The sequence below is a fragment of the Ostrinia furnacalis genome, unplaced genomic scaffold, assembly GCF_004193835.3.
Source record: "Ostrinia furnacalis isolate ACB-3 unplaced genomic scaffold, ASM419383v2 OfSCF6657, whole genome shotgun sequence".
Taxonomy (NCBI): domain Eukaryota; kingdom Metazoa; phylum Arthropoda; class Insecta; order Lepidoptera; family Crambidae; genus Ostrinia; species Ostrinia furnacalis.
Genome location: NW_021136896.1, coordinates 753,149 through 897,327, shown reverse-complemented (window position 1 = coordinate 897,327; position 144,179 = coordinate 753,149). Strand labels below are relative to the sequence as shown.

The following is a 144,179-nucleotide window of genomic DNA, read 5'->3' as shown; positions in this document are numbered from 1 at the left end:
GAATTCAAAACTTTACATTTTCCGATATTTTGTTGGTGTTGTCAACCTTTTGGCCACTTTGGGCATCACGAACTATTTGACGCTGACTGTACACATAGTTTACGTTTACACAGTACAGTGTACCTACCATGAGTTTACGTTAGGTGTGCTCGCTAGCGATTACGTCAAAAATCTATGAAGATTTTGTTTCTTGAAAGTAGCCGCTAGGGGCGCTGCACAATATGTCATACTAATTAATGTCATTTCTTTACGCAGTCGCTAGCGAGTACACCTAACGTAAACTCATGGTAAGCACACAGACCTTAATGGTAGGTACTTGTCTTTGGTAGAATCAACGCCTGCGCCCGCTACCGCTTATGCACGAGTACTTGAAACTATCGTATAATTATAATACAATATTGCTTTTAACTGGAGCGTCAAATATCCGAGTGGCTTTCTAAATAAACAATGTATTTGCAGTGTTATCTGTGAGCTATTTGCAGAGAAATTGCTGGTTACGCGGAACTTGGCTACAGCTTTTACACGAGAAGCTATTTCTTTTCTGAGACTCTCTCTGAAAGTGGTTTACAAACATTTTTGTGATTATTTCGCTAGGTGAAATTAAAACTTTCTACCCTAGAGGACGTAAAGAAGTTGGTTATTTTATGTATGTAAGATTCTGACATAGACCTTTAGAATTTACGTCTTTTAGACCTTTAACAGACAATAGAAGTTTACGTTACATCAAATTACGATCTTCTTGCTCTAACGAAATAAACCCCTTTTGTAAAAATATCAATAGAACCCAAAACTCAAACTTTTCGTACCAAAACTTTCACGTCATTAAGTCCACCCTACAACAAACGAGCGTACGTAAACAAAACAGTTTTCCAAATGCATTAGCACATATTTCGTAACGTCTGCCGTGACCCGCGCTATGAAATCTGCGTCAGTACAGATAATCGCACCGCGGAAACCTGGCCCTGTCCGCCCGAAGCGTCACGGACGTGCATACATCAAGATTAAGTAGTGGTGTCAATAACAAACTCATGTAACCCCGGCACACCAAGCTAAGAGCATCTTATGCCGTTGCAATAGAAGCTAAGGTGCTGACTGTACATTCAGTAGATACTTATCGCCGTGTACCAAGCTAACTATCTGCTTACGGTATTGATAGAATAAATTCAAATCTGTTGCGACGGCCATGCAAAACGCACTACGCATTAGTTGCTAGAAGTCGCAACAAATCAGAGCAAGGCTGTAAATAAAGAATATTTTTCAAGAATCGCGCTCTAATACAGAAAGTATTTCATAATCAGTGTTTATTTTCAATTACGTATCCTTTAAAAAGGGGCGTTGGTATACGTTATTATCCTAACAATTCTTCAGAGGAATATTATGAGTCAGTGCTGAAAAGAAACAACGTAAGAAACTAAGCCCACCCCTCAATAGTAATTTTACGATTTAAAAACAATATTCGTAGTAGGTACTACGAATATTATACTTTACAGAATGTCACTAGATCGTTGTGCGTTAGACCAAAAGATCGTATCTATTCCAGAACGCACGGTACATCACTACTAGAGTAATAACTCATGCAGCAACAGTCGCCCAGGGCACGCAACCCTAACGAGTCTTCCAAACCGTTCCCGATCCTGATGACCAGTTCTCTCACGCGATCAGACCAAAACCGACCGTCCGTAACGAGATGCACTATGAATAAAATCAATGCACATCATTAGTTCGTCCCTTTATGACGGCTCTAAAATTCTATATTTCCCATCACTATAAATAACGGCTAATTGAACCTCATATTTGCTAATAGTTCAGATGGATTTGCTATTCCATCCACGCAACTAACAATGGTAGATAGTTGCCCGATATACGGCGGGCAGCTCGCTAGCTACGCACTTCGCATGATAACTGTACCCTTTACAAGATACCATAAATTTTTCCCATAGAACATGGGTTTTCATTAAATTGCGGCATTATTCCGCGGTATCGAAACAGCAAGGCTTGATCTTCCGACGGCTTGTTTGGGTGTGTTTACTTTTCAATTTGCAGGGGATCGACAGTCACGAGTTCACATCAAACTTCTATTGGATCTACGTTTGTTGGAACGTAAATGGGCTGTATTGTGCAAAAAAGGGTCGTGCTGTACTACGAATTCGTCTTAGATCCAACTCGACTTTATTACACAGTAGAAAGAGTTGAAATTCTATATTCAATAAAATCTTTTAACTCGGGCTATTCTATTTTAAGATGACGCTCTGCTTGTCTAGATTTGAAAACAAAAAATGACTTGGAGCAGTCATAAAAGATGACACTTTCGTTTTAACTTTAAACCTTACATACATATATTCAGGCACGTAAAGGAATAAAACGAGAGCTTTTGTCTGGTTGCAAAGTAATTTAGTTAATAGAGTTCCATATTGAACATGTACCATTATATCTTTTATTATTCGTGTTTCCATTTCATTCAGGCCTTTCAAAACTATATTAATATCTTCTTGTCATGGGAATTTCTGTCACTCAAAAAGAAAGAAACAATCGATAATGTTCAGTGATAGTGGTTAATAAAAAGACTGAAACGTGAAATGCAATTGGAATGAAATAGCTTCTCGCTTATGATAATTTATTCGCATTTCAATGGGCTTTGAAATGGCATTATGCATTATCATGCCTCATATTTGTATGTAACACGGCTTTGTATGTGTCGTGTTTTTATCTGGTATTTTACTATTATGACAGCATTTTCAATGACACTATTTTAGCATTTGACTTGAGTAGTATCGTGATCTTTTAGTACCTAGTAAAAACACATTGGTAATAGTACGGTAAATTGAAAATGTATTTGGGATACTGTAGTCACGAAGTCCACCTGCCTGGCGGTTTGTGTACCGGACTCCTAGGCCAAAGGTCGCGGGTTCGATTCTCGCACAATATAACCAATAACGTTGTGTGAAAGGTTGTTTACTAGGTGTTAAATTATTTATTTATTTTCATAAAACTTAGGTATTTCTATCCGTTGTCTGATGTCCAGAGAGCAAGGTTTTCCTAATGGGGATGTTGCCTGGGTCAAAAAGCAAGAGTTTTAATTAGTCCGTCATTTAACTTATCAAAAAATACTCTACACGTATTTTTCACTTTTTCAAACTAATGAAAATTTAAAGAGATAAAGCGCCCCAAAGTTCATAAGAAGAGGCCCGTGACGTCAACGCTTGCTTAAAAATGCCGCACGTTGTGACGTCGTGCGCAACTTCAACGCACCATAACTATGTAATTATTTGTTAGATTGACAAATAAAAATATAAGTGTCCAATATTTTTTGATATTAAATTAATTAAATTACGGACTAAAAAAATTTTTTTAGGCAACTAGCCTATTGGGTCTAGATGGCGCCGTGTGAAATGTCCAAGCATTTATTTATTATATGGACATTACACAGTTCTTTCAATAATAGACTTTAACACTACGACTTAAAAATATTTTTCCATTCAGACAATGCTCAGACATTTCTGCTGAGGCGTCAAAATAGCCGCCAGCATCCTCATTAAATAATAAAACGGTTTTCCATATTATTCAATAAACGGTACATAAATATTCAATATTGAATTGAAGAGAATCGACTGCAGTAAGGACTACATTTTATGCAGATCATTTACATAACTGCCATTCGTTCGTTTCAGCCGAAAGACGTCCACTGCTGGACAAAGGCCTCCCCCAAGGATTTCCACAAAGACCGGTCCTGCGCCGCTCGCATCCAGGCACCTCCCGCAACCTTCACCAGATCGTCGGTCCACCTAGTCTTCCGGCAGCTGCTATTTTTTTTTTTTTTTTTATGGCAACCAAACCTCTCTAGGAGGTTTATTTCTGCCAATGTCGAGTGAAAATTGACATAGTTATCAATAGAACGTGGGTGTTTCAGTTCTATTGTTTTTTCATAGATTCCGTGGAGTTAAGTATGCCCGTAAGCAGGTTTCAAGACGCCACCGGGTCCAAAGCGGGTTGTTCATACGACAACCCACTCGACACTCGATGCGCGCTCAAACTCGAAGTATTTCAATGTTTTTTGTAATTTACCACTTCACTGCACTTTAGAACACAAAATAACACCAAATTTGTACACTAAAGTCCATTAAATAATAAATTGAAACCATTAAAACAGATCGACCATGCTTCCCGTTCAACTACCCTCCACGGAATCTCAGCTGCTATTATTGACTGGTTTCTTCTTCTGTCATGTTTCCTTAACAATAGACTAAGGATAAAGTTTAAAAAATAAAATAGGTAATGGTTTAAATCAAATGTAATGTATGATGAAAATTGGATTAGGTATACATTGTCACAGTAGGATTTTAATACTTCTTTTCCCGTTTTAAGCTTTGACTAAACAGCTAACTTACATAATTACTACTTATTTATTTAAATTGTATTTTCCCTATTTTCCAACTTGTTATTCCTTTGTTCCCACACACCATGACATAGTAAAAGAAAACAGTCCAATCAGTTGGCTAAAGCAAAGTGCTGGATTTCAAAATGAACTAGGCACATTATTCGTTTAACTTAAGGTCAAGTTTGGTCTGGTCCATCGGTCATCAATCACCATAGCGTACGAAAGACGAAGTAGCTTTTTTGAACTTATTATTTACTGAAAATTAATCTTAAATGAGAAATATTAAAAATAAATTACTTTACGGTGCTGAAACATCTACGCTTTATAAATCCGATTGAAAAATAATTGTATCTCCATTTTAGACCCCTTTTGACCCAAAAGTGTTGCTTGCAAAATTTCACAAAATAAGGAGCGTACTTACATTTTATACCTAATCTAAACTGAAAACGCAAGCAAATAGAAGTTTTTATAAAAAAATATTTTATACTTTTCACCATAGCTGGCTTTTCTACTTACGTTGTGATAAAGCTAGGCGACACGTGACCGCGTTTAGTAATTTTCAAAGCGTAACTCATTTTATGACAAACAGTCGTTGGATTGGAGAGATAACCTGAATACAAAATGTGCTTAAATTGTATCATATCATAAGATTTAATTTTGAAAATACAAACGTGGGCGTGACGTAAGTAGGTTAATATTTCAATTCAAATTGTATGAAATGTCTCTTTTATTTATAAATAAATAAATAAATATCCTTGGACATTTTACACTGCACCGCTAGCCCCAAACTAAGCAAAGCTTGTACATACTATGGGTACTAGACAACGGATATAAACATACTTAAATACTTTTTTTTTGTAAATACATACATATTATACATAGAAAACTCCCAGACCCTTCACAGAAATTAAAATTCATCATTTCAATTTGTGCCCGGCCGGGAATCGAACCCGGGACCTCTCGGCATAGTAGTCCGTTCTGAACCACTACACCGAACGAACAGCTTATGAATATTATCAGATAGTCCTGTCCTGCTTATTAGAATACAGACTAACTATTTTTAAAATGACAGTACATTATCTTCTATTTTTTGCAGTCAGCCTTTGCTATCTTGCAATCAGCGAGTTGATCTAAATGTCAGACATAGGCATTACACGAGTCATTATTGAAAAATGTATATTATGTTAATTGATAACATAACCATTAAATACTCACATCACAATAACTATAAAGTAACATGTAGGATACTAGACTGGGGTTAAGTAAATACTTAAGCCCCAGTCGTTGACGTCTGACAAAAGAAAACAAATGACGGACTACATACGTCAAATTTTGTTTTATTACCAAACATTTAGCAGGAAAGTTAACAATAGCTTCGAAATAAACGATTTACATGAAAGTCCGTTTGACTGACTATAGTAAAAAAAATAACAGAAGCAGCAATATTCATATTTCCCAAAGAGTTTTGTAGTTTTGAAAAATATTCAACAAAATTAGCTTTACCTTACCTCACTTTTGCATAATGACGATGAGAAATGAGTACAATAAATAACACTAAAAAATGTGGCAAATTTTTCGTTGTAGAAAATATGCATAGAGATTTAACTCGTAGGCAAAATGGGCACTAAGAAACAACGAATGTAAATATAGCCATAAATTAAAATGTTCATCAAAGTTATTCACTAGCTAGAGGAAGTAAAATAGTCGTACTTACCTACCTAACGAAAGTCAATTTGACCTACTACGTAATGTAAAACCTAAATTGTAAATTATGTAGCCAAGACTTTAAAGATACGAGTACATCAAGCTAAATATTTACTTCCATTTTAAACTGTTTTCTGCAAAAAAAAAAACGCTCTACTGCGCCAAAGAGATTTGAGCAAAGAAGCCGAAACTCGCAAGCCGGGTATTACTAGCTCTTACCGACTGTAATGCCTTGCTGGATAACTGCGATTTGAAGGTACTTTAGCTCTTAAAGGATGAAGTTGTTACAGCCAATAATCAGCCTTATAAGTCTTAACGAAATGCAGACGTTTGTTTGAATTTACTGCTGACAACTTCGAAGTAATAAAATTGGGCCACGAAGTTCCTAAGATCATCATCAGCATCCTAACAATTTACAAAAATCTATTCTTATCAATAAATATCGTTCATTGTCTTTGATTCTTTCTTTTGGAACAAAACGAATGAATAGACTTTTTTTTTTTCAGGTTAAGGCTATGTTTATTTGGGATAGTTTGTTTTGTTAAGTAAGCTTAGTAATTCAATATTTATGTAGCCAAAACCAGGTAGCTAAGAGCAACGTGTAAACAAAAAAGCATTTCAATTGTTGAAAACCAAGTCTTTGTCAGTTCTTCGTCTTCACCTTCGTCATCCTCAGGATGGTACAGTCAGCGTCAAAAAGTTGGTGACACTTAAAGTGATCAAAAACAACCTAAAATCTTTCAACAATTAGAATTATTCTAAATCACGTAGGCGACAGCAACGCGTAAACCAGCGCCGCACTCTCTCTAAAATTCTAAATGCCCAAATTCAAAAAAAATACATACAATCTCATTCCCATTGTAACAAAGATGTGTTGCGAACTTTTTTGGCTACTTTGGGTGTCACGTACTATTACGTACCAAAACTAAAGACGCTGCGTCTGTGACACTTAGTTCGAAAGGCTACCTTAAAAGTTATCCAACGATGGTAAAACCAGCCCTTCATTTTTGTCCCATAGTCTCCTTTTACGACTTCCGCGGTAAGAAGGTGGTTCTATCCTACTCTGTCGGAACTACTCGGCTCGGTGACGATATTGGTGCAGTTTATTTCACCCCTTTTATACAGGCTCTATGTTGCTATAATACTCCTGATATATTACCGGAGCTTTGGATCTTTTGCTACAAGTATTGTCTATGCTACTACAATCGTATTCACAAACGATGCTTGCTTAAGTGAAGCAGCAAATCGAATGCACAGCGTTGAATAGAGCTCTGTGATTGGTTCGTGTGTCAACCTGAGCGTCCACGCGCACTGTGAAACTTCATAGTAATGTTTGTGAATACGGGCATGATACTGTTTTGTTGCACGGGCACTTAACTAACGACGTAATTAACAAAGGGGGTGTTTTACGAGTATTTGTAAAACAAATACCTAAGCATATAAAAAATAGCTTTCCGCCCGCGGCTTCGCCCGCGTGGAATTTTGTCTGTCACAGAAAAACTTTATCGCGCGCGTCCCTGTTTCAAAAACCGGGATAAAAACTATCCTATATTCTTTCCCGGGACTCAAACTATCTCTATGCCAAATTTCATCAAAATCGGTTGCGAGGTTTAAGCGGGAAAGCGTAACAGACAGACAGACAGACAGAGTTACTTTCGCATTTATAATATTAGTTTGGATAAGGTAAAAGGTTTGTTGTATGTTGTTATGATGTTAGTTAAATTGACAATAGTAGGTCAAATTCCAAATTAAAGAGAATTCAAGACGAATAAAGGTTAGTAGCCCCAGCACCTTTACCTTTGACAGACTTTGATTGATCAACTTCAAAGCGAGTAATAAAGTCATATTTGATATATTAACGTTACGCAAAAGCTATTTTGATCTCAATAATTGGCCATTAGAATCCATCAACAATTACGAATCGATGAGAAAACAATTTATAAACAATTTGATAGTAAAATGTCGTGGTGCGTACGAGTGTCCAACTCCCACGGTCTTGTGTAATGTATGGAAGTTTTATGGTTTACAGTTACCGTGAATAATGGGCAGTGTCACATAACATTTTGTTCCTATGACAATACGGCAGTGCCTATCTCTTGAGGACCTATTAAATCTGGAAAGTTGCTGGCATTTTCGGTGACATTCCTCAAAATTCTCAACAATTTCGTGGCATTGATTTTTAATTACGATACCTGTTCAGAAATCGTGTTTTGTAAAGTCATTTTCGTATCTGCTTCTTGCCTTTTCGATTTATAACTGAACAATTGAATCTTTTCAATATTATATTTGGGTTAGCTGTAAGTACATCTTGATACGTCAAAATACATTTATTGTTGTCCGATTACTTTCGAAGATGGCTTCCACTGATGCTTTTATTATATTGAAAGTGCTTTAAAAATTATTATAGATAAACTTTTCTGAGATATTTCAGTAATTTTCGTTCCCCTCATTAGTCAACCAAACGTAAGCAAATTATCATCTAATAGTTAATCTCTAAAAGCAAATATTAAAGTGTACACACACTTCAAAACGTCAAGACTGACCCCAATATTTCATAAGACATAAACAAAGCAGTACAGAGGGACCAATAAAGCATAATTAATATCTCTCAAAAGTTTCAAGTGGAGATGTTGCGAGAGTATTACGTAACGCAGTTCGTGCGGGAACAATACCACATCATTTACCATCGCTTGTTTGAATGATTAACTTCTGACACAAATCGGTCACAGCCAGAAATGGATGACTTGTAAGCGAAAATCTCCGGGTCCAAAACTTGGAAAAACTTTTCAGTTAAGCCGACTAAACGCTCAAGTAAGATTAAGGGACTAATTCCGTGAATCAATATTGGACGTACATTCGTAATGGAGTCGGATCAAAGATTCATGATTCTCCATGGAAGTTTCGTTTGAAATAATACATTTTGAAGTAAGTATTAAAAAAGGTAATGTTACTTTATCAATTGAGGCAGATTTGGTTAGCCGTTCTTGTATGAATAAGCTTAAATGTGACGTAATAAACTACTCGACCAAAAACATTTGAGAGGCTGACAACAATAGTAATGTCACGCGCACACGCAGGTTGAACGATCAGTCTTCGACATTGGGCAACTTAGAAACCTCTTTCAAGTGAGTACTAAACCGGACCGTGACACGATTGCTCCAAATTAAAAATTAATACCTTATCGAATCGGCCCACATTGTAAAACGCTACTTAAACATCCAATTATACCCTTTTGTAGTTTTAAAACCACGTTCGACCCAGATTTAGGTGAAGACACCAGTGATGGGCCGTTGGCTAAATGGCTGATGATTACATTAACAATGAAATCTCATTTGGGATAAATGGATGTTGCAAACAAAGCTTTTCATCAGCAGCTGTGTCTTTTATTTGATACAATTAATATCAATGGAAAGGACTAAAACTTTCTTTGAAATTTTCAATTAGCCTATTAACTGTATAACTATCATATTATTATAAACAATCTCCTCACAATGTACCATTTTATATTGTTGTACAGTTAGTGTTTTGGCGAATGAAATCACAGCAAGAAAAAATTCGTGCTTAGAAGTTGTATTGCGAGCTGCGGCCCGATTAATATCTAACCTCCAAATATAAACTATAAAAAATATGTAAATAGTAGCACGTTTAACGATATTACACAAGTCGTAAGCTCCTTCAGAACTAGTTCAATAGGTTACAACAAAGTAAACGTTAAAGGAAAATATTTATAATCTGATTTTCTAGAGTTTAGCGGCTTAACTAGGGTCGAGTAAGCGTCTTAGAGGGCACTTGACCGCGATAAAGTTGTAGCGTGTGGCATACTCAACCGGAGATTATTAGACCATGAGTAATTTGTTACATGATCGGAAGTTTTAATAGACATGTGGTCAATTTTGTACAGCTATCAGCTGCTTTTGATACTTTTAGTGGTCATTTTTGAAAACACATTGAATTAGAATGGAGTTCTACAGTATACGTCTGTAGCTAAAATAGTTTCTGAATGCAAATAGTTATGTATTGTAATCAAAATCTTACATGTAAAGCTTAATAATGGAGAATAATTTAAAACAGTAAAGGTTCCTATTAAAAGAATTCGTTTATAGATATCAACACAATGATGCATAGTAAAAACTGTAACCAAAAGGTCAACAAATACAAATTCTCCCGAGCATTAAAGTGAACACGCATACTACTCGTATAAGAAAATTATAATACCAATTTGCGTAACAGACCAAAAAGTTTTGAACGAATATAATCAGCATTTCTTTTGACAGCAACAAAACGAGAAATCTCAAGCTGTACAGCATAATCGTTAGTATAAATGGAGCCAGAACGAACGCACCGAGTATAATATTTCACTTTTGAAAGTTGACACGCATTATTCCCAGCAGAATAATGAAGCGCATACTAAAACAAGATGATTCCCTTTATCCACTCCAAGATTATTGTTTTACATGACAGTATTTGTACAAATAAAACCCGTGAAACCATTTTCGATGTGTGCGATTCGTTATTTATGAATTCAAGTTTTATTGCGATCGGTAATGTAAGACAACGGATGAATTTAAGAGCATCCATTGCTTTAAGTGCTCATATAGGATTTCACTCCGTTGAAAATGGAAGATGTAGAAAACTGAATGGGAGGCATTTGTTGTTCTAAATTCAAGTTCTCGTGTTTTTATAGGACTGTGTGATAACAATTTTGTTTGATCTCCATTTCACTTGTATTATTTTCATAAGTGGTCTCATAACTGGCCTGTGTTTACTTGCGTTTAAAAGCCCACTTAAGTGGGATTATTGTCTACGTCAAAGTAGCTCCTCAATCCATTTACTAATAGCATTAAAGCGGATTCCACCGCAAAAGGTTTCTCTCCGAGCTTAGTACGAAATCGTTTTAATTAAAATAAGCTGAAGATTGACTTAACTGAAGATTATTTACTCAGGAGTGCGAAGAATTAATTAACAAAGGCGTTGGATTTAGAATAAATACCTAACAAAAGTTACAATAACAAATAGGAGTTAAATTACGAGTGAAGTATTCACAAGTATCTTCAATAGAGTGGGCTGTACAAGTAAGGTCACAACCCTGGTCAGACTTTACGAGTTGCTATTGGCGAAAATGTAAGATAAAGTTATAACAACATTACTTCACAATATCAACAAAAGACTCTTAAGAAACTTAATACGTGAGCAAATGAAAGCAACAAAGCAGATATTCTTGAACCAACGCGTGAACCTATTTATGAATTTGCAGCGAACATGGAGTTCCGACGTGAAAACGGGAGAAATAGTGACAGATTAGAGAACACAAAGCGGGCAGATAGCGGCCATGCCATCCCGCGAGTAAGCTGATTTAGTGGGGCCCACAAAGCTTCTTACAATAAAAGATACCACGTTCGGGACTAGTGTTGAAAATGAAGCGGCTGAAGACTGACCGTCATTTACGGTCAAATTCGTCAAAAACGGTCAAAAAAGAGTCAGCAACTGTCATTTTTGGTCAATTTCATTTCAGTAATAGTTAAGTACTTTTTTAAGTTTTTTCTTAGATTTCGTGATTGATAAAAGTCTACAACATGTCATCTTAACTGAAATGAAAAATGGTTTGTAATGATTTATTCTGCTCTCTTTTTTTCACTACGCAATTGCCCCGCACCCCGCTCACGTGCATTATAGGTGGCACGTCAACTTTGATAAAGTCTTATTCTCTCATAATAATACAAAATCCCAACTAATATTATAAATGCGAAAGTAACTCTGTCTGTCTGTCTGTCTGTCTGTCTGTCTGTCTGTCTGTCTGTCTGTCTGTCTGTCTGTCTGTCTGTCTGTTACGCTTTCCCGCTTAAACCTCGCAACCGATTTTGATGAAATTTGGCATAGAGATAGTTTGAGTCCCGGGAAAGAACATAGGATAGTTTTTATCCCGGTTTTTGAAACAGGGACGCGCGCGATAAAGTTTTTCTGTGACAGACAAAATTCCACGCGGGCGAAGCCGCGGGCGGAAAGCTAGTTAATAATATTCCTTCATTTAAAATTGCATATTTGGGTACCTAAACAAATAAATGATTCGGTGGTAGTACAGTAATATTTGAGTCAAATTGACTGAATTTAACAGTAAATGACCGGTCATTTATGGCTTTTGACCATCGTGACCGGTCACATTCAGTCAATTTACATCTCTATTCGGGATTAAAATAATTCAGACTTCAACTGCAAACGTGCGCTCTGTTGGGGCAGTGATTAAATATAACCTCGCAGAGATTTATAAGTGTTTATTTCTAGGACTGCAGTGAGGCATCGTCGAGGCTTGTGTCTAGCCTTAATAAATGTTGTTTGTCGTAAGGGAATGTATTGTTACATGGGAGAATGGATATAGTGTTATGTGGGATGGAACAGCTATTCGATATGGGAGTACATTTTATAAGGATGCATGTTTTATTAGGTTTTATTGAAATATTTGTATAAGAAACTAAAGTATGTGTTTCTTTTTTTTTCAGGTAAATGAATGGTTTTCAGCAAATATGACTGAGATACTAACAAATGAAGGTACAAGACACATTTTACATCAATTATGTTAAGAATAAGCGGTACAATAGAACTTATCTCATTTCCATTCCGATTGCAACGGAAAAATAAGTAGCAACAATAAATTAGCTGCAGCACAATTTGTCAATAGCACAAAGAGTTCAATCTGCATTGGATTATGCCCCCATAAATCATGGGCGCAGTTGTTACACGGCTATTACGAAACCCTTACAAAGATCTGAACAAGCCTGAATGGCAGACCCTAATTAACTGTCAAGTAATTCGACATAATTGCTATTAAGGTACAAAATTCTGGGGGGTTAGGCTTTATCGGAGATATTTACAACCATACGGCATGCGGACATTGATAAACATATGGCCCTTAAGCCACGACCAAGTAATTTAGAGCTATTGTCCTGAACTGCTTGACAAAAGGGAATAGAACTACTAAATTTAAACATAGTAGTAGATCGGTAGTTTTGATCTTAGCTAACGACAACAATAATAGCGAATGTAAAACTATAGAATGCTAGCTTGTCCGCAGTTTAAAGTGAATCGGACAGTTCTTACTTATTGCACGCGTGTTTCTCGTGTCGTGTCTCTAATTATCTCTGTACTAAATTTTGTCAGTGGGTTCAGTGGTTTAAGCATGAAAGAGTCAAATCTCTATCCATACATCAATCCTTTCAACCATCCTCACCCAAACATTCACGATTATAATATTAGTAGGATTCGTAGCATGATGTAGCAAAGAATCTATCGCTAGTTCTCTCCAGCAATTGCTATTATTGTGTGGCTCTTTTTGCCAAAGCGATTCAGGAAGACGATCGATTCCTTTGCGTGTGTGGCTCATCAAAGAGTGGTGTATTGTACGGATGGAGTATCGATGCGGCTTTCAAGTGCATCTCGATACGTTTAGCCGATTATGTGTTCTCGGCTATTAGGCATAACATAGAAAGGTAGAGAGGAGCTAACTGTCACTCACTAAACGAGAAATTCTGCAGATTGTAGGTAATGCGTTTCATTTTAATGTGAGATAAAGGCAACTAAATTTTTCAAATTTTTTTTATCAATAACGAGGAAGCTCTTAGCTTGTATCTCACCTGATGGTAAGTGATGATTAGGCCGAAGGTGGAACTCTCGTTGTTTCCTCATCAAAAATACCATAATGTTGCCGTTGTCTAAAATTATGATGCACAAGCTTTATTTGTAAGCTCATTGGTAAATGTAGAAAGTTTAATGCATATTAAAATGCAGTCTAGAATGATACATACCTACCTACCCTACCTATTCACTCTCGCCTTGAAGAGAATCGGAAGCTACTTAAAAAAATAAATCTGGGTTTTTAGACTGAGACTGAAATTATAATTGAGCAGGACTTGATAAGGTTTACTGTTCGTTCGTTCGTTTCATCCAAATGACGTCCACCGCTGGACAAAGGCCTCCCCCAAGGTTTTCCACAATGAACGGTCCTGCGCTGCCCGCATCCAGGCTCTTCCTTTACCAGATCGGTCCACCTAGTAGAAGGCTTACTGTATTGGCTTCAGTTATGTTTCGTCGCTTCGGCAGCGTTCGCTGCGAGCGATCCGAGATGCAGCAGACAACGACGATCGCATCGCGTTCGCACGCATATTACCGCCGCTCGCGCAGCCGCGGGCAGTACAGCGCCCTAACAGTACTACCCGTGATTAGACGCCACACGATATCGCCTATTGTCGGTACACGATCGCCTGTACCTCTTGAAATTGCGGAAATGGACACGGCCCTCGCACCCACTCCGCTAGCGGGACATTTCAATTGCAGCCCTGCCTGGTGGGCAAATATCTCTAATGGAATAGAATTGTCCTTGCGCCGCAGCAGAGAATTCATTAACGTGCGGAGATTTACACAACTAGAAGTTAACGCGAAAACCCAAACGGTGCAATTACTTTAACGATTGTGGAACATGCACTGTGCTTAGTTTAATCACTATTTATTTACGCTCCGTTGAAGCTACCTGCACTTTAAGTTCCTTTGTAAACGCGTGTACTATAAGATAGTTGAATAACTTTGTACAAGATTTGATCGTTAATCAACAAGTCCCGTGGGTCTATTTATTACGATCGTAGTTTAAAACGATTTTACATTTTAAAACTGTGGTCAATAGCCATAAAATGGTGACGCAAGGACATTAGTAAGCGTCGAAGTGTCCTTGTTTACGAGCTGCCTAATGAGAAATGCCATCGGCTGGGAACTGGTGCGTGACTAACGAATGCCCGGTCCTCTAACTCAACACTCACTCGGTAATATATTGAAGAAAGGCTCCGGAAAGCAATTTCGTTCCAACGTTATTATAGACCGAGCAAGGAACCTAAGTACAGTACGTTACAGCGTTAAAGCAGAAAATGCTGCCAGTATTAAAGTACAAAAAGTTTTATCCAATTTCTGCCTTGAAACTTGAAGTCAAATAACATTAGATTTTAACGTACTTTCAGTTTTCTATCCTGCGAAATTTAAGTTGTTATTATGTTAACAAGTTAATGGGTAATATTTTAGATATCCCGCCATCCTATCTCTTACCGTAGTTACTTCCTTGCGAAGCTTTTATCCTTAATCTTCTATACTTCGCGATCAATTTGAGGGGTTTCTGTTAAATGTGCAGCTCTATTAAAGATAGTATTGTAAGGCTCGGAGGAATAATCTCGGAGAGCCCAGCCTGCGGTGGGCGATTGCTCAATTGTCTCTCGATGTTCCACGACCGAGCAGAAATGGCTCGCCATCGATATCGTAACTAACACTCATATCTCAACGCCGACACTTGAATGTGAATTTGCTTTTGCTATAAATATCCCCATCTTATCTACTCACACAAATTTTGTTGCAAATATCAACATTTTACGTTCCAAGCTTTCGAAAACTAAGAACGGCTCGGACTTTTACATTTGAACAGACGCTCAGGAATCCATCCTTTTTCTAGCAATAAAAATAGAACCAAAATATTTACACTCAAACGCAATCAACAAAAACTCCCACACCATCTAGAACAATCAATCTTCGGGACTCTGAAAGGAGGCTCAATCAAAACAAAATACGGAGAAGCAGAGACCGGATAAAGGGCCCTATAAATCATAAAATCAAGCCCCATTCAAGGCGGTTTATTCGGTCGGGAGAAAAAAATTGACCCTGGCTCCTTCGAGCATTGTTAGCTGTCGGCCCGGCCTAAGGGTGCATCTCCAATTTGTCCTCCATTCGAATAATCAACGCCCGAATGTTATTTATTGCCTCATTAAAATTTCGATAATCACACACATTTTTTACCCTCACCACTTTGTAAGACATACCATGGGCTGGTATAGTTCGTTATAGGGTAAACCAGAGAGTGATTGCCCACTGGTAGTGATTGCCCGCTTTAAGAATAATATTGTCAGGTGCTGACTTTGAATCCCTCTAGTTAGATTTGAATTTACTAAGTAGATGGCTCCGAGATCAATGTACAGTAGATTTAAAATTTACAATAGGAAACACTTAAAAAAAACAGTTATGGCGGATTTTGTCAAGACGGGTGAAAATGTTACTCAAACAGGTAAAGACTTTAACAATTTTACTAAGGAATTACTTGCTTAGAGGTTAAATTTTTGTTGCAAGTTATTTAATATTCAAGTAATGATGTATAGTCATGATGAAATTATAAGTGTTTTCTCCATTATCAATGAAAATAACTGATAAAATTTGATTTCTAACGGTCATTTTAAGGGTGGGTAATCACTGCACGTAAATCAGTATATTTTTAGTTATTGCCCACCATCATTTCAGTTATTGCCATATGTTAATGTATAGTTATTGCCCAGGGAAATTATTATTAGAGTGTTGCCACCATGCAGTAGCAGTGTTTAAGTTGCTCATTGCTAGACTTGTTTTGCAATTTACAGGAAATTTAAATATTGAAATGGCTTTTATGTTTCATTTTCAGTATGCCAAAGGCTCCAAAAGTTCAATATAGCATAGAAAATTTGCAAAAAGCGATCGAAGTTGTACAAGATGTATCCAACAATTTATCTACAAGATAAATTGCTGAAAAATATGGTTTGCCTTGAAAAAATTTATAAAAATTCAAACGCAAATACAAAAAATGAAAATCCTACGTTAAATCTACTAGTGAAAATGTTAATTGTAAGGAAATAGATACAACTTTAGGGAAGAATAACGAACAGCTAATTGAACATTCTGAGCAACCACTTGAACTGATATCAAAGAAGATAAAAAAATAAATACATATAAAAACATATAAAATTCAAATTTTTGCATCATCTATGTTTTGAAGTAGATGATTTGTCTCTACCGATTCTGACTCATGAACATCAGCTCAAGAAATATTTGATAATATAGTTAATAAGGCCAAACGCAATTTATTTTGAAATTTTTAAGACTGTACTACTAGAATTTAAGTTTAAAGTTTTGTTTTGTTTATTTAAAGCCTATTTTGTTATTTTAAAATTGATTATTTTGTTTTAAGATACTGGGCAATTACTGTGCTTTGATGTGGGCAATTAGTGTAAGTAATGGGCAATGACTGTACTTTTTGGAGGATTTTAAATTTATTTCAATATTTTCTAAGTTACGTAAGTTTTAACTAAAAACTGTTAATATTCTGTTTAACAGTTTATTGAGTTATAAGAAAAAAGTCATAAATGGTCGATAATTAAAATACTTTCTTTAATTTTTCATTTCAATGTGTTTGAAATCTTTAAGTGGGCAATAGCTATACGGTTTACCCTACGGTGCGTAGGATGATTTTAATTGGATATCACTTTACAAGACGCAGTCTCGCTTATAATAACTATTACAATTCAAATTATATTGATTTTATTCACGCTAGGTCGTCCTACTTCTGTGGTATTCGTTATTGCGCATTTAAATCTTGACTGTAATGGTCATTGGCTTTGAGATACAATTTTAATACAAAATCTGGGCAATATTGCAAGCAATATCGGGAGTGCTGATACCTGTACATATAGTAGCAATATTCCCGACGCCTTGCTAGCTCCACTCATGACTTGTAGTTTTAATAGAGTATTGTGATTTTTAATGGACAGATCCTTAGACCGAGCGATGCATTGTTTTATTATGGTGGTGTTATCAGGCGGGCACGCTTCCCGCTCGGGTCGATTAACCTCTGCTCCCGCGCAGCGCTGAGACGTCTGACCCTACTCAATTACATTTTTACCCTAGAGACAGGTACAATGGGCCCCTGATTGATTCACGTCGCGTCTACCTGCCGTGATACGACTTGTACAGGACGTCCGGAGAATAACAATATTCAATATCGCTTTGAATTTACAAGGAATGGGAAATTCATGGTAATATCGTCTGTGTATTTTTATAGGATTTAAAATATTCGTTAACTTCTTTTCGATTACATTTTCGTAAAATTTTGTATTGTTTAAAAATATATTTGAACTAAATGATGGGTAGAGGTTTGAAGTTTTAAATACATATTCAGATGATTGATGCTACACTTAAGGAAAAAGTCGTAAACTTATATGAATATGTTTCCTGTAACTAACAGTGTTAGTGGCTATAAATAACCTTCCGGCGAACATCCCTATACATAAGAATCTCATATCCTTGAAGATAATAAATATGTTGTATTTGTAAAAGTATCTTATGGCGTGTAAAACCTTAAACGCACCGTGTAAAATAACTCATTCTAAGACTTACACGTGTCTTCTATTCCTATCTTATTTTATTTATAAACAAAGTCATGTGTATACTCGTATGTTTGTCTAACACCATCTGTAATTTGTACGCAAAAAATCTATCTAGTCTTCTATTTAGATAAGATGCAGTTTTGTAACCTTTAAATAACGTATTGTAGACAAAGATAGAAAACTCAATCGTATTTTTTTTTAATTTTCATCCTCTATTCTTCTTCCTTTTCAAACTCAACTCTTTCCTACTTTTAGATACAAAATATTTTAAATGGCCATCAAGAAAATACACTGTCGTCTAGCTTCAAAATCTCAGTCGTTAAAATAATTGAAACGCTAAGAGCAGTGTTGGAACACGGTCGGTCACAACTCCCCGGGGTACGTAAGTTCTGCTTATCACGCGGAATATGCAAAATTCGTTCCAATCTACTAGACAATACATATACTCCGCTTCAATCTGAAAACCTAGGGTTATAGTTCATGCCACTACATCGCTCTGGGAAGGCAAGTCGTCCGTTATATCGCGGATCGTAATGGAAGTGGGGAAAGTGGGTTCGTGGGGTGAAGCTTAAAGCTCAAAGCTCGAATCTGGAATGATCTTGTCTTGCATTAGGTGTAAGGGTCGATGGTTATGGGAAAACTGATAAAATACTCGGGGTTTTCTTCAAGTACCAAAACGAAACCAGATAACAACCAAGTCTTAGATGATAACTATTTTTTATTTTTTTTCCTCCAATAATACCTGAGGTACAACATAATGTAAGGTTACTTCAGTCACTATTTTACTCAAAGTATTATTTTTTGTTAGTACAATCCAAAGTATTTATTTACTTACAGAAATTAGTAAAATCAGGTCAAAATTCATGATATGAGGAATAAATATCTAAAGAGTATTATTGTGATTTATTTTGTAAGATAAAGGTGAAACGCAGACTTAGAACCAAAAAAATATTTGTAAAACAACAGCAATTTCTTAATCTAATCTGTTTCACTGGCTTTTTCTATACGACATCTTGTGTGCTTATCAAGCCCACTGCATCTTTCCCCATTGTGGATGTATCGTGCGCTCCATATCGAGCCATAGCGAGATAAGTTTATGGTGATTTGATACCATTCACTGGGAAATGGCGTTTAGCGGTCACAGGCGCGGTTCCGGACCATTGAGGAACAATGTTTTTATGCTCGTGTCAAATGGAAGCATTTCTGCAGGCCAATTTGACACGAAAATCTTCATTTGTGTCAATAATTTAAATATCTGCACTTACTCGTAGCTCGTGGAAGGCTAAGTGGTCGCAGGAGATAACTGTAACAATTTTTACTGAAAACCTTACATTTTACTATGGTATTGACTATGGTGAGAATAAAAAAAAAGTTATTTACCTTCAACTGTCCTATCTCTATCTTGTCTGAAAGAGATTGCATCCTATCAATAAGACCACCTGAGTTGTGCTTTCTAACCCATTTTGGAATCTATCTTCCTTCATCGTTGTCACCAGATGTCAGTTGTTCCGGTTGTTCGCCACACGGTGTACCTAAATACACCAAATTGAGGACTTGTAACACCCATAGTTTATCGTTTACCTAACTTATTTTTATTTCAAAAATAGCTAGAGGTATACGATACCACGCATAGGTACGATTGATAAACATAATTCAAGTTGCTTAGCGGTCTAAAATGAGAATAATGCCCCTAACTTTTCTTCTAAGAATAGAAATAGATCATTCGAGAGATATCTGAATTAATTGACATAGCCCAAAGGATAAGTTACAAATGTCGTTACGCCGGTCATGTTCTCTGCATGGAGCCTTAAGAAATTTATAATTAGTATGTAATTATGTTGCAAACTACACCATAACTTCGTGACAGTAAAAGTGGAAGTGAAAACATACATTTATCTACGCTCTACATCCATGGTACCGCTTTAAGTAATGTGTTCATTATTTACGCTGTACACTTAAGTTCGTGATAGTATGTTTTAATAGAGAAATTATAAATGATTTAGGTTCAGAAAATAGACCGATTCTTTACTTGTACAAATCTACATTCAAAGATTAGTTACATGACAACAATTTTGGTCCAAATATTTATATTTAAATAATCGTAGGTACTGTTAATTATTACAATCTACACATAAGTTTAAACGCAGGGGAAATAGGTACTATGTAGATCTAATTTTCGATTACGAGCCTTTCAGTTTAATGTAAGTAAAAGTTAAGACATATTTTTAGTTTACTTAAAAATATCAGAGGAAGTTTAACAAAGAACTGCAGGGGGTAACAAGGTAATGTGAACATGACTCTTCCTGCTATTAGTCAATAGATATTAGTCATTTTTATTATCACACGTTATTTATTTACCTGTAACTTAACGTGTAAACAAATTGTGTAAACCATATTTCAACTTTTTGTATAGAACATGGAATGGGCACTGATGATGACATTACTATAATTTGAAGAGATTTATAGTTTATTGTGGGTGATACTGGATAAAAGAATAAAAAGTTCACTTTTGAATAGCGACCAAAAAAAGGCGGCCATGGTCCAGTGACAGAGTGGAACTCTCCAAACTCAGAAGTTCTGCATTAGATTTTTAAGAGAAACAAACGTTGAGGAAAATTACTATTTCAAGCAACGCAGGCCGCTACCAACTGGTCAACATGAAAATCATTGGGGGAGGCCTATGTTCAGCAGGGGACGTACTATGGCTGAAATGATGATGATGAATAAAGAAAGCAGATTCCATTTTTTGGAGGGCACATCAACTCGTCGATTCGATAGTTATGTCAGATACCGGTGTAAGTTAAATGTCTAACATCAAAGATTTGACCCTAGACCTTAGTTACAACCCACGCAATAAAAGAAGACGAACAAATTAAAAACATTTGTATACATTAACACCCAAGCAGCTTAAGTATCTGAAATTCCATAGATGGCTGGCTATCATTAATACTCGTATTATGCATTATAGCTTTTTAACGCGATGACACAACACATAAACACAACGGGACGATCATATGACGACACGATAACAGATTATTCACCATAAAGCTGAGCCCAAGAAGCGCCATGGAGATGTGAATAAAAATTTACATAATTTATGCGTATTAAGCCACATCTTACATCGTGGACATTTCTATTCCTAAATGAAAATGGCGGTGAGCATTGCCTTCAAAGATGCCGATTACGTTCACATGATTAACAATGTACTTATAGAAGAAGAAAAAAACAAAAATACGACACAAAATGGCCGATTAAAGCCAAGATGCCGCTTTACAACTCAAGTTCAGAATGATACCTTAACTTTTTATTAATACATCACTTAATATCTTCCACTAATGAGCAAGAACCTTCATAATTACAGGCATCATTAAAATTAAATGGCGGTGAATTTTCTCGAAAGTGAAACAATAACTATGGTATAACCTTGCTCGCATCAAAACCTTGGCTTTCGAATACAAACAAAGAACTACATTAATTATTGCTATGGATACCATCTATCACGTGGAATAACAATGAAGTAACATCTCCTATTCCACGTAACGACGTATACGGATGCGCGAGCGCAGAGGCTCTGTTTCACTGAGGTGCTCGGACTCTCGGACAAAGCTCATCAAGCTTAGGAATGTGGCATATTATGTATTTGTATTAAGGGCTATTTTGCAACAAAAATGTATAGTCCGATGTGCTGTAGACTCATTCCACTGCTCAACATAGGACTCCCCCAAGGGTAGCTTGTGGATGTTCTATGGCTGAGATGATGATGATGATGGCATTTGGTTAAGCAGAAATGGTCAAAATATGGAACAACAATCGCTATGATAAACTTAGAATGAACGAGAGCTCTATCATGTTAGCCTATTCTTTGGCAGCAAATTTAATCGCAGTCACTATAAATGTCAGTAAAAAAAATTATAATATTCTTAGTAAAAAGTATCAAAATAGCAGTACGAACGGCAAAAGGTATTTTGGCTACATAATATGACGTAATGATTTGGCACGGTATTTGACAAAAAATATGAAATTTGATGTCTTGTCGATTGTTCGACTGCACCCTTCGACTAACTTCAGCATCCAAGTGTGACCCGACCCTATGCAAGGCGAGGCGAGCATCCCCGACCCTGACCCGGGGTGAACGACCCCGCGCGTGACACTTAGATCGTGAATCGATCACGACTCGCGATCGGCTCGATATTTTTCTCGATTATCAGATCGGTCGATCTCGCCGTGACTCTACCTTGCCGAATCCAGTGCTTTTTAGGGTTCCGTAGCCAAAATGGCAAAAACGGAACCCTTATAGTTTCGTCATGTCCGTCTGTCCGTCTGTCCGTCTGTCCGTCTGTCCGTCTGTCCGTCTGTCCGTCTGTCCGTCTGTCACAGCCGATTTACTCGGAAACTATAAGTACTACAGTGATGAAATTTGATGGGAATATGTGTTGTATGAACCGCTACAAAATTATGACACTAAATAGTAAAAAAAAGAATTGGGGGTGGGGCCCCCCATACATGTAACTGAGGGATGAAAATTTTTTTTCGATGTACATACCCGTGTGGGGTATCAATGGAAAGGTCTTTTAAAATGATATAAAGTTTTCTAAAAAACATTTTTCTTAAAGTGAACGGTTTTTGAGATATCAGCTCTCAAAGTCGTAAAAAGTATGTCCCCCCCCCTCTATTTTTATAACTACGGGGTATAAAATTCTAAAAAAAATAGAGGTGATGCATGCTAATTAACTCTTTCAACGATTTTTGGTTTGATCAAAGTATCTCTTATAGTTTTTTACTGCTGATCCAGGCATGCAGCCATGCGACCAGGAAACCAACATTACATCAGCGTAGCCCGGGCGTAAACAGCCCCTTCAACCACGGCAACAGGGTGGCCCGGGCGCCCTTGGCCCGGCTCCCTCAACTTACTCACTCACAAAGGCCCTTCCAGTTTACGTCAATCACAATAATTTCCGTCAACCTGCACCAACTCTCAATGTCTGAGCCAGCATCCTCCATGTAAAACTTGATGAGTAGCGTAGCGTAGGTGTGCATGCTGAAAGATTTATCTCCTTTGAATAGTGCCCTTCGAATCCCACTTCTGATAAAGGCACTGGGTCTCTATCAGAAGGAACTCTAGGGGTGGAATCTCCATAGGCGTGGGTTAACGGGCAAGGAGATAATATCTTGGATGGTCGACAATCACTTTTCCTACAATTTAACGTTCCACCAAACTCAACACGCTTTCAAAGATAACCTCGCAGCCGCCTGCTCACACTTGACATGACACAATTGATTGACAGTTATCTTTTTCTGCGCATTAGTCAGGTGTTACGTTTAGGAATCACAAACCTTCTGCTCTACAGATTTCTACAGATAACATAATATTCAGATTGGTACTATTAATCATCAATAATAATTTGCAGCATCTGTGTCCGGCGCCGACATATTATTTTCAACAAGAGACTAGCTAGACCACCGGTATTCATCTAAAACCTATATTATTAAAAAATAAAAATAACACTTTATTTTACACTACACACAGAACAAGAACAAAAATAAAACAAATACACAGGGACAGACCAGTACAATAGGCGGTCTTATCGCTATAAAGCGATATCTTCCAGACAACTTCTGTATAATTACTCAGGAAAGATATTGGAGTAAAAGTAATATCCTCCTTATATTGTCTAGATTTACAGTCACTCTGCAAAAATGTTGTTAAGTTTATAGTTTTCTCACTTATTGTAGATGAGTATTTCTCAAAAAAAATGTACATTTTGAAAAAAAAAGTGTGCTTTGAAACAGTTCAAAAGTTTTATATTTATAAATCATCACACAAAAAAAANCCCGCGCACTCGCTGGCGCGCGACCTGCTGCGCGCCGAGCGCGAGCCGTTGCCGCTGCTGGCGCTGGCCGCGCTGTGCGCGCTGCTGCCCGAAGCGCCCGCGATGTGCGCGCTGCTGCCCGAAGTGCGCGCTGACCGCGCTGCCGCTGCCCGAAGCGCGCGCGCTGACCGCGCTGCTGCGGCCCACCGCGCTTGAGCCGCCACCGCCGCCCACGCGCGGGCACCGGCAGCTGGCGCCGCTAGGCGCGCTGCACTCCACGCACCTTTGCACGCTGACTACTTTCGGCTCTGCTGACACAAGAAATCATCATACAGTACATCTATACACCATCATACAGTACATCTAATGTCATCATCCTAAATGATTTATGGGATTAGTTAGGGTTCTTTGAACATTTTCACTTTAAACCCACACAGATTAGGCCATTCCACATAGCTTGTCATGTCATGCCACATGTTCTCCTCACACAGATATCAGGAGATCTCACGCAGAATGACAATGTCCGCCCAGCTTCATGACAATGTCCACTGGTGTATGATCAACAAGTACATCATATACATTATTATTATTATTTTCAAACCATTCCCATAACCACATTATCAAAATATTAAGATGAATAACACAACTACTTATATCATCACTGACAACAAAACAATGCAAGTGAAACATATTGATGCTTAACATTGTGTTTGGGTGAACACCAAGTTGCTCCACACACAAATGCAACTTTATCAAAATAAACTTCTTGTTATTATCTTAGATAACAGCACAATTGCAAATACTTCAATGAAGTTACCATCCTCAAAGCATTCACAAGAAATACCCAAGTACTTTAAATAACTTTTTGCTTAAGGCTGCTAGCGGCAGTTGGGAAGTTCTAAAGTCTAGCAGTAGACTGTAGCCAATGAATTATTAAAATCTGTTCACACTCAAGTTAATTGTATGCAATTTCATGCCAATGACAAGAATAAGCACAGTTAAACAACCAAGCCGCAGTGGCATTGCTAGTCTCAGCTCAACCCTTGCAATAAAACATAATTCAACTCACCAAGTATCACAGCTGATTCCTTTTGTATTGCATTTTCACTCACCAAATATCACAGCTGATGCCCGTTGTATTGCATTACCTTCTGTCCAACTCCAAATCACTTATGTGGAGTACCCTTGCTCAGTGTTCAGCTTTACTCTGGTATTGTGCTTGACTGATTTGCTCACCACAGGGCCAACCCGCTGACAGATAAGTCACCACATCTAAAACTCAAGTCAAATCTAAAAATATGCACACACAACATGCTACAACCAGTAACCTTTTTATTAAACAGCTAATAAATAACCTCAAGATTAAAATAATTTCACCATGTGAGAATTATTAACAATAATGGCTGGTACACAAGAAAACCTTTAATGTACCACGTTCTAAATCTTTTATGTAATATCATAATTGGATAAATTTTGGTCACCCACACTTATTTTCAATGTTAGTAATACAATCTAAATGACTGCTGGCAGTAGAAATTAATTGATAAGTTGGAGAAACTCAATAACTTATCTTATTAACATTATTGTTACTCAAATATAGCATTATGGTGTAATATAATGTGTCTTACAGTAACCATGAGTACACAATAATTATGTTTAACAATAATAATTAATTGAAGTATCAATCATTATAAGAATACCAAAAATATACCACGTTCTCAACTGCATAACTGGCTGCTTTACTTAATTTCAATTACTCAATAATTAAGCACAATATTCGATGCTATCTCATCTTGTAGTACTCAATATCATGAAAGAAACATCATGATACTAAAACTGATTTACACAACACAGATCTTAACTTCAATTTACTTGGATAAAACTAATTATTAATTTTTCTCCAAAATAATGCCAAGAGGTTACTCGGGCATGATCACCAAACTTATTCAATTTATCTGACCATATTCTATCTATTCTTTATTGATTTTAAATCTCAACAGGTTATTCTTCGCAGAATGCAAACATGAACAAATGAACACCGTTCAATTTAATTTGCTTTACTAAAATAACTTATTTGGCATTGAAATTAAAGTGAGCACATACCATAGCTTTCACACACATTCCTGGCATTATCAGTAAAGACTGACAATACTTATAACATTTGTTGCATCATTCACTTCCATGCATTATTTTGCTCAAAAGGAAATGTGTTAATATTGTTGCTGTTAGAATATTCGATAGCAATAATGAATCGTACCTGCTCTGGGGCCATCGTTAGTCAAATTGTTCACCACTTACGTGACCACAAGCCAAGTTACGGAGGGAGTATCTTCATAATTTGCGTCTATCATTTCTCGTACTTAAATACTTTTCTGCATCTCACACCTTTGTCAGCGTGGTTTCCTTGACATTCTCTCTTCATCATATTCAATTATAACCATAGAATCGTGGGCGTTTTGTGATAACATTCGTGACAAATAACACGAAACATTGGTCACCTGGAACACTTTGAAATCACGTTACTATCATAGGTTTCAGATCCCACTTCTGATAAAGGCACTGGGTCTCTATCAGAAGGAACTCTAGGGGTGGAATCTCCATAGGCGTGGATTAACGGGCAAGGAGATAATATCTTGGATGGTCGACAATCACTTTTCCTACAATTTAACGTTCCACCAAACTCAACACGCTCTCCTAGATAACCTCGCAGCCGCCTGCTCACACTTGACATGACACAACTGAATGACAGTTATCTTTTTCTGCGCATCAGTCGGGTGTTACGTTTAGGAATCACAAACCTTCCGCTCTACAGATTTATACAGATAACATAATATTAAGATTGGTACTATTAATCATCAATAATCATTTGCAGCATCTGTGTCCGGCGCCGACAAATATAAAGTGTATAGCATTTGTATAAATACACAATGGTTCTCTACTGCGATTAGACTGGAACACATTTAGAATGTCGGATGTCAACACATCCATCATTGAGAGCTACCTACTAGTTACAAGTTCTAAAAATAAACATACAAAATGGTTGTTACGTTGCAATTCATATACAAAAGTGTTAACAATGTTAATCTACTTACACTACGCACGTGCGCAGTTTTATTAGAAGCTGGAAAACTAACTGTAAACCGATTTGTGCGGGTCGTTTAAACATTACGCGTTTCAATAACTTGAAATCGGTAGATTGAACTCACTGGGTTATTCTCATGCCGTATCTTATGGCCTTAAGTGCACGCACTCACTGTGATAGCAGAATTAGTCATATGTCATAAGGTCGAGGCGTAGATTACTGTCTTGACTAGCTGAATGCAAATTGTACCAATTGAAAACTACAAAATTGCTAAGAATTAACCTGTGTACTATTCGAAACTTCCAGTCGTAAATATTTGGAAAGTAGTTTTCATAATCAATAATATTCAGTGTAAATAAGTATTTGTTTTGCACCTACTGTGTAAATGATAAATGCAACATTTTACAATAACAATAACACAATTATTAAGACTAAAAATAGACATGTTTATTCATTAAATATGTAAAGAAAATTGTTTAAAATTGAATCACTTTACCGGCTGCGATCGATAATATAATTATTTTATGTTTGGTTTTTAATTAATATTGTAAATTGTACAACTGTCTTTTAAATTACTTTTAACCCTTCGAGAATTAGATTTATTACTTTATTAATACTTTTTTTCTTTTTTATCGCCAAAAACCCATGTGTTTGGGTTCATGACCTCGTCAATGTCACTTGAAAAGGTCAAAATGTGACATCGACTATTTCTATTTGATATCGGTTCATTACTTTCACTTGGCCACAAAGCTATTTTCGATTTGACTCTCTAGTCAAAGTTAAATTAGCGTATACTAAATGGCATGATTAGATTAGATTAAATTCCTATTTATTTTGAAGATATTGCCTTGCTCTACGATCTAGTAAAGGTAGCAGGAAGCACCTGAATTCGAGCGATCTTTATTCAAATCTTGTCCAGTAGAGGACGACATCTGATTGAACCAATTGCTTTGTTGTTCCCTAAACCTAGTCTTTTTTGCAGAACACCTGGGCAAGAAGTTGGAGGACTACATAAAAACACTGCCGGTGCCGACCCGGTTATTCCGTACGGAGAACCGGTCCGGGCTTATCCGGGCGCGACTACTGGGCGCTAAACACGTGAAAGGAGATGTCATCACGTTCCTCGATGCGCATTGTGAATGTACAGGTATAGTCGGAATAGTTTGAACTCTTCCTAGGGTAGAAGTACCGGTTTTGGTCATCATTGCACCGATTTTCGTGACTCAAAATTGTTACTATTTTTTTTTAAATATGTGTACAGTATTTTTGAGCCGGCGGTTGGCTACAACCGGGGTCTCTACCCTATGTTCTTCTAAGTAATTTCGTTGACAGTTCAATTTTCCTTCGGGAGAAACTTGACCTTCACTGGTTGCGTCAAGCTGTAGATCCTGTTTATTTAGGAGTTGCAACGGTGGGAACGAGAGGTGGGAATAGTCCCGTTAGTATGTCAATAATAGTGTGATAAAAATTCACGCAAGTTTTAAATGTTTCAGAATACTTAACAATTCTTTATTTAGGTATTTTGCATTTAAGTTACTAAATATCAACTTTAAAACTTAATTGAATGTGCTGTTTTTGTATACGTCACATGATATGGGGTCTTGCCTGATAATGTAAGGGTTGCTAGCTAATTTAAAAAACATTGAACAAATTAATGATGTAAAACAAGTTTTTAATCGTGTTTGGTTAACACGATTAAAAACTTGTTTTAATTAGTCAATGAACTTCGAAAGGAAACTGACGATTGACGTTAAATAATGTATTGCACGACTATTAACCACCGAAACAAAGCCAATATTGCCTTACTTTTTTTCATCATCATCATCATCAACAGCCCTTTACAGTCCACTGCTGGACTATGAGCCTCCTCCATTATAGTGGAGGGTTTTGCCATAATCTCCACGCTAGGCAGGCGGGTTGGAGATCGCAGTTTAAAAGATTGATGTTTTTCAGAGAGCGCTGCTGCCCATTCTCTGTTACTTTTTATATAACACTTTAATCTAGTTCAATAAGACGGTAACAAGTTTTGTGTGAAATTCTTGTTAATTTTATTTCATTTGAAATGTATAACGAATCGGTTAGTTCATTTTGAAAGCACCAAGTAACAAAGTGACGTACGTAAAATGTAGATATTATGGAAAAACAGAGACCATTAACCACGAACGAATCAAATACCGGGAAACCGGTTCCCACTTGTATAGGATGGACAAATACAATATTTTCTCCTGAATGACAACACCTAATTTTATTAATTTATTAGGGCTCCATCCCCTAATATTATTGCAGAACATCGTAGTGTTGGTAACCCTTTCTAGTGATTTTAAAGTTCAACGATTGACGTTACTCGTGCGTTGTAAACAATAATTAGATAGCAAAAAAACTTCCTATTGTATTTGAATGTTTGGTACTATATTGCATGTCCAAGTACTCGTACGTCAAGCAAACAGTGTTTACGTTATTGCCTACTATGACGACTACATCGTAGGACTACTACTAAAAAGTTTAAATTCTTTATAACTTTGCGTGACTTACCGTTAACGTCATAGCGTGTCGTAAATATGTAATTACATACAAACAGGCATGCTATACCTTAAACATTGCTTACTTTTATGGCATGACTAATGTGAATAAANTGCATCATTCACTTCCATGCATTATTTTGCTCAAAAGGAAATGTGTTAATATTGTTGCTGTTAGAATATTCGATAGCAATAATGAATCGTACCTGCTCTGGGGCCATCGTTAGTCAAATTGTTCACCACTTACGTGACCACAAGCCAAGTTACGGAGGGAGTATCTTCATAATTTGCGTCCATCATTTCTCGTACTTAAATACTTTTCTGCATCTCACACCTTTGTCAGCGTGGTTTCCTTGACATTCTCTCTTCATCATATTCAATTATAACCATAGAATCGTGGGCGTTTTGTGATAACATTCGTGACAAATAACACGAAACATTGGTCACCTGGAACACTTTGAAATCACGTTACTATCATAGGTTTCAGATCCCACTTCTGATAAAGGCACTGGGTCTCTATCAGAAGGAACTCTAGGGGTGGAATCTCCATAGGCGTGGGTTAACGGGCAAGGAGATAATATCTTGGATGGTTGACAACCACTTTTCCTACGATTTAACGTTCCACCAAACTCAACACGCTTTTCAAAGATAACCTCGCAGCCGCCTTTTGAGCCGCCTGCTCACACTTGACATGACACAACTCAGTGACAGTTATCTTTTTCTGCGCATCAGCCGGGTGTTACGTTTAGGAATCACAAACCTTCTGCTCTACAGATTTCTACAGATAACATAATATTAAGATTGGTACTATTAATCATCAATAATAATTTGCAGCATCTGTGTCCGGCGCCGACAAGTTTATTATATTTGCTGCTACGGAACCCTTTGTGCGCGAGCCCGACTCGCACTTGGCCGGTTTTTTTTAAATACCGTTGTCCGCAGGTGTCTTGTTTGGAGACGAGAGCGGAACTAAAACGTAATGCGATAACAAAGTATGAATAGATTTGCGATACCCAGTTTGATACGATTCATAAACAAAATAAGTTTATTTTAAATGCGGAAGAAGTTTTTCCGCATTTTGTTATAATACATGAAAGTCATCTAAAAAATAATGCTATTTTAGAGTTTGTATTTTATTCATCATCGGGACATTTAGCCTCCACTGCAAAAGTACGACCCCTAGATTACCAGAGGAAAATAGCAGAATTAAAACTACTTATAGACTACATTTACTTGTAGACTAAACACAGAAGAAATCTAATAAATAGCCGCAAGTGATGTATAGGTTATGACGTATCTCGCGTCTACGAGTTAGAGATTCGATTACAGATGATACCACTCGACATATTTCCCCCTTTCCTCAATTCCGTACACGAAAATATCTCAAATTCCGATTTATTTCCAATATAGCTTATGATTCGAATAACGAGATAAAATGCGACTGCGATAATGTTGTTGGAGTTTTTACTTAGGTGGGTTGCACCATCTTACTTTAAAACAAACTTCAGGAATCTGTCAAACTCCATACAAAACATACCGGTTATCGTTATAGTTACTGTCAAAGTAAGTTGGTGCAACTCAGCCTTAAATAATTCAGAGCAAAAAGGCTTAACCAACTCATTTTTTCGCTCAAACTGGTTTTACTTTAAATTAAATGATGAATTATTAATTAGTAAAGTCAATAGGTACCTTCATAAATTAACTGCGATTCATTCTGATGTTATTTTTTAAACCAAAGGTGTTAAAATTCCGCACGATATAAGGTACTTGATACAAATAAGGCCTACGTTCTAATAAGGCCTATACATCAGAAAACACAGATAAATAAATCCAACCGGGATAATACTTCAAGGACACGTACTCATATGCCCTACAACCCGGTAGAGTGCAAGAGCGTCCCGATCCACGATCCCAGCACCAATTGGCACGCGTTTTTCGAAGGTGGTGGGTGATTTCGTGCTCTCTTATAAAAATATGGCGATTTCATCTTAAATTTTCGGTAAAATAACGCTGTTTTAGATTAAGCTTTTCTTAGTAATCGTTTCTAAATATTTCTTACTAGCTAATAATTACCTTAATTTGTACTACTGGCTATATATGCATTATTTGTAAATTTTTAAAGNAACACGTGTAAATTAAATTATTTAGTGCGATGGCCAAGTCAATATATTTATGTAAAACGTTAAAGATTTCCTGGCCTGGACTTGGTATTACATGGATCTCACAACTTTTTACCGTAGAACAACTGAGTTGCGAGACTTGGTTTTTTTGACAAGTATTGTTTTTGATGGGATATAGTAATTACTACACATTTTTTCTTTTAGTTCATTTGTTTTTGCACTCGGTAATCAATAAATGAACAGATATTATTCAAATACGAATGATTTACATTTATCAGGGATTCGTATAACAAACATTTCGAATTTAATTTGTTTATGAATTAAACTGTCTTTTATTGCTAATTAATGTCAATACTTTGTATTGTAAAGATAATGTCAATACTTTGTATTGTAAAGATAATGTCAATTTTATTGAAATATTGATTATGAATATCTTAAATGTTTATTCTTGTGGTTAGTGACCCTAACTACGTCTTAAGTCTGTTTGTGAATTTAGGATTTCACACTTTTCATAAAAAGTTTTAAACAAAAATTATTATAGTTGTTGCAATTCACGAAGGCGAGTGAGCTTTACATGTGTGGTGGCTCGCTACTGTTCGTTTTTCAAAAGTTTTGATAGACATTACACTATCGTTATGTGCATGTACACGTACACAAACAAGTAAAGCTCACTTGCCTTCGTGAGTTGCAAGAACTATAACTCAAAAAAACTATTTTTTTTTACTTCTTTTTATAACACGACATAAGATACAATATCGAAATTTTTTTTTGAGTTGATGCTTTTTATTATTAAACATGTTATTTGTATTTGTGTACAATTTTCAGAGGGCTGGCTCGAACCGCTTCTTGCCCGTATCGTGGAGGACAGAAGCACGGTCGTGTGTCCGATCATCGACGTCATATCGGATACCACCTTCGAGTACATTCAGGCTTCGGACATGACCTGGGGCGGGTTCAACTGGAAATTGAACTTTAGATGGTAAGACAAAAGTTTATTATCCTTTATTATGTAAATTATGAGGAACATATTCATTTTAGGTTAAGATTAAAATGATTTATTAACTTTATGACAAGACGAATTGATTTGTAGAGCTCGGAGACCGATTATCTTTTTACAAGGTATTTTAATTTTTTCGAAGTTTCCAACACGGTAAATGTTTTACAGGTAACTTAATTAGAGACATCTTAGTATTAATGTGTACTATTCCTAAAAAGCATTGGCAACTCCCACAGATATTTGATAATATGAGATAAAAAAATGATATATTTTTATCGTAAGTGCTTTACGATAAATCTGGTATCAATATTTCGCTTTTTAATTTTATTTAATTTACAAATTAATTATAGCAGTAAAGGCTTAGGCTTGTTACGACGTGATCTTAGCTAGATCTTACCACTGTTTCTGAAAAATAATTTCGTTGAGAAGAAGCAACGCAAGAAATTATTTTATTTTAACTCCTTTATAAAATTCTGCAATATTAAAATTACATTTCATTTTTACTTGACTACGGCGAATCTAAAAGTATTCTTCCGATTTTGATAAATAAGGAGTCTATGGATTCGATTCTTAATTGTGGCTGGGATAACATAGACTACATTTTAACTGACTTTATTTTTTAAATGAAATTATTTATCTTTAAATTAGGAAACGGGCGTCAATGTTGATTGACAGAGTTAAATTGGCATAGTCTAATGTAAACTTGGTTTGCTAGCGTACCAACTGCCAACCGCGTCCCATTGTGTTCGCTCGCACCGTAACTTGGTAATTAACGCGTTGTATACGCGAACGCTTTGATAACAAACGTAATGGATTCGTATTTTTGTTGATAAGAGCTAGATTTGAGAGAATAACGAATATGAGAACCTTAATCATTTATCCTGTGAGATGGGGATTCGTAACATTATTTTCAATGTGTTTTCCTTTCCCAATAGAAATAATTTATTTATAAAAGACAAAAGTGTAATTCCATCTTACTTACTAATATTATAAATGCGAAAGTTTGGATGTCTAGATGTTTATTACTCTTTCACGCAAAAACTACAGAACGGATTTAGATGAAACTTTACAGTGTTATTGTTTATAACCCAGAATAACATATAGGCTATAAAATTTGACGATCTGTGACAAACTAAATTTCACGCGGGTGAAGCCGCGGGCAAAAACTAGTTGGTTAATAAATGAAAAACAATCTAAAAAAGACAATAAATCGTTTTTAACGACGCTTAACCCAAACTACAGCACCTAGAAAGCTGAAACTTGCTACATTAATGTTTGTTTTTATTTTGTAACATGAGTTATGAAATACTAGGTTGGAATTTTCCAGTTTATTAATAAAACAAGTGTTTTGAAATAAGGAATTTTATATTTTATATATAATTTATTTATAAATATAAAGCTGCATACATGCCAACATGTGACAAGTAAATAAATAAATATTTTTTACACGCAGCCTTTTTAATCAATTTAGTGACGTGAAATTATGAAGTTATAAAACTCGTGCCATTTTAAGTTATCGGAACTAGTACCTTGGCTTGTTTAAAGTAATGCATGTCCAATCGATGTTTTACCGTACTTTCAAAGCTAATTAATTTCTTTTGTCGTCGTGGTGCTTAAGCTGTGGGAGATTGTGAATCCATTCACCTCCATTCTAGCGTTAACCTTTGATTACATCGAATTTATTGTAAAATATTCTGTAATATTATGGTGTTAAAAAATCAATATAGTTTTTGACTTGACTTCAAATGTTATAATAGTGACATCATAAACCACTCAATATACGAATTCTTCAGAGAAACTCCACGACAACTTATAAAGCATGTCAGTTGATTGGTGTTAATATGCCTAATTATCATCTATTGTCTCATTAAAAACGTACGTAACGTAATTATCTTTTGCTATCGTATAATTTCTTATTGCAGTCGGATTCTTGTCCATGAACAATATTTGACTCGAGACAAATGGAAACATAAATAAAGTATACTTTAGGTGCCCGCATCTCAACTTTCCAAACTGAATTCTTAATTGAATTATAATAGAGACATTAAGATCAAAGTCTATTGAAAAATTCGGCAAAGTTGAAACCCTGTTATGTACTTGGTCTGTTTAGACGCCGCATTCTAGAAAGAGAATTTTTATGATGATATTGCAACAGATAAACTTTTTTTTTATTATCCACAACGAGGAAGCTCTTGGCCTGTATCTCACCTGATGGTAAGTGACGATCAGGCCGAAGGTGGAAGCGAGCTTCACCCGGAATCCTCAACCACGGAGGAACTGGCTATCTTACCTCTAAGGCCGGGTTCCCACTATGCCGGACCGGCAAAATCGCCGGAAGACCTAGCGGCGGTACAAATTGTATGAAGCTGTTCACATTATCCCGGATCCGGCATTTTCGCCGAGTCCGGCATTTTTACCGAGCGTTTTGTCGCTACAAAAATCCGGCAAAATCACCGGACCGGAGTAATGTGAACGAGTTGCGGCCCACCCCGCCGCGCCCGTGCTTCCCACCCCGCCCCGCCCGTGCTCCCCGCACTTCATTCGGCTCGGATTTCGGATCCGGTGATCCGGTGTAATGTGAACACCCTTGTCCGGTGTCCGGTTTCCGGCAGAAATGCCGGTCCGGCATAGTGGGAACCCGGCCTAACTGTAACTTTATTGTAATGTCTTTTTAGGTACCGTGTGCCAGAAAGAGAGATGGGCCGTCGCGGTGGCGACCGCACGGCGCCGCTACGGACACCCACAATGGCCGGCGGATTATTCGCGATAGATCGCGACTACTTCTACAAGATCGGATCTTACGACGAGGGCATGGACATCTGGGGCGGCGAGAACCTCGAGATGAGCTTCCGGGTAATGTGTCTTGTGCCTTTGTGTTTGAGTTCTATTTTGATTGTCTTATGTTCTCCTGCAATGCGAGTTGTAAGGTTCTAAGCCTGGTGAAAGACTATAGCCGCCGTTATGGTAAGGCTCAATTGAAACGGCGAAATGTGCTCTCCAATGTATGTAATGATTTCTTTTCGCCCTTTGATTCAAGTCTATTATAAAAAAACTGCTTAAATTACACAAAGTGATACACTATCTACCTGGTGTTTTCCCCTTGTTCCCCACTGGCGGACATCAGGAAAAAAGTTACGAAAAAGTCCTCTCTAATAGGGCGTGGCCTTTCTAGAAAAGATCCGAGGAAATTCCTGATTCCCAATGAGTGGAAATATTAAAGAATGCTAATAATATTATCGGGAATGGGACATCCATACGAGCCTATGTCCCTATATCCATCGAGACCTATATCTTATAATATCCTATATCCATCGAGTCCTATATCCGTATGAGGCCTATGTCCATCAATAGATTCTAAATCCAGGTGATGATTAATTGGTAAAAACCAACCCCTACTCTTCCCGCGGGTGTCGTAAGAGGCGACTTAGGGACTACACATCAAATAGAGAATGGGCAGCAGCGCTCTCTGAAAAACACCAATCTTTTAAACTGCGATCTCCAACCCGCCTGCCTAGCGTGGAGATTATGGCAAAACCCTCCACTATAGTGGAGGAGGCTCATAGTCCAGCAGTGGACTGTAAAGGGCTGTTGATAAAGGGCTGTTGATGATGATGATTTTTCTGATGATGATGACGTCCCACTAACCTTGCTATGGCCAAACCAAAGGTGTGGCAGTGCGGCGGGCGGCTGGAGATCGTCCCGTGCTCGCACGTGGGCCACGTGTTCCGGGACAAGTCCCCGTATTCCTTCCCCGGCGGCGTACAAAACGTCGTGTTGCATAATGCCGCCCGCGTCGCCGAAGTCTGGATGGACGAGTGGGGGCAGTTCTATTATGCCATGAATCCAGGTTCGGAGGAACTCAGCTGTGCTGCTAACATTTTTGTTTGTAAAAGTTTTCTTAAATGGAGAGTCGTAAATGGGGTCACAACAGGGTTAGACTGAATGTGAATATCAAAAGTCTATACCCATTATCAATTGGTTCGGTAAACTGACATTTTTATAATGAATTCATGCTAAGATTCGTCTAAATACTGAAATTCAACTGTTCAAAACTACAATTTGAGTTTGTACCAAGTATTGAGCACCAGAATTCAGATAATATGCAAATTGTATATCTGAATTAGAAAGTTAAAGTACCATAGCTTAAACGTCACTTTACCGATTCAAATAAAAACGAGTGTGATATTCTAATATTTTCCGTCTAAAGTAACTTACGACCCGTGATGTTTACATTAAAATGATAGCAGCATAAGCTAAATAAAAAGTTTTGTTGTGGCTTGGGATTAATTAACACTAACATCGTAACACAGTTTTTGTGTCATTAACAATTTGACTAAAAGCAGACAGGCTTTAACATGACGCCATTGCAGCTGCATTCATACACTTTGCATGCATTTTCATTTCATTGTTCCATTAATTTCGCTTTTTTACTTATTCTTACTATTTTTATTCTAATATCACATCTATTTAAGCGGCACTAAGTTTTTATTATGTTTTATTTTAATAAGTATCTTCTAGTCAATTATTACTTTAGTTCTTTATGTTTGTTTTTTCTTGTTTGCTATTTTGCTTCTTCTAAATGCAGAAGCAATGATGAGAACATTGGGATAAATTAACGAAATGTAACGAGTTTATATTTACCACAGCAATCCTTCTAGACTGAGGACTGTGATAAAGAAAAACAGAAAAAGTAGACGTGAGATATCTCATACTCGTGTCAAACAGCAGTAAAAAAAACTGCAGTTTCAGTTCAGTCTATTATTAGATTTAGAACATTTTATAAAAAACTAAGTTAATAATAAATAATAACTCACAGTCCTTGGTCTATTATCATGGCTTAATAGAATTAATATAAATGAAATGTTTGTTCAGAATATGTCCTTAACTTTATTATTAACATGTTTAACGGGAAATATAAATAACATGATGTATTGATACTTATTTTCTTATCAAATAATCGTATTTGAAATGTATTGTGTCTCATCCATTAACTGCAACTAAAATTTTGTGCTTTTTAACCCACTCATTGAACAATAATCAAACTGTAAAATATATTATTTAACAGTTTAATTATTGTTGTTAACTAATATTCACCGGTTCATTTAGCTATTGTACCATTTGAGTCACTGACGGATACTAAATTGGGAAATAAAATACACATAGATTATTGTATCCCATTGCAAGCTCTAAAAAGGACTCTATAAAATAATTTAAAAAAATCAATTTATAATAAAATTGAAAGAATTAAAAAAAAGATTCATTTCCACAAAATATAAAAAGCATGCTATAGTTCCAAAATACTGAACTGTCCTATCGATGACATTGACAGCGGGGCGCCACCGTCAATACCGAATCGCTGGTTCCGATTTTTGCCATGTTGGAAACCATAAAGTTGAACGGTGGTAGCGCCCCCCTGTCATTGAGTTTGGTGGGACAGTTCAGCGTGGGTCATCTATACAAGCAATGCATGGCATATAAGAAAAAAATAAACGTCAGTTCGAGTTCCAAAACAAAAGAATCATAAAAAAGAACAAAGTTTGAAATACGAACCGGTGGGTACGTCACTAACCGCCTGGGAGGGATCAGGTGTGGATGTGTGGGGGCACACTGGAGATCGCGCCGTGCTCGCACGTGGGCCACGTGTTCCGCAAGACCACGCCGTATTCGTTCCCGGGGGGCACCGGGCGCGTGGTCAACCACAACAACGCGCGCCTCGCCGAGGTCTGGCTGGACGAGTGGAAGCATTTCTACTACAATATTAACCCAGGTCCATGTCGTAACGGCCAATTCACTTTGAGGTTGTAAACGCTGATTGATATAAGATGTATTATTTGGGACATCGTTTTCTTGTCATGAAAGGTCACAAAATTTGTCTTTTTTCCCATTACCTACCATTCGTATGGGGTGTCTTAGGTTTATTTCAGAAAGACACTTGTTGTCTCAGAAATCTATTCTGAAATAACAGTCGTAACTGGCAGTAATGTAGTGACGGTTCAGACTTTACTGTTTATTTATTTATTTATTTATAGGTACAACAACAGAATACAAATTTACTGTTAAATAATTTACACGTAAAAATAATTCTGTAACATGCTTTATTTCAAGAACTTTATTTCATTCAAAGTTGGGATCGACAACAAATGGAGTGAATTGGCTGTGCTGTAGGAATTAACATTGGTAGTTTTAATGCTTATTATTTATTATTACCTAAACTTACTGGCCTGAATTTCACACATTGAATAACATTTCATTACTTTTCTGTAAAAAAGAGCAGTCTCAGCAGTCCGCATAGATATGTATGGGCAATGAATTACTAGCATTCAACATAATTTATTACGTACATTTACTTATATTTACTTATTGGAAAGTGATTAATAAAAGAGAACTGGTATGATCGGTTTATAAAAGATAGAATTATTCATTACGGTATTTATTATGTTTTATTTGTTGATTATTTTTTTCTTATATTTGCTTGCACGAATTTGAATTTTTGGCATGGTGATATTTCTTCTGGCACACCGTTTTATCGTTTCTTATAATGTGCATGGAATTGACTTGAAATTTTTATTTCGAAGTAATGTTAACGTGTTTTAAATTAAATTTGAAAAATCCTTGTTTGTTGTGTATTTGTAAAAAAAATATACTTATTGAAATGTATTACTTCAGGCCGGTAAGTTTTTAATATACCCTTCTGAAGCCTACGACTTGCCACAGCTGTTAGAGATGACGCCTCTTAACTATTTTATTATTGCAATCCATTTACAACTTGTGTTTTTCATGTTGATTTACTTACATAGCTTTATTATGTTAAACATTCACGTGCTTACCACGTTTTCACTGAATAACAGTGTAAAAGTAAATTAATTATACATACAGCGAGGGAAGCACGTGCATGTTTTGTCTAGCCCAGAAAGGGCAAGCCGTATGTTACAGGTGGTTACTCTATGACACTTGTTTATGTCTGACTAACCCAATAGTCTACGTAGTAATTGTTTGGCGAAAAAGACGTAAGCAACTGCCTATTATAATAATACTGCACGGACATTATATTAACACTACCGATACAAATATATTCAGCTGTAATAACACCCCGGTAGATACATAATCACTCGCAATCATTTACATTGGGCCCATATATACATGCTTTTGTCAATACAGGTTTGTTGTTCATATTTAATACAAATATTAACACAGTATTTCTACGAATTTAACACTAGTCATAAAATGTGATGCATTTTGTTTTTACAATGAAATTATTCTTGGAATAATAGTGATATTGGCTTCGACTGTTTCAATAACAATGATATTATAATAATATGAATAAATTATTAAGTATAGATAAAGGTATATTCACATCACTGATCGTGCAGAGCTTGTAATTTACTTGTATATTTGAAGGATGAAAGTGCGAAGAAGCCACATACTATTACAAAGTATGGCATATGAATACGCTCCGCACACGTAACGTAGAATGTGAATATTAGATGACCATAAGTCTGCCTTTATTTCACACTTGAGATGATCGATTCTGTACTTTAAGCCATCCCGCAGAGTACAGACTTTTTTGTCCGTTTTCACCATCAATCCCTAATTGGCCCTTATGGTAACAATTATCAGGACTTTGTTTTCATAGGGGTCACTTAAAAATTAGGGATTGATGGTGAAAACGGGCATTAGTCAGCCGATAGTTTGCTCGGCTTGCAACTTGCAATTTGTATGAGGGGTGTCTTATACCTATAAGGCAACTGGGTATTTGCCGCTAACTTGACGCTGGGTAATTGAGTACTAGATAGGTTTTCAGAGAAAGAAAGAAAGAAAAGGTATTTATTTGGTATCAAAGATATAACAATAGACAATATAAATCAACATAAAGAGCTATAATGTATGTGTTTCTCAAGAAGTCCCTATAAATTTCAAGTCCACTATCCAACTACCCTTGAACCGTGAGTGTACCGTACGTATGCGCAGGCGCCCTAAACGTGCCGGTTGGCGACGTGAGCGAGCGGCGAGCATTACGCGAGCGGCTCAAGTGCAAGAGCTTCCGATGGTACCTGGAGAACATCTACCCGGAGAGCCAGATGCCATTGGATTACTATTATTTGGGAGAGGTAAGTGGGAAAAGTAGTTGTAGACCACGAGCTAAGCTATGTTGGTCAGGGGGCGTAGTGTGAGTTTACGTCAAACGCATTCGATATCGATTGCGTAAAAAGTGACAATAAATGTATGACGGATTGTACAGCGCCCCTAGAGGAAACTTTCAAGAACTAAAATCTTCTTTTTTTTGTAATGCAGTTGATATCTAATGCTTTTGACGTAAACTCACTTCGCGCTCCCGTTAGTAAAACAAAATATGTGACTAGCACAAACCATTCAGTAGTTATACGTGTTTTTCTTTCTGGATTTTTTTTCGAAAACTATTCCATTTCGCTTGACATTACGTGAGAGTTAAATCGATAGTTCTCTAACAAGCTAAAAATCTCGCAGTCTCTATTTATCTATGTTCTTTAATTAGGAAATAGCATTACATTATAAGATGGACTTGCACATACTGATATGTTTTCGTTTGTGTTTCTAGATACGTAATGCGGATACATCCAACTGTTTGGACACCCTCGGCGGCAAAGCAGGCCAGCCCTTGGGTATGGGATACTGCCACGGAATGGGGGGCAACCAGGTAACATCATTACTATGTATTCTCACATTACTCCTGTGATTGCGGCGGGTTATAGAGCTTGTAGCCACTTGAACATGCTCAGGCGAATGAGCGGCTCATTTGGCCGAGCCACTCAAGTGGAGACTGAGCACACAGGCTTAGGCCCGTATTCACAAACATTACTATGAGGTCTCACAGTGCGCGTGGACGCACAGGGTGACACACGAACCAATCACAGAGCTCTATTCAACGCTGTGCGTTCGATTTGCTGCTTCATTTAAGCAAGCATCGTTTGTGAATACGGGTGATAGGCACGGTTCAGGCATCTCCACTTGTTTGCTATGGGATCTACAGTTTGAGCGCCAATGAGATTTAACCAGTAAAAGCCAGGTGTAGGGATTTAAACTATCATTAACCCGCAACGAAATCTCAAACTCAAGAGTGTCATCATTATTTTAGCCACAGGACGTCCACTGCTGAACATAGGCCTCCCCCAAAGACTTACATCGCACGTTTGGTATCGGCCTGCATCCCGCGCCTCCCTGCTACCTTTATCAGGTCCTTGGTTGAAACTTGAAGTGTAAATAAGAAAGAAAGAAAAGAAAGATACATTTATTACAATGAACATCACACAAATACATGACATGACAGTGGCACATAATAATGGAAGAAAAAATAAATAAAAACAAGAGTAAACTGAGCAGTGCCACACAATGCCCACTGCAACGGGACCATGAATAACATGCTTTATTGCCCATTCTTTCGCAGGTGTTTGCGTACACGAAACGCAAGCAGATCATGTCGGACGACAACTGTCTGGACGCGGCGCACCCGCGCGGGCCCATCAAGCTCATCCGCTGCCACGGCATGCGCGGCAACCAGGAGTGGACCTACGACTCCAAGGTAAGGGAGCTTTACAGTCCTATCAACTTAAGCTGAGAATTGCATTTGTGTGAGTGATCGCCAAAAGTACCGTTAGTAAAACACATACAAATAAAATTAATGTTTTATTAAAAGGAAGTCTATAAAACACTTGCTACCAATTGGGCCGATGTAACGACACTTGACACATCCTTTTAAATAAATAAACAAATAAAAACAGGTCCTCGCTCAGCATATGCCATGGCACGAAGTACCTCGACGCTGATATTCTGCGAGCACCGTTTATAGAGAGGGCGTCCAGCCAGCCTTACAAAATACAACAAAAAGACAAACTTTATAAAATTACAAAATAAAAACAGACTAAAAACTTTTCGTTCATACCTTTAAAATACGTATTCAATTTGCATAAAATTTCTTTCACTTGGCTGCTTAATGGATTTCGTACAGGAAATTCACTTACAGTAGGAGCCATTTCACTAATATTTGGAACACAATTACATAAAATTACACGTATCTGCTACCAGTACCGGGGGTGAAGTGAAGTATGTGAGCGACAAGGAAGCGGTGCGTGGCGGACGCGCCGCGCTTCAGGCCGCTTGCTATAATAAACCATGCGCGGGACGCACCGCGCTTCAAGCCGATTGCCACTCTAAACTATCGGTGTGCACTCACACAAATGCAATTCTCAGCTTAAGTTGAGAGGACTGTACTAGCTTACTAGGAGGGTAAAGATTACACTGCGATATTTACAGCATAGAGGCTCGCGCATGCAAATTACTTCATCTGAGGTATAAATTCTTATGTATGGTGACATCACTCATTGCAAATCATTGTTGTAAAAAGCAGAGAAAGAGAAAAAAGAGGGGGGAGGAAAATGTGTTTTGTGTGACACTATTCAGTATAGTTGCACGTTGGCTATTGATAAGTAAGGACGTGTGTTGACGAGCCGGTTCCTATCCGGTCCAGGGCCGGTACCGAAAGAGCGCGCGCCGAGGAGGCGATTGCCACCCGATCCAGCGACGAGCCGGCCTGCTCCGAACCGGATAGAAACCAGCTCGTTAGCATACGCCCTAAACATTTCTATAAATCTTAGCTATGTTTTAATTTTATTGATTTAGTTTAATAGCGACTTCAGGAAAGTTCTCGAGTGGCGACCACGGGCTGGAAGACGTAGCGTGGGCGGCCTGCCCAACTAGGTGGACCGACGATCTGGTAAAGGTCGCGGGAAGAGCCTGGATGCGGGCAGCGCAGGACCGTTCATTGTGGAAAACCTTGGGGGAGGCCTTTGTCCAGCAGTGGACGTCATTTGGCTGAAAAGAAGAAGAAGAATAGCGACTTCGTAACGGACCTAACCTATCGTTTTCAGACGCGTGTGATAAAACACACGAACACCGGCATGTGCCTGGACAAGCCGGAGGCCGCTGATGTGTGGAAGCCGGTGCTGCGGCCCTGCGACCGCTCGCGCGGCCAGCAGTGGCTCATGCAGGTCGACTTCAAGTGGCAGGCGCGCCACGCCAGCTAGTGGCGGCCGCACCGCAAGGTAACACGCTCCGGCGTCACCCAGCGTTGCCAGACGTCCCGATTTTGGCGGGACGTCCCGATTTTTAAATCAAATTTAAATGTCCCGCGCGGGACAGGCTCTGTCGCGCTTTTCGGAGAGAGACACTCACTTCACCAGACTATTGTTTGAAACGCCAAATTATTATAAAGAATAAAACTTTTTTAATTCTTTATTCTAAAGACGAATTTAACTATAGAGTAAATCTGATTTAAAATATAATTTTTTTGTTAAAATACATTTTCTATGGCTACTTTTGCTATCTATTGTCACGTAAACGTAATTTTAAGTCAATAAAAAGATACATATTTGAAAACCTTTGATTATATACGTTTTTTTTACTATGTCCCGCTTTTGACGGAAGAATCCCGCTATTTTCACTCAAAAAGTACCAAAGTCCCGACTTGGCGAAAAAAAAACTGGCAACGCTGGCGTCACCGCACATGTAGCAGGCCACTATAGTCTGGTCCGTGAGCACGTAGAATTTTGTCCAATGACCCCTAGCTACCCATCCTTATCGCTCGCGCGTAATTATATTGCTGTCGCGACTGTGCGACTGGCACCCGCAGTGAGTGTGCGAGCGCGATAGCAACATAATTACGCGCGAGCGGTAAGGATGGGTAGCTAGGGGTCACTGGACAAAATTCTACGTGCTCACGGACCGGGCTTTAGTGGCGGCCGCACCGCAAGGTAACACCCGCCATGTCTCACGCAAATGAGTCATTAGACCGCTCTTGTTATTGCGACGAAGGTGATGGACTGAAACCCACTTATTCAGTACAATAATACATAACACACTGCTGCTTTCCGCTAAAACTTGCGCGGATGCATGGAACCGGTGTCTGCTCCGGACGTTAAACGCGGGACGAAGGACCCGCCGCGTATGCCCTAAAAATCTCGATTCACAAATTATATCATTCGACTTGACAGCTGACGTTATAATGTCTCATAGATATATTTTTGCCATTCCTTGCGATTCTCCGCGCTCTCTCATGCGCAATTTGAAATTCAAGTCAGTGACAGAAATTTAGGTTTTTTCACGGCTAGTTTACAAATTTTTTTCTGAATAATGTTTGGTGTATTCCTGTTGATTTCGTTCGTACACCCTCACATTATTATTTATACCGAGTTATTTTCGTTTCAGGATTGACAACGATAGACCATGCCAGTCTTCCTCCCCTCACGTTAGATATCAGATTTATTCCTATCCTATGTATATCTTAAATTTTTTATATCTATTAGACTAAATGTATGACACATGTGGTCCTGTGAATTGTTGACAATACATAAAATATTATGCTCTAAGTTGTATTCCCTATAAACGTTGCTCAAACTTAGTATTGCGTTGAGTAGAGTGAGTTTATTGCTATTGTATTTTAGGCGCGTGAAAGTAGGCGAGATTTTTATAATTTGTTGATAGATTCAGTCAGCGGCATATCAGTTTTGATATAGAGATTGTTTTGTGTTGCATTTAATTGTCTTAACAATGTATTTTCAATACTCTTTCTAATCAATTTGATGATTTGATTATTTTTTATGTCACGTCAGTTTACCGTATTGAAAATGGAGATACTTTTATATTTTTATGGATACTCAAGTTAATTGTTAAGTTTTGAAATGACGGTGTTTGATTTCAACATTTTACTGGAACACACCAATCACTTGCCTTTTATGAATTAATGAAATGTCGGAATCAAACATGAGACGTATTTAGAGTGGGACATTGTTGTTCTCCTTGCATTTGTGTGACGTTCGCGGTGCTAAACTTTGCCACTAGGCTTACATACGAACCTACAGTTATTTTCATACATTCATTCATCGGATAGTATGGCTAGCGGCACCGAGAGTGCCATATCCATTTGCTAGACTGCCTTTGATTGCCACGATGTTATAAAATGCGGGGTTTCTTTCACGACGATTCATGTGCGGATTTCTCTGTTTCCATTTTCCATACGCGATCTTCCACTCACTTCCAGTGTCTGTGTTTATTAGTGTCTTTTAGATGTAAGCACGTCGTGAAAGACATCCTAAATATTGAGATTAGCCAATAAACTGTAATAGATAAGACTTTTTGATGTCGTTTCATTAGTATTTATTTCTATGTATGTAATGCCATCGATGTGTGGAAGAGTCTGTCATAATATAAATGTAATTCGAAGCGTTTAGTTATAACGCTGTTAAATTATTGAGGTTGTTTCGTACCGTGTTTAAGTCGTTTGAGATATCACATTGCACGGAGTGACTGCATACATATTGTAGGATTTTTGAGTGTGAGATTAATCGTTTAGCTAAGGAAACTGTTTCATGTTTAAACATCTTTATTGTTAAATCTGCAAAGCCAACGGCAATGAATTCGCGTCCAATTCTTAACTATCTAATCAATGTTTTGTGGATCTAACAATAAACTTGGCCTGTTCGTTAAAACTGTTGCCTTAATTAATTTTATGAGATTTCAAATTTGATCGTGTTATATGGATAAGAATAAAAAAATATATTTTAGCGTATTTTAATGGTCTATAACAGTTAAAGGCTCGACGGAATTGCCTTCATTTTCACAAATAGCTTAGAGTAGTTTCTGATGTCATTCCTTTTAAAATAGATATTAACTAATATAATATAATGAAATAGTACGGCCCATATACAACGAAAAATCTATATTAAGATTGGATTTTTACGGTTAAACTTTTGGTTGTTATTATCTTTTACTTTCTTTTAAATTTATTTTATTTAAAAGTAAAGCGTCCGAAGGAGACTCAACTGGGGCCGAGTTAAGTCCTCTCGCTGCCGAATTATGATTTAAAAGTTAGTGATTTTAATTTGGTATTATTTATGTAATATTTAATTTTATTTGAATTTTAAAAAGAGATCAATCATATCAACATTAAAATTGTAAAATATGTAAAATTGTTTTTAGTAGTAGAAAATTCTCAGGTATATTGATTATTTATCATAGAATAACATCACAAAAGATAGATTTATAAATATCTAACATTGTATTTACAGTATAGTGTGATGAGCTATTAAAATTATATTTTTTGTTTTAAAAGGTTCAACTCGTCACTAGTAACTCTAATTTTTATTGTGGTCTGTCGTTATGTTCGACTACAGTAACAATAAGTTATGTATTCAAGAATGTAATTATTGTAAATAAATTACGTGATATTCGTCCAATGGTAAACATGCCTGGTGTTCAATGTCTGAAAATAGCATTTATTTTGAACTGGAATCTCAGATGCATTGACATGGACATACCGAGTGCCAAATTTTTCCTTTTTTTTATGATGGCACACATTCCAATACTATTGTCGACTTGAAAATTAAATTGTTTGGACTGAATTTTAATGTTGTGTTTTATTTTAGAACTGTTCTGTGTACTTACCATGAGTTTACGTTAGGTGTGCTCACTAGGGACTGCGTAAATAGACTTTAAATGTATGACATATTGTACGGCGCCCCTAGCGGCTACTTTCAAGAACTAAATTCTTCATATATTTTTAATACGCACTCGTTAGCGAGCTCACCTAACGTAAACTCATGGTAAGCACACAGGTAGCTAGGACTGAGCCTGTATTCCCTTGATAATGTGGACAACGGTAAAGAATTCTCGTGATGTTCCGTTGTCTCCGTGATAGGGCCAATTAATAATATCATGGGGACAACGGGAATACAGGAGTAGTAGGACCATTGGCAATGCACATAAAGAGTACGACACATTATTATTCACTATTTCCTATCCTATTTCAAGGTTCTGGTAGGTAAAGGTAGATAGATTTAGAATAAAAGAACCAACTTGGCTTTTTAAATTATTATTTATTAAACTTAACATTGTAATCTTAAAACTAATAGATCTATTTTACTATCTTACATTTATACAATCAAAACAAATGCATACACACAAAATAATAGGATTAGATTATAAACATGTGCTAGTGATTGCACAGTGATACATTCACAAATAATACACCTAACATCTAAGCACTAAAACGTGCTTAGTTGTATTTAAAAATAATAAAACTGAATCAACAAGATCGTTCATATGCGGGCTCAAAAAGCAGGGCATTTAAAATTTTAATTTCTTGTATAGAACATCAAGTCAAAACGCAACATAATAAAAATATTATTATGTCAGCCAAAAGTATTAAGTTTTAAATGTATAAGATTGATTTTTATTTGTCAACATTTCAGTCATTAGTTGATAATTACATAAGTGGTATAATAATTAGCCAATTTATGAAAATCTTAAATGAAATCTAATTTTCGATAAATTTTATACCCTGCATTTAGTTCTGGGTTGAGCTCTAAGCAAATGTGAATGCAGACAATAAACGTTATGATTTCCAAAGTTAATGATTCCAAATTAGAGAAAAAATGTTTTCCCTTTGCTTTGGCAAGTTTTACGGCTAAAAAGATTAGAATACATTGTTCAATGCTTATCATTAAAATAATACAAACGAATCAATCAATGACTTTTAAAGCATTTAATGACTATACCGTCTTTTCCAGATGTAAAACACGAGGAAACTACATGACAATGATCTGATGTCGCTATGTATAAATGATCATAATTAATCGATATTTTTAACAGTTAATTCCGACAAGTTTTGGGCTCTGATGCAAATTATCTACATGGTTAATTTTTGTGTCCATATTGCCAAATCACGAAACCCAAATGCCTTTAAATAGGTTTGGAGGAAGCTTTCTCCATCCATCAGCTCCAGGAGATTTCAGATCATAGTCAGTTCGAGGGCAGACGTCATTTTGAATTGGTCCTTCTACGCTCGAAGTATTTCTAGACAACTTCATCTCTTCGAAAGTTTTGGTTTGGTGCTGGCGAACAAAAGGGTAAGCTAGTCACCAACCATCACGTTACAAACAACGGTTCTACTCCGCAAATGACGTTCATCTGTCTTTTTTCACATTGTCTCATGTGAGTGAAAGAGTCAAATATATCCGATTCGTTTTGCGGAGTAGCAGCCTACGTCATAAGTTATCTCGTGTGTAGCGCCAGTGACGTCACTCGTGGCGCATGTCTGGCGGCAGCCAACAATCGTTTTCTGCTCGCGCTAGCTGCTTCCGTAGCGTGTGGTACAGTTTGATTAGCGAGTCCTGAAAAAGAAAATATGCATGAATGTTTAAATAAACCGAAAGTTTAAGAATTTACAGGTTGTTACGGCGTTTGGGACGATATTAGGTAAAGACTATCTACCGCGATTACATTTATGTACACTGCGTCATCTGTCGGCGACACATGGAAGTTATATGGTATTCACAATACGCAAGAATGAGGGACTGATAAGATTGGGCCATTATAATCGACCGTCTGGGGACTAAAAACATCAAATCTTCCAAGGAACTAACATATCAGAGTGAAAATAATTATACTTTAGACGAATTTGTCATAATAAGTTTTCAGACTTTGATTGTATCATGAAACATTTTAGTTAAGAGCGAATTCTTCAATATTTAAATATTTACCTTTTCATTCTCTAGCTGAATGATTTCTCTCTTTTGCCGTAGCTCCTCGTCGTCCATTTGTTCTTCTAATTCTGACTTATGTTTACTGAGGTAGGCAGTCTCAGTTTGAACCTGCAAACATAAACAATGCCCTGTTTATTTACTCGGCCACATTCTTTCCAGTTATTTTAATTACATCATCGTTTACTTGTAATTTTGCAATGTGTTTCGGTCTCGTCAATTTTCGGCTATGAAATGACACGTTAATATAGCTACTTTATTCAGATGTTATTACTTCTTGTCTTTCACAATAAGAATCGTTTCATTATTTCTACCTCTAGTTCTCTAGTTCCTACTTCTGATACTTCTTTGTAGCCAGTATCTTCAGCTTAACCGCTATTCATCATCATCATCAACAGCCCTTTACAGTCCACTGCTGGACTATGAGCCTCCTCCACTATAGTGGAGGGTTTTGCCATAATCTCCAAGCTTGGCAGGCGGGTTGGAGATCGCAGTTTAAAAGATTGATGTTTTTCAGAGAGCGCTGCTGCCCATTCTCTGTTTGATGTGTAGTCCCTAAGTCGCCTCTTACGACACCCGCGGATTAACCGCTATTGGCTATTACCAACCAAACCAGTAACGGCCAGGTTGGACCTACGGAAGTTTCAGGGGGCAATTATTCCGATGGGTCGAAGTTCATGAGCCTCGGTTCTTAGCTCCTATGACCTGTCACTGGCCAATTTACTCTAAGAAGGCTGGATGCGGGCAGCGTGGGACCGGTTATGGAAACCTTTGTCCAGCAGTGGCCGTGATTTGGCTGAAACGACCGAAGCAGGCTGGAGACTAAGGAGGTAAATTTTAGGAGGCGGCTAACTTCGAACTCCTCCTATGTTCTCCTGATTAATTTCGTTGCGGGTCAAATGACAGTTTAACTTTGCCCTGGGATAAACTTGACCTTCACTGGTTGGGTTTTTATTGGCGGTCAAGCTGTAGATCCTGGCTTTACAGGAGTTACAGCGGTGGGAACGAGAGTGGAAATAGTCCTGTAGGCGGCCAACTTGGGACCAAATAATGTGTCTTATAATACCTTTACTGAAGTAGGATAGGTACCAGTCAAAATGAAGAGCACAGGAGGAAAAGGGGGTTGCTATAGCTTAACGTGCGGCAAATGGGTAAATCCGCCACTCGCTACTATCAAAAACAAAATGAAGCACTCACCCTGAGATACTCTGGGGCCAACTGCTTGTGCTCCTCGTATATCCTCTTGGACTCTTCGCTGGCGAGGTCCGGCGAGATGGGCCGCAGGTGCGGGTCCAACATCAGGTGCATCGAGTCCAGCGCCGGGTCGGGCTCCGCCGGCGGCGGCGCGGCACCCTCGCCGCCAGTCGACCCACTACTGTTACCTGTAATCAAAATAGGCTGGTAAGAACAGAATTCAGTTAGTTTTGGACAACCCGCAGCCTACAGACTTAGGGCTCTTTCAAATTAGGCGTTTTAGCAGGACGTCTGGTCATTTAGTCTCCAGTAGAAAAGCACGACCTATAATTTACCAGAGGCAAATGAAGAATTTGGCCTACACTCCTCACCTTGGCCAGACGTGTTGAATTTAAATATTTTAGACTACTTTGACCAATCACAGGACAGAAGTTATGAGTGAGATTGAAGCGAGTTTTGAGCGTGTTTTGTATTCAGAACTTAGTGGTAAAAATAGTTCTTTTAAGGGGAAAAAAACAACAACTAAAATCCTAACGCCGTTTTCGTATTTTCGAATCCATTTTTCCCTGTTTTCCGTGCCGTTATCACAATAAAAAATTGTTATTCCTATACCAAAATATTAATTCGAATAAACTGTTCCTATGTCCTAATGTTTATGGATGATGCCTATATTAGAAAAAGGTTGTTACGTTAATTATTAATTGCTGGATGATCGTTTAATGTCCAAGATCTCGAGAACTAAGTTGTTCTCAATGGTGGTCAGGTAAAATGGAGGTGATAGCATTATCTCAAGCCACACCGATAAGCCTATTATGCATAGGTTTATTGTGAACATTTTGGTCGCCCAACGACAACTTTTTACACATCTGTCATAACAAAGCAGGATGATTTTGATAAACAATTTGGTATTGCTGGAGTGGAGTCATTTACATACGGGAGTCATCCCATCAGCGATGCGTTTATGTATATGGGTACGAGATCGTTTCCATTATTTTACTAAAACACTTTTCAGACTTCAAACGTTCGCAGAAAGCTTAATTTCTTTCTTATGAATTACCTATGTATTAATTTAATATTTTCATATATTGATTAAATTCTGTGGTTATATCAATCCGCGATGTAAAGCATGTTCTATTCTATTTATTATCAGTAACACCAAATAACGTATCACACAAGCACGTAAGTTGTGAAAATCATGAAGAATTAAAATGTTGCCCATTTTTATAAATTCAATGATTTTATACTATACCAGGTAATATCGGTGATTTACTCCTTTTGCCACACTTGTTAGTCAAATAGAGAAGTTTACTTCGTTTTTGAAACAGGTGTTCAGATAGCATTATACGAGTAATGACTATCAATTACGAAGCAAATTTAGATAAAGTAACAACTAATTCTGAGGTAAATTGGTTTTCTTTATCAGATCTTTTGACGTGAATCATTAATTATCAGGAGTTTGCATAATTATAATGTACATTAAAGATAAATAATTTACATAGTTACATAGTTACCGATGATGCGGGCTGAAGGCACGATTAAAATAATGCCAATTATAATAGCAACGCGAGAACAATTCCGACGTTTAGAGGAATCGGTCGCGGTCTCCCAGCAGGGTTATATACGTCAGAAGTTAAATTTACTTCGGCTTGCTGATGTCAGACGCTTCACCTAGATTTTGTGCTTTCAACGAATGATTCTTTTACCCACAAATAGATGGCAGCAGAGAAACTAAACAAGGCGATTATAACTACTTCACCGACGGGACTGGCGCCGAACACTGTTCAGATTAATATTACAAACGTAAACATAGCTTTGCATGCACGAATGTAAACAAATCTTGAGCTTCCATTACTGTACGTTCAATTGGAGTGTTCCCGTGCTCGCACTTGTATCACGATTGAACAAAAAGTATCACTTGAACATTTCTCGATATTAATTGGATTGTCCGATAGTAACATTTCTCGATCCGACAAGTGTACGCTGCTTTACGCAAGTTGCGTAGTAGGAAGTAACGTTGACGTAAAGCGCTGCCCACGCCACGGCGAAGGGCGGGCGGTGGAGTTCCCGCTTCGGAAGGGTTTTGGTGGTCGCTACGTCCCCGGACACTCACTATAGAATATCCAACTACATGTGCTGACTGTGTCCCTGATGGTGGTGACGATGCCGGCGGAGGCGTCGCACGCGTCGAGGCGGCGCAGGCGCGCGGGCGGCGCGGGCAGCGGGGGCATGGCGCGTCCTCTCGCGGAGACAGTGCGCCGAGCACTGCGTGCACGCGCCCGCCCGCTCGAAATATCGGCGGGAGAGCCGGGAGCGGGCGGTGCAACAAACAAACCGGTTTATTCGCGGTGCGGTGACTCAGCGACGTCAGCCCGAGCTAAATGCGGACACCGTGTGCTGCCGCCCTTCGTGAGGTTTTCTGCCGTTTTCGCTGGGAGGGCGCGCGCGCACTCTCTGCAGCCGGTCGACGACCCGCGCCCACGCCGCTGCCTCTTGCACCCGGCACAGCAGCGACCGCCGCACCCATGCACTTAACCCTATGACGTTCCGCCCGCCTCTGGCTCATCGTAATTCATAAACGGGAGGTGGTTCCGAGATGCGGTTGCGGTGTTACGCCACTGTTGCGCTTGGACGCCCGCCGCGCGTTCGTAATGTTCTCGTGTCCGATGCAGGGATAATTTAGGGCCCGATTGCAGCATCGCACCGGGCTTAATTCATAGAATTGCAGCATGCAACGGCCAAGGTGCAGTGCGCAAAACCAACGTAGTACCGACGTAAATGCATACGATTATCAACATGTGACACGCGAAAACAAGCAACAATAAAACAGTCACTGCTCTAGGGTATGATGATATTTGAACAACTAGCCAAAGTCTAGCCAGTATTTGTGACTCGATGTCTTCGTAAAATTGAGGCAACCGTTTAGCAAAATAAGAAAGGTCAACAGATAATTCTTGAACAATGTGGAGGAGATTGGTGGATGTCTGCAATTTGAAATAGTTATACAAATCCCTTACTAAAGTATACTAAGAGTGCCTATGTCAAAATCCACAACATTCTTTACTTTATTACAAGATTATTTTATCCAAATTACTATCATACTCTTTCTACTCTAGTCAGATTTGCGCTCTATAAATCGTCACCGTCGTAAAAAAATATCAACAAGACACACGTGCCCTTTGAAAATTATATAGTTAGCGGGAGTGTGCCAATTTCGTTGTTTTAATGGCACATCACCCGCAGTATAACTTACGCAGTCCTATTGAGACCAGAATAATCCGACTCATAAATCTTAGCGCTCGGCGGAAGTGTTTGTTTTAAAGTCCGATATGGTTTTTTTTAAACTTTTTAAAGATAGTGCTTTGAATTTGGTAGTTTCATAGGGGCTTATGGTTATTCATAAACTTTAATGAGTTCCAGAAAAGTGCGGGCGTTACAAGTTCGCGGGCATATGCGGCTAATTGCGTTAGAGGAGAGTGATAATTAACAAGCCCGAGGCGAAGACAGCGCCGCGCCGCGGACTCGGCCCGATGACGGATCCGGCCCGGACGACGGCACCCGTGGTGACTAATACACGCGTTTTACGACTCCGATCGACCATAAAATCTAAACAGTAACCGCGCATAGGCCGAGGAAACGGCATTCGTTATCCCGAAGATTAATCTCGATGAAAAAATAACCCACGCTAAACACGCGAGTGACATAATCACAACACGAGCGTCAGCAGCATTGGACGTCACAGTGACAGATCAGCTCGAGTGTCAAGCTCGATCACACATATCATCCGTTGAAAAATGACAATAGGTGAATCTTGGCAACGGCGGTATTCTTATCGCGGCGATCTGCGCTTTAGTGCTTTCTAGCGTTATGGACGTTATTGGCGGTGACGACAATGGACGGCTGTTGTTGTGATTCGGCCAAACTGCATCAAACAAGCATATTGCAGCGCGCAATGCATTAACTACAGGAGATCACATTTTAAACAAGATTTATTTTGTTTATTAACGATTCATTCTCAAGATAAAATCTACTGAAAACAACAGTGAAATTATTTACATTAAATGAGTTATATTTCATTAAAATAAAATTAGGAACGGTGGGTCTACCTTGTAGTACACCTGTCATTCATGAAGTTAATGCAAAGTAGTTATAATCCTTCACTGCAGTCTGTAGAGTCATTTTCAAAAACACGAAATCGTTTTTGCATTTTCTTTATTTGTAATGGACTAGCGAGAGAGCCACAGAAATGGCACTAGAGATTATCCTGTTCCATCAGATTTCGAAACTTATTTCGACGGTACTGCGTCTTATTGGGAACGCAGTAAATCAGTATCTGTGTAATCGCTCTTTGATCGGGGCTTTAATACGTTTTCAATTTGGCGTCGAGAAAACGCGGTTCTTGCGTCAGCACCGCTGACATCTCGCGGAAACTGTCCGGCGGGTGACACCCGCTCTGTTAGCCGCCGGATTTATTGCTAGCACGGGCAGACGTCTGAAACCGGTGGATGTTATACGACGGCGATAATTATTTGGAGAAGTTAACGCTGAGATGTCACTTGTGAAATCCAACGATCCGTTGGTTTACGACGACGAGGTAAATGTATTTATGTCCCCTGACATATATTTTGAAGACGCTCATAAAATTAGTTTATCTTTTGGAAATCAAACAAAGTTAATAGATAATTCTGAGCAAATAGTGAATATTTAGAAGCTAACATTTAACTAATTTACTTTTATAGAGCTGTAGTAGCCAATTAAATTCTGTGATTGAGTAGTTAGAGAGCAGGACCCCATAATCGATAGAGATCCTGGGTTGGGTTCAATAACAGATGGAAACACATACATTGAAGAATAACTTCTTGTAATTTACTATTTTTGGTTAGACAATGCAGGCTCCAGTAGTTTTTAGGATACGTTATACCTTCGACAAGATCTGAAAGGTATAGCGGCTCATAAAATCTGAAATCAGGCTTCTGACCTCAGATTTTACACCCACACCATGGAAATATGAAATAACCAATGAATTTAACAAACAATTTGCAAATAGGTACATTTGATTTATTTCCCGATGCGCTTACCCTATTTTCAATAGCTATTTACAATATCGAAGACAACAATAATTTTTAAAAGAATTAAGTTTGGTATAGGAATATTAGGAATCATGTGAAATGAGAATGTTTTGTTTTAGACAGAAACGCTGTCACTGACTCCAAGTGCTCTAACGATTGCCAAAAAATCAAAGAATGTCCATACTTTTAATGTTAAGATCACGTTGAGCGAGTGACAGGGAATTACGTCTGACATCCAGCATTTTAAAAAGTCTGATTCACCGGAGACACTTTCATTCCATCCGGAAATATCTGCCGGGCGAATTTAGGCGTCCTTGCGTATAATTTTAAGTTCCCAAAGGACAATAATACAACGGTTCAGAAGCGTGTGAGCAGACGGCACAGTGAGTCACAAAAAGCTAAAATTGGTTGTGTTTCTCATGTTTATTTTTTACGGCGATGTTGTTAAACTATTGTAGAATTTATTTGCGAGATTGTTACAAGGTTTTCTAAAATACCACACATTGTGGAGATACGTGAAAGGTATATTTTTATGTAGGATTTAAATGAGGCGTTATCTGTGTATTAGCGGGTGTGGTAAAGAGGGCAGTTTACATTTTCGTGCCAACTCCGAGGTAGAACTAGATCTGGGCCGGTCACCGTTAATGCGCGATATAGGTGATCGTATCCAGATCAGATCAAAGAATCTATCGGCGGATGTAAAGCAGAAGCGACCCGTCGTCTCGTGGGACAAGTGAGACGACGAATGGGTTAGCCTTGCAACTAGATGAGCTCGTAAGATTGTGTGTCTTACGATTTCGAGTTCGACTTTATTTTGTTGATGTTTTCTGGTTTTGAGAACTCAAATATAGTCGGGTTCATCAGAATGTGTACGATCTTCTGTTGTTTATTTTCTGTTTACTTCATTTCTTATCATCTTTATCTTTATCAGTCTTCTTTTCTTCCGTAATCTCTGCTGCCATACCAGCGTAATGCATCAGATCCTTACCACCGCAACCAGAACGTAGGATAATATAATCAAATAAATACCATTACATTCCTGAGTGAAATACTTTTCGAGCAATCTACATCAGTGAATAGGTGTTCAATCAACAGCGTCGGGTTTGAAGAATGTTGTTGTGGTTTGTTTACTATGAGCTGTGGGCGAGGAGCGTGTCGGAAGTGGATCTTGTACGATTTATGCACATTGACGTCTTTATTGGTCTGCTATTTTTATTTTTTAATTACTTTGGAACAACTGCTTGAATGTGTGGCAGTATTTTTATTGGTGATTATTTTTGACGATGTCAAAATTGGTTCTGGCAGTCGAATCTTCTTATGCTCATGTTAAAATGAAAAAGGAGGAAATGATAAACCCGTATTTTTGGTAGATAAAAGTAGATAAAATTAATAATCAATCACTGATAAAAGCTCAGATCAAAAATAAAAAGTACCATAGCAACAGTAAAATTAATTAAAATTTGAGAATTAAAATGTAGAGCTTTTGATAACGCACTGAATGTTAAGCCCTTCAAATCTGAAGATACAGTAGTAGCAGTGGAAAAATCTGTAGTAGCAATAGGAAGTAATACAAAAGCTATTGGCAAAGGTAGCGTTGTGAAATAGCGGGCGGTGAGTCACAGTTGTATTTCTGAGGTGCGCTCCCGCTCTCGGCACAACACGCCCGTTCTTATTCTCAGTTATTGAGTGCTAAGTTTTCAATTAATGGCATATGTTGTTCATTCTTTCTCGGCCACTTTAGCGCCGAGGATTCCACCAGAGGTGGTCTGCGAAAACAACTTTTGGTGTTTGTTGAAAGAATGGTGATCTGGAAATCTCAAATTTTCTTACTATTAGTTGGGTTTTTAAAATTGCACGTTTTGCACGGTATGGTTCTTTCAATATGTGACTTAAAGTGAAAAATATTTTTAGATTAACGTTAAGTCTAGCAGATAATGTACAGACAGAGGCAACCCTGTCAACTGTCAGGTGACAATTGACATCATTTCGCTTCGTGTCATTAGCGCCAGCTTGCTCGAAACAAACTGTCGTTGATGATTTCATCAATGAATGACTGACGGTCTGAACAGGGAGAAGACAAGACAAGCTGTAGAATTAGCTAGATTTTAGTAGGTGGTTATTTTGAAGATGATAGAAAAAAACACGAAGCTTTGACTCTTATACGTGCAATCACCCCGGACCGGTCATGATGGCGACGAAAAATTTACGTTTGTATAAATAGTGCATGATTCTTTATGTTCCTGTTCGTTGATTTGTAAGAAATAATGCTTTGTGCAATAAAATATTTTTACATTTGCGCGACTTTATAGTTTGCCGCCTACCATTAACATGTTTTTTTATCTAGAGATAAAATCAAAAACTTAAATGTATGAAGACACAATGAGATCGCTAAATGACAATGAATAACTCCTATTGTACTTTGATTTTAAAGTCATTTACGTGATGACTTCATTTGCCAAGGATTCATTAGTCATATTTTTCAAACAAAAGGCAATTTTATTCAACTAAAATTAGGTCTACCACATTCTAGTTTTTAAATCTGTAATCATGACATAACAATAAATTCTGACACAACGACCATCTCGTCTGTTCAACATTACAAAGTCCGAGAATACCCAGATCTTACGTTTTTTTGTGAATAAGCGGTAATCATTCCTGACAGCTAATGATATAGGTTTCTTTTACACCGAATCGATGAATCAGGATCATCGCTTTGTTAGAGATTCTGAATATAATTCAAAGAGCATCGTAATACGACTAAGATTAGCTGGTTACCAGGTATCAAGCTATCGCTAGACACGAGGCCGTAGAAAAACGGCGTAACGATTTTGCGTAAGTAAACGTAAGCGCACGGCGGCCGCGGCCGGGGCGCAGTGACGCAGGCGCGAGCCCCGACCTACTTATGTCGTCGAAAAAATCAGCAGATGTTCAACTATATCGAGCGGGCAGAATGTGTTGTTCCGAATAGAAATAAACTTGTCACATATTTTGATTGTATCTAGAGCGGGCAACGGTTAGTCACGAGCGCTGCCGATGCCAACGTCCCGGCCGCCGCGACCACCGCAGCTATAAAGGCAATCGTGCTCCAGACTGAATCACATAGGCGCCGTCTGCAAAATGTCTCACCGCCAATAATTTACGGCAGTTTCTAATTGTTCGCAGAACAAAGCGCGACGCGAGATTGATCAGCCCCAGCGTGAGAAATTGGAACCATTATGACTCTATTGTTTCGTTGTTTGTTCAAGAGCAGAAGGCAATGACTCGTATGTTGTCTGCCAAATTTTTCAGAACCGCGAATAACTAAAAATGTTAAGATAATATCCTGTCGTTATAATCAGGAAATTGTATTTTAATGCTTGCATATCTAAATTGTATGTTCGTATGTAGCGACGGGAATGCGAACGGCCGAATTATAATTAAAAGGGTCGCGGCTTGGTCCTCTTCACGTGATAATGGAAAATGTAAACAGAATTATTTTTGTATCTTCAAAGAGGGTTGTTTATTATCGTCGATCCGTGATCCCGCGTGTACAACAAAAGAGTTAGCATTGGGAATAAATTTAGAGCGGCCGTAATTTTGGACAGCGGCCGAGGCGCTAGGCGAAGCAGTAGAGCCTGACCGTACTAACAATCGGCCGATACAGCAACGGCATATCAAGATAAACACTGCTGTATTTTATGTAGTCGTAATACGTGCTATTTTGCAACAAAAATAAGTCTGATCCGTACTGTCAAATGTTTACAGAAGATTCCGTTTGGTCTCCGCGTCTCCAAATAAGAAGCTAGACAGATCGCTATAAATTATCATCTGGCGCTCAGTGCGGCTCTGAAAAATATGTTTATCACCGACACGATGATGTTTTTATTCCCTAGTTGAATTGGGTAGTTGACACCATTAACCAATAAGTTAACACAGCTAAAAAATTGATTTATTCCTGAAAATCTAAATAAGATTGCTTTGAAAAAACAAGTAGTGTTCCGGCAGTTAGAGGTAAGATAGTCAGTTCCTCTGTAGTTGAGGATTCTGGGTGAAACTCGATTTCATCTTCGGCCTGATAATCACTTTCCATCAGGTGAGATGCAGGCCAAGAACTTCCTCGTTGGGGTTAAAAAAAAAAGGAAATAAGGGCATCTTAGGTGTCCACAATATGAGGGTGAGGCCCCATTAGTCCGTTGCGCTGCGATGCGTTGCATTATAAAAAATATATGGACAACGTTTTTCCATACATTTGCAGGAATCGCGGTTTGAAAAAAAGTGCTTAAAAGATTAAAAATTGGTAGTGTCAACAACCCAATTAGACGTTAACAATAATAATTGATAAATTAAATACCTGTCAATAATTGATTTCTAACAAAATAAATTGGAGGATTTTTGAAAACTTCTAATGTGATGAATTATGCAAGCTTTGGAAGGATAAACAGGTGTAGAAAGTTTAATCATAAAAACCATCTGATAGAATACAATGTGTTGGGAAGTACTTACGTATATTGAATAAGGCTAGTAAGATCCCCATAGTAGTATGATAATGAAATTAAAACTTTTTGTATGCTAACAACTTTGAATCAAACAGCAGACCTTATGCCTGGCATATAACTATGTCAGCAGGTTTTGTATGGATGACGTAGTCCTAGCTAAATAAGCCTTTCAGCCATTGTTTCATTTTTAAGACTTATTAATGTGTTAAATAAATGACTGTACCAAATTCAGAGCCTTGGTGGATGAATGGAGCTATTCAGTTAGCTAGGCCGTTACTTATTGAATGGCTAATTAGTTATTAGTATTGTTGGCTGCGATATGAATTTTATGTTTTTTGTGCTTTTAACGGGCATGGTAAGTTGAAATTATGTGTTGAACTGTGACCGCCATGGTGTTATATGGGCTCTAACAGCAACTATTGTGCGGCAAGAAGTTGCCGGAAAACATGAAAAGAAAAAAACTTCAACAATTTATTCACAATGTTGTCAACATTACTGGTGTTCAAACTCCAGTCACAATATTCCTAAACAAAGACAGCAAAGTTGCCGGGCGACATTGCCCAAAAGTTGCAGTAACGCAGCTACGTTCACCAAAGCAAAGTGGCCAATCCAATGAGGGTTATCGCGAATGAAAAATCCGCCAGATGGCAATACGTAGACGCGAGGTCCAAATGCTGCATGATTGGTTAATTTTGACATGACGTTGACAGATATGTCAAAATCCACCAATCACGCAGCAGTCAGACCCCACATCCACGTCCCGCCATCTAGCGGATCTTTTATTCGCGAAAACCCTCATTGTTTACATCGGCCGCGCGCCCGATGCGCCGATGCCCGTAAAATAATTAGCCATGATTCATCTCCACCAGATAGTCTCTCGTCGGATGATACCGAGATGCTTGAATTCGAACAGTTTCCAGGCTCAATATTCCCAAACTGTAGCTTTAACACATTAAAGTTGCTGGGAAACATTGCCCGAAAGTTGCTCTCAGCCTTAAGACAACAAAGTTGTCAGTTTCCAGGCACAATATTCCCAAATTTTAGCATACCCAAAAGTTGGGAGTGTAACGCGGCTACGTTCACCAAAGCAAAGTGGCTCGTAAAATAATTATCCATGATTCATCTCCACCAGATAGTCTCTCGTCGGATGATACCGAGATGCTTGGATTCGAACAGTTTCCAGGCACAATATTCCCAAACTGTAGCCTTAACACAGCAAAGTTGCTGGGCAACATTGACCGAAAGTTGCTCTCAGCCTTAAGACAACAAAGTTGTCAGTTTCCAGGCACAATATTCCCAAATTCTAGCATACCCAATCTTGAAAAGTTTCCGGGCAACATTGCCCAAAAGTTGGAGAAACGAGGATACGTTCACCAAAGCAAAGTGGCCAATACAATTGTTTACATCGGCTGTCGCGCCCGATGTGCCGAAGCTTGTGAAATAAATTAGCCATGATTCATCTCCACCAGATAGTCTCGTCAGATGATACCAAGGTGCTTGGACTCGAACAGTTTCCAGGCTCAATATTCCCAAACTCTAGTCTTAAGACAGTAAAGTTGTCGGGCAACATTGCCCAAAAGTTGCTCATTGACGCGGCTACGTCCCCGCGAAGTGGCCAATCCAATTGTTTACATCGGCTGTCGCGCCCAATGCGCCGATGCTCGTAAAATAATTAGCCATGATTCATCTCCACCAGATAGTCTCTCGTCGGATGATACCGATGCTTGGAGGGTCGTTAGCGACCAGTTTTTGGCATAGCGTTTTGACAGACAATTATTTTGCTGTCGGTAATAGTTAGTCGCAATTATAAATTTGCCATGTGATTGCGATGCCAGTCATTCCTTATTTTCGATTTGATAGATGTTATCGCGATTAGTACAATAATAAACAAGGATGCATCGGACAACAGAGTGATAATTGCTTTGTAAGATGATGATTGGAAGCGTCTAATATTTATCTAATTAATTAAATCATTAATTAAAGCATGAGGGAGGGATTTAATCCGTTATTCATTTCTTTCAACTTTGATACTGATACATAATTTTGAATTTATTGTAGTAATTGATGACGTCACATGCGGATAACTGTTTTACGCGTTGTTGTTTAGTAAAATAGATTTACATGAGCCAATCACTAATAAGCGTGTAGAAATTGTAGGTTTCAAATCAAATTGCGATTTTAGAACCAAAATAATTAACTTGTGAAACTTCTGAATTTTACTTACTTATTTATAAAAAAATAAAAATTACACAAAAATACAAACGTATTCCTTTTCCCCGTATTTGTTTAAATTAACACATTCGATTATTTAAGTAAATTGTTATATTTACAATAATTTATTAATTCTTCATTCAGGCAATACTAATCCGGGAATTATGGTCAATTAATGAACTGATGAAAAATATTGATTGATATATTAATAAAATTACCTAGATGTTTTGATTTTTTAATAATAAACCAAATTGAAATAAAATTTATTAATTTTGAAATGGCTTTTAAATTATTGTAAACTTTTATTTGAATTTATTTACAAAATTCCGAATTTTTGCACCGCCAAAATAACCACAGTAGGTACTCACTCATGAAAACGTCAACGAACACTTGATACTTGTCGTAATCTGGCTGCACCGTTATAGACACCTGCAGGGAACAGTCCGATCGCGGCATTTCACACCCGATCACAACAACATCACGTCCTTGAGCCGACACGTGCGCGATCGGCGCCGCAACCACAATGAGTGCATCTGCATCTTGCGCGCGCGAGACTGTGCGACGCGGCCCGTCCCATACCACCTCGATAACCTTAAATTAGATTAATTGTATCACACTGATTCATCCCGAGATACTTTTTGTTGACACCGATTTGTGACGGTTGCGAAAGGCGAACGTTTTTTCGCATCGCACGCAGATGGCGACTGCTGCTCTATGTCAATGTCCGCGGCGGAAGCGCGCCGTTTGACAGCTGTGTTGCACAAGCGGTGGGGGATGATATGACGATAGTGACAGCTCTACATGTGCCGATGGATCAAGATCTTAAAGCCATTGTATTAAGAGAAACTGCGGTGACCAAAACATTTTCACGATTCCTAATTCATCCTCTAAGCTCCTCAACAAAATCACCTTGATAGACACTTCTTTAATGTAAATTACACGCTCACATTATTGGTCGGCCGTTTGGTGTAGTGGTTCGAAACGGACTACTATTCCGGAGGTAGCGGGTTCGATTCCCGCACAGTACAAACATTTGTGTGCATGAACATATTTGTTTGTATTGGACTGGGTGTTTTCTATGTATAATAAGTATGTATTTACAAAAAAAAAAAAGTTGATTGCGTCGTGTTGGCAACACTGTATCGTTCGGGTGTTTTCGTGAACATCGCTCGTTTCGGACTGGCATGACGTTGCTGACGATTGTCTGACTGCCATTTTGAATTTTCACTGGTCACTTGTTGATGATTTGCAGGTTTTGAACATTCACTAGATCTGTGTCCAAACTCATTACACCGGAAACATTTAACCCCTCTTTCCTTGTGAAAACATTGAGCCGAAATATGGTTGCTTCCTCCACAGTTAAAACATCTTGGTCTTGTCGTCTTATTGTAATTTACCGGTGCCGTCGTGCTGCTACTGGAGGGTCTACGTCGTTCATCCACCATTTTCGCCTTTACTGTCTCGTATACTTTCAGTTTCTCTTTCAGCTCACCGTATGTAGTTGCACCGTACAGCATGATTTTATTGGTTTCTACGTCAACAATGCCGTCTATGATATATTTTATTGCGACGTAGTCGGGCATTTTCCCGCGCCTTCCCAACTCCTTCATGACAAGTAGGTAATCAGTACAGCTCTCACTATTGGCCTTCTTTCTCGCACTCATCATTTCGTGGACTGTCTTTACGTCTAACGAATCCGGGAACTCTTTGAGTAAGCCAGTTTTGAACTCGTCCCACGACCTGAATGGCTTCTCCGACCGCAACCAGAGTGCCGCTGTTCCAATGAGTGATCTGCGTCCCACAATGAGTTGGTGTAATGGTGACCAACCAAAGATCTCAGCGTTCTCCTCTACCTCTTGGACCCATCTTGATGCGGTGACAGTTTGATCTCGACCACTAAATTTTGGGATCAGCTCCTCGGCATAGGCAAAAGTAGTAGGTATGCGCTGCTCCAGGGTCTTGCTCGGGCCAGCATCTTCCGCATCTTCGAAATCATGCTTACTATGTCGTCGTCTCATGATTGATAAAAATACGTCTCACGTCTCAATCCGTCGTAATCGTCGTGAATCGTCGTGTTTCCTTTTCTTGGGCTATCCCGGACGAGCCCCCAAGCTGTAGGAATTGAAACCCAGGTTGTATTTCTTCAGCTGTATTTGTATTTACTCCAGGATAAACCACAAAAAATAGGAACGTCTTAGAACCGTCTTAATACTAATCGTCTTCTGTTTAAATCCCGTCGTTCTTACTTCCTCACTCATTCATTCCGTCTAGAAGCGCAGTGTAAAAATGTCTAAGAATATTTATTATTATTATTATTATTGCCCAATTAATTTATCTTATCATCCTCCAAAGTCCAAACACGATTTGAAGAAATTAGTGCTAATTAATTGTGATCTAGTAGATTTTATTTTGAGTCATAAAATTTCAGTGGTCTCTATCAACGATTGCCTTCGGCGAATATACACTTTTGGCGGTTGGTTATCCATAAATTATAGTTCTAATGACTGGAATTAAATCTTAAATTGTGTAGTCCAACAAGGAGGGAATATAATCTGAAAGAACCATGTTGTGTTCATATCTAAATGTATCCCGATCCTCAAATTTTATTTCCTGTACGTATATAAATACAAAACCGACATGTCTAAAATAAGAATAATATAGAAAAATATTGGCAAGATAAATCCTAGGGAGAATTAGATCGCTCTCATCACTCCTGACACTTGTGACACTTGCATTTATTTTAGAGTTGCTTGTTCGCCTATAGACAGGCGCTTACAAATTGAAATGACATGTCTCCGTACGTGCCACACTTCATCTTTTACATGGATTAGACGCCAAAAGTGTTCAAGAAATCATTTCTGCTTTCATTTATTTTCAGATATTATTTTATTCTTTTCAGAAGCAAGTATTTATAAGATAAATTAGAGCAAGTACCAAAAAGGGTGTTAGCTCCGGTTATTCAGCGTTCCCACATGAATACCATTTACAACGTATACATTCGAATTTAAATGATCGCTTTCAGGAATCGATGAAGCTAGTGCAGACGGCCGTTCAAAGGCCAGCATTTACTGTATAAAAATCAACACTTTTGTTTATTTGCGCACCGCATAACGGCTGAGATGCCCGCCGCGGCGGCACCCATGAAAATATTACGACTTATTTACTTTATCGCGATGCCGATCTTACCGCATTGACGTCGACCTGACTCAGCAGCGTTAAACAGGGCTAAGTACACGCTCGTATCACTCGACACGTCCAGAAAATTAACAGATATTCCTAGAAATACTCGTAAGAGAACGCACGTTATAATCACAAGCATCCGAGGTCAATGACTAGTGCACACGATTGTTTGCGTTACTCTCGTCTACATAACGCGAATACATAACAATCATCGACGCATCAGATCCGAAGACATGTCAAAGCGGTATTTTCCGGTGGGGCGTGCGACATTTTCCCTTACGTCTAGGTGCTGGTCTCGGACGGCCGGAAACGGCGAGTAAACAGAAGACGATACGTCTAGCCATCTGCGTGCGAGTATCAATATTGACGCGACATACACCTTCATCAATCGTTCCTGAATTTCTCGTAACTGACTCACGCAGTGGAAAAATATAAAGGCGCGCATAAATTTCGGTTAAAGCTAGTTTTCAAAGTGAATTTTGTAAGTGGGGAATAAATCCGTCAATCATAAACGTGCTCGAAATGCTGGAATACCGCGAATCGGTAACAAAGTTTAGTGGCAGGAGCCGAAACTATGTTGGACAAAGTAAGCGGAACGGCTCGCTTCCTGGACGCGATTGTTGACGAGTTATCGAGAACCGAACGAGGAACTGATGGTGGCGGAGCAACCCCGTTAGCGATCTAACAATACTTTGGCTTTTCAGCCGGTCGTTGGTCCCACACCACCGTTTCGTAGAAGGTAAGCGGACACAGTCTAAAATAGTCCCGGCCTCTTCCGAGTAGCGTGAGTCACGCGGGACCGTCCGCCTCTGAGCCGCATCTGGACCGCACGATACACAACTATAATATTTTACAGCTTCAATTTATAACTGCATCTAAAACAAACGCAGTTGCGTAGTGATGTGAGCCCCACAGTGAGTAATAGCCGAGTATATAAGAATATGTCAGACAAATAGAAAAAATATAATTTGTACACCTATAGCTTAACACTAGAAAGACCAAGGCAGTCAAATTGGCGGCAAAGCAATTTCATTGTTAAATATTTCACAAACTATGTTTTTGTTTCTTTTCATATTTTATGACTTTTCCTAATTTGCTATTGTTAAGCTAAATCTATATGAAAAAGAAAATAACAGTATGTTGTATATGAGTTTCGATGACAAATACCTACTAAGACCGCGCACCGTCAATGTGGCGGCATACATATAAAGGCGGCGATAAGATTAGTAAACAACGATTTTTTCAAACTAATGTGGGTACTTTTGTTTTTATTTATGTTGAATTGAATTCTGAGTAAGTTGTTACTGCCTAGCTTGTTTACATTTTACAGTAGACATTGGTTTCGTTCGGTGAGCAGTCGTGGTTATGTGGTTTCGAAACTAGTACAACCCTATTTCCAAAAGGGCCGAAACGTAACCACTGACAACTTTTTCACGTCTCTAAATTTGGCTAAAAAACTAATCGTCGAAAAGACTAGTATAATTGTTGGAACAATGCGGCGTGCAAAAGAGAAGTACCACCGATTTGTAGAGGTATTCTTACTATAAGATATGAAACTTTCATAATGAAAACCGAGACCGATATAACCCTTACTACCTATCAAGGAAAACCAGTAAAAATTTTTATTATTTTGAGTATATTCTACACCCCAACGTAAGCATAGGTACTGATAAAAAAAGCTACCTGAAACAGTTGAATTTTATAATGCTACAAAATTTGGTGTAGACATCATCGATCAAATGGCACGCAAATACACCGTAAGAGCTGGAAATCGGAGACTTTTTTTTACAATATACTTGATTTAGCAGCTATAAACTCGTGGTTCTATATCAAAAAGTCACAGGAATAAAAATTTCTCAGCATGATTTTATCCTTCAACTAGTGAGCGAACTAAGTGAAGAGTATTTGTGAAAAAAATCCACTTCAACTGCGACTCAGAGACAATAAACTAATTCTGAAACAAGTGAACCATGTACTACAAACAATAAGAGGTGGCAATGTCAAATCAATAGTAATTGTAAAAAAAATGAAACGTGTAAAAAAGCTGTTTGTGGAAAATGTGCAAAAGAGTCTAAAAAAACTATTACTTGTTACAAATGTTACTAACTTTAATGCTAAATTGTTTACTACTATTAAAAAATAAATTTGTATTATTTTTATTTAATTTTTTTTTTAAATCTGTAATAATTTCATAAGTATTCTCACTTAATCTCTAGTACCGTCAAATTGACCGCTGCGGTCTTTGAAGGTATAGCATGCAGCCCGGCCCTTCTAGTGTTAAACAAATTGTACTTTGTAGTAGGTAAATAAGGAAAATGTGGAACCTTGAATCTTCCCAGAAAAAATAAAAGTAGATGTCAATATTTTTTGGAATAGAATGATTCAAACATTGGAATGCACATAGGATTTTATTTATTTTTTAATTTCAAAGAAACTAACATCCTTCCTTACTAATAAAAAGATATCTGCGTTTTGAACAGTACATTAGAATTTATTTTACCTGTCTTAAAATGGATTTGTCGGTTATTAATTTTGACAGTGAAACAATGTCATTCAAATCTATAGTTCCAAAATACTGAACTGTCCTATGCATGACATTGACAGTGGGGCGCCACCGTCAATACCGGATCGCTGGTTCCGATTTTTGCCATGTTGGAAACCATATAGTTGAACGATGGTAGCGCCCCCCTGTCATTGAGTTTGGTGGGAGAGTTCAGCGTGGGTCATCTTTATTCCATACCACCCATTAAAAGCAATCCCAGAGTTTATAAAAGCTAAGTTCATTATGTTAATGTTCTAGGGATGTATGTGTGTAATAAATAGAGGGGAAACGTTTTCTCATATAAATTCTTACAATGAAAATAAACATGGGAAGATTTATGAACATTACGCGTGGTTTCCTAGAAGAGCCAAACCACGTGAGGATTCGATGATGAAATCTGAAATACAGGCACACTGACGGTGACTCAGTGAGGAGTTTCATAAAGTCAGTGTGCAGTCAAAAGCACCAGAATATTATTTTTTTCCTGTAAAATTGCACCTATTTCCAATACATGCACAGTGTATAACTTGACCAGTTAAGCTGAAGGCTGGAAGCTTTTTTCCCTGATTACTAAACAATGTATGTCACTCGTAGTTACACACGGTTGTTCTATTTTTATGTCTCGTATTTCGAATCTTTAATAAAACGAAAATAGAAAACAACACATTAGTGACCGTTGTTGTTAATTTGTGGAACATTTAAGTGATGTCGTGGGCGAGAAACGCGCAATTTAATGCGTGTACTCGCTATTTGCATCAAGAACTGCCGTTGGTCTCTGCTCTTATCGTTAAGACGGAATATAATTTATTTTTGAACTAAAATAAAACGTTTAGTGGATGAGTAAGCGGTTGATATTTGAGCGGTCGGCGTTCGCTGTCAAACGCGACGTGCCGGTCAAGATGCGTTCTAGGAACCATCTCGCGCGCTGATGTTTGTGTCGTGCGGAATATAGGCGTAGTCCGAGAGCTAGCACTATGTGAAAAGGCTAAAGTAATATGAAGACAGATGATACGTGACTAACAATTAAGATATGTTAGTTCAGATAAAGTATCATTCCACAAAAGAAGCAAGGCTAAACTGGCTGAAACGGCAAGCAACCAGAAATATTGCTCGGAGAGTTCTGCGAAAACTAATAAATTATTTAGTTTCTTATCGCAACCATCTTTCTGACCAAAACTTGTTTACCAACTAGATGCCATGACAATGAGAGACTATCTTAACCTTTTTCGTTGTGTATCCCGATATCGTAGCGCGCGCGTTTTTTGTTTGCAAACAAACGCACATCGACGCATCGCGTGAGTGAGTCACTCTCCGGGCATGTCCTGGCACAGGACTATGCTATTCCCAGCGGTTACTCAACGGGAGTTCTCGTATCTTTCAAGAGACAAATTAGATGCGACTGTAAAATATCTCAGCAGGAAAACACCAAGATTGTCTGTGCAAAATTGATATTTGCGTTATTTACTTGATTTACTAATCGAATAAATTGTAGATCAATCAAGGTACAAATCTTAACCCTTTGCGTGTCACTGTTAACTTGCGCACGCGTTTTTGTTTGCAAACAAACGCACATCGACGCATCGCGTGACTGAGTCACTCTCCGGGCATGTCCTGGCACAGGACTATGCTATTCCCAGCGGTTACTCAACGGGAGTTGTCGTATCTTTCAAGAGACAAATTAGAAGCGACTGTAAAATATTTCAGGAAGAAAATACCACGAGGCACTGAGCAAAATTGATATTTGCGTTATTGACTTGATTTATCGTATAAATTGTAGATCAATCAAGGTACATATCTCAACTCTTTGCGTGTCCCTATTAACTTGCGCACGCGTTTTTGTTTGCAAACAAACGCACATCGACGCATCGCGTGAGTGAGTCACTCTCCGGGCATGTCCTGGCACAGGACTATGCTATTCCCAGCGGTTACTCAACGGGAGTTCTCGTATCTTTCAAGAGACAAATTAGAAGCGACTCTGAAATATTTCAGCAGGAAAATACCAAGACGTTTTGAGCTAAACTGATAAAATTACGTTATTCATTGGTTGACAAATAAAATAAATTGCGGAAAATGCTGATCGGATAGCACTTTAAAAATAGACCAAAAGTTACAATTATAAAAAAATAACCAAAGATCAAATAGGCAGCTAGACTTCACAGACTTTTAATATCTCCTAACCGCAAGGAAGCAAATGCCATAGCGCGATACTTTTCATACTTTACTTTGCGACGAAATGTCTGACAGTACGCACGATATGTCTTCAACTGAGAACCAAACTTAAGAGCGTTTACGCCGTTTGGCGCAAAAACAGTACTTTTTCAACTCGTTACAATCATTAACCAATAATATTACAAATATGTTATAGGCATAAATAGTTAGGCAATTTCGTCGTCTAAATAGTTAATTGAGAAAATATTGCGATTAGTTTAGTATTTAAGAATTCTATCAAGATAAGTCCACACAGGTTTTGCAAATTTCCACTTTAGCGTCAGTTTACAAGCTGAAATTTGTATAAAAATACTGTGAAAACGATTTAACAAACATTTATATCCTATAGCATAGATCCTTGGGCAAATAGTTATCTGAGAAAATTTTTAGATTTAAGCATTTTACAATAAGAAATCACAAATTAAAAGAACGTGAAATACCCAAAAATCAAAGTGATTTTTTTACCAATATTCTTCCTTTATTCAACACAAAAATAGCTTAATATAATAGAAGAATATCTTATCTAAAATATTTACTTTGAAATTTAAAATAATTCATTGTAATTTTTTTTCTATGAGTATTTGAAAAGTACTATAAAACGCCGCGCACGAATCGTTCAAATTCAGTCCGCCTCGAGGCGTTCCAGAGTGAGGTCACGTCGCTCGGTGCTCTGCTGACATGTGTCACGCGTACGTTGATCTTTGACAGGTAGCTGGACTTTTATAGTGTATCCGCAAAATCTTGGTGGTAGATTTTGCGATCACGTGGTAATTAAAATATTTTATTGTTATTTTTCATTACAGTCTATTTTTACAACAAATTCTATTTCAGACGTAATGAAAAATAAAATTAAGTTATTTTTAGCGATGAAACGAAAACGAATGACGAAAATTTGGAACAGCAAGTTATGTATGTATGTATGTATACTAATATTATAAAGAGAAATAATACTAATAATTGATTTGCCATAAATAGGTGGTTACAGAATAGTTAATAGGAATGCTCTGCCAGCAGGGTCCCACCTAGTTGTAGGGGGAACATACACAACATATTATTACAGTCGGAAAATCTTTGCGGTAGGTACCTCGGATTCTAGTTAGTTGGACAGTAGTCATTTGACGGCCACTTGAATCGTCTCACGCTTTTGGCTACCGCCGCCGCACTAAGCCGGTTGATGCCTAATCTCGGAGGCCCAGCCGCACTGAGTCGCTGACTATACTTTTGCGTCGCGCGTTCCATGGTCCTATATGGGGCTCGAGTATGGCACAGTGCTGTGTAGTCGTGGAGCATCCTACTGTTGAAAAAAGCGCAACGCATGATATCACTGAGGCACAGGCTGAGGTAATTTGTGATACTGCATAGTATCCGCAGTCCGTCTATTCCCGGTTGTGGACACTGACTATGTCCCTACTGAGGATAAATGGGAAAAAAAATATTGTCATTAGTGGCGACGTATAACAATCCTACTAATATTATAACTATAACTAATATTATAAATGCAAAAGTTTGGATGTCTGGATGTCTGTTACTCTTTCACTCAAAAACTACTGAACGGATTTTGTTGAAACTTTACAGTATTATTGTTTATAACCCAGATTAACATATAGGCTATAATTTATGACGATATGTGACAAATAAATTTCAATAAATAAATAAGACGTGTCTAAAAAGCGCAATCTATCGTCATTCTACAGCACTGGACAAACTGTTTATACTGTTTTTGACGTTCGTAAATATTCATGCGGGGGAAGCCGTGAAACGCCATCTATCAACATGATATCAAAAAACAGATTTAACGAACTAAGGAGTAAAACGAGGTCCACGCGTACGAAGTCGCGGGCGGCCGCTAGTTCAAAATAAAATTAATAATATTTGTATTCATCTGGTCTTACTTGACTTTTACTTTACGTATGTCATGCACGATGACATTTGCGTCAATATTTGTGTACGTCCCCACTAGGCATAATTGGGATGTATTTTTCTAATTTATCATAAGTTGTGAGAAAGCCTGTAGCTACATTAGTTTTATACACACATAAATGACCTCATATTAATCACATTTACCAAATCATGCGGTAATTATTCATAATAACCGGCGATTATTCATAATTTTCACATTTATCACTTTGACCGTAACATCTACATTAGTATAAAGTATATTCTTATGAGACAAATAATCTGATGGTATAGTGTGCTTACTTTCTGTGAAAGTGTTCTTTCACAGAAAGAAGCAGTGGAAAGGGGGAGCGAGAGGCCTCAGCCAACACTCCGGTTATCCGCCGCCGACACCCTGGGCGCAAGAGGACAGCTTATGGTCTCCAACTGTCCCTTCCTAACAGGCTTCGGTCGCTAGACATGGAGGTGTCTGGTGGCGGCTAAGGACGAATGCTACAGGCAACAGCCAATGGCGATGTCCCGCGTTCCCTCATATCACTCATATGGATCATGGCAGAAACAGTCAGGTTTTTAGTGGGTGTAGGGGCTACCCACCCTCTGGTAGAAAGAACCCCACATAACCCACTATGTGCCCCCGCAGCTGGTGGGTATGAAATGTTATGCATTTTCTGGATAAAAAAAGAATAGTTAACAGGAAAAGTTTGTTTTGAATAGAACCGATTTGAAAAAATCTCTCACCATTAAAATTCAATTTTTTTTCTGCTGAACATAGGCTGTACAAAATATTCTCAAAATAGTAAAAAACCTTTGAAAATTTACTATTTGATAAAGAATTTTTGTTTTTATTATTTATTAGGACTAATGTATACCATGATTTATAATTATGGAGTCGGTGTTGGAAGATTTGAAGATTTTACAGTTTCCTTGAGCTGTCACTTGACAGCCTGGCACACTTTTACGATGGTGGATCAAAGTATTTTGGTTTGACTATAGAGCGTGAGAACACGCACACAGTCACAATTATTTTAGTGTGAATAAAAATAGCATCGAAATTACCTAAACTTGACATGCCACGCTAGACGTAAACGCTCTTAAAAGAGCATCACATTAAATCATTCAGCTAGAAGTTTGCAAACACCAGCTTCGCTGTAACTATGAGTCACGCATGTCCTGGCACAGGATTGCTATTTACGACCGGTTACTCAACGGGAATCATCTTTTTGCTATCTGATTTGAAGCTACTATCAGGCCTGTTCATCTCCGCGAGTTTACATCGAAAACAAAACACGCACGATGGCCCACCTACAGGATACCTACTATTCGACAAGGCCTCGAAGCATACGAGCGAACATTGACTCACGCACGCGTATTCTTGTGTATGATGGAAGAAAATAAAGAAAATGGTGTACTAAATACTGTGCACTATTTAACTGCCTAAATAATAATAAAAACACAGAATGTACTTTTTTAAGTTGCCTCAAGACACTGAGAGGTAAATAAGTAATTAATATTATTCATGATAATTCATGCTTAATCATGTATTTCCTCCGCCATTTTCCGCAGTTTGGCACCTCACGTCACATCATTTTACTGAAGTCAGCCCTATAGCTTCGGCGCAGTGCCGATCACTGACGTTTGTCAACAAAATGGTGCTTGACTCTTGAGACAGGCTAAATTACACCATATTGTTAATGATATTGAGCATACATTTTTTTAAATACCTTCGCGAAGTAAAACTTCTGTACGTAGTACTTATTATTATTCTGTGCTACTATGAAGTTTATAAGAGAGGTGTATTAAAATGTTCCTGTATCATGTTAAAATTTTATAGTTTAGGTAATGTTCAAATTCAATAGTAGAGTATTAAGTATCTCTTTTCGTCCATATTTGAAAATAATAGGTAAACAGTCGGTCAAGCCAGGTCAAAATAAAAAGATAGATTTTTTGCAATTTTATTTATTTTAATATTTATTTATTGTATTGTCTTCTTAAGTAATGTTCCAATAAGATTTTTCCGCATTTAACCGAACCATGAGAACTATTTGTCATACATATTTCTTTATACTCGTGTTTATATTGGCTTGACACAGAGACAAAACAGCAGTTATTTTTTATCATTGCACTTGTTTGCAAACAAACACAAGATGTGCACCAAATGGCCAAAGCTTTGAAAGCTTTTTACATTCGAACCTATTTACACAAGCAATAAAGTCTACTTTAGCTTATTCCACGAGCATGAGTCATCGAGCGAACATGTCCTGGCACAGGACTCATCTATTTCGACGCGGTTACTCAGCGCATGATGCATTGCACCTAGGGTTGCCAGGTGTCCAGCTTTAGCCGGACATGTTTGGCTTTTTGTCTTGTCCGGCCAAATCTTGGCTTATTCGGCCTTGTCCGACATGTCCGGCTTTTAGGGTAAAATGTCTGGCCAAATTTTCATTAATTAAGCACAAAGTCCGGCTTTTGTGTTTTTGAACCTGGCAACCCTAATTGCACCGGTATAATTACGTAGACATCTTGTCTCTTACGCGTTTACACCATGAAATTAGCATGGCGAATTCCGGATTTATGCACAACGTTGTTTATGGTGGCCATTAATAAAGGAATTCGGTTAAAATAGAAACGTTTAGACCGGTGAAGTGATATTTTAATGCGTACATTTGAAGTCTTGAAGTTATTGGGGAAGCAATAAATATAACGCTGGTTATGCGAAATGTTATTACTAATTTATTTTCGTGAATAAGTACAAGAGCTAACATAAGATTTAAGAAAATTGAATTGAGCATTGTTTATTTTAACTCAATATTCTATGACTATAATTTGACATGTAAATAATCAAAAATATGTTTAAAGCAAATCCAACTATTGAACGTATGTATAATAATTAGCATGCAATACTTACCTAGCGTGAGGAACTTGTCGAACCCTGCTTTGTTCTTCACTCCTATGTACTCATCGAACTCTGATAGGTCCACGGCATCCCAGGCATTCTAAAATATGATGACAATACAGCTGATTAATTAAAATGTTTATCAAATTCAAATTCTTTTGAATACGCAGTGCGTTTTAAAATTAAAAACAGGATAATCGAATCTTAAGTAACGAATTCAGTTGTCTGAAGCACCTTGCCAAGAGATGGCGCTGTGACTAGAATAGATTGCGGTGGCGTAGTTCGATATACAACGTGTCCCAAAATTCAAGGATAAGCCGGCGCCGCAGGATGGACATAGTCATGACTACTTTAGGAAAAATAAGAAAAAAAATCTATCTCAATTATTTTTTAAGTTACACAATAAATAATGAAATTCGTCGAAAATTTACACCCCTTATGACATTTTACATTACCACGGCCACAATTTTTCAAATACTTCTGTTTTTTTGTTTGTATCGGCAACTTAAGTAGTGCTGCTGTCCACTCCAATTCTTAAAACCCTCAGAATCCTTGCAGTTTTTACACAAAAGTTAATCAAAATATGATATTTCCTTAAAATTTTGAACGATTTTTACTTTCACTCCACTTTGACTCGTCGTTTTGTAAAAAAAAAGTATGAACACTACTGCGGCAAGTTTTTTATAAAGTTGACGCAACTATCCAAGATTCCAAAATGGTATAATACTCTAAGAAAACTAGTCGCAAAAAAGATATGCGTACCATTTTTACAAGCACTTCGCTTGTTAGTTAGTATGGGATAAATCTTGCAACTAAATTTAAAACCAGTTCTCCTCAACCAATTGAGCTGAAATTTGGTATACTTATGTAAGTACGATGACATTGCAATATTATGGTATCATTGAGCTGGATGGAGTCTGGAGGTGGCCATAGGAACTTCTAAACGAAACTGCGGAATCGCATCTAGTTTGGGTTCGTTGGATATCTTTTCGAGCACTTTAGTGCTAGATGATGTCCAGGGTCCTGATGATGAAGTCAAGAGGTGGCCAGGAGCTGGCCAAAGGAACTCCTTAACGAAATGGCGGAAGCTTATCGAGTTTGGGTTCGTTGGATTTGACTTCCCGAGCACTTGGACCATGAGATTGAGAACCTGCTAAAAAGTGTAAAATAAAGTTATAATAAAAAAAATACTTTTTTAAAAACAAGCATTAATGCGAAATTTTACGAAAGAATTTAACGATAAAAATAATTGTATGCAAGGTTTTTTTCTTGCTTTTCTTAACATGAGAATAATTTATTCATGAATTTTTATAAAAATTTGGAAGTAATGCAAGGTTCAAATAATTTCGAAAGCTTGTAGCGCAAACAGAAAAAAAGAGGAATAAATTCCATGCGCGATTATAACTTTATTTTAAACTTTTTAGTTGTTTCTCAATCTCATGGCCCAAGTGCCCGGGAAGACAAATCCAACGAACCCAAACTCGATAAGCTTCTGCTGTTTCGTTTAGGAGTTCCTATGGCCAGCTCCTGGCCACCTCTTGACTTCATCATCAGGACCCTGGACATCATCTAGCACTAAATTGCTCGAAAAGACAAATCCAACGAACCTAAACTAGATGCAATTCCGCCGTTTCGTTTAGAAGTTCCTATGGCCACCTCCAGACTCCATCCAGCTCAATGATACCATAATATTGCATTGTCATTGTACTTACACAAGCATATCAAATTTCAGCTCAATTGGTTGAGGAGAACTGGTTTTAAATTCAGTTGCAAGATTTATCCCATACTAACTAACAAGCGAAGTGCTTGTAAAAATGGTACGCATATCTTTTTTGCGACTAGTTTTCTTAGAGTATTATACCATTTTGGAATCTTGGATAGTTGCGTCAACTTTATAAAAAACTTGCCGCAGTAGTGTTCATACTTTTTTTTTACAAAACGACGAGTCAAAGTGGAGTGAAAGTAAAAATCGTTCAAAATTTTAAGGAAATATCATATTTTGATTAACTTTTGTGTAAAAACTGCAAGGATTCTGGGGGTTTTAAGAATTGGGGTGGACAGCAGCACTACTTAAGTTGCCGATACAAACAAAAAAACAGAAGTATTTGAAAAATTGTGGCCGTGGTAATATAAAATGTCATAAGGGGTGTCAATTTTCGACGAATTTCATTATTTATTGTGTAACTTAAAAAATAATTGAGATAGATTTTTTTTCTTATTTTTCCTAAAGTAGTCATGACTATGTCCACCCTGCGGTGCCGGCTTATCGTTGAATTTTGGGACACGTTGTATAAATATTTTTCGATTTGAATGTGTAAATATTGCCCTTAAATTTTACGTGAAATCTGAATCGATGGAAAATCTGACTATAGTTAAATATAAAATAAAAGTGCTGTGAACAATTTCTATTTCACATCAACTACTGTGATTTACAAATTATGTACCCTCCAATCCTCTTCTCTTCCTCCTCCAGACAGTGGTAACATGTATAATTACCACTTTATTTTTATTGCCTTGTTTTATGGTCCAAAAACTAACATGCAAAGGTTCAAAAATGAAAACTCACCGGCCCAACTTCGATCTCCAACGGTATTTGATATCTCGGATCAATCGGTCCCTGCATATTCCCGTTGAACTCATTCACCGGCGTCATGGGACTGTTGCCTGCGCTCAGTCTATCACAATAGTTCTGGTTGTAATCCTCTTTCCTTAGTGAATTTGTGTTGCTGTTGACCGAATGACTTCTGGTTGGAGAGAGCTTGTCGTTCTCTCGATTCCAGTACTGCTCCATATCGATGTGTCGAGGGTTCATGTTGCCGATGTTGTAGTTTACTGTGTAAAAAAAAGGTTATGAGAATGTTTACTAAAAATATTATCCTCCTTCTAGTGGAGTCGGGTAAAAACATTTTGGCGTTGATTATAATATAAATTACGAATAATAAGGTCGAAACAAATAGCTTTAGTCCAACAAACAGATTGGACAAGGTAAAAATTGTAAGTGATGTAAAACCGAAAAAAGAGAAGTTTGATTTCGACACTGTCGACAAGTTGCCCAAACAGCAAAAGCAACGAAATCTTCAAAGGTCATTTTGTAAAAAATGGAATAGGATTTGTATCGAGATTCTGTTGCTGTTGTCTACACTCTTGACAATAGGCATTACCAATGTAGGTATCAATGTCAAAACCACACCCCATATTGGTAAGGAATTTCAGTAGCCGTAAAGAAACGACAGGGAAAACTTTTAAAAAAATGCGTAAACATCATACACACCTATAGGAGATAGCCGTCTTGGAGACGAGCTCTCACTGAACACAACCGGGCTTCGGACCACCCGCAACGTATCTTGCGGAGTGCTACCCTCGCTTGGGGCGTAGCCTCTCTCCTGTGGCACTGGGGAGCTCGAAGTCCTATTGATGGTGACGGAGGACCTGCCCGCTTCGTCCACTCTCTTGAACTGTTGAGGGATTCGGATGGGGCCGATTCTGTTGTATGCTTCCACTTCTTCTCTGGTCAGAGAGGCGGCTTTCGGTTGAGCTTCCGCCGCTATGAGGTTCTGTAGTTTGTTGACCTGCGGTAGACGGACAATAGGTAAGTAAAAATAAATAAATTAAAAGAATTTAGTTTAAACATTTTCTGGGAAAGGCCGTAGATAAACTTATTTTGGGATGGGCAATAGGTAATTCCGGAATTGTATACGCCTGAGCCCGTGTTAAAAAACATCAGCCGAGTTGACGATTTCGGCCCATCAAAGAAAAACACAAATTATGATGAAATTGGTGAAGAATCCAGATACCGGACGGCAAAATGGTCAGTACTAATGTGTCCGAATCCAGGCTGTCCTGGTTTATGTGCTTAATCGTCATGCTTACAGTTGTCGTAGTGACGTCACTGCACCTGTTGCCTGTACCTGTGTGCCGACGATGCTGCGCGGAGACGGCTGCGCGGGCGCGACGGGCGTGACCAGCTGCGACAGCAAGTGCTCAGTATCCGAGTCCAGGCTCTCCTGGTCGCACGCCATGTACTAGTTATCCTCACAGTCGTCGTAGTGACGTCACTGCACCTGCGTGCCGACGATGCTGCGCGGAGACGGCTGCGCGGGCGCGACGGGCGTGACCAGCTGCGACAGCAAGTGCTCAGTATCCGAGTCCAGGCTCTCCTGGTCGCACGCCATGTACTAGTTATCCTCACAGTCGTCGTAGTGACGTCACTGCACCTGCGTGCCGACGATGCTGCGCGGAGACGGCTGCGCGGGCGCGACGGGCGTGACCAGCTGCGACAGCAAGTGCTCAGTATCCGAGTCCAGGCTCTCCTGGTCGCACGCCATGTACTATTTTACTAAAGCCTGGTTCGTGAGCACGTAGAATCCCGTCCAATGACCCCAAGCTGCCCATCCTTATCGCTCGCGCGTAATTATATTGCTGTCGCGACTGTGCGACGCGCGCCCGCAGTGAGTGTGCGAGCGCGACAGCAACATAATTACGTGCGAGCGACAAGGATGGGCAGCTTGGGGTCATTGGACGGGATTCTACGTGATCACGAACCAGGCTTTAGTCATCCTCACAGTCGTCGTAGTGACGTCACTGCACCTGTCGCCTGTACCTGTGTGCCGACGATGCTGCGCGGAGACGGCTGCGCGGGCGCGACGGGCGTGACCAGCTGCGACAACAAGTGCTCAGTATCCGAGTCCAGGCTCTCTTGATCGCACGCCATGTACTCGTCCTCTGAACACGCTTCGTCGTCGTCTTCGCAGTCGTCGTAGTCGATAGGAGTGTCCGCGCCAGGGAAGAACTCGCATAGGGATGTCATTATTTCTACCACCTGTGCAGTATAGGTATAGTACAGGTCAACAGATACACCCCAAACTCATCACCTCCCGGATGTAGACAGACTACGACTAAGTTCGGATACTAAAGGCTTCAGAAACATATGCGGCTCTTTCGATGTAAAGTTACGGCTTAGTTTCATCCGTAAAATTAACTATTGACTGCCTCAACTAACTGTATCGAATCAGTAAAGTATATGAATCACAGTTCTGTTCGTTGTAGTTTATCGATTACCCTTGCACGCAGCTTCGAGAAAAAATCGCCAACAGTAAAACAGTGTGAACGCCACGTTTTTTAAAATTTACAATCAGCAGTCTTTAATCAGATTGAATGTTGTGCTCGATTTTTGGAGAGTGCACATCCTGTGAACTGTCTTTATTTTGCTTATCAGCTTTTCGCATTATTTTTAGAAACAGGCAGTTCGCTCGAGGCGTTCTTTATAGTTCTCAAATATAAAAACTTAAAATCCAAAGATTTTAATGTCCATACCCAAATAGATATTATACTGCATGCCACAAATAAAGTTTGAAACCACATACCTCAGCCATGCTTGGTCTCTGTGCCGGGCTTTTGTGCCAGCATTGTGTCATCAATTGTTCAATTGGCTCCGGGCAGCCCTCAATTAGGTCTGGCCTTCGTCCTGAAATTGTTTAAAATCTTTTTAAGATTTAACTCAGCATAAATTACTTGATACGTTAAAAATAATACAATCAACAGTATTGAGACTTGAGCTGCTTAAGCAAAACTGACTAACACAGCAAAATGTATCCGTCTTACTAAAACATTTTATTGATCATACTACCAAGAAATAATTGAAGTGACATCATGCACAATCCATATTTGACTGATAAATATGTGGGAGACGATTCTCATAAAATTGATTTGTATTCGAAGAATACCATCAATGTCATACTTCAGGTTCTTATATTAATAAGGTAAGTATTAAACGCAATCCTGTGCTTTTATCTGTTATTTTGTTGTAAATAATATGTTTTGTCACAAAAGGCACCCTAGATATAATACACGGAGCGACAATAAATCTGTAATATTAATTGGTAAATATTTGTATTATTTTTCTTGTATTTACAGTGGTCTGACAAGAGGATTGGCTAAATAATGAGTTCCAGCAGAGCATTTGCACTTCATGATAGAATTACTTGCAGTTTGATCATCTAAATATTTTATTATACCAGAAAAAGGCAGTACTTGCTCTAAAAAACTTGGGAAATAGACAGGTAAGGACATGGATTATGAACAGACAATGGCATATTAAGCTTGTGGTATTTTATTTAGTTGTAATAAGGGTGATTTTTATTAATCTGACACTTACCCGTATGCACAGCCCACATAATTCTATAAGCTGATCCTCCCTCTTCAAAGGGTTTCCTTCTAGAAAGTACTTCCCATAGGATAATACCCCATGAGAAAACATCACATTTCTCTGTGTACGTGGAACCCTCAAAAACCTGGAAACAATTTAGTATGACATGTTATTGATGTAGTTATTGAATAAAAATTCATGTAGAACTTTTTATACAATCTAAGAGTAGGCGCACATCGTTGATTTTTAGTTGGCCTATAGTTGTGCCCGATTTTAATTTGTATGAAGAATCGGCCAAATCGACCAGCGTAGTGTGCGCACTTCCATACATGCCCATACTGATCAACTGCCCGACTAAACTATCAGCCGACGAAAAATCAACAGTGTGCGCCTACTCTTAATCAATCTTTGTGTCTCTAATAATTAATTTTTGTATGTGACATTATTTTTGGAAAAGACTGGCTGAATTTCATATCTATCAAAAACTAATTTCGGGAAATAAAAGTTAACAAACTTATTTGATACAATTAAATTGAACTAGACTGGTATTTTGAAACAATACAAGTGACAAAACATACTGACTGAAATTCATTACACCATTGACTTTTACCTCAATTAAACTAGATAATTTTCCTTAAAAGAATGATAAAACTTACTTCCGGAGCCATCCAAGCAGCACTGCCTTTGTTATTTGTCATGTATGTGGCTTTGTCAGCAGCAGTTCCAAAATCACAAATCTTTAGTCGTTGCCCTCCAGACACCAGCAATAAATTAGGAGGTTTCAAATCCCTGTGTATCAACGGTTTGGGTTTCATTGCGTGAAGATATGCCACTCCCTGAAATTTTCAAAAAATAACAATTTTATTTACAATTCTGAAAGGTTTCTTGAAAAAATATGTCAATAGCTCAATAAGAATAAAAATTACACGTAAGAACTATTTGGATGTTGAATGGAAGATAACAAAACAGTATCAGCTGTTGAACAATAACAAAGTGAATGAATACAAGTGGAAGAACTTTAGTCTATTTACCTCAGCGCACTGTCTGGCCCAGCTCATAGCATGGGCTGCTGTGTATTTAGGCTTGGGGCGGTTATGCAGGACATTGTAAAGCGAACCACCCTCAGCATATTCCATTACAAGACATACATGAGCGCCTTTCATACATGCTCCATACAGCCTAACTATGTTGGGATGTGACACACGGGATAGCTGCCGAACTTCTATCGCAAACTCCCGTTTCTCAGCCTCTGAATTGATATGCTTCACCGCCACAAATGTGTCTCTCCATAGTCCTTTCCAAACTACACCGAAAGCTCCTTTTCCAACCACCTGCACACATAAGTACCACCTTAGTTATATTATACGTGAGCTATTGTTAAATAAAATTAGTCCTTGGTTTTATAATTACCGATAATTCCTGTATTTCACTGTAATCTATCTCCTCCACAAATGTCTGCTGAACGGGCGAGTCGTGCACATTGGAAGCCATGAGTACACTTATTATCACATTATCAAAATGACTAGTTAGAATATATTTAGCTTATTTATTAAAATACCTAAATTTCTTTGTAAAGGAACGAAAATAGTTTGCTTTATCAATTTTCTCAGTATTGTTTGGCAGAAAAAAGCAACTGCGACAAGACCGCCATCTTTGAAACTGAAGATTACATATTAGTGATGTACCTAAAAATAACCGCTAGTTATACTAAATAACGAAATATAACTTACCGGTTATTATTGATTAAAAAAAAAACTATGAACTATTCCGCATTTCCGCGGGATTTTTTGAAATTCGAAAATCAGAATCTCTATTTCAGGTGTTGAACAAGAGTTTATTTTTTCTTTTCTACTGTATTACCTTACATTAGTTTATTAATACTGCATAATTAAACTATATTTTAACGTAACAGCAAACTCAAATAAGCAATGGATTTTTAACACGTTACTATCAATTTATTAAAATAAATAACAATATTACGTAACTTTAATACCAAATCAATTTGACTTAGGTATAATGCACTTATCAATGAACATTAATTAATTTAATTACCTAAATTCTAATCAATAAACGTTGTAATCGTAGTGAAAGTCGTAATGCTAGATTCAGGCTCCAATTCTAGTGCTTCTAGAAGCGCTTGTGCCTCTCTGCATCTGAAAGTTCTAGCGACTTCCGCCGGTGTTTGGCTTCTGTGGTTCAACAAGTAAAGATTGGCCCCTAGTTCTACTAGAATGTTTATGAGCCTGCAGTTATTGCTCATGGCTGCAAAGTGTAGGGCTTGCCGACCGCCGGGTGCTTCCGAGTCGTTCACAATCGCACCTTTCTCGACAAGCAGGAACAATATCCTTTCTTCCTCTGGGGTGGGTACGCACATCATGACGAATTCTAAAATAAAATATATCTTTTTAAATCAGCTACTTAAATGAAAATGTAATTAATTATTAGTAACCTACTTATTAATTACATTTAAGCTCATCTGCACACACGGTAGATAAGTAGTTATATTAAGTATTTTATCAAACTGAAGTGGTGCAAAAACGACTGCATAAATTGTCATAGAAACCATTTTTCAAGGGCGCTGTTATAGAAAATGTGTGGGCCGCTTTTATGGCTAGTTACAGCACTGATAAAAACTATTAAAGTAAAGATAGTTACGTATAAATAAACCAGTGTCCATAGGATCGGTACGTGGCATTATTTTAGCCCCATAGTCAAATAGGAGATTAGCCACTCGCAGGGACGGCCTGAAACCAATAAAAAGATGAGGTTGAGGAAGTAGGAGTATTTTCTCATGTTTCTAGTTCCTTAGGGTTGGGGGTCGATTCTCAGATGTGAACTCTAAGGTAGAACATGAATAGAAGACGTCGATAAAAAAGGAAAAATGAAGCGACAAAATAAATATTGTTAGACAAGAACAGACCTTCTCATCAAGCAAAGGGAGAGAGGAGTCATGCCAAGGTTATCCTTGACGTTTGTGTTGACCCCCGCGTCCAGAAGTAAAATGATAGCGCGAAAGCAGTTCGCGCAGACTGCAAGGTGTAACGCGTTTCTGCCGAGGTGGTCCATCGCTTGAATGTCGATTCCAGTTCTACAAATTAATATGCCCAAGTTATTGTAGGTAGGTACCTACCTACATACTTGTTTTTGTAGATAGGAATGGATGCTTTTCTTAGGTAGGCTTAAGTAATCAATATTCGACATGGCGCAAGTACACTACGCGGAAAATTGTCCAAGTCGAAGCGCTACCTCGCACACCGAAGTATGGGCGACACCGGGGTGGGGGAAGGAGAAAGTAACCGAGATGGTGTTCACACCATTAGGTCTTGGCCAACTTCCCGCATAGTGTACTTGCGCCAACAGGATTCAATTTTACCGGGACACCATGGTGCATTGGTGTATCCATTCGCCGTGCCAACAATATTAATACAGCTCTAATATAGGTACACATTTTATACCTACGGTATGTTGATGCTGATCACGATTCTACATTGCCAACCTTAGGGCTTTATTAATCTAAGTTACCAACCGGTTAGATAAAGGTGAAACTTGCAAGAAATAGCCGTCCGGTGCAGGTGGGTGCTTTACAATGAATAACTAGGCTATAGCCTAATAATATGTTACAGTTGATGGAAATATCGATTACCAAACCTATTAAATTTTTTATCAATCGGTAGCTTTCATGCAACGTCAATTAATTTTAGAGCCCGCGCGGCGCGAATGTCGGATAAATTTTGATTATTTATTAGTTCTTTGAATGTGTAAGTATTAGGCTGACCTTTAAGACTTTAAAAATCTATAAAATTGGGTTCATGCGCATGTAACTCACGTTGTCATCACGTTCAATAACACGTGTCTGCGGAACACTTATTGTGAGTCCCCAAAAGATAATTAGGTACCTACATTTCTATTTTCATATCTCAAACACGTGGATAGAAGGATGGGTTTCACTTATTTTTCATTCCAGTTATTCTTAGTAGGTTAAGTATCAAGCTGCATCTCCCAGATCCCATTTAGGTATTACTTCACTACCTGACCTACTGATCTAAGTAAAAAAAAACATACGGGTCGAATTGAGAACCTCCTCCTTTTTTTGAATTCGGTTGAAAAGATCAGAGTTTAAGACACTGTGAGATGTAAGATGTAGCTATCTAAATGAATGAAATTTATCTATCCTATAAAATAACGGTGACGTTCGTAAAACTATAACAACTAGATCTAAATTAAACCTGTAATAAGCACCTTTATGGCTTACCTCATTACGACTTCAAGAATCCGATCGTTACCAGTCTCAGCAGCAATCAGAAACTCGTGATCCCGATGAAGGAAGTCCACCGCCTCCCTCAAACTCTTATCACGGTGTTTCTCATCAAGGGAAGTCTCCGAAGCTATTTTCACAGACCTTATGGACCCAGGGTACGAAGGTATGTGGACGTCCAGGGAAGACTCCGACAGTTCTGTACGTTATAAACGGATAATGTCTTATAACCTGTGCCATATAAGGATAGGTACTTTCCTACGATGATAGTGTAACAAAATGGTTTATCTGCGTGTCGTGTTTCGTGTGTACCTAAGGTGAAAAACTATTGGACACACATTAGGAACGGATGTAAAAAGAGATGAAATGATGCTCATGATGACCCGGGAACAAGGGCATAAGTACATGGTGTAATTTTTGAGTCGCGGTACAGTGTGAAACTATGAATCTACAGGTGAAACTGATTTGAGACAAAAATATCAAATATTTTCCAGCACTTTCATTTTTACCTTAGCTGAATGAATTGTGGAATTTGGTAGATAATAAACCTCTCAATAATAATTTGATTACGTAATTAACCTACCTTTAACATCAACTAAATAAGATAAAAATATTAATTTCAACTAAAATAAACTAGTTAAGAAGAAATAAAAAAAAAGATATGAATATTCGCATGTATTCAAATTAAAAAAAAAATACAATAAATTTTACTACTATTCCTTCTTGTCTTCCTCAAATGAAAGTTGCGGACTTGGCATAAGCCTTATTTTAGAAAATGACGGAAAAGCTGAAAACTGTTCTCCTTCCACTATCGTCTCCATCTTGGGAACACTTTCCAAAAGAGAAGACCTCTTTTTACTGGACATCAACGTGCCTTCATATTCTAAAACAATATTTTTGTTTCGAAGATACGCAAGAACAATGGATTCACTGTCATTATCGTTTTCATCAAATGGAATTTCGTTTTCACTTTGTAGATTTATATCCACCATCAGTACTTCTTCTTTAGATTCAGATTCCTTAACGTGATGAGGTGGTATTGACAAGTCTCTACTGGTCGAGGGCAATTCTACAGGCTTAATGTATTTATTGAAGTATTTTCTTAAAACTGTATCTCTCAGCTCGGCATTATCTCTTATTAGAAGCTCCTTTGAACTGGGATCGCTAAGTCCGCTAGAATCCACCAGCACGAACATTGGCTCTTTGTCAATACCACCAATTTCTGTGTGTTGTTTGCTAAGAGAATATTGCAATCCGATGTCATCTTCACTGCAAAGAATATATGACTTAAATGCCGTCAAGAAGTTTCTCAAGTACGCAAAGCTGGAGATCGGACTGTGGAACTCTCTGGAACTAATGAAATTGATTGTGTTGAATTGGCTGTAGAGCATTTATTAGAAGAGCGTCTGATCGTGTCGTACCTGCAACATGGAGCGGGAAGAGACTCGCGCTCTTTGCTCAGATCTGACTGGACTTTCATTAAAGTAACAATGTGGTCTGGCAAAACTTGTTCAGGATAAAAATAACGCATAGCCGAATGAAATAAATCTCTGCCCAAACGTGTAATGAACATTTTGGCGTAAATTAAAAACCAAAAAAAAGTTTCATACGTCGTTTGTGTGGAGGTCTCGACATCTTCGATTCTTTGGGGGTTATTAGCCGGAATTAAAACGCTTCTCTGAGATATATCTGAACTTTTTTCGCTTATTCTACTATTGGATTTCTCTTCGCTCATATTCACTTGAGAAATCAGTTCTTAGAATTATCTTTTTTGCTTAGTTTACCATACAGTGATAGGCTATCATCATGTCTTTTAATTTTGACAGTGACGTGATATAATTTGAATCGTTCACTTCATTTTTAATTTTCTCTTTGTTTACGGCTATTGTTGATTTTGTAAACTTTATTCTTAGATCAAATTCAAAATTCTAAGCATTATGGTTAAGGTAGAGCCTGTGGTAGAACCACAGAATAATAATAAGTATGGTAGAACTTAGAACTTAGCTTAGAAGGTAGAGGTTATTGCTACGCAAAGAGGCAATCTAATGATAATAGTTACGGGAGTTTGAAATAAAACACCAATTTATAGATAATACTAATTTAATACATCAGTTTACCATTTACACATAAAACTATTATCTAACTATATCTATCCAATAAAGGTGAAGTTTTACTTCACTATACATTAATACTCGGAGAAACATGACATTTAAACATCTAAAAAAGATTAAAATTTACCATGTATGAATGATCTTGTAAACAGATATGCTGGGAACTGAGGTAGGAAAAATACATACATAGCATAGAAAAAATAAAGTGATGTCCAATGTTCACATCGTTTCATCTCGGTTTCCATCGATGGTTATCTTCATTTAGGCCTCTCCAAAAAGGTATGAAGGGTATAGACGAAAAATGGTTTAGATGGCGGAACTTATACTAATTGTCCTATAATTTCTAATCTGGTAGGTATCCGCTATAAACTGCGAATTAAATGCGCGACAATCTTCCACCCCAAATTTGGCCACGATGGACGTCCATCCGACTGTGATCCTGCTACGTTTTAGCTTTATTCAGTTCTTTATTGGTGTAGAGCCATTGTTACTTGATAGCGTAATAACGCGCAGGATGTGGCGAACGGACGCCTCTATTCAAGTGACTGGTTTACAGTATCAGTCGCCGATACACTGGAATGTCCTGCTCTTGTACTCGCGGCGCGGAGCGCAGAAGCTCGGCCAGCGTGTACAAGTCATCCCTAGGCCTGTAATTGTTCTGATGGGCCATTCCATCAGAGCGTTTCCTGGCGACCATGAATCTCTTCACCTTGTTAGCGTATTGCCTCTTGCGACGAGCCTCTTCATACCTCTGAGCCAATTCATTGGGGTCGACTTGGTACATGTCAGGGTAGCCGCGAGCTAAAGCCATGCGATTCTGCTCCGAGAAGTAAGAGTGGTGAGGGTAGTCACGTTCACGCGGCCCGATGACTACAGGCTCGTTGTACCAGATGTCTCCATTCTCGTCAACTTCAGGTTGATCCTCGTCGGCTCCGTTCATGCGGCCATAGTAGTGATCAGCAGCCCACTGGTTGTTGTACTCTTGCTTCCTACGCTCCTGGGCTTCCCACAGGTTCAGGAGAGCGCGGACATCAGCAGCGCTAAGACCAGAGTCGCGTTTACGGCGTTCCGATAGAGGCCTACAAAAAAGGTGCAGGTAAAAAACATGTTGCAAATGGCTAAAGTAAAAAACCTATTTTAACGATTAAAAATGCGTTTTTACCTGAAGTTCTTCTTGTTTCCACCCGAGTTCTTAGTAGCAGTTTTAGCAGAAGCGGCAGCTCCACTGACTTTACTTCCACTTCCTCGCTTGCGGCGATGAGCGGCGTCGTGCTCGGGAGAAGCTGCTTCTACCGGGGAGAGCGCCTCATGATCTTCAGGCCTGAGAGATAAAATAAATTATTAACTTATTTTCTTTTTTGGGGAAAATAAAGCAGGTTGTGATTTTTTTGGAGCTGAATACTTACTTTAGGTTCTTCTTGCCAGAACCATTCTTCGTAGCCACTTTGGTAGCAGCACCGGCCCCACCCACTTTGGTGCCGCTGCCGCGTTTGCGTCGTCGCGATTCGTAGCCGGGCGACAAGCCCTCCATTGCCGGGGGCTCGCCATACAATTCGGGTCTCATGATGAGATTATCCAACTCTCCAGTTGACTGGGGCGCGTCAAAGCGCTGATCCACTCCTTGCTCAAAGCCTTCCGAGTTGCCTGCAAGACGGTAGGTAACTGTAATACCAGAAACACAGTCAAACGACGGAATCGAGGAACATGATCTGTATTTTATTGGCTCGAATACTATAAGTTCGTGGGTTAAGTTCAATACGTTGTAGATTTCAAGTCGGAGTTTTTAAGCTGCAAAGTATTTTGAAGAATTCCATCGAACTAATTGTATTTAAAACTAGAACCCATGACCATTACGAACCTTCTTCGCTGAGGGCTAACGGATAGGGTTCCAGATCATTCTTGTCGCTCTTATTCAGGAACAGGGATTGCGTGTCATCTTTGGTTTGATCCCAATTTTCAGGCAATTCACCAATTGGACCACCATCTAAAAATATGAGCGGATATTCTATTTCTTTACAAGAAAGGAATTAATTGGTAAACAAAATTATTTTGTAAAAAAATAAAATAAACCTATTCACGTTTACCAATTTCAAATTACATTTAAGAATGACGAAGTAGACTTGCAGAAAAGCAGAATTTGCATAATTCTGCCTTATTGATTTATCGAAAAACAAAAATTACTAAAATCAATGTTTGAATAAAACAAAACACCCTTCCCATTTCATCCACAAAGCTCATAACATTGTGCCTCTACGTAAATTCATTTTCATTCATAATTGTTATTCACGATAAAAATCGATAGTTATATTTAGACCTTTAAATACGAAAGGTCACTATTGATACCAGTGGAAAGAGTTTCTACGCAGCAAAGGGCGGCGCAGGGGAACACCTGTTGCTAAATATAGAGCGCAGTCCAGCCGGTGATCGATACGTGGACCAAAACAACAACCGACTGATAAAAAAGCCAGACTCGCCAGGATACCTTACTTTAGCACCCTAAACGTCACCACGCATTCAAAAACAAAGAAAGCAGAGCAAAAAAATGAAAATCGAAAATTAAATGGCGACTCACCTTTGTTTGTCGGTGTCGGAACCGCGTCGCAGACGAAGAGAACCGCGAAAATCGCGGTTGTACTGATTAGTAACATGATTGCGAACTATCAGGACACGTATAATTGTAGACTTTCAAAGACTTGGAGGATCCCTGGTCTGGAACACCGGATGCGGGCGTGTAGAGTCAGCACGCAGGCAGCGAGTGTCGTCGGTCGGAGCCCAAGCTGGAGAGAAAACCCATCGCTCCTGTCGATAAACTCGCGACATGCGCAGTGTGATTTGCAGGGACGCACTCAGACGATAGCAGTGATAAAGATTCCAGTCGCACTTATGATTTTATATGCTAATAACTCTTATTTTTTAGTTTAGTTTTCTCTCTACTTCGCCTATGCGAAACCGTTACTTTAAATAATAAACTTCAAAGAAGTTTGGAGCGGTCAATTAAGGAACGGTAAAAGCAATGTAAAAAGTCGCAAATTGTTACCTAATGCAGCTGCGTGAAGTTAGAAAAGGTTTCACAAAGAGCCACAGGAGATTTGAAGTTAAAAAAACATTCAAGATTCAGTCTTTTTTATCCATCTAAATCGCCGCATTTGATTTGGGTCTAGCCTCAAATATTCTTAGCCTGTAGTCCGTCCCTGCATGCTGACGTCCGATGCTGCTGAGCTAAACATGCCCTTCATAAAAGGAGTCTTATTGTGTGGAATGGAAGGAACCAGACGACAGAGGCGTCAGTCCTCATTAATTACAATACATTAAACATGTTACAGCTTTTTATTCAGTTGCTCTGTACACGCCTTTCATTGCCTACTGAAAATTACTGTTCTTGCCTGATTTTGTGAAACACCTACATCTTTTTTATTAGAAAAATCTTTCTTAATTCATTGCCTCATCAACGCTCAGGCTCTTTCTCGTTAGAAATCTTAATTTCATTAGTAAAGTAGGTACCTATGTAAGTACAAGGTAATGAGGTAAGAAATTTTGTAATTTACTTCTAAAAGGGTGATAAAAAGTGGAAAAGTTAGTATGAAACATTTTCTTGGTGGGCAGATTTAATTAAAACTTCAGTGGGCTTAACGCTTTTTGATTTAATTAATGCAAAACCTATTTTATTCGGCAGGGTTGAAAGAAATTGCGTTTGTATAGAACTTAGATGGGCCCAAAGGTTGACTGGGAGAATACCTTGTGACTTTAAGTTCGCCTTTTTGTACTTTGATCTACCTAAATGTGTGCAATTAAGTCTTGAAAGCGCGAGTTTTCCGAGCTAACGCCTAATATGGTACATTTAGAACTAGTTATTCCTACAACTTAAAAAAAGCATCCGATAGTTTTCAATACAACAGTACGTAAGTACCTTTATCGTTGTGTAGATAAATATAGAATAGTGCTATATGCGACTGTACATCGTTGAAGACACAATGGGCAGCTTAACAAGCGCGATCTTCTCGTTCAGACACTTAACCACACAAAGGGTAACTGGTCAACCAATGAAAGGTAGATTCGCAGCGAACGTCCTGTAAACACGTGGTACAGCCGTAATAACGGACACAATGGACACAGTATTAAGGTTGCAACCTTTTTGAGACCACGTAAGTACCACGAGACCTTTTATAGGTACACCGAGAATAATATCTCAAAGATGAAGGGTGTGGGTGGGTTGGTCTATATTTAGCGCTTTCTAAGATTGAAAGCATTATTGTGACCTTCAACCTTCAGAGAAACCTATTCAGATTTATATGAAAACACTTAAAACTGGAACGAAAAACCTCAACCTTTCAGAGGTGATCATAAATCACCAGAAAACAGGGACAAAAGACATCAAACAATAGCATGATGGGGATATTACTTCAGAGCGAGATAAATAAATATCCTTAGACATTTTACACTGCGCTTCTAGTCCCAAACTAAGCAAAGCTTGTACTATGGGTACTAGACAACGGATATAAACATACTTAAATACTTTTTTTTTGTAAATACATACTTATTATACTTAGTTACATTACTTTATAATATTGAGGATTATCACAGAATATGTCCAATGGCGCAGGCCCCCCACTAGGTGGACCGACGATCTGGTGAGGGTCGCGGGAGGTGCCTGGATGCGGGCAGCGTAGGACCGGTCGTCGTGGTAGTCCTTAGTCCAGCAGTGGACGTCATTGGCGGAAACCAACGAATCGAAGGTTTGTCCAATGATGAGAATGGGAGACATCTGAAGTCTGAACAAGTTGGCTCCCAAAAGACTCACATAAATAACAGGTATAGATGACCCACGCTGAACTGTCCCGCCAAACTCAATGACAGGGGGGCGCTACCATCGTTCAACTTTATGGTTTCCAACATGGCAAAAATCTGAACCAGCGATCCGGTATTGACGGTGGCGCTCCACTGTCAATGTCATCGACAGGACAGTCCAGTATTTTGGAACTATAATAGAGAGCATTAGGTACTGAGATTCCTGTCAAACGATTTGTTGAACTGACTTTATCGTACATTATGAACTGTCAAATGATTATGATTGCTTTACACAATTCCACCTCAGGAGATAATGGAGTTATAGGTCTAGCGCTTAACTCAGTCAGTAGCAGCGTTGCCAGACGTCCCGATTTTTAAATCAAATTTAAATGTCCCGCGCGGGACAGGCTCGGTCCCGCTTTTCGGAGAGAACTCGACCGTACGTGGCGTAGCTACGTACTAAATCTGATTTAAAATATTATTTTTATTGTTAAAATACATTTTCTATAGCTACTTTTGCTATCTATTGTCACGTAAACGTAATTTTAAGTCAAATAAAAAGATAAATATTTGAAAACCTTTGATTATTATACGTTTTTTTACTATGTCCCGCTTCTGACGGAAGAATCCCGCTATTTTCACTCAAAAGTACCGTCCCGACTTAGCGAAAAAAAAAACTGGCAACGCTGCAGTAGGTACCTGAGAGGGGTAACGTGTGACGTAAACAAGCTGTCACGGTATGAAGCTATTTTAAATGACTGCATGTTATACTTACGAGCAAAAATATGGAATCACTCCCTTGTGTTTTGTTCCGAGCGATCTTAAGAACTGAATGACTATGCATGTATCTGTGGTATCAATTTAAAGTTTGTAATATTACCTTTAAAATGGTATCATCTTTATTTGTCTTCTATTAGTCATTTAGTTATTGTGATCGCTCTAAACAAATAGGGTGTTTCCACCATATTTTTGCTCGCGAGTGTAGCTATAACATTATTATCATCTATTGATAGATAATAGACGAACACTCTTTGCCGTCAATCCGTAAGAGTTTATTATTCAACGCAAAACCTAACGAAACGCAAAACAGAACGGATTTAGATGACAAGAATTTATAACGCAAACTGAATTTCATGCGGGCGAGGCCGCGGATAAGCGCTAGTAAGTTAATAAAATCAAACAATAAGCTCTAGGGACTGCTAAGAGCTTTTATATGACTGTGGCCGATTTGCCGATTGAGTAGGTAAAATAAAACCAGAACATACATTGTGGGAACAAATATTTATTTTTATGTATAAAAAAATACATAGAGTACTTATCGATAATTGTGACATACCATCTACTAATAAAATGTCTAAGCAAAAAGCTACTAATAGGTACTTACATCATTTATCATAATTTTATTAGTGAATTAAGTACCTAACTAATTATAATTCATCAGATGTCACACTCATACTTCACTTGTATAAATACAAAAATTACATCCACTTTTTTGTACTACAAATTAAGAATTTTGTATCATAAAGACATACTAATAATGAAAATGGCATCACTTAAAAATTTATGTATCTTACAAGCTACAAAAAAACAAATAAAATTACTACCTAATCACTTTTATATAAATTGAAAAATACAGTCAAATTGAAAAACAATATTTTTAAAATTTATTGCTGTTAAATCTTTTATATTTTTTTTTACTGAAACAACACAGTTTGTTGATTATTTGCTTTTAATTGTGATGATATACAATACCTACATACATATATTATCTGCCTAACTAAAGTTTAATTGTGTAGTGGAACATTAGAATTTTTATGTATATCATAAACTTGGCTTGACACGCTACCGCGTCTTTCGATTACATAATAATTACAATATTTAAGTTTAAAATAAATCATTTAAATAAGTCTTTCATAATATACAAATAACAGTTAATGTGGGGAAGAAGTTTAGTATGCTAGATTTAAGAAAGTAAGAACAGTAGGAAATAATGACAGAGATGAGATAAACTTGAATAATGTAGTCTGCACCAATAAAATTTGGCAATTTGATACAAGAAATACAACTGTTTCAGTTCTAAAGATGATTTTTGTTTAAATTTATTAAAGTTTAGAGACTGACATCGTTATGATTAATTACACAATTTAAAAGCTAATTTTAGGCCACATTGTTTCATTTTAAATTATCAAATTATATATAGGTGTGTAGTTGTGGACTATAATTTATTATGTAAAAATTAAATGCACAAATCCACAACTATTGATCCTTATTTTATTAATAGCCAACGAAACAACTTTTCCTATTATTTAAACACTGCTATATTGGTTACTATGTACACATCATACATTCAAAATGAAGTTTGATATAGTAATATTAAATGAAATACTATTTTTGCTATCTAATTGTACTCAAGTAAGCTAAGTACTATGAAATTTATAAATGGTATAATGTCAATCAGAAAAAATATGTTTTTTTAAGGTTCAGCCAAACCAACGCGATCACACGCGTGCAGCGATGGCGATCAATGCATTTAAGTCTGGTCGTCATCGCTGCCGCGCTGCACGCCGGCTGATCGCGTTGGTTTGGCCGAACCCTAACTAATAATGTAAATCCTGGGATTACTAATGTTTGGCCAAAAAACGTTTCCCAAATTATCACATCGCAAACAACGTTTCGCAAATTTTCATTTGGCAAATTCTCATTTGGCAAAACAACTTATTGCAAACTTTTAATTCGCAAATGTCGTTTTTGGCATATTATTGTTTAGCAAATTATTGTTTGGCAAAGTATGTTTTGCCAAATGTTTCATTTGGCAAAAATATTTCACGATAAACTATTTACAAAATTATTTGATTGGTGCATAGAATGGAATATAAATTAGCTGGTGGTTATTATTTTGTTTAGTGGGTAGTTAATATAAAATTTGTTCTAAATTAATTTTCATATTTCATTCTTTTATCAAAATTACCAAATGATTCATTAACAATAGAGGTGATTCTAGCGCTCGGCGGCCGCTGCCGCGGCACGCTTCGCTCGCCTTCGCGCGTTAAGGGTCACTGTTCTAACCTAACCTAACCTACTATTTTCCGCAATACCTACTTTCTGCAACCATAATATTTTCTGCAATCTCTTTGTTTTACATACATTTCTTGTGAAAATGCCTTATGCTTTGATTTGTGGGTAACGGTGGGTATGTGAAGTGTCAATTTGACCAAACAAAATATTTGGGATATAATATTTGGTAAAATAAAACATTTGCTATATAAAAATTTGCCAAGTAAAATTTTGCCAAATGATAATTTGACCAAATGAACTAGTTGCGAAAAGTACAGTTGCTAAAAGTTCATTTGGGAAATGAAACTTTGGCGATAAGTTGTTTGCGAAGTGAAATTTGGCGAAAAGTAATTTGGCCAAACGGAAGGATACCTAAATCCTGACATTATTTTTAACTTGAATGAAGAAAAAATGATCCTCATAGCTTACAGTATACAAAATATTGCAATTTGATCATCACAAAGACAAAGAGTACCTACATATAATTATTTCACTCATTGTTACAGCAAAAAATTAAAACTGATACATATCTACCTAGGGTAAACCACCCAATTATTGGCACTTTAAGCAGCTACTTCACAAAACCGGTAAAATTTGCATGTAAAAATATGTTTTATCAAAGAAAGAAACATTTATATTGGTCTTTTAATCTTTGGAGAATATTATAAAGTACTTATCATTAACAAATTAAATCATTTATTCAATATAGTGTACCTTTTAAAAAATTACCTCAAAATACCAGTTGTTGGCATAGCCAAACCTTTTATTGGCAGTGATAATTACCTATTATTGGCACTGTTCTCGCAAGACTGATAAATAGCTGCTAGGTCTTATGTAGAGGTTTTAAAGAGATTCATGATAGAAATAAACAAAATAAAATTTTTTTTGTATAGGAACATACCATATCAGTTCAAACGCTTATATTTAAATATGGTTTTAAACTTTCCATAAACACTTTTATCAAATCTTCTTTTCTCTTCGGAAATCCTTTTTTGTTACTGATTTTTATTTTATCCAGTCAACAAAAAGCTGTTCTTCCTCAGTTAAAACTGTGAACGGACCGGGCTTAGAGCGATGATCAGGATGTTTCAATCTGAATTGTATAGTAGACCGTGGCACCACTTTCAAAGCCTTTCACAGGCTTATTCCACTAATCCCCGTCAACGGGGATTAGTGAACTTTTTATTCATTAATCCCCGCTAACGCCAATGGAGCTTATAATGGGGATTAATGAACTAAAAAGTTAATTAATCCCCAGTACGTTAAAAATAAAATACTAATGTAAGAATCAGGTACCTTCTTTTTATTATTGGATAAGAACTCACTTACTATTTTTATTATTAATTTAAATTTAAGACTGATTACAAAACTTAAAAAAAATTAACACTTACTTGATTAACGGAAAGCACTATGGATATTGAATCGTTATTCCCCATTCATCATTTAAAAGAAGATGGAAACGATTACATACTTTGGGCCAAGATGTAACAAGATAAAAATGGGGATTAATTAACTTTTTAGTTCATTAATCCCCATTATAAACTCCATTGGCGTTAACGGGGATTAATGAACAAAAAGTTCACTAATCCCCATTGACGGGGATTGTCAACGGGGAATAGTGGAATAAGACTTTGAAAGGCTTTGAAAGTGGCTGAAAAGAGAATATTTTTTATTGGCACCTTTTTAACCAATGTTTGACACCCGTGCCAATAAATAGATTTTATATAATTGGCACTGGGCCAACATTTGGATTGGTGTATCCAAAACGTTAGAAAATATTTTAAATGCAATTTAAACTCAATTTTGAGACAAACAAGGTATAATTTTTAATAAACTCAAATTATTTTAAATACCCTTTTATTGGCATGTGTGCCAATAAAATGGATAAACAGATTTTACGCATACCAAATGTTGGCACACCATAAATAATTAAAAGTTGGCGGTTAAATTATAAAATAATGTTTTAAAAAGGCAGTTAATATATTCAATAATAAGACAAAATGATTATGTATAAGAAAAACAAAATAGATTTGCATTTTTTTCAAAGATTATGATAGCTCTTACCTTAGTAAAAAACGAATATTTCGATTGTTTTTTCCGCACAGGTCCCGGTTTGTCAAACAAATGGTTGAAGCGCCGCGATGTTTGAAAAAATAAAAAAACGTGTGTAGCCAGTTGAGTAATAAATGATATTACTCTACAATTTCTACTAAAAAATATAAGGTTTGGCTACAAACAATCTTAATTTTCTTAAAAAACTGGAGCATGCCAATAAATTGGTAGAGTGCCAACGATTGGGTGGTTTACCCTACTTCTTTTTAATTTTCTTAACAACTTTCCTTTTGACATTTTTCTTTCTTCTTTTGTCTTTTTCACTATCTGAACTAGAACTAGTTGAGTCACTGCTGGAGTCTGAACTACTGGTAGAACTAGAAGAAGTATCACTAGAGTCACTACTACTAGAGGATGATGAATCTTTCCTTTTTCTTCTCAACCTTTTCTTTCTGTTATCCGATTCACTAGAAGAACTAGAATCGGAGCTAGTACTTGATTCTGATGAGGAGGAGTCTGATGACGTAGACACCTTGCGTTTTCTTTTGTTTTTGTCTTTTTTCGAAATATTTTTTCCCTTGTCACCTTTCTTTGATTTATCACTGTTCTTTGATCTATGTTTTTGCTTTTTATCCACAGGAGGAGTTTGAGGTTCAACATCTTTTCTGCTCTTTTTTGACTTATGGCTATTGTTTTTTGATTCTTCTAGTTGTCGTTTTTTACCTTTGTGTTGAGGCTCATCTTTGCTATCGGATCTATCTCTACTTTTTTCATTCCTATGGGAAGCTCTATCATCACCTTTATCATTACTATGATCCCTCTTTCTAGACATTGATTTACTTTTGTTTATCTTGTGAGAATTATAATCATTTTCTCTATCTTTGATATCATTGCTTTGTGAATTATTTCTTTTGACATTGTCATATTCTTTTTGCTCATAGATTTCAGGACTAGTATCATGATTATTGTGGTAGGTATATTTATCCTCTCTACTTTTATGAATTGTATCAACAGATCTTTCTTTTTTATTCCTAGATTTATCTTTCAATGTACTTGATTCTCTTTTTGTATCTTCTCTTTCATATGAGCTACTTCTTTCTCTCTGATTCTTTTCTGCCTTCTTCCTCTCATGTTCCACATGTCTTGTATCATATTCTTTATTTGTTCTTTCAGAGGACCAATCATTTTTCTGTCTTGCTTCATTTGTTCTTTGTTGAGAATTGTCTTTTTCTTTATATTTTTTGTTATTTGTCACCTCTTCTTTTTTATTGCTTTTATCATGATCTTTTTTTTCATGCCTTTGCCTTTCTTCAACAACATCTTCTATTGAACTACTTCTTTCTCGATGATTCTTTTGTTTTTTTACATCTGTCACCCTATTCTTTCTTTCATGCTCTTTATTACGTTTTTGTCTTTCGTCATCTTGCCTTTCAGAACTACTTGTTTCTCTACGGATTTTTGTTCTAGTTACATAATTATTTTTTTCATAGTCCCTGTCATGTTTTTGGTTCCTTTTGTCACTATGCCTTTCTTTAGAGCTAGTTGCTTCTCTATTGTTGGATCTACCATCTCCATCTCTGTTTTTCCTGTTATAATCCCTTTCATGAGATCTATCGCGTTTTCTTTCTTCTCCATGTCTTTTATGTTTGTCCTTTTCTCTATCATTATGATGATTACCTTTTCTGTCTCTGTTCCAATCTTCATTTCCATGTTTTTTTGATTTATGTCTAAAAGAGTCATCTTTAGCTTCTTCGTCATCAAAATGTTGCACTCCTCTGCCTTTGCCAAGCCACCTCATTTTAGAAACGGACTGTGAGAAATCTACATGTATACGTCTGTCATCAATTAAAACATTGTCCATTTTAAAATAAGCATCTTCACAAGACTTTTTGTCAGAAAACTCTATAAATGCATACTGCAATGAATCACCAGTCTTTTTATCTCGAATGACTTCACAGCTTTCAATTTTACCAAATCTACTAAATATGATTTCTAAATCCTCGTCTGTGGTAACTGGATTTAGTTTACATACAAACAGTACATTTTCAGGTGGAGCTATGTCGGCATCAGGCAAGTCACCAACAATTTCCAAGATGGTAGCTCGAGCTTTAGCCTCTTTTTCTTCAATAATTTCTTGAATTTCTGCAGCAGATTTACCTTCAGTTTCATCGAGCTCTTCGTCAGGAGCTATTCGGCCTCCTTTCAACCTTTCCGCACTAGGAGAAGGTGACCGGGATGGTGCACGAAATCCTTTAGGATCACTGAATGGATCTTCTAATACAACTGTGTGAGTAATTCGCACGTCTTGGTAAGGTCTATGAGTCTCATCACAGATTGCCTCGTTTAATTTACGCAAAACTTCATGACCCTCAGTAACCTCGCCAATCACACAGTGTATGCCGTCTAAGGAATCTAATTCTGAGCCAAGAGTGAGGAAAAATTGCGACCCTACCATCATATCATCTGTGCACACCATTGATAGTAATCCAGCGCTCGTATGACGAATTTTAGGCATTTTCTCGCCGGAGAAGAAACGTTTCTCTGGACCCTCCAAAAGACCAAAAATAGACTCACCGCCTGACCCCTCGCCAGAAGGGTCGCCAGTCTGCGCTATAAATCCACTTCTTATTGTGTGAAATAGGTTGAAGTTGTAGTATTTCATCTTGCATAGTTTCAGAAAGTTGAGACATGTCACTGGACGTTGTTCTAAGTACAAATCCACGGTGATGTCACCAAGAGTCGTCTCTATTACCACCGCCATTTCAAAAGGGAGTATTATTCCTTGAAGATAAATTTAAAAGGCACTATTTAACATTATTACTATCGATCACTATCGATGTTTTTGTAGCAATATTTTTGACACATCATACAAATTCTAACCTCAAATTATATTTTTTAATTTTCGTGCGTCAGTCGCGTCTTTTGTCTATGGTATTAGTGTTGTGTGTACTTAGCAATTTACGGTTTTAGTTATTTCGGTTATTTGCAATAACGTTACTTAGTTATTAAAATGAGTGTGGACTGTGGACTCGTCAATATTAAAAATGAAGAAGTCCTAAAATTTTATAAACTTCCTGTTAACTACTTCGATAGCTTATCCGAATATGAGTTCCCCAGTGTCGTCCAGGCACGACACAATCAACAAACACAGAAACAATCGAACAGGTACCTTGTCTGCCGCCGCGCTGCTGGTAGGTACTCTGTAGGACGCCGCCGGCCGGTAGTTAGGGCTTCGCCCGGTGTCTTCGGTGGTTCACTTGAGTCACTAACTTCAAGCAAAGTACTGTGGAGGCCTCACACACAAAACATTTCCGAAAAGTCACCAAATTTCACATTTCCGTTGGAGCACACAATAAGCGTGGCACTCGCGAAGCCGGCCCAAACGCGAGAGAGCGCGTTGCATAGTTTTCGTTCGTTTGCCGTCGTGGAGCGCGGCGCTGCTGGTAGTCGCGCGCGCTCGCCGTGTAAGTTTTGGCGGGACGGAGTTGGCGGCAGATTTAAATAGGTCCCGCGCAATCGTACCGTGCTCATTGAAAGCATGTGTGCCTGAACATACACTCCCCCCCGAACCAAGCTTGCCTTGGTTGACCTAATTACTAATAATTGGAAGCCTACCGAGTTTAGATACAGGCCGTAAGAGCCTGCCGTTTGCAGTCTGTACCTCTACTACTCGTATTATTTTGTCCTTGCCGGGTAAAAGCTTTACTACACGACCGCGTTTCCACTGTAAAGGCGGGTAATTATCCTCTTTTATCAAAACTAAGTCACCGAGTTTTATTGGCTCTGTCGTATCCGTCCATTTGTGTCTTATTTGGAGGGTATGAAGGTATTCGTCGCGCCATCGACACCAAAAGTGTTGTGAAAGACGTTGCAACAATTGGAAACGATTAAGCCGGCCGATATGAACTTCTTCAAAATTGTACTCAGGCAGGGCAACTAAGGGCTCGCCGATCAAGAAATGTCCGGGTGTTAGAATTTCGAGATCATTCGGGTCTGAACTTAATGGAGTCAATGGTCGAGAATTCATAACAGCTTCAACACGCGTAAAGAAGGTAGTAAGTTGTTCAAAGGTCAACCTTTGTTCTCCAAGAACTCTACGCATGAGAGATTTAGCAGATTTAACAGCAGCTTCAAAGATGCCACCCATGTTTGGGCTGCTAGGTGGGTTAAATAGCCATGTGACGTTAGATTTTGCTAATTCTCGGCCTATTTCGTAGTTATGATCACGCAGATATACGAATAGTTCCTTTAGATATTTATCAGTTCCGGTAAAGTTGGTGCCGCAATCGGATCTCACAAGTGAAGGTAAGCCGCGACGGGAAACGAATCTCGTGAATGCGTCAACGAAGGCTTCGACTGACAGTCCCGTGACTACTTCTAGATGTACCGCCTTCACCGTTAAACACACGAAAACGCAGAGATAGCACTTCTCTACACGAGAGCTTCTTAACGAGCTTGATTTTATGTAAAAGGGTCCCGCGAAGTCCGTACCTACACTTTGAAACGGTCGTAATGATCTCACACGGTCTGGAGGGAATTTCGTTTGCGAATAAAAACAAATATCTCGACAACACAACCCCGAACACAACACTTCGCCGCTAAAGCGCCGCGCGAGCTGCCCGCTTGTTTCGAGAACGGGTCTGCGTTGCCCGCCCCGCTCCAGCGCCGCCGCCGCTCCCGCCCCGCTGCCCGCTAAGTTCGAGGCTGAGGCCTATCGCATACGGACCCCCAGGTCGCAACGTCAACTTGCCGCCGTTAATAACCTCCCCCAAAATATCACATCCGAAAATGATATCAATTTTTGTCAAACCCGTAATATCCGATAAATCATAATTTTCCTGATTTTTTACTACATAAGTTGTAGGTATTTTCATAACCACCGCCGAACAAGACAAATCTTTATTCAAGTTATCTTTAGGTTTAAAATTCAATACTACCATTTGATTATTAAGTTTATTATTACCACCTACACCCGAAATAGAAATTAAACAGCAATGTCGCTTCAAGCACAATGAATTNAAGGAAACTTGCCCCCCCTCCCCCTGCTACCACAGGGGGGCCTCCCGATGTCTACCGACGGAAATCTACTCAGGAGCACCCAAAGAACAACTGGTGCAAAAATGAGCCTTCTATACCAAAGTGGAGGGGTTCTTGCACTAAATTCCCTACTATAATCGGCTCACTCAGAAGCAATGGGCCGTGCAAATTGGAACGTAAACGCAAATTGCCAATTTATTTATTTATTTCCAATAATATTTTATTATAAATAATAAATAATAAATAAATTCTTTATTGAATAACTTATTGACAGTTTTTAACAATAGGCTAATATTAAACTATAATAGGTAAAAGTACATACGTATTATAAATAGTCATCATCAGGCGGATCATAAACTTTTGACTAAGTTCTTCTTTTGTGCTCAATATATTGTTTATCATTTACGTTCTTCAGTTATTTATTCAGTATTATTACTTAGCTGTAAATTAAAGCAGAATATAAATTTAATGTTTTCATATCGACAAACATGTAAAGTTTAATTATTTTTTTTATCCCAAGTGAATTATTACTTATTATTATCTAAGCACTTAACCTACATCAGAAACAAGTTCTTAACCCTATTAACCTAACTTTAAAAATAGTTTGACGCATCGGTTATTGTAAATTAATTGAATAACTATCGACTTTTCAATCATCGGCACATGTTCACCTCTTCCTACCCGAGTATGATTGATGATAACTAATCGACAGCATTCGATTGTATCGGACCGTGTTGCAAACAATCGACAATCATTTATTTAAATTGCGAACGGAACATCACTAAACTATGTTTTATTTTTATATTTTAATTAATTTGTCATGGCAGAAGAAAAAATGTAGGTGGCCAGTATTCCGTCATTAAAAAAAATCAAAGAGTTTGGTGAAATAAAATGAAAACTCGTTCAGCTTTTTACATACAGGGTGGCCAAAACAGTGAGGTCTAAAAGAAAAATTTAGATTCCTTACATTAAGGTGTACCTAAATCACCCCCATGTATATAATACAATTGTGCTTAGTTTAGGAGATAGAGTTAATTTTGTGATATTTTACAATTTTGTGACCTAGTAGGCTTTAAACATTTTTATCTTTTTTTTGGGTTGACTTTTTTCAGATTTCTTTTTTTCGACAGATTTGTTATTAATTGTAGATGTTTGAAAAAAATAATCACCTTCCTATCTTTGATTCAAGATACAAAAATTTTGCTAGAAACATTAAAATTATGCTTTTATCAGAACACTATCAAATTTTCAACTTAAAAGTTTAAGTAAAAAAAAGAACTTCCATAGGTCCAAAACCATTTTAAAAACTGCGCCGTTTCCTGAACATTCATAATAATACAAAAAAACATGTACTTAATGGGCCACTATTTCCTGTAATCGGTCCACTAAAGTGGTAAGTCGGAGATTCCGTTACATGTTTTTGACTTTCTTAGAGTGAATTAATATTGGGAATACTTTAAGTTTACATTACGTAGAACAGATTTAGAGACAGTAACTGGACAGAACATGTTTTTATTCTCAACGAGGAAGCTCTTGCCCTTCACCACACCTGGTGGAAACTGATGATTAGGCTGAAGATGGAAGGGAACTTTAACTACAGAGGAACTATGGCTTCCTACCTCCAAATGCCGGAATACAGTAATGCTATTAACTTATTGTTATAGTGACAGACTTAGGAAGATAGAGTTGCTAGCCAGGCAGACTTAGATCAAACCCTACCACCAACCAAACCGAGCAGAAAATTTCACCTCTACTGGGAATCAAACCCGGGACTTCTGAAGCTTACCTCTTACCACTTGGAGACAGAGGCAGTTGTTACATTTTACTATTACCTACCCTTAAAATACTTACTACAGAGAGAAGAAGAACGAGGGATATTTGGTTTATGTTCATTAAAACTTACTTATTAATAACAATGTGTTCCGGCATTTGGAGGTAGGAAGCCATAGTTCCTCTGTAGTTGAAGTTCCCTTCCACCTTCAGCCTAATCATCAGTTTCCACCAGGTGTGTTAAAGGGCAAGAGCTTCCTCGTTGAGAATAAATACATGTTCTGTCCAGTTATTGTCTCTAAATCTGTTCTACGTTATGTAAACTTAGAGGATTCCCAATATTAATTCACTCTAAGAAAGTCAAAAACATGTAACGGAATCTCCGACTTACTACTTTAGTGGAGCGATTACAGGAAATAGTGGCCCATTAAGTACATGTTTTTTTGTATTATTATGAATGTCCAGGAAACGGCACAGTTTTTAAAATGGTTTTGAACCTATGGAAGTTCTTTTTTTACTTAAACTTTTAAGTTGAAAATTTGATAGTGTTCTGCTAAAAGCATAATTTTAATGTTTCTAGCAAAACTTTTGTATCTTGCATCAAAGATAGGAAGGTGATTATTTTTTTCAAATATCTGCAATTAATAAGGAATTTGTCGAAAAAAAGAAATCTGAAAAAAGTCAACCCAAAAAAAAGATAAAAATGTTTAAAGCCTACTAGGTCACAAAATTTTAAAATATCACAAAATTAACTCTATCTCCTAAACTAAGCAAAATCGTATTATACACATGGGGGTGATTTAGATACACCTTGATGTAAGGAATCTAAATTTTTCTTTTAGACCTCACTGTTTTGGCCACCCTGTATATAAAAAGTTTATTTAGTTATTTTATCATTAATCGTGGAGGTTGGAACGAAATTTCGCCACCCCTCTCAACGGTCCCATGGTGTAATGGTTAGCACTCTGGACTCTGAATCCAGCGATCCGAGTTCAAATCTCGGTGGGACCTTGCTTTTTGACTAATTTTGTTTGATTTTCTATGCAAAACCTTTTGTAAACTATAATAATTAATTGAATAAGTCATTGTAGGTAATTCGTTTTTTATGGAAGATCGGGAAACAGCACAAGTTGTTGCCAAAATATTTTGAACCATGATATTAAGACCGTCTTGCTAATTTTCGGATACATGAATAACAAGAAATGTTGATTGTAATAATTATTATAAAAGGACCGTATTAGTAAATATAAATAATTAAATAATAGTAAAATATCCTTAGTTATCCTAGTATAATTTTCAAGGCAAACACATTTTTGGACAACCCGAAATTCACTCACATAGAGACGCGGGCAAAACAATTAGCAAAATAAACAAAACCGTTTATTTTACGTTTTATTTATTTACCAACGCACTCTTTATCCACCATCAAGAAGTTCAAAGCTCTTATTATAAATATTAATTTTCCAAATCCTCCCAAATGTTCTACGTATGTGTGCGTGGCGCGTGGCAGCCACGTGGCGCGCGTGTGCGTGATATTCTTTTTCTGAGTAACGAGCAAAAATGTTTAATTGCGTTTCGAACTATTGTGCCCGTTGTTATTTAATCTGTAGTTCTGACAGTAATGTATTCTGAGATGAAAACGGACAGTCGACAAAGTGTACTTAATTTGGAGTGATTTTGAGAAAGGTCTCAGTAGGCAATAGTAACTCCCTTTGAAAGTTTTAGGTACAATTTCATTGGAAATTCATAATAAATATTTTTCTTTTTCTTGAGTATTGTACATTCATTCCGGTTCGATTATTTTAACTCTACATAATGAAGCTTATTTGTAACAAACTGTATTCTACCGTCTATTTCATCATCAACAGCCCTTTACAGTCCACTGCTGGACTATGAGCCTCCTCCACTATAGTGGAGGGTTTTGCCATAATCTCCACGCTTGGCAGGCGGGTTGGAGATCGCAGTTTAAAAGATTGATGTTTTTCAGAGAGCGCTGCTGCCCATTCTCTGTNGGTTTTGCCATAATCTCCACGCTTGGCAGGCGGGTTGGAGATCGCAGTTTAAAAGATTGATGTTTTTCAGAGAGCGCTGCTGCCCATTCTCTGTTTGATGTGTAGTCCCTAAGTCGCCTCTTACGACACCCGCGGGAAGAGTAGGGGTTGGTGACAAATGTATTCTACTCTGCCGTCACCACACGGCACCACCGTCTATTTATTTTCAAGGAAAACGTATTATCGTGACGTAACTTTCCATGTCAGCCTATATTAAATACTAAATCACCCCTAATTACAACATAGAATCGCAATTTTCCCTAAAAATCACATTGAAGACCTCAACGGAGTGCCCCACGTGGGTCTTTCGTTTCTCCGTGAGTCCCGTGACGTCACCGCTGGTTGGCATACGTCATTCACTGGCCTGGATTCGCCAGTGACCTAATTTAATTTTAAAACAGTTTTCGACGTGTTGTTGTTGGTAACTAAACCATTTTATACCTAGGTTTTTCTTGTTTCTGCGTTTATCGGGCACATGTTGATCATTAAATAAATGTAAAAAATTTAAGTAGGAATACATTTATGTTTACATCTTATAGATTTTAATTTTATTTCTAAAATTATAGAGTAGTTAATGAAGGTTAAAACTCCGTAGGCGGTCGTATTAAGAAGTAGCACCTACCCATTAAGCATCAACTTCACCTAAGTAATTAATTATGTTTAATGTGTTTTCTTTGTTGAGTTTCCCTTTGATTCCTGACCTTTACCGTTCTATTAATACACGGTCCGTAAAATATAAAAATAAATCCTTGAAATAAAATTAGCTTTCTTATTTTTGACGGCAATCTTTGTAACCTATTTCCAAATCTAAATAAATCTCTAAAGTTTAAAATAGGTAATTAGGTTCATGTTTTTTTTGTGAGATCGGCAATTATTTCATGTTCCTACCTAATTTAGGGTTTACAGTAAACCAAAAAGGAATTTAATTCGATAGAGTCAGAAAAGTAATTTATCTTCTGCAAATATGTAGGCTTTTAAAAAGCGCTTTTACACGTCCCAGAATACTACCCTAACACTGCTTCGGGATAATAAATGGACCAGTGCTGAGAAGAAACAGCGCATGAAACTTAGTCACCAATAAATGTTACTTAACATGCAGTTAAATATGTTTTGACTGTTGAAAATTGCACTTAAATACAATTTAAATCTGATGTCCTAAAAATATCACGTTCTCCCTTCGAGCGTTGTACACAATAAGAAAATCACTGCTACACCTACGAGTATAATGGCGCGTCAATTCTGCTAAACTGTTTACCCCGCTTGTTTGCCGGGTCTGCTGCGCAAAAACTTATTGATACAAGGCCCAGTTTATTCGCTTCCTGCAATGTTGTGATATGATACTCTTGCTGTCAAAACAACATCACTTTCTATCGAAGTTAGTGGGATTAACGTTGGTACCTGACAAGTATAGCATTATAACTCGTTTATTTATTTTCGTGTAAATAATTTACCTGCTGTGAAATCTTTTAAACATATACATTAACTCTATTGTCTGTTTCAGTACTGATACTGAGGGAAAGAAATGCAAAGACTCAATCTCTATTTTCAGCCATTTTTAAGTAAGTATGTATAAAATATTTTTTGTTTGACTACAAACAATTATTTAGGCCTACTTAATAGGGTCATCTATAGGTCTCTGCATGTGTGTAAGGTTAACGTATTAAGGACGATTTGTTGACACGTTACATTTGGTGCAGGGCTTGGTTTGAACTCTTTATGGGACAGAGGACCAGTTTACGGTGTTACAAACACAGTAATCCACATAGTTTTTTCGTAGAACTTCAGTAATAATTAATTAGGGGTAAAGTAGAGTTAGTCAAGTTTATAAGAAAGAAAATAAGTACTTTTGTAAACGACAAAGTAATGTAAAATAGATAACCATCTTAAAATGTGTATCATAAAACTTTAATATGATTTAAATTAAATGTATCAAGAAGCTTGCCTATCAGAACCTTCTTGGAGACTAAATAAGTCATCGATCGCTATCGTTGGAATCCAGTTTTTGTAAATCGAGATAGTAATCTATTACTCTCGAATTCTCTGTCTTATTGTTGTTGTGTACTGCAGTTCACTGACTCAAAATAAAACTCGAGTAACAGTCGGCTGTGTGCCAATTTTAAAGCGCGCGGTAGCGTGAGAGTCGCGTTACGTCCATACAAATTGACAGAGTCGCCTCTCCTCCTCACTAGTATTATATTATCTGTGTCCTCACTGAACCACGTGTAGACACACGCTTGCTGTCAAACTGTAGGGAATCGTTATGCTGTGTTCTTTGGACACTGGACTCCCCCAGCAGTGTTCATAGGCTTATAATGTTGAATGTTTTTGTTGATGGTGTAGGGCAAAACACGAGCTGGAGACCCGTCTTAACGTAAACGTTGTCATGTTATACTGGAGGAAAGTCAATCACTGGTTTCAAATGCCTCCTATTTTCTTCCAATTGATTTTTCACAGGGCCAATGACGGTTTAACTTAGTCGTGGGACAAATTTAGCCTTTATTAGGCTTTTATTGGCAGTCAAGACAATCTGACAATCAAGAAGATTCTGGATAATGTATAGGAGTGGCAACGGTGGGAACGAGAGATGATAATAGTTTCCATGATACATGAATGTGAAAAACTGTAGCTAAAATTTTGTATTAAATAAATAACAATTAGAATTATGTAAGGCTCTATTGTCTGAAAATGTTAAGAAATGCAGGCTCACGCGCGCGGGCCTATTACAATAAATTGGGAAGCTCGTTTATATCCCCAGACATAGTTGGAGGTAATATTCTTGCGTATCAGTTAAGTGCTTAAGTGCCAATAAAAGCTCTGTTTGAAAGTTTGGGATTCGTGCCTGTTTGAAAATGTTGAATATTTAATAGCCGAATAATGTTATATCATTTTTATTACACATTTAAGTACCTGTTTAATTTATTTTTAGGCTAGCATTACTTATTGAATGATCAAACGAACTTACCAAGTGAAGTTCGATCTAAATTATCCTGTTTTCGCCGAAGAGATTTATCTTACCATGTAGTACCCCTGTACGACAACCCAATCCGCCCACAATATTCAGCGTAGTAGTATTAAAAAACAAAAGAGCGGGCAACCCCACCCCTACCACGCTGTGGGCTCGGTGTCCGAGCGGTCTCATTATATTTAGAGAAGAGATGACATTGACGTTTACCTCCAGGGAAGAAGATATAGAAATCTTCGGGTTGGGAGGGACCTTAAATCTCTTCGGCGAAAACAGGATAATTTAGATCGAACTTCACTTGGTAAGTTCGTTTGATCATAGAATGGCTACTGGGTAACATCTCGCATTACCTCGGAGCAAAAAAATGGCTACTGGTTAACATCGCGCGTTAACTTGGAGCTAAAAATGGGTCAAAGTTACGCGTCGTGTCACAACGCTTATAATAAAAATGTACGAGCACTTGCACAAAATAGTTGTTACAACCAACCTTTTGTTGGGTCTAATTCTCGTCACTACACTGCACAACTTAAAATAATTACGTTTTTTGTCGGTAAAAACGTCCTGGTGACGTCACTTAAGCATTTTTCTTATACTGCGTGCGGTCGTTGCGCGTGCGCACAAAGGAATGAGACCGCTCGGACACCGAGCCCACAGCGTGGTAGGGGTGGGGTTGCCCGCTCTTTTGTTTTTTAATACTACTACGCTGAATATTGTGTGCGGATTGGGTTGTCGTACAGGGGTACTACATGGTAAGATAAATCTCGGAGGCGAAAGCAGGATAATTATCTACAATGAAACTCGTATAACTGGTTATGTACGGGCAAGCCATCGTACATTGCACTTACTTTTACGCTTATGTTTGCGTCCCACTTTTTGTGCGCGCGTTAGTTACTATTTTAAGTATTTTTCTTTCTTATAACTCAGTACGTCAACACCCATTCCACGTAACACTACTATTCAAGAAAAGATTTGCCACAATTACTCTCGTCAGTATTTCAATACAATATAAACTTCACACATTGGAGATCTTTTCTTCTCGACGTGCTCTTCAACTCTACTTCAACTCTACTACGATAAACGTATGGCCCTACAAACCAGTTTGGGACTAGATACTACTTTGGGACTAGATAGTTGTAGCGATTGCTCAGAGTATCATCTACCAAGAATTACCTCTTGTGCCAAACATACCTCAAGGGCCTCGACACAACGGTTACCCAACGGCGAGAGGAGCAGTCCTCGAGGGCCCTCTTCAGCCCTCCCGCGGGCCCAATGACTTGTCTCAGCGAAAATAATGCGCAGATGTCGAAGGTATGGAAGTGACGAGAATAATAGACATTATTTCAGAGAAATTAAAGGTTACGAAAATAAGTGAGGCTGGTACAAATACAAAGCAGGTACGCACAGTTGTGTGCGTACATAAAAATTATCGTAATACATTGCGTTAATAATTATCGTAATACGTTGTCGTCAGTATTTAGCGTGGTTCTGCGTAAAAGATTTTTCATGAATAAAATAAAGATTAAAGAACACTGTAGTGGCAGTTGCAATGAGAAAACTTTTGCTACGACGTAGCACCGTCGTAGTTTTAAAAGACTACGAAAGCTCAACATCCTTACAATACAAACTTACTGAAATTACACCAAAGTCATGTCTATTGACTCAATATAAAAAAACAATCGTTGTCGACCAATGCTTGACGTTGAAAAAACATTAAAAAAATGTACGAACACGGGAGCTTTTCAGAAGATATTCGGTAATATTCCGTATTGTATACTAGAGATAATAAACGAGTTCTATACACAATAGTTTAAAATATTTTAACTGCCGAAACAAATAAAATAATAGAGTGAAATTGGATTTCAATTGTTTCAGATTGAAAGCTGTTTGCACGTCGAAATAGTTATTTTTCGAAATTGGTTTATAACTTTCTGTCGACGGGCAGCTGCTCGAAAATAAACCGGGAATTCTTTAGTTAGATTATCGAGTAAGCTAACCTGACCACCCAACCATTAAATATTTGAAGGATAAGTAAAGGATCTAGCGCAATGAATGAATTAATTACCATGTTCATTCATTCAAAAATTAACTTCATGTTTAAGTCAGCTTTTTATTTTATATCCACATCACAATACTATACTTACCTAAGTATTTGTCTCACGTAGGTATATTTACAACAAAACTCACAACCTTATAATAATAATAATAAAGGTTTCTTTTTTATTAACTGATAATTAGAAAAAATCAGATTAGTTTTGAAGTTTATATCGTGGCCTGTTTAAGACGCGACTTTTTATAACAATGAAGACCAATACACTTATTAATTCCTACTACAATTTACTTTCGAAACCGCGCAACTTAAACTAGAGCTCTTTAGAGCGAGATTCCCTTGTAATATTCACAGTATTTCCAATAAGTCCAAATAGGTCAAATCAAATTAGATCAACTTTTCAACTCGTGGCGCATCCAGCCCAAGACAACCGCCACGCGGCCGGCTGCGTGGACACGTGGTCTCTGCGATCGACACCCCTGCAATGGTACGCACTTCATTCAGGTTAAGGTAACCGAACACGTCTTTGTTATGTAACGACTGAACGGGGGAATACGCACTTTGTTGAGGAAAATTTTCCGTTCGGAACAGCTGATTATTGGGACTAATTATATTACTTACTACTTGATTCGAATACATAGAGATATATTCTGATGGTCTGTTCTCAATCTCAAACCGATACTTATCATCAGAGCTTACACTTAAAGCAAAGGTATAATTTACTAACGCAGTTTTCGTATCTTTAAGTTTGTTAGCTGTCTTTTCAAACTATAGTACTATAAGATACATAAATAGGTATTTGGAATCGAAAAAAGTTCCGAATCAAAGAAATTTACATTAAAATCTAATACGTCATTATTATTACAAAAATTGCAATAAACAATGCAACAAGTACGAATCTGTTAAGTACCTACCAAGGCAATCTACCGCGAATGCTACGAGCTGCTACGAAAATGAAAGCATAACGCTACGCTACGAGGAGTTCGTTCGTTCGTTTCAGCCAAATAATGTCCACTGCTGGACAAAGGCCCTTCAAGGATTTCCATGACGACCGGCCTTGCGCGGCCCGCATCCAGGTTCTTGGCACGATTAAAGCAGTAACACTATACATATAATTTACCGTGTATATTATACATAGGAAGTAGTGTTATGCAAGCTGTATAAAAAAGTACCCAAAGTACAGTAGGAAGAAGTTACGTGTCATCAGTTACATATTAGGGCTACGTGAGGCGCCAAGTGTCGCTAACGGCTATTTGTCCGGAGATACGGCCCCCGCTGATATTGCCGCGTTTAGAATAAACATTACTCATTCATAGAATATCATACTTTCGATATTGGAGTCTATGCAAGACCGCACGCTGTTGTGATAGTGTTTTCATAAAACCCAAACTATTTCTTACTGGAAAATGAAGACTTAAGTACAAGTATCCCTTTATAACAGCGTTTCTGAATTCATAAAACTCAACCTTAGACACGAAATCTTATTTGAACACTTTTGGGTGAAACTCAGGATAAAATTACCCATTCAAAATTAAAAAGAGTATTTACCAAGGATAAACAGTGTAATCATCTTTGTGCGTATCGTCGGTTTCTTTCTTGCTTTTGTCAAGACGCTGTCTATTTTAAGAATTTGTAAAATTTAAGAGTTTAGTTTTAGCAAGTGTTTCCATCACAGCTGAGGGTTGGCGTGTGAGTGCGCAGAGGAGATAAGGGGGCGTCCATAAATTACGTGAGACAATTTTGGCTATTTTTCAACCCCCCCGCCCCCCTTGGTGAGATTTGGTGAGATTTTGCCAGACCCCCTCCCCCACCCCCTAATCTCACGTGATAATTAAAAAAAAAAACGAAATTTAATAGTTTGGAGTAATTTAACTGAGAAAGTTTTTTTTTGTGTGCTTAGTGCGAGTTTGCATAATTTACCGTTGTCGCTAATGAGTGCATCAAAAACATCAATAAAGTTTAAGATTTTAGTTCTTGACAGTATCTGCTAGGGACGCTGAACAATCATCATACATTTAATACATGTCATTTTTTAAAGTTTCAGAAATTTCATATCTAATAAAAATTCCTTAGAAGAAAATATTAAAAGCGACTTTAGGTGAAGTAGTTGCTTGCTTCTGAAATATATTTTGTTAACGACGGACAACTACGGAACCCTACACTGCGCGTGGCACGACACGCACGTGGCCAATTTTTTTACTTAAGATTTAAACCCAGTTTTCTGGCAAACTCTATTCCTCTAATTATTGCGGAAAAAATTACGTGATATTTCCTGAGACCCCCCCTCTCCCCCACGTGAGATTTAGTGAGGTTTTTGTTGACCCCCTCCCCCCCCTAAAAGTCTCACGTAATTTATGGACGCCCCCTAATTATTATGCAATTTTACAGTTCACAATAACAGTCCTACATCTATACAGTTGCAGTCTACTTTAACTTATAATGCAAATTACAAGGACGCACGTAGAAGCAGATAAAAGTCACAATAGCCGAACGATGAAGGGATTGGATCTGTCGACTCGAAATCCGAGGAACGCGGGTTCGAATACCGCTCGACTATTGTGGTCAGCACACTTGTAAAACAAGCATGTGTCATAGCTTAAGTACGAGGGGCTAACGGGGCTGTTAGTAATTTGTGCAATACAAATTATGTACTAATATTCTCATTAAACAAAATAAATATAGGCATTGGCCGGTTGAAGTGCTGCGTGAGCTCACGGCACGTAGCTGATACGCGGTTACGTCACAACCATTATCTTTTGTTGACTGTCTGTCTATTCAATTAAATCAGACTGTTTGTTTGCAAACGAAATTTAAACATGCGTTTGAACAATTGTAGTAATTTTGTACATAATTTATAGTTAATTTCATGTAAGTAAGTAGTTAAAAGAATTAAACTACGAGTAACAGCGTGCTTGCTGAAGACATTTTTTGAAACCAAATTAAAAGAGTCATAATAACAGTGTCTCATTATAGGTAAATGGCATTTCATTAAGGTTGTGTTCATTTCTTATGATTACTTTGCTTTCTATTTCAAGATCAAATCAAATATCAAATCAAGTCATTTATTTCGTTTGAAAGTGGTACATGTAAAATAATGTAAATAGATGGTAAAGTAGATTAAAGTAGGATCACACATTTCACCAGAAAATGGCATGCAAAAAAAACACTAAGTCATAGTTTTGATTTCACTTTCAGCGAAGTGATACCTACTAATTTATCCAATGCGACTTGACCTTTAGTGAAGAATTCCAGAAATTGACAAGAACCTGTTGACCTCACCTAACAAGCTTTCCAATTAGCTCAGGTCTTATTAATTAGGTTGTATCTTAAGTCTCTCTTAATATGTCGTAGAAGTAGCTCCACTAATTAATTTGTGATACAAGGGTTTTTCTTTCCTTTGTATCTTGTTTTAATAAAACCCTATTATCCTGCCTCCTGACACCCTATATTTTTTCCGTCGGGCACAATCCTAATAAAACAGTCAACGTGTTAATATTTGCGTATGCGTAACTTAGTTTTACATTAATTTAATTCTTTGACAAAGTTACATCAGGAGAAGCTTTTGCTTGTGACCTTCTTTTGTGCTTCGGTTCGGTTCCTATTTTTTAATCTATCTACTAGCCCGCGATCTCGTACTCGTGGACCCCTTTTTACCTCCTTAGGGGTGGAGTTTCGTAAAATCTGTTCTTAGCGGATGTCTACACACTTTAAAGAACCTACTTGTCAAATTTCAAGTTTGTAGGTGTTATAGTTTCTGAGATTTCATGATGAGTGAGTCAGTCAGTGACCTTTCACTTTTATTAGGAACTAGAATAAAGTTCAAAGTTGTTGTTACCTAATTGCTATCTCTGGAACAATGCCTCTCGAACATTGTTCGTGATAAGTTTCGGCAAGGGCTGCACTTCCCGCGGCCCGGCATTGACCTAATATCTGGACCTGCGGCTCTCGGGCCCCTTCTCAGGTGCTGACGGGGATTATTGGCTGAATAGGGTCAGTCTAAGGTGACGTCAACTTTCTCCATATCGCAGCCATTATAATAGATAAAATTGATTACAAATCATCAAGGGAATTTGGTAGGTTATGCAGATTTAGAGAAATCTTGGGCAGAACTTCAGAGCAGCTATGTTCAGCAGTGTATAAGGTGGTAAATAAAGTCACAGAGTATCTTAGAAGGTTAGACCATCTCGATTGAGTGATTTAGCGTTATATCAATCGATATAAGCGAAAAGTATCGGGACTCGGGACAGCGGTAGGCGAAATGAAAACATGTTTTTAATTTTCTATCCCCGCACAACGCAAACATTTTATTTACCTGAATTTATCTGTTTGTATTGGTCTGCGCGTTTTCTAAGTATTTAAGTATTTACAAAAACATTAATGTACTACAAAATTCTCATAACAAAATCATTTAAAAGTTCGTAATGGGCACTCGGATTGAATGCAGTAAAACGGGCGGTAGTCGGCGATATTAACTTGATGAAGGTCGTGGAAATATGTATCGCGCCTTCATTTACATTTGGGTTCACTCGGATTTACATTTGGGGGTCGTAGTTTTGTAAACATTAATAATAATTCAGTTTAAGAACTCACTAAGTACCTTTCTGGCTGGGTGATATAAGCTTCTTTGCCCTATCCAATTTTATTAATACTTATTTAGAGTCGGCCCTCCGTATCAACTGACTCCAGGCAGCTCGGTCCTAGATCGACTCTTGATATACATCATGTATCTAATTATATATTTTTTTAGCATTGGCATGTCGATTAAAACTCTTAAATATCTTTTCGAATACCTGACATCCATCTCCCTTCTCCATTCATATCTTTGTGATACAGACTGCGAATATTCAAATCAATAAACGTAGTTTAAAAATCGTAAAATTATGAAGTTTTATTGTTTACTAGCTGTGCCCTGCGTCGCGGTAAAACGTAGCCTATGTGTTAATACAGGGTGTTAGCTAACTCCATACCAAATTTTATTAAAATCGCTCCTGCCGTTCAGACGTGAAGAAGTAACAAACATACACACTCAAAAACTTTCGCCTTTATAATATTAGTGTGATAAAGCCTGTATAGTAACGGCTAGTCAAGCTAAGCACTGTGGCCTCTTATGTGGTTGCAATAGAGACCTTTTTGCAAAAAAAGTGTATAGTTGGATGTGCTGTCGTCTTTACAAAGAGGAAAATACATTTGAGAAAAACGTAGCGTAAATAAATTCATTGCTCAATCAAAGTTAATGCTCTGGCTCGTAAAAGTTGCCCAAATAACCTGTAAAATGGTTTGGTATATGAAGTAATATTTTTATTTACTTTCGTTGAGACTTTAATTAATTTAGAAGGCCACTTTAATTAAAGTTAATGCCTTTAATTAAACTGCCTTCCTTTTATATACTCTACAAAAGTCGTCTGTCCTTAGGGCATAAAACGTTATCAAATAGAGCGCCGCCAATCATCGGCTAAATGTGATTGGGAGAGGAATCAAACCTGCTACCCTCCGTTGATTGCCTTTTGTAACTCGATTTCAACCCTCGGGTAACAATTCACAGCTTCTGTGTGGAATAATAATTGTCAGACGATATATTTACGACAGAAAGTTTTTAGTGTTTTTACAAAGGGTTTTTATTAAGTAATTAAAATGAAATTATTGCAAAGTTTTATTTACTTTTTTGTAATTTAAAGTTAGAGGAAAAATATAGTAAAGTCGTAAATAGTAAAATTCTCATTCGAGGTGCATTGGCGCATGAGGTCCATTCATAAAGAAAATTAATTGTTTTAAGCCTCAACTCAAAATATGGCGCTATGTTAAAATATGATAAAACACCAAATGACGTGACAACTCATTAGGTTATTCTTCGACACACTGTTAACTAGATAACGGGCGCGGTTACGCGCTATAAGGGACTCGCCACACTGGATGCGGTCTGCGGTCAGCTCAAAGTGAATGCAGCCTGCATTATTATGAACAACATTGTCGATCTCTATACATTTTGTATTGGTGCGATCTGCCAGTGCAGGTACGATCAAAGAAAATTGATAGGTATGGGCTGCGTTCATTTGATCTGACCACAGACCGCATAAGGCATCCAGTGTGACAAAAGCTTTAGACAGCCTTATACAGGGTGTCCCAGAAAGTAGTGTCAAGCCGAAGCCCAGAGGTAGAGCATCACTAGGGCTACCCGAATCACCGCGACTTTTGATACATAATTTTCGATTTATGATTTTTTTTACAACATAAGTTTTTTATTTTTTTTATTTTTTATCCACAACGAGGAAGCTCTTGGCCTGTATCTCAGTAAAGTACAGGATTTTTAACGTTTTTACATTAGCTAGGCCTAGTATTCATCTAATAAATAATTAAAATATCTGGTATGTAATTTGACTACCTATTCGCGCCACAGGGACCAAAAAACTCGAAAACTATCAAAAATCGCCCAAAATACATAGGGGTGATTTGGATAGCCTTAGTGCTCTACCTCTGAGCTTTGACTTGCCACTACTTTTTGGGACAACCTGTATACCACCTATACCATGGCAATTACCGTCAGGCACTTATAAAAATAAGAAAACGTCTTCATTTATTATTTACCTGAGACTTAGTTGCCGTTATGATGACAGTGATAATATTTGCTTATCAATTTACGTAATATGGAAACACTGGGCGCTTATTGATCTTAAAGTAAACTTGTAACATTCATTTATTTAAAACTCATTAGGTATGAAAACAAAAGATATCGAAAAAAGTACCTACCTACAGATTTTTGCGCAATTCAACGAAAGTGTAGTTTTGAATTTGAAATAATAATTATTTAATTAGGTACATAATATCATATGTAGTTTTCATTGCCACGAGATTTATATTTATATAAATACCTAATATACTAAAAATATTCCGCTATCTCGTCACCTCTTTAGAGTAACTGGTAGAAAATACAGTAAGGCTATTAGACCTAGTTTCAGCATGATAAACTGCTCAAATTACTGCAATCTACTATCTAGAGCCATTTTATCTTAAAGGATTGCATTCAAGGCGTAGACTCGCTCGCCGTCTTCTACATAATATGTAATTAATATTTTAAAATATGTAGAGACAGATCAGGGTAAAAAATTCAAAATTAACTATTAAAATATTATACAACTGACATAAGCAACCTGGGAAATGTAGTATGTAAAACAAAGCTAATAATAAAAAGGTAAGTACGTACTTCAAATATGTAGAGACCTTTTTTGCAAACATAACGTTACCTACTTTATGTCTTGTGTTTGAGCAAACAACGCCAATTAAAAGGTAAGTACGCACTTCAAACATGTAGAGACCCTCTTTGTTTAAAAAAGACATACTTTACTAACTAAGTGTTGTTCATCGTAATAAATGTTTCTTTCTTTGTATCTTTTTTATTTCATTCTTTCTTTCTTTTTTTAGTTTTTAGCAAGATAGAAATTTGTACTGTTGTATACAGTAAATCTTCAGTTAAGTGCTAAAGACTTGTTTTATCAACTACTTAAACCCACTACCGATTAAAGCCTTATAACAATTTGGGTCACTTTAAAACCTTCCCATGTCTTCTTTATTACCTAATGACCGGGGGTGGAATCAAATATAAATCTACTTTGTAACAAAGAAGGGTCTCCTTGTTATATAAATTACTTAACTACCTACTTAGAAGAAGATCAGCAGGTATCGGATTAGTGATTAAAAAGATTAAGATTGTTACTCCTATATTTACAAAACGCGAAGTAAGACTAAAAATATAAAGATTGTCTACTGAAAAATATCTGATCCAGTGTCTCAATTTTTTTCACTTTTAATCAAACTAAGAGGATAATTGAAAAGCGGGTATTAGTACCTACATGGCATCAATGTAATCAGAAATTGAATAAATATTTTATCCCTTTAAAAGTTCGCGTTATGTTTTTTTTCCTCAAAAGGATTTTCCCGGTAATAATACGGTATGGATGACTATTGGTCTCATGTTCATTTATTTTCAATTTTTACTTGTTTTTGACATTCATTTCTGTGAAATTTTCGAGGGATAATGTTGTACCGTTTCGCGTGGGTTGGTTTTAGACCGGGAATGCGGGATTGAAACATGTTTTGCGGCACGTATCTGCCTAAATGCGTCGTACGCACGGCACGGGGCTTTAGCGACGCGTAGATAGTCTACGTATTGCATTACGTTACAGGCTCCTAGAATATCCGAGACTATAATTTTCAAAAAATAAAATATACAAAAAAGTTTGCTGCTATAGTACCTAGATGATAAATATATGCACACCACACTAAACTGAGAAATACTAACCTTGGATTAACGTAAATAGAGTAATTGAAAACAATTTGACCGCATGGAAAGAATTTATTCCTGGTTGGCAAGTCAGAAACCTCATCAATTAGTAAACCAATATACAAAATATGAGTAAAGCACCTACACAATGATCACTCCCAAAGTAATATTAAGTCATCGCCATTCAACGTCATTTACGCAGTCAACTCCACCACCTGGCGCGAAGTTCCCATCACCCATACACCTGCTACGCCACGGGAACCGTTCCCAGTCCCGGAGGGCGCATCCCTCCGGCCCTCTGGCGGGGATAAAACAAAGCCGCCGGGCCGCGCGCCGCACTACGCCGGGAGTTCTCGCGCACTCCGCACGTTCGTTATATCGTTGTATTTACTCGTACTCGTATTGTTCGAAGTGAAAAGTTTCGTGAAAGAATGGTGTTGGCGGACTTCTTGACTGAGACCAGAAGGCGGTGGTTAAAGGTACGTTTTTGGATTATGATATTGTTTTTATGTGTTTGGATGTAGGTAGAGTTGTTTACCTTCCGTTAGAGTGCAATTGTCACTATAGCGGAATGGTTTTCGTATGATTTCGTGGTGGTCATCCAATTAATTTATTAATACGGATTGAAATGCATTATTTACTTATTATATATTGTAATAGCATGCTATTTTCATATATTTGTAGTAGTTTTTCATAGTTTATTGTAGGTACTTATCTATTATAGTACTTTTTAATGGAATTTTATTATAGAAAACTGATACACATAATTATTTATGTCACAATACAAGCAATTAACGAAAACGAGCAGAAACGACCTTAGTAATTTTTACTTGTAAATTAAAAAGATAAAACCATGTGCCATTATCTACTTATGTACCTACTCCATGTGAGGTAACATTAGCTACAATAATATGCGAGTGGTGTAATCTGTTACATACTGTGATAAAACAATTAATAATGATGGAGTAATATATGATATTTTGTAGGCTTAACTATTAATTATTACAAAGTAAACTGGGCCCCGATAACTCCGGGCATTGAATTTGCCGCCGGTATCAATTTTAATTAATTAATGTGTAAGTACCGATCCTTGCGAACTTTGTTATGAGATATCTTTGAAATAGCTCTCGTATAAGATCGATATCAGATCATATCAGATCCACCCACAGATTACAGGAGTACCTAAGGTATATCCTGTTAATTTATAATTTCCCAATGAATTAACGGAAAAATATAACTAACAAGAGAAATGATTGCTGATTTTAAGAACCTTTCGTTTGATTTACTTTCACATTCGACTCTATTATTACAAATGCGAGAGTTAACTCTTTTTGTTTGTTTGTTACTCGGTTACATTTTAATCACCGAAACGATGCAATATGCATCATTTTAATTCACATATTTTATCATCAATGTTTTTGGTATCAAAATCAGCATTAGTATGAGTATTGCCGAGTAGCTACAGTTCCAGGTTCTTCACAAAATACAACCTGTGCAAAAAGTCAGTAAAATTTCGGTGATATGCTAAGGTGATATGTAAAAACTTTATTTACATTGATGTTCAAATAACTCGTATAACCAAGACATAAATGTATGAATTAGTTAGTAACAATTTCATTTCAGACCCGCATTTATACTTGGATCCTAATTTTGATAAAGTGACGCCACACTTAAAGACTCTTTAGACTAAGCTTTAGAGACTGCGTGAAGACATTTCACAAAAAAGCGAGCCATTTAGCAAAGTGCTGTGCTTTGAGGGAAATGGATTGATGACTTTTTTTGGAGATTAGATTTGTGGTAGGTTCATGCTACGATGGCTCTAACGCAAGGTTTTTTAATAGGGTCTGCTCATGTAAGCAGTCAAATTATTATTTTAACGAATGGAAAGTCCTAATTTATTGATCGATCGAACTTTACAATGTAGAGACGACGACGCTTCAAACTAATCACTGTAGAATCTTACGTTTCGTATATGCACAGTTGTGCTATTTTGCAATAAAAATGTATAGCCTGACTGTACATCATCATCATCTCAGCCATAGGACGTCCACTGCTGAATGTAGGCCTCCCCCAATGCTTTCCATGTTTCCCGGTTGGTAGCGGCCTGAGTCCAGCGCTTTCCTGCTACCTTTATGATGTCGTCGGTCCACCTTGTGGGTGGACGTCCTACTGACTGTACAGTCAGTATCAAATAGTTCGATACACCCAAAGTACTTAGCCAAAAAGTTCGCAACACTTCTTTGATACAATTGGAATAAGATTGTGTGTCAACTTTTTGGCCACTTCGAGTATCACGAACTATATTTGACGCTGAGTGTTCATACAGGGCCTTACGAGTATTGCAAAAAAGTTAAACCCGGGACATATTATTACTGTGCCCGGGACGAACTCTGGTTTGAAATGACATTTCCATACTAAATGTCAATTTCAACCAGGGTTCAACAAACTGAGTCTAACTTTTTGTAATAAGGGGGACAATGTATAAGTATTTTAACTTCATTGGTTGCTAACTGGAGAGTAGTAATAAGGGACTTTCCCAGTCAGAAACAACTACGAGTTTCAAATATTTGCAATGCGATACCGGCAGATACAGCAGACGTAGTGACGCGCGATCATTGTTATCAGCAATAAGTGTGTTAGATCACTTGTCTAATGTAATTCCGGCATAGCTAACATTTTGAATAGACACAAAAATAATTATGAAGTTTGCTAGCCATTCTGCTTACATGACTCTAAAATAAAGTAAAGTTGATGTATAAATATTATGCTTGTAACCATTAATTACAAAAGTACATAAAAGCTCGTTTTATAGAAAGCTTTGCTTGGGCTGCTTTCCAAAGCTGCTTTTTATAGCAATAAGGATTATACACTAGAAAATTCACATTAAATATTAGTTGTGTTAGTTATTTAATGCATTTTGTAGATGAAACGCCTAAAAAAAAACTGATGCTAAAATGCGCAAGTAGTAGGTACTATCGGGGACTCGAACGCCTTGACACCTTAAGGGCCTAAATTGTTTGCACACACACGCTCGATTAAGCTCCGCCCCCGTTCATTCATATTTCGGGTCTAAGCAGCGTCGGCGCACCACTGTAGATGTTTGCCCTAGCAAACCAAGCTCTATGTAAAGCAATTAGGATTGAGTATTGCTTATTACCCGCATCCGTAGCGCTCGTTTGGCAACGTCGCATTTTAGTCAATTTGAAACCCAATAAAGAATCGCTACAAAATATTATATGAGGCTTCGTGTAAAATTTGAACTAGCGATTGCCCGCTCGGGTCACAAAATTGCTATCGCACATTCCGAGGTAACTATGCAATTTCCCGAGAAAAAAGTAGCCCTTTCTACAATTATTGTTGATATTATGAGTGTAAATCTCATGATATTAGTTTATCTAGTTAGGGCGAGAAATACAAAATCATACAGTTGCTTTCGAATTTTACTTATTTAATAGGTATTTAATTTATTCGGAACTTATTTAAACAATATGTTATTGAATTAATTAGTAAAGTGTTAAGGAATATTTGTGGCTTAAAACAATCATTGTAAGATCTGGCTATAACTTTCTTAAATCCTTGAATGTAAATAAAAACTTATACCTGATAGGTTTCTATTTATTTTTAATGCATATTTTGTTTTCCGTTTTAAAGAAACACTTATCTTTAAAACGGAACATCTCACATCCAGGTAATTGGTTATCGTAAATATTATAATATTCAGTTAGTTTTATTTCAAATTCAATTTTTTATTGCACATTAAGTGTCTTTACACAAGGTCTTAAATCAATAACAATTAAACTTCAAACTAAATAATACTTAAACAGTTAACAATGAATAGATAAGTTTGTAAGTAAATATAAGAATTATTTTGAGAGGCATGGTTCAGTAATCGAGCGGAGGTCAATAAAAAGGCAATCAAACAGTCCAATTACTAGCACGGGTCAACACAAATCAATCGGTTATTGATCACGAAACTTCACAAAAAAACAAAGGAGAGAATATGTCGACAGATCGCCAAAGCAAAAAGCAGACAGACCTCGTATAAAAACACAATATTAAAAAAAATACATATCTATTTGTTTGTAACCAAATTCTATTATTAAAATTCTAAGGCTGAGTTGCACCATCTTACTTTAACTTTAACAAACGTCAAAATTCTGTCAAACTCCATACAAAAAGGACCGGTTACCGTTATAGTTACGGTCAAAGTTAGGTGGTGCAACTCAGCCTAAAACTAAGAAAGATTGAACAAAAAGAAACATTTCGTTTTAAACCTTAACCGTATGACAATAAAGTGCACAATGGTATTTCGTATTGCAACCTAAGCCCTGATTGTCTCTTATTGGTCGTAGTAAAAATATAGTAAAATGCGTAACCAATTAGAGACGCGGTGAGCACGTGACCGGAGCGATGCGCTTACGCTAAAATTTCTACAAAGTGGTCAGGCGGAAGAGTCCCCGATAGTACATGGTAATATCAGTCAATATTACTAATGCCATAAGATATACATTTGGCTTTATCAACGATCTGCCATTTGCGTATTAGCATTTATATGATAGCCACATAATGTTATCGACATTTCCCATGTGGGGTCAACTCCAAATGTATTAATAATGCATAATGGCAAAGGTAAATGTACTATACTGTGTAGTGATGATTAGGCAAAGAAAATTATTTGGCAACCATTAAAAGGTTTTCTAATAATAAAACATAAATATGTTTACAGAGGTGCACCTTTTTCTGAAAAGCAATTTAAGTCGTCTCAAAAATGAACCAAAATTTTTCTTCTCAAACGACAAATACTTGGATAGTGATAACTCTACATAAGCTATATTTAAATGCAGTATTTGCAGAGCCTTACCCAATCGCAGAAACTGACAGTCACACTGGTCTTGTCTTGATAGGAATGCGATAAAATTGTCACTGAACCACATCCATATTGTCATGGAAATAGATTTTTATTCAAATGTGCGTAATGAATATTTTAAATGACTGACTACAATAGCATTAAACTAATCAAGATGTTTTCTGCCTACAATCATAATCTCGTGTTTTCTTTACTACTTTACAATAACGGTTGTGAATGAACTAAGTACTTATTGTAAAGAATATATTTTCTTCTTCCGTCGTAGATTGCTTTTACATTTAATTTAATCATAAACAAGCGTCAATAGAATAGGGTAGAATCAATCATAGCAACAGATGAAAATTATTTAAAATAAACTTATTCAACTAATAATAATTTTGCACATAATGCTTTCTTGATGGCTATTTTTATGTATCTTAATCAAAACTAAATCAAAAAGCATAAAAATCAAATCTTCAAGTTAGGGAAAGATCGAGAAAACCCTTAGAAAATAAAAATAGATTTCTATTGCAAAGCAAAAAACTACGATTCAATGAATCGAATGAAATTAATATCAAATGAAAACCTTTATTACAAAGAGAGCTGGACTGAAAGATATGTACAATTCAGTGAACGTATTTTCATGAAACGGAGGAATAATTTCGCAAAGTATTTTATTATGAAATACACACGCTTTTCACATTCACGGTAAAAATGTATTCCAAAGAAAAATCTTTCTGTAATAGTTGTAATTGGTCAAGTTCAGGGTCTGATAGTAATTACTAAGATCAGCCGTCATTACCTCTCTCTATCTTTCATATTAGCGAAGAGATCGCGTGCGTCGTTAGCTAATAATATGTGGCGGGTGATTAGTACTGAGAAGGTAAATAAGGCTTATTGGCTGTCTTAGGAGGATTAGGGGAGCCACACTTGCATGAATCTAGTTATAATTGAATGATCAAACGAACTTACCAAGTGAAGTTCGATCTAAATTATCCGGTTTTCGCCAAAGAGATTTATTTTACCATGTAGTACCCCTGTACGACAACCCNTCATACTTATTAGAATTAGATTTTTAATATGTTTCTTCGCGAAAATACCACAATTAAAAATAACACCTGTAATTTTTAATTTTTTCCATAATCGAATAATTACAGTATTATATCCCTTTCAGGCCGGATTTCAGATTTTTTAAAATTAACATTTTTGACTACATAACATGTTTTATTATTTAATTGTATAAGGTACTCCAAAAAAATGATTTTAAAAATCCCCCTCGCCCCCCTCTGCGTGGGGGGACCCAGCACGATCGTGACGCTCAGGCTTAAATTAATTTACTGCACGAAAGTGACGGTGTCAGGTTTTGAAGTTAAAAACCTAAAAAACAATAAAATATTTAGAAACATAATATATCTATTGTTAATACTCTTAAAAGGAGAAGGAACTTTTAAGTAATAAGGGAGAGTCCGCTAATTTGGACCAGTTTTTTTCAATCCCATTTTACACATAGTTTTCTTTTGTTTTTGCTAATGTCCATGGTATATAATAAAAGATACATTATTCAACTTAGTATTTCATAAGTATTAATTAACATGATTGTTGTATATTTAGCACAAATCAACAAAGTACGAGTTCAGAGCTTCGGTCCAATTTAGCCAACCGGTTCGATAATTTGTACCACAGGGTTACTAAAATGGATTTCAATAAATTTCAAGCCTATAAAAAAACTATGGCAAAATATTATACGATACATTCTTAACAAATTAGGTAACGAAAAGGAACAGTAGTTAATAACATAGACAATCGATATTGTTTTACACGTTATTACGATTTTCAGTACAAGTTTTGTAATTCCAATTATCGTAACGCACACTTGTACCTAATCTACTTTGCCAGTCTTTTGCTTTCATTTATTGTTAGTCAAACATAACTACGCTATTATAACTTCAAAATATGATTTACTAAAAAAGAATTCAAAATCCTAAAATGGCTACTGGGTAACATCTCGCATTACCTCGGAGCAAAAGAATGGCTACTGGGTAACATCTCGCATTACCTCGGAGCAAAAAATGGCTACTGGTTAACATCGCGCGTTAACTTGGAGCTAAAAATGGGTCAAAGTTACGCGTCGTGTCACAACGCTTATAATAAAAATGTACGAGCACTTGCACAAAATAGTTGTTAAAACCAACCTTGTGTTGGGTCTAATTCTCGTCACTACACTGCACAACTTAAAATAATTACGTTTTTTGTCGGTAAAAACGTCCTGGTGACGTCACTTAAGCATTTTTCTTATACTGCGTGCGGTCGTTGCGCGTGCGCACAAAGGAATGAGACCGCTCGGACACCGAGCCCACAGCGTGGTAGGGGTGGGGTTGCCCGCTCTTTTGTTTTTTACTACTACTACGCTGAATATTGTGTGCGGATTGGGTTGTCGTACAGGGGTACTACATGGTAAAATAAATCTCGGAGGCGAAAGCAGGATAATTGTGTTATACGAGTAGGTAAGAATATGTTTCAATGTTCACTATCATCTGGTAGTTTATAAGGTGACATTAATATTCATTTAGGTAACGCTTATAAAAGCATTCTTAAGCAAGCGAAATAAATTGTAGGATACTTATTGTCACAGTAACTTCAGTTCAGAGGCTAACGTACGTTGAACCAATATTTTTTCGGAAGACCGTTATTTAAACTGATAATGTAACTAGCTTTTCACGTTTATTATGTAAGTATAAACATTTTTTTCCGTTAGTCACCCTATATTTAGTGGGTAGATGCTCGACTCCCTAAGGGTTGTCACTTTGACAGCCCTACTCGCGGCCAACTCCTGCACACGTGACCGTCGCACGATATGCTGCGCCGGCGCCGCGACTATGTCATTACGAAGAGCTAAGTTACGCTCCGGCCCCACGTGCTAAATGACAAAACATCTCATTAGGCTGATGATTGGAGAGCTCACCCTTTAATTCTGAGTAATAGAACTAACCTAGCGGGGAAAATAATTTTGAGTAGTTTTTTTATGTAGGTAGAGATTGGTAAGGACATTGTAGATTGACAATTTGGTTTCAAATACAGTTTGATTCAGCTTATCACTGTCTTGAAATTAAAATACTTGAGTTTGAGACGAATTTTTACGCCGATGCAGAACATGAGCGTAAACTTGAACAGTTTAGTACACAGATTAGCTGAATCTCTCGCTGTTGTGGGCATCCACGTGTTCTATTTAATTGTAGTTATTATTCATAACATCTGTGGTTATTGTTCATATTATTTACAGTTAATTATTCGTATTTTTTCTATTATACACCTGAATAGTCTCTGACCCTAATTAGCATGTTTTAATGCAAATTAGTATTAAATTTAGCTTTAAACCAAATTTTACACGTTCCTATGGCTACCGCTAATTATAAGCATACCTACTTACGTACGAGTAATTGCTTCCTTGTGCGAGCTGTCAACCATTTCAACATGACTTGACACGAGTCTTGAATGAACATCTTTTTTATTTTGAAAACAAAATTCTTATCATACTTTTAAAAATTATTTAATCATTGTGAACACAGTGGAAACTTGCACTTGGTATTATTTGTTATTAATTTTTGTATTCCGAGTTATCAGTTCATTTCTCTGAAATTAGATGAGTGTTACAGAATCTTAGACATAATTTTAGAGATGTTTTGTCAACGAAGGCAAAGTGCCTTTCTAACAAGCAATTAGTATTACTAAATGAGCCTATTAAATGTCGACAAATTACTCGCTTATTCATTTACGTCAAAGTAAGATAAACTCATTAAACGTGTCTGTTTGAATCGTCCTGTAGCTTAAAAGGTAATTTGCTAGTTAATATGTAGAGCTTTGGGAATGCTTTGACCTCTGCCCTAATTGTATTTTAATAACATAAAATATTAATTATTTAAGAGCTGTGTAATTAGAGGTAGTACAGTCGTTTAGCGCTAAATGTTTTGATGTATTGCTTTGCACATTTAATTATTAGACTAGATACTTTAAATCTATTGTATAGTAGAGTTGGAAAGCTCTTGAAGCATGTTGTATTTAACTTCGGTCATATTCAATTAAAGTAGATAATTTATTTACGTGGATTTTTTATGGTAAATAGTTGGCATGAGCTATTATAATGGTGTCTACTAAACAAGCCATATGACCTATGACGTGAAACATTGTGAGATAGGTAGGTACAAACCTTTAACCAGGCTCAAAAAAAGTCATTGGTTTCAACCGTATCTTCACAGCATAAAGTTAAATTGATGTGGGCTCTGTGGTCTAGGAACTAGGACCTAATAATAGTGCAGAGTGCTGAAGATTATTATAAAAAAAAGAAGACAGAGAGATAAGGGAACGACCGTGTATTTTTGTAGAGTGACAGATAAACATAAAACTCAGTGTATAAAAGTCACATTCAAATATAGCTATAAAATATGAAATGTATGTACAGAACGCTCTGGAGCCTGGTTAAGGGTTAGTAACACCCAAATTACACTACAGGTATAGTGTATTTTGATTTTATAGGTCCAATGCCCGTTGGAACAGAAGCTGTAATTAATGTTCCCTGATTAAACCAGATAACAATTTATGGCTTCATAATATTGTCCCAGCTTTATCAATAAAGTCGTTAAACCTCACAATGATGTTACACACATCAAAAACTTATGTCACGGCATCAAGGCGAAACAATGCCTTCAACTGATAAGTTATCTGCCAGATTTACAGCTGTTTACGACGGCCCGCTGTCTCACACTATCACTATGTTAAACACGCACGTATCATTATATCAAGAAGAAAATATTATAGTGACATCAATGTTGTAAACGATTAAATTATGACTTTTATTCTAATTCAACTTAAACACAGTAAATATTCTACTGTGACTTAAATATCTACCTAATCTACCTACGTTTAATTTAATAGTTATTTAAAAATATAGAATGTTGTAAAATTAAATGAGAAAAAAAAGCTTTACATTTTATGCTGTCATTTCCACTTTCTTGTAGAGCTCTATTAAAAAGGTCAGGAATCCTGGTCACTGGGCCAAATTAATTAATTCCTCAAGATGAAAATATTAAATTCTTTAACGTTACGGCACAAAATACGTAGAATATAAAAAATATAAACTTTATATTCACAAGGACACCCTCTTGACGTTTATTTTCAGGGAACTGATTTCATTTCAATCTTCTTTTCGGAAGAATTTAATTAACAAGCCGGTCCTAAAACTTTGCACGTAACACGGTGAAAAATATTTATAGGTATGTGTGACGATATTTGGGGAATAACATGAAATATTGATACCGCAGGATATGGTCGGCGGTGTTTGTTGACTCGACAATCGATACCTTTCACTGAGCCGCCGTTATCCAACGCACATACCGACGTATCGCCGATAGCTTTGACGTTCATTCTAAGCACAGATTTTTATTTCAATCTCATGAGTTTCCTATGAATGATGTATTTGCAGGTTAATTTTAGAATTGATGTTATGTCATGACTTGAAATGGTGGTGGTGGCCTTGAATAACGACTCCTTTTGTCAGCTTTTCTTTCGAAACAGAATATTATTTTAGGTTACAGAAACTTGAAATGTGGAAAACTTTGTAATAATACTTTAAAGAACATTACAAATATGTTTTCCAGATCCAATGCAGCAAAATAAATGTTATTCATGCACATATAATATAAATACGGTATGCCTTTGTATTTGATAGAGCTACGAGCTGTTTTGTGGGCATATTTTCCATTCATTCACTATGTTTGCGATGCGTTAGTAATCGTACTGAGAAGAATAGAAACGCAGTAAATGATAACACGAAGCGTCATAAAAGTTGTTAAACGCTATCTTATCTTACAAATAATCACGCATTTTACTGCTTTGTTACAATCAAAACAACTTATGGGTGGGATTACATGATCATTGTTATGTATGTTTCTTGAGTTCACAATACATAAGTGACTTCTACATAAGAGATTCTAAAAATATCTCATCTTTTACTCAGTTACCAACAAAAATGCTAATTCAATTTTCCGATTGAAAGCTCTTTTGCTTCATCATGGTAGATTGAGATTTTTGAAAGCTTTCTTCATAACCAATTTGTGTTTTCGAATATTCAGTCACTTTGCTAATATTACCTAGTAGTATATTACTGATGTTTTTTAAGATGGAAAGAAAATGACCCTAAGTGCTTTGCTTGCTAGTAGGTACTCTTTCGTGGACTGGCAACAAAAAATCAGTGAGCGCTTCATCCTGTAGAGAGTTAACTGATAACCTTTCACAGAATCCACTTGATTTGATAAATATCTTAAATCCAAACAATAGCTCGGCGTTTTCCCTTAAAGGTCGCGGTCCAATCAGACCCCAATTATCAGATTTGACAGCAGCTGTGCTCGCAATAATTAATTCAGGAAAACCGTACAAATCCCCGCCTCTCATCAAAGGCTTTCAGATTCAATGGCCCGTGGAAGGCATTCTTTGAGGCTTAACAGGTTTATCTTACAAATAAAGTAATAACTAATTATGGTTCATATTTAAAAGCTTGACTCGATGGAATTATTCTTCATTTTAGAGTGTATTATGTTTTTTCTAGTTGTTTGTTAAAAAATATACCTAGTATCAGTATAAACATGATTAAATTTAGTGGTTCATAGAAACGTCTTAATAAGAATAGTGTCTAAGAAGGTATTTTGAAATAAGTAGACGATCCAATATTTGAAAAAAGTTGGGTTATTTTGTAAAAATCCTCTTGAAATATATTTGGAATATTACTGAACGCTTAATTCACTGTACGCCCACATATTTTCGTTTTTTTTCCTTTAGCAAAATAATATGTCTGAAAAAGACTCGACATCGTAGGTACCTATACTTTATGTTGGGATATATTTAAGTGCGAATGCCAGTGGCTGAAGATTCTCGACATATTTTGTGGCTTTGTGTTTGAGCTAAGTTTACACGAAAAGCTCGCATGTTATTAGGTAATGTGTACAAGTATTATGCTAGGTGCTTATGAGTTGTTGGAGAGTACTAAGTCTGGTTACATTACTCCCTACCCCTTGCAGCACTTCTAACAGCAGTCATGGCACATTTTCAGTCAATTTTGCTAAAAATTTAAGGATCTTTTATAAAATTAAAATATTTATAGATTTTAATAAAAATGTTCCACTATTAAAACAGTAAACTTCCAAAATAAATCTAAAATTACTTTCAATTCGCAAATATTTGATAGAATCCTGACTCGTGAAGTTTGTTCAGCGCAAGTTATTTGTTTTACAAGTTTGCGTTTCGCTGGCAGAAAGGGACTCTCAAGGTTCCCAAGGGTCTGAGCGTACCCTGCACCTGGAGATGGTATTTTGAACCGTATCCTAAAAGACATAGAAGTGGAAATAGATATTTTCTATTGTAGGGTTTGCTCATCACGTCAGCCATACGATGTGCTGCGCCTGACAATATAGGTACCTAAAGCATCAGGCAGCAAAGGATCCTTTTCAATTTTAGCCTCGAAATAATTCACCGTAGGACGCTCTACGAGTATTTGTGTGGGTGTCTCGAACAAAGAATTCGGTTATGTGACTTCATAATACAAATACATCTAACAATTCAAGTGTTCTTTGAATATACCTTTCTGAACGATTGTTATGTAGTGTTTGTGAAGTTACTATTTATTAGAAGGAAAACTGGTGGCAAATTATCACTTACCTTGTAGCCATGATGATTTGCATTGTCTGGTCTGGACATCTGTAAAAACATCAAAGATTGGAATTAAAATCACTTGCGTTTATTCAGAGGCAAGGTAAAAATGTGACTCAGCGGTTGGGAACCATAAATTATCTTCGGGGTAAGAATTGATAATATCTCAATCAATTTTGCTGGTTGGGCAACTTGTATTAACAATATTTCACTGATTTGTTCATCAGTGACAGTGGTTAGAAAAGTTAAACAACCTGATATTACGTTACAAACGCCAGCTCTATTTTTGTGAAGATCAACAGATTTTCCTTAATGCCTCCATCTTCAAAACAATCACGACTGTTCCGATTTACGCACATTTTAATGTTTGTGCCTCGTGAAAGTGATTTGCGAACATTTACCCCACTGTAAAAGGTTGGTATTGTGTTATGAGTGTCTTATCTTAATTTAACTTTAGCAAACGTCAAAATACTGTCAAACTTCATACAAAAAGCATCGGTTATCGTTGTTACGGTTGAAGTTAGGTGGTGCAACTCAGCCTTACAGGGCTACAATAAGACGTTCTTTTCTGAAATAAAAGAAAGTTAAAGTTGACAAATATGTTTTCAATTGCCCGAATTAACTTTTGCCTGTCCTTGGCTTTTTAATACATAACAAGGAATAAGTATTAATGAAATTTTAAGACTTCTGAAACTTGTTTAAGTTTGCTTAGGCTGAAACTGCTTTGTTTGGCTCCGAAGCCTGATAGTTCTCCTCAAATTAAAATCCTGGATAATAGGGAAAGTATAAAAATTGTCGGCATTATGCCCCTACTCAGAAATGATACTGCTTTGTCAGAAATTTCCATTACAAAATAAGATTGGCAATTTAATATTACGGTTATAGGAGGCGAAAATGCGTAAGTTTGTAATTGTTAAACTTTTTCTTCAAGGCTTGTCCTAAATAACAGAAATTAATATAAAAATTACATGGATAAAAATGTCTGCGTCGCCTTATAGAATATTTCTATTTGCCATTGGCGGAATTCGAACCGGCAACCACTGCTCATGTTCAGAACGCAAATCTGTAGTTCCAGACTTAAGCAGTGAAAGAGTTTAAACTTTGCCATAATCGGAATAATAAAATGTCAAATGTTACAGATAAATAAAATATAAACAGGTTAATTCTACGTTAATTGCCAACAAATTACAAATATCATCAATGAGAATCAAGCCAAAACTATATATCAATGACGATACATCTTCGTCATCGATTCAGCATGTCATCTATCAAATGCGGCCTCGGGGTGCGTTTCACTTCCTGCTGATAAGCTTTATCATTCGGGTCAAGTTTGCGAATTAGGCTATTTCTGGCAGGCTAGATAGGAAGTTTGGCAGTGTGACGTAATTCGATACCTATTACGCAAAAATCAAGGTCGGTTTTGATCAATTTATTAATGAATTAAAACAACTAGCTTGCGTGGAACGTCACCCGCGTGGATAAAAAATACTGTTAAGTATGCATTTCTTCATGTTCAGCAGTGGACGTCCTATGGCTGAAATGATGATGATGATGATGATGCATTCTTACCAAAAATATGTAATAAACATGAGAAATTAATGTGAAATTCAACTGAATTATTCAATGGCTGTCTTCAAGGGTTAATTGTTTGTCTAACGAAATACCTAACAATCTCTACTCCAAAATTCATCAAACATTAAAATTGGTTCGACGGTTTAGGCTGGAAAACGAAACGACACACAGATTCATTAAGTCTACCAATTTTTTAATCAGTTTGATAAGCTTGACCGTTAATTAAATGAATACCTATTTTTCACACTGGTCAGTAACAGTTCTTTGCGTGAGTCCTCGTAAATGTTTCGTAAACGAGTTGAATGGAACCCTAAATATCTTATTTAGCTTGTAATGTATTCAATGCTTTGAAGTCGAGGGTTGTTTTCTAAAAGTATCGGGCTGGAAACATTCAGGCATCGGGACAGAAAATAATTTACGCTCAATGTGAGATCAGTCTGGAATACCTGCGATGATACCCTCTCAAGTGGAAATGGAAATGGAGTGACACGTCATAAGTTACGTAGGTTACTTACGTTAGCGTAAAAATAGCTGAACACTTAACTTTGACTGTGGGTGTCGAGTAGAACTCAAAGTTAGTGCTCTAGTTAAAGTTTGCAGGTTTTCTTGTAAGGATTTCTATTAGACAACTTTTAGGAGCTTATACTAAAATAGAATGTCTGTGTTTGTTAAATATTATGCTAAAAATCTAGTTATAAATTGGAACGTATATCCATTAAATGATCCAACCCAATAATATGAGTGAAGTTGTGGGTTGGATCCTTACCATGCAAATACGAGCTGCTAAAGGTGTATATTGTAAGATTAAGCTTATCACAATTGGATTTGAATCGCAGCTGGCGCTAAAGTTCGGCTAAAGTCCTATAACCAAGTCGGGAAGTGTTTCTGAAAGAGAGTCCTAACAAATGAGTACCTAAATTATTGCCGATATTCTTTATCTATTAGCACATTGTTATATTGGTTTATTTCTTATCATCGGGTAGGTAACTAAGTAATAATATCGTTAATAATAATATCGTTTATTTCTCACCATACATATTCAAAGTATGGTGCGTAGGCATATTGGTTCATTACTAGTAAAGTATTCGGGGCTCCGTCACGTATTTCCTCAATAGGATGAAAGGGTAAGCGATACGGAGGCATTGGCGATGGAATATCCCTTGAATAGTAGATTTTAGGGGGCACGTACGATGCCGCATACCTGAGCCTAGTGTTGATGAGGTGTCGATATATTTGATGTCGATAAAATAACTATCTATGGGGTTAATACTATCAATTAAACTGTCTCGAGTCGAAGGTACATCGAAATCGTCGAAAGATCATTGGTAAATCCTTGTCCGATACGTATTTAAATACCTACTCGCCGATAATGTACAAATGAGAGTTTTCGAAATATAAGAAGGCGATAGATACACCCACACAAATTTTCTTGTGTTACAAGGCACCAGACAGTGAAAATTGTCGGGGGCGTCTTTTAATATGGCACGTACATTTTTATTGTAACGGTTCGGTTGGTAGACATCATGGATATTTTAAATCAAAGAAATATACCTTAGAAATATCTATGTATGTATTTTGTAGAACCTAACCAACACTATTCCCTTTCATAATGATTGGCCCACGCAAACTCACGAAATAACATAATATTGCTTTCTATTCTGAACTTAATAACATATTGGTACACAATACCCCATCCCAGGTCAACGTAATAAGACCTTCACAATACATCTATAATAATCTAATTTCGTATTTACTACAGTTACTCGTACCTACCTAAATTCGGGTTAGGAATAAAATGTACATACATTTCATTTTCTCCGATGTTACACCTTCCAGCTATCGCCATCATTTAGGTCATAACTTTAGTCACTCACAATTCACAAAATAATAGCACAAAACTAAGAAAATCAAAGTTAAAAGTCCCAAGTTCCGAGTATGCGACAACATCGAACATTTAAACGTGCTCATTCAAACAGAACTGCCGAACGAATTATTCAAATTTTAAAACTACCCGACTTTACTGTTGATATTGTTCAAATATTCTCCCCAGGCTAAACTTAATTACCAGTGCAAAAAAGCATTATTTTTTTGGCAGAATTGTAAGGCTGGGTTGCACCATCTTAATTTAATTTTAACAATCTTCAGAATTCTGTTAAACTCCGTACCAAAACACCTGTAAGGGTTATAGTTAACATTAAAATAAGGTGTTGGAACTCAGCCAAACACTTTTAGCAGTTGGCACGATTGTACACTTTTGGCGGTTGACACAAGTTAACGTCGTTCCGTTACACGCAGCGTCCGTGTTATCGGGTGTATCGCACAGGTGCGGGCTGGTGGTTTCCCACGGCTGTCACCGTAAATGATATGCACTTGCCATGTGTTCGCCGTTAGTACGAGTGTGACGACCTTTGGGGTAAACAAAGGCATGTCATTGTCAACGCAAAGTTCCTTGTTTGTTTGAGGCGTAGTAAACACGGGCGATTATCAGTAGTGTTTTGGTAGGGCACAATTTGATTTGCGACATTTATGTTCTACCTAGGTATCTTTTTTTGCGGATTGTAAGAAAGGTTAAAAGTCACTGAGACCATTCACTTACATAGTGATATTTTTAAAAGCTGATTCTCTTTAAAAATATTTTGTTTTGTTCAATACACATACAGGTTAAAGACACTTACAATAACAAAATACAAGTAAACAAAATTAATAGTGCTTAAACTCTAACCTACTAGTAGCGTACATTTAATATTTGTATTAATTTACGTTGCACAAAATAGAAACAAAAAGGCACAAAAGACACAACCCTATAAACTGTGTGAAAAAAAAAAGGAAAATAGTAATCAATTCTTTTTTGTATTATCAACAGTTTTTAAATCTGTGTTTTCAAAGTCAAAGTCAAAATTTCTTTATTTGTTTAGACTAATAAATAGTTCTTACAAATCGTCATTTTGCTCTTAAGGAGCCTCTACATGTCTCATAATCTTTTTACCCTACCAGTTTTGTCAATACTTTTGCGAAACGAGTAATTTAAATAAATTACTTATTGTTTAGATAGACCCTGTATAAATATGCTACGGATTTAAAGTTAAATTAGAGCTCAAACTGACTCACATCTTCTCAAGTCTCTAGGGTAAAGTTAAACTACTTACGCTAGTTTCAAACCAGGTAGCGTTGTAAGCATTTAATAGATAAGTACCTGCATGAACAGCTGCTAAAATGTGGGTACCTGCCGCCTACGCTCTGACTTTAGTGCCGATGTAATGTTAACATTAAACATAATTTTCTGACTAAGCTATATTAACATACAGGGTGTCACAAAATGCCCTAGTAAACACTGCCTTGCTCTCGGAGTAACCCACTAGCTCCGATAGTAAGAGCAAACCGATAGCACTTCAACGGAAAAAGAAATGCCTTAGTGATACTCTACCTCTGGGCTTCGGCTTGACACATCTTTTTTGGACACCCTGTATATCTAATAGATATCAATAACGTGGTAAGGGTAGGTTATCCCAACATTCCCAACCAAATTGCTTACTGTTATAGCAATCGGTAAATAATATACAGGGTGGAAACGATAAGTCACTTATCGTTTCCACCCTGTATAGAGACCTTTACCCGCAATAAATAAAGCTTTTATAGGGATATCTTGATGCCGGTCACCGGCCTTAGATCATCTTTACTGCGAGTGGCTCTGCCATACGCAGGCCACGTATCAAATTCATAAAGGGCCCAGTTTAAGTTTGTAGAGCAAGATATTATTATAGGCACAGTTAGCCTAATTAATATCTAAGTGAGCAAGGTGCCATGCATCTAGTAATAAATCCACTGTCATTATACCTAGGTAGTCAAGTAACAAGCTCCGAAAAAGTACACTATGTACTTTTTACCTGATTGCGCCAGAAGGAGGGTCATTTATCTAGTTTATTCTTACAGTAGTTGATTTTTAAACTATTCTACCTATTCATTTCAAATAAATTATTTGACTTTTTAGATCACTGACATGGAGAGCAAGCTAATTATTTTTTTAATTAGATTTTATAAAAAGTTTTAAAGCGCAAAGCTATCGGAGACATTCGGTAATCAATATTGATATTTTTATATTCAAGATTTTTATGTAATACTTTACTTATCTCACTCTATAAATAAATGACAATAATAATATTGTTTAAAATTTTATTATATCACGAGCCCACAACATGCTTTCCATATACATAACAACGCTATAAAAATTTCTTTATCTGTGTTTGTATGTAAATAGTGTGTATTTTGAAACGGATATAGGTGTATTGTGCTTAACAGAAAGTAAAAACAACGTGTAGTAATTAAACCCGGCCTATGTCTGAATTTTATAATGAAGAATGTTCACTAATTTTGTTTTTTAGCTTTCTGTATTCTCTGTTAAAAATAAAAAATACACGTGAAAGAATTATTTCGATACGTCAATTAGTTTCCAAGATATTGAATTTTAAAAGTGCGGGCGGCGGCCGGCCCGCCATTTTATGCGCGTGACGTCATATTACAACGACTGGCTCATATTTGTATGGGTGGAATCTTGCAAACTGAATTAAGACCCACTTCCAGGCAACCGATTAAGCTGAAATTTCGCAAACACATGTGATTTGGATGACCATGCAATATTATGATGACATGGAGCTGATCTGATGATGGAGCTGGAAGGTGGCCATAGGAACTCTATAATAAAACGACTTAAATGCATCGAGTTTGGGCTCGTTCGTTTTGTATTGATGAGTATTTTAATTCTATATAGTAATCGGGGTCTAATGATGGAGCTGGAAGGTAATTCGCAATAAAACGACACAATCGCATCAAGTTTGGGTTTGGTTCAATTTTAATTTCTGTGATGGGTCTGGGTGTTAATATGTATAATAAGTTTGTATTTACAAAAAAAAAAATATTTAAGTATGTTTATATCCGTTTTCTAGTGAGCGGACGCTGTGAATGTACGTCACGCGGGGTCACGTGACCATCGGCGGGATTCAATATTTAAGCGAACTTTGAATGCCTATAAAATCATAACTACTGGGTATTTTTGAATGAAATAAAAACTAATGTATTTGTAAATGTAAAAGCTTAACTGTAACATAGGTTTCAAGTGATTTTGCATACCTAGTAACATTCTCAATTGCAATCTTCTACGAATTTCTGTGGGTGGCTTAAACTATATTTATTCTAAGTAGTCAATGGTTCTATGCCCTATTATAACACAATCATTTAAAAAAATACTTAAGATTGTGAATATTTCTTTAGTAATCGTTTTATTCATCATCTTCGAAAAAATATAATATCTATTATTTTTTCAGATTAAATACCAACAACCAACAAATAAATGATCGTATCGTAAGCGTAACTGTTGGACAAAAGCCTCAATAAATATTTGTGTTAATTTTAAAATTTATGTAGGTAATTTAATAGTAGGTACTATAGCATAGTTCAATTGATTTATCAAGTAGGTAAGTACCAGACAGACTGTCTCAAATGAAATACTCGTTGTCACAGATATCGGTAATAAATACTCGCAACGGTGTCACAGCGATACCCCCGATACCCGCTATCTCGCTGTTAAGCACAATAACAATACTCATATATCCTGGGAAAAACAATAATTGCCAGGAGTAGGGTAGTTAGCATAACGATCGATACGCACATTTTTTGTGAGTTGTCAAAACGTGATTCACTCGTCCCTACTGCAATCTACCAAAAATCCAATTTTATCATTAATTGATATTGATAAGAAATTGAGTTTCAGGGATACAATGAAAGTTGTGCCCAAAGGTAATTGGTTAATTGTGTCACCTACCTCCCAGAATGTTTCTAATTTGGATAGAAATCTGCACCATTCGTATAGAAATGGGTGTGACTTTACATCTTATGCCTGTAGTCTTTGGATTCCTACAATTTTCTCTAATAATGTCCATGTTATTCCACCACAGTTCTAAGTTGGTATCATTCATTGCACACTGTGACAGCTGTGAATCGCGTATCAATGCTATTACCCTATTTAAGTGATGCATCTCGCCACCCGCTGTGCTCGGCCCTTAAGCGTGTCACTTGCAGGCGCAAGCGCAGCGCGATTGGACTGAGTCGTTAAACTGATAGGCGGGTAAAAGATCTTGTAACCCCACAATTATTAATATCCAATTGGCTTCTGCGAAGTTCTTTGATGAACTAGCGTTATTCTAGTACTAGTAATACGTACTTGTGAGTTTTTGTGGTTTGTTTAACAAATGTATCTTTGTAACTTTAAGAGCGGGGCTTCCTAACACAGGTATTAAAAGGAGACCCCAGCCACTTGCAACAATATGTAAACTTTAAAGATACTGAATAAATATATTTCCATTTTTATTTTCATTTTTTTATCAAATCGTACGACATATTTTCGGCAGGCCAAAATATTTATTTTGATTTACGAACAGGTTTTCATATTTATAATAGGCAAGGCATAATCGTCAAAGAACTGAATAGCATTAGAATAATTTAGTTTAGATATTTACAAAAGGTATCGTGATGTCATGGTAGTATGTCAAGAAAACCTCCATTTTAACGTGTGACCTCCACAAAGTTTGTTTTATTTATTTCTCTGAAACAACAGTCCTCCGCAGCCGCTAACACCAGCGAGGCCGTGACCTACAGACGCTGGGCCGTTTATTGGCCTTATTGGCCCTAATCGGTTACGCAAGGCCTCTGGCCCAATTTGACACATACGGCTATTACACCACCGTGCGACATTCTTATCAATTTGCTCTCGTTTCTTATGGCTTCATGGTGTCACTTAATTCAATTAAACACCAGTAACAAAGACCTTATACCAGTAGACTAGACAACCAATTTCACGTGCAAATGTTTGAGCTCTTGAAAACAAATATTTGCCATTAGTGGATTTAGCCCTTTATAGTCCGGAGCAAAACCACGGACGAGACTTGTCTATCAGTTGTTTGTGTTTTGGTCTGCTCGGCTATAACACTAACAAATAATTCCAAAGTTCGAACTAAACTGAGCACTAAACTTATCAATATTCTCACGTGTATTTTCTTTGTTCCAGGCCTTCAAACTCTTCAAGAGGAGCAGATCCCGCAAGGGCACTCGTAACCGGGTGTCACCAGCCCTAGTGCGGTCCCCTTCCTACAGCGGGACCGTCGACGCTCGCTCCGAGATCGACCTGCAGCGTTTCTGCGCTTGCCGCGCCTCGCTGCCCCCTCTCAGCTTAGCCCAGGAGTCCTTCGAGAACACATCTTATTATAGCAGCTACAACAGCTACAGTTCTCGCAACGAATCCGAAGACTCCAACTTCGATGGCGCTAGATCTGATTCAGCATATGACTCGGCTAGAAGCAGCCCATCAAATCACCGAGCGCCAGTCTGCTACGCCACAGTTACGTATTTCAACGTTAATGACAGTGAGGACAGCAGCAGCATCAGGACAGAATACACGCTGTTGGACTACGAGGCTGATGATGATGAGCCCGAGGACGAGAGGACGCAGAACATGATCAACGAAAGCATCGAGCTCGTTAGTACGTTATGAATTGAGAGCGAGGAAAGTACGCGTTTAGAATCTATCTAGGTATGATGTGAAGAATTTTCCCTTTTCTTCTACTTACGGATTGACTGGCTGGGAGATCTTGTGAATGTTAACCTGGATCAGGGTTATGATAGGTGTTTCTAAGTAGGTACTCTTTGTTTTAAGTTCTTCGATAGAAACTTTATTGTGTGTTAGAAGAGTGAAAACACCAAAAATTGCAAACAATTTCTCGCTTGTTGAAACTATAAATTAAGTACTTAGAACTAAACAATCAGGGTTTTCCCTGTTTTCAACATTGATTATTATCAAAGTTCAAAACTATTCATACTTCATAATTTGTTTGGGCTTTCGGGTGGTTTCTATCTAGTATGTTGGGAAAATTAATATTTGTTTTAGTTCTAATATTTATTGGTTTACCTACTTGTTTTACAATTAAACTTTTGATGAGCGAGAGTGAGAGACTTAGTAATATGGTTTCAGAAAAACAGAAAAACAAGAGCCAATTTAATATTATTGTATATTTTTTGTAATACACAGCACGTTTTGAAAATTATTATCAAGCTTTGAATGCTTGAAAGTACCTAGTAAATGTTCACCAAAGTCACTTGAAGCATTTTGACTTTGAATTTATTTGTGTCGAACGCTGTCTGAATACTTAGTTCGACACATTTTCTTAACATAATAATAATTTATAATATTGTTGCGTTATGAGAATACAAATATCTAAATATACAAGATTACGAGACATTATTTGAAATTTTGTTTTACTATTGTGAGTTATTTCAATAAGTACCAAAAATATTTGCCAAAACTGATATTTCAACTGAAACCTGATCCTACGTGTTAGTAATTTCAGATCTCTAATATGTATTGTAACATTCGAAAGCGCTTCGCTACATCCGCTTTGTACAGAATAAAGGATTACCTATCGAAACTAAATCTATGCCGAATGTTACATCGTGTACTTTACAGGCATATGTACCAAAGCCTATGTGATAAGAGTATTTATGTATGGTTAGATATTAGATGTTTATGTCTGTTGATCTCAAGAAAATTAATTTTATTAGCATGTAAGTTCAAATGTATAGAGTCGGGCTCAAAAATATGTGGTAAGAAAATAGTTAATACTTAATCTAAAACGCAGTCGTTTAATGTCAAAATGTTGTACGTATTCGTTCGTGATTTTTCTAATTCTGGACGGTTAACTTTTGTACGTGTGTTTAAACCAATTTGTTGGCTTAAATTGCTAATGGAAAATTCCGAATAAGGCCTACCAAAGACGCTAGAGAAAACAAAACAAGTGGGCGGAGTTATTTTACGCAGAAGAATGTTTTCATTTTTTTGAGACCGACTGTATACAAATTTATATTATTGTGTTAATGTAAATAGTACACACCGATTTGTTGCCACACAACGATTGAGTTCACATGTTTATCCTAATGTTCTAGCATTGTTACCAAAGATAATAATAATATTCTATATTGTAACATACAGCTAAAAAAATTTCAGAAAATTTGGACAATCTAATAGATTTTTAGACAAAAAGTTTAGAGTAAAAATATAACAAATCCGAGTTTAATTTATCATTAAGATCTTTAGCATAAGTTATTAGTGATAATAAATCTTTAAATGTATTTATTCATATTGAATGATCATTAAAAGTTGGATATTTTAATCATTGTTCTTTTATTAATCGCCCATCAACCATAAGTCTACTGAGCTGGAAAATCCGATGAGTATTCATTAAATATAATTAACGTATGTAAATAATATTTATCGTTTTATTTATAATCGAGAAAGCAGTGACGCAGGTTTTTCCTGTCTAATGAATTTTCCATCATTTACCATAATTAAGTGAAACATGCCAGTGATCGCGGAATTTCCTGTTCCTTTAAGTTATTCTGGGAAAAGTATCACAAATCCTATATAATTAGAAAAATGATCTTAAAAACCAAACCAGTAGGTCTACTTTTTTATTCAAATTAATATGAAAAAATCCAATCTTCTATTGTGTGAGTTCAGAATTAATGAAGGGTACAAGTACATCAGTAATGAATGAACGAAAAAGATTTCTCGACATAATACCTACCAACCAATTACCAATCTATCAATTTGTGATCACATAATCAAACTAGAAATATTGCTACAATATTGATAAAACACAACTTACCTTCATTATAGCACACAAGCGACCTCATTAATACAAAAGTCTCAATCGTAAAGTTCTGGTACTTGTCAATATTGGCCTATTCAATATAGCAGAAAAAGCTAGCGACTAACCATTTATACACAAAAATATTTCGTGGAATTCTGTATTCGGTATATAGCCTCGGTAAATACATAGCTAAATAAATTATTTATATGTATAACCTACCTACACAAATACGCGGTAAATGACATGGAAGCTATGAAATAGTTTCAGATTTGTAGATAATAATATGATATTGAAGTCTTTATTAGGGTTCAGTTTTTTTAATAAAATAGCACGATGAAATGACGACTCGATAGAAATAAATCCTTATTAGATGGAGATTGCTTGCATCTAAAATTTGACTAAAATTAAGCCAAGTGTAAAAAGCTTAGCATGTTTTTGCCTCGTTTTATGTCTGATTTTACATAAAAAACTTTTTTACTCGTTAACTATACTTCCACTCTCATATTATTTAACTCTTTAAAAAGAGACTTTGAAAGAAAAATCAAGTTTTACCAGTCTGACCCCGAGCAATTATAATATTTTGTGTGATCTCTCGCCACCAAGGGTTAGGGTTGGCACACAGCCATTGTTGATATAATAATGCATTTCCAAGGATTCCCTTTTGGCAGGAAACAGCATGGATGCTTTAATACTAAAGACCATTGCGTATTAATGATTACCTAACTCAAATACTAAAGTTTTATGAGTTTCCAAAAAAGCACTTTATTACTGCAATAATGAA

General features: G+C 37.2%; 6 protein-coding genes and 1 non-coding gene across 10 annotated transcripts; 3 read left to right on the top strand and 4 right to left on the bottom strand.

Annotated features, from left to right (window-relative positions):
• Positions 1 to 28,116: 28,116 nt before the first annotated feature.
• Positions 28,117 to 47,251, top strand: Pgant5 (polypeptide N-acetylgalactosaminyltransferase 5; the record flags this gene model as incomplete). Its single annotated transcript, XM_028318119.1, has 9 exons — positions 28,117 to 28,327; positions 32,645 to 32,798; positions 35,492 to 35,669; positions 36,483 to 36,663; positions 40,785 to 40,924; positions 41,392 to 41,490; positions 42,238 to 42,372; positions 43,718 to 43,891; positions 45,054 to 47,251. Coding segments are annotated over 8 exons (1,254 nt in total), but the record flags the coding sequence as incomplete, so codon positions are not given.
• A 448-nt stretch (positions 47,252 to 47,699) lies between these two features.
• Tak1 (TGF-beta activated kinase 1) lies at positions 47,700 to 82,855 on the bottom strand. Its single transcript, XM_028318080.1, has 12 exons — positions 82,605 to 82,855; positions 82,226 to 82,525; positions 81,851 to 82,030; positions 81,204 to 81,339; positions 80,413 to 80,513; positions 79,650 to 79,868; positions 78,321 to 78,618; positions 77,616 to 77,881; positions 75,062 to 75,149; positions 50,582 to 50,766; positions 49,385 to 49,495; positions 47,700 to 49,015 (listed from the first exon to the last, which is right to left on the bottom strand). Exons 1-12 carry the CDS (start codon positions 82,683 to 82,685, stop codon positions 48,923 to 48,925), a joined length of 2,058 nt encoding a protein of 685 aa, XP_028173881.1. The 5' UTR covers positions 82,686 to 82,855; the 3' UTR covers positions 47,700 to 48,922.
• A 276-nt stretch (positions 82,856 to 83,131) lies between these two features.
• On the bottom strand, positions 83,132 to 87,258 carry LOC114362645 (uncharacterized). The gene is made up of 6 exons (XM_028318118.1): positions 87,060 to 87,258; positions 86,381 to 86,718; positions 85,447 to 85,648; positions 84,115 to 84,282; positions 83,850 to 83,938; positions 83,132 to 83,579 (listed from the first exon to the last, which is right to left on the bottom strand). The coding sequence occupies exons 1-6, from the start codon at positions 87,182 to 87,184 to the stop codon at positions 83,254 to 83,256; spliced, it is 1,248 nt and encodes a 415-aa protein (XP_028173919.1). The 5' UTR covers positions 87,185 to 87,258; the 3' UTR covers positions 83,132 to 83,253.
• A 525-nt stretch (positions 87,259 to 87,783) lies between these two features.
• K5 (putative neuropeptide precursor protein) lies at positions 87,784 to 90,365 on the bottom strand. 4 transcript variants are annotated; one of them, XM_028318107.1, is made up of 5 exons: positions 90,133 to 90,351; positions 89,419 to 89,544; positions 88,967 to 89,222; positions 88,723 to 88,881; positions 87,784 to 88,639 (listed from the first exon to the last, which is right to left on the bottom strand). In XM_028318107.1, exons 1-5 carry the CDS (start codon positions 90,206 to 90,208, stop codon positions 88,111 to 88,113), a joined length of 1,146 nt encoding a protein of 381 aa, XP_028173908.1. In that variant the 5' UTR covers positions 90,209 to 90,351; the 3' UTR covers positions 87,784 to 88,110. The 4 variants fall into 4 exon arrangements, with proteins under 4 accessions (XP_028173908.1, XP_028173910.1, XP_028173909.1 ...); XM_028318108.1 differs by having other exon boundaries at positions 87,793 to 88,639; positions 88,967 to 89,204; XM_028318109.1 differs by lacking the exon at positions 89,419 to 89,544 and having other exon boundaries at positions 90,133 to 90,365.
• Positions 90,366 to 94,864: 4,499 nt separating this feature from the next.
• LOC114362632 (peptidyl-prolyl cis-trans isomerase sig-7) lies at positions 94,865 to 100,339 on the bottom strand. The gene is made up of 3 exons (XM_028318102.1): positions 97,707 to 100,339; positions 95,779 to 95,932; positions 94,865 to 94,957 (listed from the first exon to the last, which is right to left on the bottom strand). The coding sequence occupies exon 1, from the start codon at positions 100,210 to 100,212 to the stop codon at positions 97,708 to 97,710; it is 2,505 nt and encodes an 834-aa protein (XP_028173903.1). The 5' UTR covers positions 100,213 to 100,339; the 3' UTR covers positions 94,865 to 94,957; positions 95,779 to 95,932; position 97,707.
• A 4,858-nt stretch (positions 100,340 to 105,197) lies between these two features.
• TRNAQ-CUG (transfer RNA glutamine (anticodon CUG)) lies at positions 105,198 to 105,269 on the top strand. Its single transcript has one exon. It is a non-coding gene; the product is annotated as a tRNA-Gln (tRNA).
• Positions 105,270 to 119,930: 14,661 nt separating this feature from the next.
• On the top strand, positions 119,931 to 141,765 carry LOC114362656 (uncharacterized). Its single transcript, XM_028318129.1, has 2 exons — positions 119,931 to 120,072; positions 140,764 to 141,765. The coding sequence occupies exons 1-2, from the start codon at positions 120,025 to 120,027 to the stop codon at positions 141,244 to 141,246; spliced, it is 531 nt and encodes a 176-aa protein (XP_028173930.1). The 5' UTR covers positions 119,931 to 120,024; the 3' UTR covers positions 141,247 to 141,765.
• The last annotated feature ends 2,414 nt before the right edge of the window (positions 141,766 to 144,179 follow it).

Excerpts from the sequence above, each read along its gene's own strand:
- Tak1 (XM_028318080.1), bottom strand. The coding sequence starts at position 82,685 with ATGGCTTCCAATGTGCACGACTCGCCCGTTCAGCAGACATTTGTGGAG. Across the intron at positions 82,031-82,225 it reads GGGCCAGACAGTGCGCTGAG|GGAGTGGCATATCTTCACGC; the intron begins GTAAATAGACTA and ends TGAAAATTTCAG. Across the intron at positions 80,514-81,203 it reads TATGTGGGCTGTGCATACGG|GACGAAGGCCAGACCTAATT; the intron begins GTAAGTGTCAGA and ends AAACAATTTCAG.
- LOC114362645 (XM_028318118.1), bottom strand. The coding sequence starts at position 87,184 with ATGAGCGAAGAGAAATCCAATAGTAGAATAAGCGAAAAAAGTTCAGAT. Across the intron at positions 84,283-85,446 it reads ATTCTTGAAGTCGTAATGAG|AACTGGAATCGACATTCAAG; the intron begins GTAAGCCATAAA and ends ATTAATTTGTAG. Across the intron at positions 83,580-83,849 it reads GGACACTGGTTTATTTATAC|AATTCGTCATGATGTGCGTA; the intron begins GTAACTATCTTT and ends ATTTTATTTTAG.
- K5 (XM_028318107.1), bottom strand. The coding sequence starts at position 90,208 with ATGTTACTAATCAGTACAACCGCGATTTTCGCGGTTCTCTTCGTCTGC. Across the intron at positions 89,545-90,132 it reads TCCGACACCGACAAACAAAG|ATGGTGGTCCAATTGGTGAA; the intron begins GTGAGTCGCCAT and ends TCATATTTTTAG. Across the intron at positions 88,882-88,966 it reads TCTGGCAAGAAGAACCTAAA|GCCTGAAGATCATGAGGCGC; the intron begins GTAAGTATTCAG and ends TTTATCTCTCAG.
- LOC114362632 (XM_028318102.1), bottom strand. The coding sequence starts at position 100,212 with ATGGCGGTGGTAATAGAGACGACTCTTGGTGACATCACCGTGGATTTG.
- LOC114362656 (XM_028318129.1), top strand. The coding sequence starts at position 120,025 with ATGGTGTTGGCGGACTTCTTGACTGAGACCAGAAGGCGGTGGTTAAAG. Across the intron at positions 120,073-140,763 it reads CCAGAAGGCGGTGGTTAAAG|GCCTTCAAACTCTTCAAGAG; the intron begins GTACGTTTTTGG and ends TCTTTGTTCCAG.